Below are 144,179 nucleotides of genomic sequence, written 5' to 3'. Positions count from 1 at the left end.
CACCTCGGACTCCGTGATCTGTTGCGCCGCCATGGCACCAGGTAGAAGCAATGGGGAGAGGAAGCAAAGGGGGCGAAACGGCTGATAGGCAATGCAATCTACGGGAAAGCGGAGGGAGCAGGGAATCTTTTGGGTTTCACCACGATAAATCACCATTCGACGACTTCTCACATCAGGGAGCAGTGGGTACAGGCGGAGTCATCGTGACTAATTGCTGTCGCCACTGCTCCCGTCAATGAAAAAATTAAAAATCCTGCCGCACCCAAACACCAGAGCAACGCCGCGGTGGATATTTAAATTTACCTGCCGGCAAGTAGATAAAAAAGGGGTGAAAAAACAAATGTGGCGATGGCCTAGCCAATCGGTCGAACTAGCCCAACTAGCTAGCCACCGTGCTTCACTGATGTACTCGGCGGGAGAGGTGGTCTTTCGTGATTTGACGACTCATTTACTTGCTTCGGCGCTACGACCGAGGAGGACCCAGAAAACGCGTGGTAGGGCGTCCCATGTCAGGAAGAATATATGCGTGCACCACCCGGGAGGACCCCGAAACCGCGCGGTAGGGTGTGCCACGTCTCGGCACGGAGGAAAAATGTGTGTGTAAAAATATACTGTATCATACGTAGTAGAGTACCTATAGTTCGACCTCGGGACCCAGCCAGTCAGTTGAAAACACCCCACTAGCCACACAGCTTCATCATGCAAACATGGCACGGAGGATAGATGTGGTTAGCTCCGTCTCGACCAGCCACAACGTCTCTTGTTCTAGGCGATTCTTCTATTTTCCAAGTTTTTTTAGTTGTAATAACACCACGGCAAGCTAGCGCCGCTCTTTGTGTGTGCCCGTGCAAAGGTTAGATGATGGAGAGAAGAGAGATTGAGATCGTAGACCTGGGACCCACCAGTAAGTGAGATAGCTGTCATGCACGTGTTGACAAGGCACTCCCTCTACTCTACTCAACGCAAGTACTGTATAAAATCAAGTTATGGGACAAAGCCAACAGCCGTTCTTTTTTTCAGGCTATCGACTTACGCTTTGTAGTCCAGGTTGCCAGTTCGAATCTCGTCTTTCAGATTTGTTAGTTTTAGGTCCAAATTTGATTAATGACAAGTGGGACCCCCGTGTGTTGTTCCAATATTTCAGTGTAGGATGGTTTTTTTTGAACAAACACTTTGCGCGGTTAGACAAGTAACGGCATGAGTTACACGTTTTTTGCAAGTTTACGAACAAAAATGACAGCGGCATAGAATATCACATCCACCCTGCAGCTTAGATACTATGGTGATACGAGTTTTTACACCGTTGGAAGTGAGATCCAATGGCTTGGGAGTAGTCTTTGTAATTATGCGCAATTTCCAAACTCTCCAAAGGTTTTTTTGCACATAAAACATTCAGGCCTCGTGTGTGCCGCTGCATCTTCGATCCAACGGCTCCCCGGTGCTCATATTAGGTGGTCCCCGTAGCTTAATTACCCGCTACGGTGATTGGAGTAGTTGTGGGCCGAATGCTACGAAAATATAATCTAAACCGACCGGAATAAATGCCTACACAAATTAATCCAAGGTTGGAGTGCCCCTCGCAATGTAAATAGCTCCGGCTTTGCGAGGGATGGAGAGGTAGTAGCTTCAACGCGTGGAAGATACGGTGTGAGAAAGCGAGGTCAATCAAGAGACATATAGATAGAGAGACAAAGTGAGTGTGGTCCGACATTCATTGGACAAATATATATGCTCTGGAGAGATATTGTCTGATTGAGATTTTTGGCAAGGGTGAGGGCTGTAAGATAGAGCTTGAGAGATGATCCAGTCACAGACGTGTAGATATATTTTGTGCGTGAGAGGAAGCAAGGTCAAACGATCACATAGGGTCGCCGTGCGATCGAAAGAGTGAGACGGGTTGGAGAGAGTGACCTAGATAGACGATGTGCGTGAGAGAGTATACAATGTGAATAGGTCGAATTGGGCTCAACATGGTGATATATCGTTTTTGTCCGAGAAAGAGCGAGGTCAATCGAGACATACGGAGACAGAGAGAGAGAGCGAGCGAGAGAGAGAGAGAGAGATTGAGTGATTGTGGCCCACCATGAGGTCGAAAGAGTGGTGGCGGCTTGGATGGACTGACCTAGATAGACAATCTGCATGAGAGAGAGTATAGAATGTGTCGATCGAGGCCCGAACAGGGAGATATATCATTTGTGTGCGAAAGAAAACGAGGTTAAACGAGACTCAGATAAAGAGAGCGAGATTGAGCGAGTGTGGCCCGCCATGTGGAAGAAAGAGTGAGACAGTCTCGAGGGAGTGACCTAGATATACAACGTGCGTGCGCATGCACGAGAGGTTGGGAGGCTAGATAGGCAATGCATGTACTTAGCACGAGAGGGTGAGAGGGAGAGGGGGGGAGAGAGAGAGCTCGGCATGAGGTGCAATGGCGGGTGTGTGAGGTAAATACATTTGGTCATAGAGTGGAAAAAGGGGTTGTGTAGTTGACAGACTAAGAGATCGAAACATGGAGAGAAAGAATGAATGTGTGTTGGAAACCGATAGCTTCCTAAGGTGGTTAGGAGAGGAAGATTGACCGATACAGGAAGTATGTAGGGTTTGTGCGGGGGGGGGGGGGCTAAAAACAACATTTGAATGTACATAGTACGAGACTTAATATCGATGTTTCAATTTGGTGTACATTGTAAGATTTGAACCGAGGACCAGGCATACGGGTAATTATTTCGAATTCGTGCCATACTAAGTTTCGAAAAGTTGACATTGACTCAGTTTGTTGTGCTATTTTGTAGGTCATATGTTTGAATCCATCCAGAAGTTTTCTCACTACCATGGTGTTCATCATATACATATGAATTTGTATTAAAAAAGTAGCGTGGATATAGTGAAATGCGAAATCCACGTTAGAATTGGAGATCGCTACGTGACACACACTCTAATTCAAATAACTAACTACGTGACACACACTCTATTTCAAATAACTAATTATGTGACACACACTCTAATCCACGTAAGCGTGGGTACCATTTCAATTTTTTTTTCAAATAACTCCTCATTAATTAATTTATATTACTCCCTCTGTCCACTTTTATAAGACCTTGAAGACATTTCAGACAATGTGCAAAACAGTTCATTTTAAGTTTTCGGAAATGACTTACAAAAGTGAATGGATGGAGTATCTCGTTTCGAATGACTAATTATTGCAAGGAAAATACGTGCATGGTAATACATACAGATTCGTTTGCGAATGAAAAAAATTCGTATGCATTCTCAAATGTAGGCGCACCAGGAAAACCAGGGTCGTGTCGGGGTGGACGCTGCTTCGGTGCCTTAAAGGAAACTGTCTTTGGGTCACTGACATGTGGGCCAGCCACCTGTTGGGCCCATATGTCATGGACACAGAGGCAGGTGCCTTAAGGCACCGAAGCATAGTCCTGTCGGGGTGGTCGCGTGTGTCGGACGGACGCGTAGCACCCAGCCAGCCACCCACCCCCCCCAAAAAAAATAGGACGACGACAATATAAGTTCGCGCTTCCATGTTTTGGATTGAAATACCTGGCGGCCCCAATTCTAGCCCTGCAAAATCTCTCTTCTCCACCATCCCCTTCCGCGCCCAGATTGCTCAAATCCCTAATTCAACGCCAACCCTCGAATCGCCCCTCGTCTCATCTCTTTCCCCACCGTTCCCCACCTCTATGCCGGACGACGACGACGAAGACGACGGTCGCACTTCACCACCGTACCGGAGCTACCTCATCTACGCCCTCGTCCACCGCATCGGGTGGTCCATCGACAACGTCGGCCGCGGCAACCGACATGCCTCACAGACACCGAGTTCCACCGCATCAGGTGCGCTTCACCGACGCCGTCTCCCAGCTCACCGGGGCTACTTCACCGAGCACATCGTCGCACCTCCGCCCCCCAAGGCCGTTGGGGCTTCACCAACGGTCTCGTCCACCGCATCGTAGCGCTCCGCTGCCACTCAAGATCTGCATCCGTGCACGGCCAGCCAACGCCAGCGCATCACCCGCAACGGCTCTGAAGTGACCCGCACTCTAGCTAGGCGAGCATGCCCAAACGCCGGCCCGAACTAGGTATCCACACATCACTCCCTTGTGCACTGTTCCGACGATGTTTGCATATCCTTTCACTGCTCTCTTAGCTTACACGCCTATGCAACTCTGACCTTAACTCTTATTTCTTCTGGAGATATCATCTGAAACAAGCAAATCCATATTTTAGCGAAGCATGATGGCGCTACGGGATCTGGTACACATCCTACACACCCGTATAACCTTGTAAGTATTTGTCCTCTCATACAACATCAAGGTCGATTCCTCTTACTTGATCAAACATTCGTTGTGTCAAAAATGCAGAGGGGGATGCAAGGAGCACAAGGCCTGCACATCCAAGCAAGTGGTAACATGGACTTGTACATGGAACATCCCAAGCGCAAGCAGAGCTGAAGTGAGCCTGTACAACGAGCTAGCGTAAGTCCCTGCATTTCATTTAATTCGTACTGGCATTCGTGTATGATTTGTGTGCAGTGGCTGATCCACGAATTCAAGTTACCAGGGGCGAACATTTAACTTAAAAAATACGAAGGCACTTGCACTCTGGAAATCAACATAACTTGAGAAATGTGAAGCTACATGCACTTTGAAAACCAGCTAATGATCCAAAGTAGTTCAGATTATAAACATTAAATGATGCAAGCACCAAAAAACACAAAATGCAACATGGTGTACAAGGACTACAAACATGGTCTGTACCTGCTTGAATTATTCATTCTCTGGCTGAAAATATCGAAGTGTAATTGCACATATAACCAATGCGCAAACTGCATATCAATATATCTATCCTGCACAAGTATGCCAATAGTTTCAAACAACAGATTAGAAAAGTATTTATGCTATGTTGTCATGATACGGGGACTTTCTGGTAGATGGCCTCGACGTTTCCTCAAGCTATGAAAGTGCACTATAATTTGCTTGTCATCAATGCCTGCAAATCTCTGTCTCTCTCAACATAGTAGATCATCATTAGACACTAAATCCTTCAATGAGCTTGCAAAATGCTTGCATTAGATCCCTCATTAGACACTATATGTTCATCACCAGGAGCATGTAAAATGTTTGCATCAAATCCTTCATTAGCAGTCTGTTCATTAGACACTTCAGGCTCAAGAACAACATGAGCTTGTATGTTTGCACCGGAAACTTGATTAGATACATCAGATTCAGTCATTTCAGTATTGATTGGGGGAGTTATAAAATAACTAGAAATTGGTTTCATTTTCTCATAGATTCCCTACATACAAGCAGTTTTACAACACCGTCAGGTTTAACTATTGGCCAGAAATTGAAGAGTTGAATTAGATATAATCAAGGATGTGATGTACCTGCTCGTTGCGCATGCTACTCTTGCAAGCTGCGACTGTCCGTTTGCGCAAGCTCGATGCCATGCCCGTGCTACCGCCACTGCCTCCCACACAGGCTACACCCAGGGTTGGATCTTCATCTTCTTGTCCTTCCGTTCGCTTGAAGCCCGGCTACCGCCCTCCAACGAGGGCGCAAGGAAGTCCTGTGTTGGTCTTTCCAGCGGCGGCTAGGTTAGGAGCGAACCAGACTGGAGGCTGGAGTGAATGAATTGGGATTTTTCCTGCTGTCGATCAATATGGGAGGCGCTCATTTGGGCCGTGAGCCTGCTATAGGGCCTGCCTTGCACTTATGTTATTGGCCCATCCAAATTGAAACATTGTTCTTCATTTTTTACATTGCCTGCTCGTGCGTTGGGACGAACAAAACTAGCGTGGGCCAACCTGGACGACTCAAACTAGGTACACACTTTCCAGCCACCTAAGGCGGCCGCCCATACCAGCCCCTATGGTGGCGTCGCCCCTTTTCGCGTGTATGATTGGATAGTGAAAAATATTCCAGTGGCGCTTTTGATTAACCCACAGAATGGTTGAATTGCTTGTTTCTATGAACTGAGTTCGCCAATAATGTGAAGGATGCCAGTCTTTTCATCCTATTGTAGATTGCTTAGATCTCGATATGCCAAAAGAAATCGCATGAAATATACAGTAAAAGCCAGTGTGATGTGTTTGGCTACAGCTAGTCTGACTACACGTCCTCATATAACATATCAAGGACGCACCATCTTACCAAATTAACCATTTGACTTACCCATGCAGTGTGGGAAGAAAGAAGTATTGTGACTGCGTATCCAAGCAATTGATGCCATGGACTCCTTCGTACAACCTTGTAAGCGAAAAAGAAGTTGCAGTGTGCCTGTACAAAGAACTAGCGTAAGTTCAGTTACCTGCTTCTCGGAATTTTAGTTAGCCACTTATTGCAAAATTGTTCAATTACGTTGCTTGGCTTAATTTAGTTTGCTACTGATTACATAATGGCACAGCCTGTTAATCATATTGTAGACTGCGCCTATCTATGTGTTTGATACTTACTGTTAAGAATTATCTGTTTGCCTTAACTTAAATATCTACTTGTTTGTTTAACTGCTTTGCTGCTGCAACAGCGGGTTACAATGATGTTAATAACTACTTTTTAGCATCCAATTGAAACTCTTTAATTCCTTGTTTGTTTAACTGGTTTGCTGTTATAACTCCTAGTTGAGATGTTTTGCTAACTTCAACTTTTCTAAATCCAATCGGAACTTTAATGGCAAAACAGGTTAGCCCAAGATCAAAGAGCGAGGTCCCCATGGACATTGCATCATCCCACAGCAGTGGCACCGGCCCAATCGTGCATTATGAATTACCAACTGCTGATGCTCTAGAGGCTAAACTAGTGGTAGAAAGAGATTCTGCTTCTACACTTAGAGATGAAGTTGACATGTTGAGGAAGCAAACAACACAATCACAAGCAGTACTCAAGACAACCATTAAATATTTGGTGGATTTCAAAACGAAGCAAGCTGAGACTGACCAGATTGTTACGGTTCTGAAGGAAAAAAGAAAATTAAATTCCTACTTGGTAAATCATAGGTGAAATGTTCTTTCCATAGTTGAATAACCTTTGTCTTGTCTGTTCATGTAATCAATCAAACCATTTGTTTTAGAGATCATGTAATAATTTTTTTTGTTTTTTTGTTTGTAATTTTATTGGAGCACAAGTCTATATTAATTGATAAGACTCGGAGACATTTCATTTGGATTGATGTGCCAGACCTACAAATATGCCAATCGGGCTGAATGTGCATTCAACAATAGTAGTATAGATGGACCATAAGTGGCACACATCGGAAAGGGCCAAGATGCTGGCTAAAAAAAGGATGCTATTGTAGCCAAAAAAAGTACAGCGGTCTGGCTTATGTATGTTAGTTGATATTATTGATCCATATACTCTATAAGTGTTTATATGTCTGTTAGTTCCGTACATTCTTGGTTGATTGACTCGGTATTTGAATCTATATACATCGCTTGTGTACATATCTAAATGGGAGTACACATTATGCTGCGTGTGACATTTGAGTTGGACATGAAGTGTTCCAAATATTCGAATTCACCTTAAACTGGATTCTAGTTTCTGAATTTGAGTATCGGCATTTGTAAACCATATTCATATATGATAGTGGAATACATCTTTGTCGTCCTTTTGAAGATATATAAAAACACATAGAATGATTTATAAAGATTCATATAGGAATACAAAATTGATTCGAATTTAGTTGCCAGGGTAAACGTGGATGCTTATTGTCCCAAAATACGAAAGAAACAGCAAAATGTCCACTCCCACATCGGCTGCCCGAAGCCAAGTGTTTGGGAGATGGAAATTACTGTCTACCCATTACACGGACAATCCATCGGCCCGATTTCCACTGCTCTAAATAGGGTTAGGTTAGTAACTTCAATTAGACGTGACACGACCACCTCTGAGCCCATTCCGACACGGTGGGCGTCAAACATGGGCGGCAAAACTCATTTGATTCAAGCTCGTCCGAAAGACCTCTGTTTCTCCCTCCATTCCCCATTCATACACGGTGGGCGGCAAAACACCCTCTCCTCATCCGAAATAGATGTAGGCTAATATTTTAAATAGGGGCAGATGTGTAACTTCCATCAGACGTGACACAACCGCCCTACCTGTCAGCCCCGTTCATACACTGTGGGCGCCAACCATGGGTGGCAAAACACCCTCTCCTCGCCCGAAATAGTTACCGGCAAATATTTGGGAGATGCGAGATTACCGTCCTATCCCCAACCGACGAGACGTCCAAATTTGAAACGGGGGATAAGTTCGTAACTTTCCCATATTTCCGACAGGCGTGTCCCAAAAACTTGGTTCCCCATACCTCTCCCTCCATTTTCCCATTCATACACCGTCCGCGCTAGAACACCCCATTGCCACACCAGCCTCCGTCTACCACAACATCCATCGCCGCCGTCCTCCACCACATCCATCGCCACCGTCCTCCACCATGCCGGAGCGCCTACCAAGACCGCGTCGTCCACTGCTAAAGATGGACGTTTCTCATCCACGGCGACAGACCAATAGCCTTGCATCGCGTCCTCTTGCTTCATCGGCGCAGTCGTCCTCTTTGCCAGGGCCGCTCACACGACCTTCTCTTCCACCGCAATGGGACTTATCCCCCGATGCACCCGTCTACCGTCGCAGATCTGCTTCAATGCCACCAACAGCCATCGCACCCCCGATGCCTACATGGCGCCGCAAGAGAGGTGGTACTTCAAATCTCCTCAACTTTTTGATCTCAACCAGAAAATAGATCTGAACTTGGTTACTCTACTTTCTTTTCAGCTCTTAGAATTTAGTTCTTAGTTCGAAGCAAATAATGGATGCTGAATATCATTTCTCTGGTTTGCAACTTCAAATCTGCCATGGCACAGCCATAATATGGTTTAATTGATCATGCTTAGGGTTTAATTGATCATGTTGGTTCCGTGGTGGTCTATCACTATACTTACATTAACAGCTACTCCCTCCGTCCCATAATATAAGAACGTTTTGTACAGTACACCAGTGTTCAAAACACTCTTGTATTATGGGAAGAGGGATTGGTTCATTTTGTAGCATTCTGCATCTTATCTCCCTTGCTCACCATTTACTAAAAAAGATCAGATCTATATTTAATCTTACCAACAAGTAGAATACACAGACAATGCCAGTGCAGAAGTGTAGCCCATTGCTCTTGTTAGTACATTTTGTCCTATAACGCTTGTACTTCCAGGGATTGGTAGTTAATTATGTAGCATCAATCTGCATCTTATCTTCATTATCCTCTATCCCTTCCAGTATTATCATATCTATAATTACTCTCTACAAAATGTAGAGTACAGGCAATGCTTATGAAGAAGATTCTGTGCTGAAATTCTTGAGTTATCCTTCCCTTGCCATGGAGAAGGATATTATAAAGCCGGTGTTAACTGTTAATGTAAGTCAGTCGTTCTAAAGCCTTTATCCTCAACTGCTGTTTAATTTTCTCATACTCCCTATCGTTTACTGATGTTTAGTTTGCTGTTTCTACCAAAATGCATGTTCGTAAGAACCGTAAGTTCTAAGTTTTACTTGTAAAACCAAATTCCTTATTCATACCATGCACATTACTTAATACTCCCTATATGTATGCTTGTTTTTGTGGATCTATAATCCAGTGTGTGGTGAAGCAGCCCACGTTTGCACCTTGTCATCTCCTGTTTTATCTTACTGATGTGGCTGATGATATCAACAACATGCCATGCACATTATCCAAAATAGATACAATGATTTTATTTTCCCTTCATCTATGCTTTTTATGTTGACATGGTAATCCAGTAGTGTGGTGAAGCTCCCCGCATTATGAACAATGCCAAATTATGCTATTGATATTTTGCACATACTCTTTATTTTCTAATTTGAAATTGGATAGAATTGACAGAACAGTTATCATCTTTGTTTATACACGTGCAAAACCTGTCATCTCTCTGCTTTGTTTCAGGGTGATATGCCTGATGGCATGCACAAGTCTGCTGAAGGCTGTGAGACAAACCCAACATATATTGCAGCAAAGAAGGAAAAACATCTTGAAGATAGCGAGACAACCCCAAAGTCTTGTCTTGATGCAGTGTTCAAGTTACTTGAGACTAACAGTCAGACAAGCTCACAGAATTCGTTGTCTGAATCAGTTCGACTTCTTCAGTCCCAAGTTCTAGCAGAAAGGCATTCTGCCACTCAACTTCGACTTGAAGTCCTATCTCTAAGAAAGATTGCGGAGAACGCCAATGATAACCTCATCGCTAAACAGCTACACCTGGAAGCTATGACCGACATGCTAGGCCGGTCTCACAGCCTTTCTCAGCAGCTTGCGCAGCAGTTCCCCCGCAAGGCTAACCTTTCTTGAACTGTCTTGGAAGTGGTCTCGGTTCAGTATTATTTTGTTACGCTGCAATGGTGCCCAGTTTTTGTAATCTGCTTCTTCATTGCGCTTTATGATCACTGGTGGCGAACTTTGATGCCTAGTGGATGTAATATACCTTAAATCCTTTATTGTGTAGTGTAGGTTTATTCTTAGTTACTATGCCGTAATTTCTTTATTGTATAGAGTAGGGTTGTTCTTAATTCCTACTAGTTACGCAGCAGCCCGAAATGATTGTGCGAATCAAATCACGGGCTTTTAACAGGCCAAAATTGTCTGGGTCCTTGTTTGTCCCAATCAGATATCGGCTGCGAGCAGGCCAGATGCAAACCGGGTCGTAGTTAGGCCCAACTATATAACGGGCTTTTAACAGGCCGAAATTAATATAGGGCCGAAATGTTAAACAAGCCCTTAACAGGCCAAAACCGATATCAGGCCGAATTACTAAGTGGGCCTTTAGCAAGTGGGCCCAAAAGCATAGTGTCCAGTTGACGGGCCAAATCTGATATGGGCCATAATTGAGCCCAAAGCCTCTTAAAGGGCCGGACCTGATCTGGGCCGTAATTTGGCCCAGAACGTGGTAGGCTTTTGACGGGCCGGATCTCATATGGGCCACTATTAGGCCCGGAGCGTGGCAGGCCATTAATGGACCGAATCAAATATGGGCCGGCATTTGGCCCAAAACATGGCAGCCAGTTAATGGGCCGACCTACTAGGTTCCTCAAAATCTTGTGGGCCTACAGCTGGGCCGGCCCATTAATGTCGGCGAAATCTCGTGGGCCTTTAGTTGGGCCGGCCCATTATGACCCGCAAGAATCTTGTGGGCCTTTACCTGGGCCGGCCCATTATGGAACAAAAAAATCTTGTGGGCCTTTACCTGGGTCGACCCATTATGGCCCGCAAAATCTTGTGGGCCTTTAGCTGGGCCAGCCCATTATGGTCCACAAAATTTCATGGGCCTTTAGCTGGGCCGGCCCATTATGGTCCGCAAAATCTTGTGGGCCTCTAGTTGGACCGGCCCATTTTAACTTGTTGGGCCGTGCCACGTGTCAACGTATCATAGGCGCCTTCTGTCCAGTGAGTGGATGACATCTGTCCCGACGATGAGCCGACACGTGTTTCCTCTAGCCAATGATGATTTTACACGTGGAAAATCCCCATTGGTCGGGGCTGTTAACGGGTTATTGGATCCAAAACCCGACCCGATAGCTTAACGGTCTTCCGTTACGGTGGATGCCACATGTCGGTCACCCTTGACGAAAGCACTTCTTTGACGCGCAATTTGTCGTCATGGAAGTGGACACTCCCGTGATGATAATTTTGGTAATGTCATGGAACACTTCTACGACAGCACAAGTATGACTATCTTGATTCTGTCATAAATTTGTCATGGATGTACATGCATGACAAAAAAGCGACCTACTGTGACAAACACGTATCATCACGGAAGTGTATTTTTTTTGTAGTGATCATCACCTCGTCCTTAGCTATCATTCTCTTAATCCGTAGCCCCTGTTTCGAGTTGCAAATGTTAGCAACTGAACCATTATCAAATACCCAGGCACTACTACGAGCATTAGTAAGGTACACATCAATAACATGTATATCAAATATACCTTTCACTTTGCCATCCTTCTTCTCCGCCAAATACTTGGGGCAGTTCCGCTTCCAGTGACCAGTTCCTTTGCAGTAGAAGCACTCAGTCTCAGGCTTAGGTCCAGACTTGGGTTTCTTCACTTCAGCAGCAACTGGCTTGCTATTTTACTTGAAGTTCCCATTCTTCCCTTTACCCTTTTTCTTGAAACTGGTGCTCTTGTTGACCATCAACACTTGATGCTCCTTCTTGCTTTCTACTTCCGCAACCTTTAGCATTGCGAAGAGCTCAGGAATCGTCTTATCCATCCCTTGCATATTATAGTTCATCACGAAGCTCTTGTAGCTTGGTGGAAGTGATTGAAGAACTCTGTCAATGACACTATCATCAGGAAGATTAACTCCCAGTTGAGTCAAGTGGTTGTGGTACCCATACATTCTGAGTATATGTTCACTGACAGAACTATTCTCCTCCATCTTGCAGTTGTAGAACTTATTGGAGACTTCATATCTCTCAATCGGGGCATTTGCTTGAAATATTAACTTCAACTCCTGGAACATGTCATATGCTCCATGACGTTCAAAATGTCGTTTTGTCCCGGTTCTAAGCCGTAAACCATGGCACACTGAACTATCGAGTAGTCATCAGCTTTGCTCTGCCAGGTGTTCACAACATCTGGTGTTGCTCCTGCAGCGGGTTTGTGACACGTCTCCAACGTATCTATAATTTTTGATTGCTCCATGCTACTTTATCTACTGTTTTGGACAATATTGGGCTTTATTTTCCACATTTATATTATTTTTGGGACTAACCTATTAACCGGAGGCCCAGCCCAGAATTGCTGTTATTTTTGCCTATTTCAGTATTTCGAGGAAACAGAATATCAAACAGAGTCCAAACGGAATGAAACCTTCGGGAACGTGATCATCTCACCGAACGTGATCCAGGAGACTTGGACCCTACTCCAAGAAGTTTCCGGGGAGGTCACGAGGGTGGAGGGCGCGCCCCCCTGCCTCGTGGGCCCCTCGGAGCTCCACCGACGTGCTTCTTCCGCCTATATATCTCCATATACCCTAAAAACATCCGTGAGCACAATAGATCGAGAGTTCCGCCGCCAGAAGCCTCCGTAGCCACCGAAAACCAATCTAGACCCGTTACGACACCCTGCCGGAGCGGGAAATCCTTCTCCGGTGGCCATATTCATCATCCCGGTGCTCTCCATGACGAGGAGGGAGTAGTTCTCCCTCGGGGCTGAGGGTATGTACCAATAGCTATGTGTTTGATCTCTCTCTCTCTCTCTCGTGTTCTTGAGATGATACGATCTTGATGTATCGCGAGCTTTGCTATTATAGTTGGATCTTATGTTTCTCCTCCCCCTCTTCTCTCTTGTAATGAATTGAGTTTTCCCCTTGAAGTAATCTTATCGGATTGAGTCTTTAAAGACTTGAGAACACTTGATGTATGTCTTGCCGTGGATATCTGTGGTGACAATGGGATACCACGTGCCACTTGATGTATGTTTGGTTGACCAACTAGCGGGTTTCGTGACATTGGGAACCTATGCATAGGGGTTGGCACACGTTTTCGTCGTGATTCTCCAGTGGAACTTTGGGGCACTCTTTGAGGTCCTTTGTGTTGGATGAATAGATGAATCTGAGATTGTGTGACGCATATCGTATAATCATACCCACGGATACTTGAGGTGACATTGGAGTATCTAGGTGACATTAGGGTTTTGATTGATTTGTGTCTTAAGGTGTTATTCTAGTACGAACTCTAGGGCTGTTTGTGACACCTATAGGAATAGCCCAACGGATTGATTGGAAAGAATAACTTTGAGGTGCTTTCGTACCCTACCATAATCTCTTCGTTCGTTCTCCGCTATTAGTGACTTTGGAGTGACTCTTTGTTGCATGTTGAGGGATAGTTAAGTGATCCAATTATGTTAGTATTGTTGAGGGAACTTACACTAGTGAAAGTATGAACCCTAGGCCTTGTTTCCTAGCATTGCAATACCGTTTACGCTCACTCTTATCACTTGTTAGCTTGCTGTTTTATAATTTCAGATTACAAAAACTATTATCTACTATCCATATTGCACTTGTATCACCATCTCTTCGCCGAACTAGTGCACCTATACAATTTACCATTGTATTGGGTGTGTTGGGGACACAAGAGACTCTTTGTTATTTGGTTGCAGGGTTGCTTGAGAGAGACCATCTTCATCCTACGCCTCCTACGGATTGATAAACCTTAGGTCATCCACTTGAGGGAAATTTGCTACTGTCCTACAAACCTATGCACTTGGAGGCCCAACAACGTCTACAAGAAGAAGGTTCTGTAGTAGACATCAAGCTCTTTTCTGGCGCCGTTGCCAGGGAGGTTAGCGCTTGAAGGTATATCTTTAGATCTTGCAATCGAGTCTTTTTGTTTCTTGTTTTATCACTAGTTTAGTTTATAAAAGAAAATTAAAAAATGGAACTGAGTTTGTCTCATACGCTTCACCTTTTTAATATCTTTCGTGAGTATGATGGAAAGGATAATTGTGCTCAAGTGCTAGAAGAAGAAATCTATAAAATGTTTGGCACTAAATCTTTGAACGATGAGCATGATTGCAATGTTGTTAGTACGAATTCTTTAAATATCCATGATACTAATGATGATTGCTCTAGTTATGATGAAAATGTCTCCTATAAACATGTCAATTTTTGTGGAGTGCATTGGGTTTGTAAGTACACACCAAATAGGGAAGATAGATATTGCAAGAGGCATAAATACTTAGAAACTGAATTGTTGCAAGAAAGTCTTGATGATTGTGCTGAAAAATTCAATATTTTTCGTGCCCCTTGTGAACTTTGCAATGAACATGGTCATTTAAATCTCCAATGCAAATTGTTTCATGACCGAATCGTATCCAAAAATTGTGATAATTTGATTACCCTTGAGCATCATAAAGAGCTTAGTCTTCTTTTGGGGTATGAGGAAATGAAACGTATAACTAAGGATATTCCAAAATTTGCCCTTGATGAAGTTATTCATTTTGATCTAGAGAAGATTTATATGTATTGTGCGGTGAATTGCATTGAAAATCCTTATATTGCCAACTACATAAAGAAAAGAAAACAAATAGAAGATGAAGAGAATACTAATGAAAGGGAAGAGACTTCCCAATATCCTGCTATTATTTCTTATGATGAATCAGGTAATGAGGAGGAGCCTCATATTCAACCAATCTCATTAATAAGGAGCTCCAAAAAGAGGATTGAACCCACACATGATGTGGTGAAGAAGAAGAAAAGAAAAAGGAAGAGAGGTAAAAAGGTACCCCTCCCAAATAATGGTGCTCCTATTACTATTGTGCCTCATGAAAATATAATTGTGGAAGATAATGATACTTCTTATGATCTTGAAAATCTTTTTGGCACTTGCTTGGAAGAAAATGATAATTGCTATACTATTGGTGCTATCCGTACTATTAATTACAAGAGTGATTATGCTTATGATATGAAAAGGCCCAAGCTTGGGGATGCTATGTTTGATGAAGATGATGTTTTTGAGAATATATTTGCTGCAATTAATGTTTGTCCCAAGCTTGGGGATGCTACGTTTAATAAAGATGATATTTTTAGCCTCCCAAGTTTTGATATGCAAATTTATAATGATAATAGCATGCCTCCTACCTATGATGATTATTGTGATGATACTTATGCTATAAAAAGTAGTGATTATACTTATAAAACTTATCATTATTATTGTTACCCCTTTTCTGAACATTACTCTTTTAATGTGGAAACAATTTATAGTATCCAAGTCTCTTATGATACTCCCACTATTATTCATGAGAAGAATTTTGCTTGTGTGGAGAGTAATAAAAATTCTATGCTTATGCATCATGAAAAGAATGCTTTAGGTGCTGGTTATATTGTTGAATTCATTCATGATGCTACTGAAAATTATTATGAGGGAGGAATATATGCCTGTAGGAATTGCAATAATATCAAGTTTCCTCTCTATGTGCTTAAAATTTTGAAGGTATGCTTGTTTTACCTTCCTATGCAAGTTGATTCTTGTTCCCACAAGTTGTTTGCTCACAAAATCCCTATGCATAGGAAGTATGTTAGACTTAAATTTTCTAGTCATATTCTTCATGATGCTCTCTTTATGTTTCAATTCTTATCTTTTATGTGAGCATCATTGAAATCATCATGCCTAGCTAGGGGCGTTAAACGATAGCGCTTGTTGGGAGGCAACCCAATTTTATTTTTGTTCCTTGCTTTTTATTCCAGTTTAGTAATAAATAATTCATCTAGACTCTGTTTAGATGTGGTTTTATGTGTTTAATTAGTGTTTGTGCCAAGTAGAACCTTCGGGAAGACTTGGGGAAAGTCTTGTTGACCATGCTGTCAAAAACAGAAACTTTAGCGCTCACTAGAATTACTGCCATTTTTATTTGGGGTGTGCTATTTAGTTAATTATTTTTGCTTCTGATCAATAAACCAATTGCCCAGGTCTCCTAATTTTGGTAGAATTTTTTGGGTTCCACAAGTTTGCGTTAGTAACAGATTACTACAGACAGTTCTGTTTTTGACAGATTCTGTTTTGCGTGTGTTGTTTGCTTATTTTGATGAATCTATGGCTAGTAAAATAGTTTATAAACCATAGAGAAGTTGGAATACATTAGGTTTAACACCAATACAAATAAAGAACAAGTTAACTACAGTACCTTAAAGTAGTCTTTTGTTTTCTTTCTCTAACGGAGCTCACGAGATTTCTATTGAGTTTTGTGTTGTGAAGTTTTCTAGTTTTGGGTGAATTCTTTTGATGGATTATGGAACAAGGAGTGGAAAGAGCCTAAGCTTGGGGATGCCCATGGAACCCCCAAGATAATCCAAGGACACCAAAAAGTCAAAGCTTGGGGATGCCCCGGAAGGCATCCCCTCTTTCGTCCACTTCCATCGGTAATTTACTTGGAGCTATATTTTTATTCACCACATGATATGTGTTTTGCTTGGAGCGTCTTGTATTATTTGTGTCTTTGCTTGTTAGTCTACCACAATCATCCTTTCTGTACACACCTTTTGAGAGATCCATGTATGAATTGAAATTTGTTAGAATACTCTATGTGCTTCACTTATATCTTTTGAGCTTGATAGTTTACTCTATGTGCTTCACTTATATCTTTTTGAGCGTGATAATTTTTGCTCTAGTGCTTCACTTAGATTTTTTAGAGCACGGTGGTGGTTTGTTTTAAAGAAACTTGATCTCTCATGCTTCACTTAGATTATTTTGAGAGTCGTTAATAGCATGGTAATTTGCTTAATGTTAATATACTTGGTATTCAAGGTATGTAAAACTTTCTTTTTAGTGGGTTGAATACTAAGATAAGTTTGATGCTTGATAATTGTTTTGAGATATGGAGGTGATAATATCATAGTCGTGCTAGTTGAGTAGTTGTAAATTTGAGAAATACTTGTGTTGAAGTTAGCAAGTCCTGTAGCATGCACGTATGGTTAAAGTTGTGTAACAAATTTGAACCATGAAGTGTACCTGGCTTGTGCATCCTTATGAGTGGCGGTCGGGGATGAGCGATGGTCTTTTCCTACCAATCTATCCCCCTAGGAGCATGCGCGTAGTACTTGATTTTTGACGACTTCTAAATTTTTGCAATAAGTATATGAGTTCTTTTGACTAATGTTGAGTCCATGGATTATACACACTTTTACCTTTCCGCCATTTGCTAGCCTCTTCGGTACCATGCATTGCCCTTTCTCACATTGAGAGTTGGTGCAAAATTCGCCGGTGCATCCAAACCCCGTGATATGATACGCTCTTTCACACCTAAACCTCCCTATATCTTCCTCAAAACAGCCACCATACCTACCTATCATGGCATTTCCATAGCCATTCCGAGATATATTGCCATGCAACTTCCATCATCATCATCACATCATCATGACATGCTTTACTTTTGTCATATTGCCATTGCATGATCTTGTAGTTGACATCGTATTTGTGGCAAAGCCACCATGCATTATTTTTCATACATGTCACTCTTGATTCATTGCACCATCCCGGTACACCGCCAGAGGCATTCCTATAGAGTCATATCTTGTTCTAGTATCGAGTTGTAATCATTATGTTGTAATCAATAGAAGTGTGATGATCATCATTATTAGAGCATTGCCCAAAAAAAGAGAAAGGCCAAAAAGAAAAAAAAGAAAGGCCCAAAAAAAGAAGGACAAAATAAAAAGGGCAATGCTACTATCTCTTTTTCCACACTTGTACTTCAAAGTAGCACCTTGTTCTTCATGTAGTGAGTCTCATATATTGTGCTTCAAAGTAGCACCATGATTTCATATAGTGAGTCTCATAAGTTGTCTTGTTCATACTAGTGGGAATTTTTCATTATAGAACTTGGCTTGTATATTCCAACGATGGGCTTCCTCAAAATGCCCTAGGTCTTCATGAGCAAGCAAGTTAGATGCACACCCACTAGTTTTCTTTTGTTGAGCATTCTTAGCTCTAGTGCATCCGTTGCATGGCAATCTCTACTCCTTGCATTAACATAAATTGATAGGCATCTCCATAGCTCATTGATTAGCCTCGTTGATGTGAGACTTTCTCCTTTTTTTTCTTCTCCACACAATCCCCATCATCATATTCTATACCACCCATAGTGCTATGTCCATGGCTCGTGCTCATGTATTGCGTGAAGGTTGAAAAAGTTTGAGATTATTTGAGTATGAAACAATTGCTTGGCTTGTCATCGGGGGTATAGAAGTTGGGAACATCTTTGTGTGACGAAAATGAAGCATAGCCTAACTATATGATTTTGTAGGGATGAACTTCCTTTGGCCATGTTATTTTGAGATGACATAATTGTTTGATTAGTATGCTTGAAGTATTATCATTTTTCTGTCAATATGAACTTTTGTCTTGAACCTTTCGGATCTGAATATTCATACCATGATTAAGAAGATTTACATTGAAATTATGCCAAAGTATCACTCCGCATCAAAAATTCTCTTTTTATCATTTACCTACTCGAGGACGAGCAGGAATTAAGCTTGGGGTTGCCTGATACGTCACCAACGTATCTATAATTTTTTATTGCTCCATGCTACTTTATCTATTGTTTTGGACTATATTGGGCTTTATTTTCCACTTTTATATTATTTTTGTGACTAACCTATTAACCGGAGGCCCAGCCCAGAATTGCTGTTTTTTTGCCTAATTCAGTATTTCGAGGAAATAGAATATCAAACGGAGTCCAAACGGAATGAAACCTTCGGGAACGTGATCTTATCACCGAACGTGATCTAGGAGACTTGGACCCTACTCCAAGAAGTTTCCGGGGAGGTCACGAGGGTGGAGGGTGCGCCCCCTGGGCCCGCCCCCCTGCCTCGTGGGCCCCTCGGAGCTCCACCGACGTGCTTCTTCCGCCTATATATCTCCATATACCCTAAAAACATCCGTGAGCACAATAGATCGAGAGTTCCGCCGCCAGAAGCCTCCGTAGCCACCGAAAACCAATCTAGACCTATTTCGGCACCCTGCCGGAGGGGGAAATCCTTCTTCGGTGGCCATATTCATCATCCCGGTGCTCTCCATGACGAGGAGGGAGTAGTTCTCCCTCGGGGCTGAGGGTATGTACCAGTAGCTATGTGTTTGATCTCTCTCTCTCTCGTGTTCTTGAGATGATACGATCTTGATGTATCGCGAGCTTTGCTATTATAGTTGGATCTTATGTTTCTCCTCCCCCTCTTCTCTCTTGTAATGAATTGAGTTTTCCCCTTGAAGTAATCTTATCGGATTGAGTCTTTAAAGACTTGAGAACACTTGATGTATCTCTTGCCGTGGATATCTGTGGTGACAATGGGATACCACGTGCCACTTGATGTATCTTTTGGTGACCAACTAGCGGGTTTCGTGACATTGGGAACCTATGCATAGGGGTTGGCACACGTTTTCGTCGTGATTCTCCGGTAGAACTTTGGGGCACTCTTTGAGGTCCTTTGTGTTGGATGAATAGATGAATCTGAGATTGTGTGACACATATCGTATAATCATACCCACGGATACTTGAGGTGACATTGGAGTATCTAGGTGACATTAGGGTTTTGATTGATTTGTGTCTTAAGGTGTTATTCTAGTACGAACTCTAGGGCTGTTTGTGACACCTATAGGAATAGCCCAACGGATTGATTGGAAAGAATAACTTTGAGGTGCTTTCGTACCCTACCATAATCTCTTCGTTCGTTCTCCGCTATTAGTGACTTTGGAGTGACTCTTTGTTGCATGTTGAGGGATAGTTAAATGATCCAATTATGTTAGTATTGTTGAGGGAACTTACACTAGTGAAAGTATGAACCCTAGGCCTTGTTTCCTAGCATTGCAATACCGTTTACGCTCTCTTTTATCACTTGTTACCTTGCTGTTTTATAATTTCAGATTACAAAAACTATTATCTACTATCCATATTGCACTTGTATCACCATCTCTTCGCCGAACTAGTGCACCTATACAATTTACCATTGTATTGGGTGTGTTGGGGACACAAGAGACTCTTTGTTATTTGGTTGCAGGGTTGCTTGAGAGAGACCATCTTCATCCTACGCCTCCTACGGATTGATAAACCTTAGGTCATCCACTTGAGGGAAATTTGCTACTGTCCTACAAACCTCTGCACTTGGAGGCCCAACAACGTCTACAAGAAGAAGGTTGTGTAGTAGACATCAGTTTGTCACCTAGCGGTGCTTCCAGGACGTAATTCTTCTATGCAGTAATGAGGATAATCCTCAAGTTACGGACCCAGTCCATGTAGTTGCTACCATCATCTTTCAACTTAGCTTTCTCTAGGAATGCATTAAAATTCTACGGAACAACAACATGGGCCGTCTATCTACAACAACTTAGACATGCAAAATACTATCAGGTACTAAGTTCATGATAAATTAAAGTTCAATTAATCAAATTAATTAAGAACTCCCACTTAGATAGACATCTCTCTAATCATCTAAGTGATCACGTGATCCATATCAACTAAACCATGTCCGATCATCACATGAGATGGAGTAGTTTTCAATGGTGAACATCACTATGTTGATCATATCTACTATATGATTCCCGCTCGACCTTTCGGTCTCATTGTTTCGAGGCCATATCTGCATATGCTAGGCTCATCAAGTTTAACCCGAGTATTCTGCATGTGCAAAACTGGCTTGCACCCGTTGTATGTGAACGTAGAGCTTATCACACCTGATCAGCACGTGGTGTCTCGGCACGACGAACTGTAGCAATGGTGCATACTCAGGGAGAACACTTATACCTTGGAATTTAGTGAGAGATCATCTTATAATGCTACCGTCGAACTAAGCAAAATAAGAAGCATAAAGGATAAACATCACATGCAATCAATATAAGTGATATGATATGGCCATCATCATCTTGTGCCTTTGATCTCCATCTCCAAAGCACCGTCATGATCACCATCGTCACCGGCTTGACACCTTGATCTCCATCGAAGCATCGTTGTCGTCTCGCCAACTATTGCTTCTACGACTATCGCTACCGCTTAGTGATAAAGTAAAGCAATTACATGGCGATTGCATTTCATATAATAAAGCGACAACCATACACTACAAAAAAATACACTTCCGTGATGATACGTGTTTGTCACAGTAGGTCACGTTTTCTGTCATGCATGTACATCCATGACAAATTTATGACAGAATCAAGATATTCATACCTGTGCTGTCGTAGAAGTGTTCCATAACATTACCAAAATTATCATCACGGAAGTGTCCACTTCCATGACGATAAATCGCGTGTCACAGAAGTGCTTTCGTCAAGGGTGACCGACACGTGGCATCCACCGTAACGGAACGCCGTTAAGCTATCAGGTCCGGTTTTGGATCCGATAACCCATTAACAGCCCCGACCAATGGGGATTTTCCACGTGTAAAATCATCATTGGCTGGAGGGAACACGTGTCAGCTCGCCGTTGGGACAGATGTCATCCACTCATTGGACCCAAAGTGCCTATGATACGTCGACACGTGGCACGACCCAATAGAGGCCCATTCCTGTGAAAAGGCCGGCCCGTTTGACTTGGTCAAAAGGTGGCGGGCCGGCCCATGATAAGCCTGTTAACGGCCTGTTCGCATATAGCCCATCTACAACCCGCTAACCCATGGCCCGTTTACGGCCTATCCGAATTAGGCCCAGTAGCTTCATCTGGGCCGTCCAATATAATTCCAGCCCGTTTTAACTTCCGGCCCATGTATGGCCCATGACGTCTTTCGGCCCATATGAGGCCCTTATTAACCCTCGGCCCATTAACGGCCCATGTATGGCCCATGATGTCTTTCGGCCCATATGAGGCCCTTATTAACCTTCGGCCCATTAACGGCCCATGGTAAAACTGGCCCGTAATGAACAGTGTATCAATTTATACCCATTAACGTCCCATTATTCCGTTGGGCCGTTTCCAGCCCATGTTATCTTTCGGCCATCTCAGGGCCCATTTATTCTTGGGCTCATTTCCAGCATTCGTTTACTTTCGGCCCGTTATTGTCATTTTTTGCTTGTGGGCCAAATTCAGCCCGTGGTTACAGTCGGCCCGTTTGTGGCCTGTTAATATGTTGGGCCGTTTTCATAGCGTCATCAAATACGACCGATTAACGACGGCCCGTTATGGTCCACCCATGAACGGACGATTTCAACTCTAGCCCATTTACGACCATAATGTGGTCTGTTATTGGCCCATGTTTGGGCAACGATCATACGGCCCGTAGAAGGCCCATTGATGATACGGCCCATAGAAGGCCCATTGTGTCTACGGCTCGTATAAGGCCCATTGTTTCTACGCCCCGTAGAAGGCCCATTGTTTCTACGGCCCTTAGAAGGCCCATTGTTTCTACGGCCCGTAGGAGGCCCATGTTAACTACAGTAAATATGTAGCCCATGGTTAATGTGGCCTAGTTTTAAAAAATAGGCTATTGCGGCCACTAGCAAACCGCGGAAAAAGAACTGCGCTGACTACAAGAAAACAAATAAACAACACAATAAGGAAATAAATAGGCAAGCAACTTACGCTAGGCTATCACGGCTATTACACATATTACATCCACTGGGCATCAAAGTTCCCCACCAGTGCAAATAAAGGGAACAAAGCAGCATATAAACGCCGCAGTAAAACAAGTCCAGAACTGAAACCACTTTAGAAGAGCTCAAGAAAAAATATCCTGGGTACCCATAATGCTGGCAAGATGCTTAGCAAGCTTATTAACTTTCTCTTGTTGGCGCTTAAATCCTCCAGCACTTGCTGTTGCACCAGAAAGTATGCATCTGAATTCTGCAGGGACTTCCTCAGTACTTTGGCTTCCTGTCGCATAACATCTGATAGATGTCTTTCAACTTGAAGTTGAGACTCAAGAAGCTGAACTGATTCAGGCAGCTAGTTCGAAGAGCTGGTGCCAGCAGTAGTAGCCAGTAACTCGAACACTACATCAAGACATGACTTTGGGGTTGTCTCAGTGTCTTCAATATAGTTTTTATCAGCTTTCTTGGAGACCAACAGGGATGTCTCACTATCTTGAACCTTATCTGCATTACTTCCTGTACCATTGCATAACGGGGTACTCTTCTCCCATATTTTATCTGCATTCTAAAAGAGAAACAAACAAACACATCACAGGATTACAATGTAGTATATGAAACTCATTTTGGTAAACCAGTTTAGTAGTAAGGTGGACAGGATAACAGCATGAAACAAACATATATCTATGTAGTATGGTCACTGTATGGTCTATATCATTCTATTTTATGTTGCCAAATCAAGATAGATACAGTTCAAATCATATCTATTTAAGACAAAGCAGCTTAGACAGAATATAAGTGTGGGAAACTACACAGCAATAACAACACTTGTAAGGTGCATGGCATGAGAATATAATTGTTTATTCAATAGAAACTAAAATGAACACAGAGCAAGTTACAACAGCAAACACATTAAAGAAACAGGTTTAAAACATACCTGTTGCGCCATTGGAGTTTCAATTGCATCCTTCAAATTAGCAATTAGTTGGTATGAGTAAATACAGTGATGCAAGAGCAAAGTAGTATGAACCATAGGTACAGAACCTGACCTAAGAACAATTCTTCTTCTGCTTTAAGTGTTGACTTGGGGTTTGGAGTGGTGGTCCTCGTGCTTTGGGCACTACAGTTGCTTTACTAACTGCTTGTGTTTGGGTGCTCTGTGGTGGAGATGGTGCTGTGTCAATGGGAACTGGGTTACTATCTGCTGGGGTTGGGGTTAGAAGGGGTGTAGCTGGTTCTCTGTCCAATTGGGTAGGGGTACAATCTGCATGAGTCTGGGTTATGTGTGGTGGGGCTGGTTCTTGGGCAAGTACAACCGTGGTTCTATCTCCCTCGACAGGTAGCACGATCTTTTCTGAAGACCGTGTTTTTACTCCCACAGATACTGCCATGACCCCCTCCAATTGAAATGGCTGATAAACAAGAAAAGTAATTGAATGTATAGACATTGTAAGATAGACATGTGCAATGGATAGTAGGGAAGAAAACAGGGCATGAAATAATTCAGATTTATGTTGTCTAACCAAACAGAATAGCAGGGCATAATTTCACATATATGTTGGCTAATTAAACAGGATAGCATGACACAATTTCACATGTATGATGGCTAACTAAACAGGATAGAATGGCATACTTCAAAATATGATGACTATGTAAACAGGATGACATGATATAACTATACGATGTGTCTATTAAAGTGGTTGGCATGCCATAAATCACAAACATGCCGTCGATGGAAACATGATGGCATGATATAATTCACGGATAGAATGGCATAATTCAAAATATGATGATTATGTGAACAGGATGAGATGATATAACTATATTATGTCTTTAGAAAATGGGTTGGCATGCCATAATTCAGATACATGCTGTCTATGTAAACATCATGGCATGATATAATTCAAATATATGATTTATATACTAAGGAAGTGAGTAGAGGGCAATCGCATATATGATGTGTCAACTAAGGAGATGGCATCAGTATCGTGTATATGATGTAAAAACTAAGCATTGCAATACAACATATGCATGATATGAGTAATATAACCCTGCCAAGTTTGAGCATACACCTCAGGGGGATAATAGAACTGGTCATCTACCTCCGAATCCTCCTCCGAAGAGCTATCTGTAACCAGCAAGATATCTGCTTCACCAGGTAGCATTGTCTGCTCTAAAGACCTTGTTTTCACTCTAGATTTCTCCATCACCAATTCAAATGGCTGATGCACAGGAAGAGCAATTGAATATACAAACATTGTCAACAAAAGCAATGAGAAATACAAAAAAGGACAGCATGATATAATTCACATATATGACGCTTGGCTAAACAGCATGGCATTGCATAATTCACATATATAATGCCTTGCAACAAGATATCATTGCATAATTCACATATATAATGTCTTGCAACAAGATGACATCACATAATTCACATATATGGTAATTAGACACTAAACATGTGGCATTCACACAAAGCATGTGTAAACTAAGCAAATGACATAGCAATTTAAGATACCATATGCACGATATGAGCATCATAACCCTGCCAAGTTAGAGCATGCACCTCAGGGGGAAATAAGACTGGTCATCTGTCTCTGAATCCTCCTCTGAGGAGCTATCTATAACTAGCAAGACATGCGCTTTGTCAGATAGCATTGCTTGCTCTGAAGACCTTGTTTCCACTCCAGATTTTTCCATGACCGTGCCGAATGGCTGATGCACAGGAAGAGTAATTGAATGTACTAAAATTGTTGACAAATTTAACACGTAATAAAAAAGGATGTCATGATATAATTCACATATAAGATGACTGGCTAACCAGGGTGGCATTGCAAAATTCACATATATGATGCCTGGCTAAACAAGATGGCATTGCATGATTCACATATACGATAAAGAAACTAAACATATGGAATTGACACAAAGCATGTCTAAACTAAGCAGATGACATCTTTAATGTATACAGTAAGCAATGCAAGGCACCATATGCATGATATTACCAACATCAGCATGCCAAGTTAGAGCGAAGACCTCATGGGGTAAATAGGAGTAGTATTGTGCTTCTGAATCCCCCTCAGAACAGTTATCTTCCTCTTGATTACGATCCGAAATGGGTGGAGCGGGCTACCTTTGCGCCCACCATGGAGCAACGTTTGCATGAAATTTTATTGCCACGCAAGGCTCGTCTCTTTTGCTCTACATGTTTAGTTCCATTGTGTACAATAACTGACATGCATAGGAATAAAACATAGTGAGATTATGTAAGGAGTGCATGCACAAATCCAGAGTGATGGTAGCAAACTGTGGATAGACCCAAAACAAATGATAGCAGGCAGATAATAGCTTTAGTTAAAAAATACAGATAATGGCTCCTTTAATGTTTGTTTGCACCCAACATGAAACTCATAGTAGACACCCGAGATTAACCAGATAGTAGACAGATAGTACTGATTGCTGCCCCAATATGTACCCCACAACCATTTAAAAACTCAAGTTTCAGCACAAGTTTGGACTTGAGTCGGAGTCTAATAGGTGAACACAATGATAAAGTAGCATGTCATCATATTAAGCGATGCATAACGTAAGCAGACACGGAAGAGTGCGACCTCTCTTGCGGACCCGTGTAGTCCTCAAGGTCACCTGCTCAGTTGATGATGGTAATGCAGTTGTCGTGGCTGCCGGCGGCAGGGAAGAAGATCTGAGGTGGCGAAAGACAGTCTGGAGAGCGGATCCCTGCTGCGGTGAACCCTTCCGTCGTTGGAGCAGCTGAGCTAGGGTGGAACACAGCACCGCAGGAGCAGGACAAACCACACAAGGTTTTCTTTGACACATAGCTGTAACAGAAGTAATTGTGTAAGAGCTTGTTTGAATTTGAGAATTCTGATAATGCAGGGATAGGAAATAGACAAGAATAGGATAGGAATGCACGTGCAAAACAAAGAATTTAAAAACACAGGATTTCTGCCAATCTGGGTGTTTGGTTCACAAGAATTGGAAGATCATAGGATGCAAAGAAGCATGGTGAGTTTAAGTCAAACCACAAGAAGATCTTAGCGTGATTGGGTTGGCCGGTGAGGATGCTCCGGCTGACTTGGCTGTCGGAGGAGGGGAAGAAGATCTTAGGCGTCTGGAGATGGAGCCCGAGGTACTACTCCGCTGTGATGGAGGGTTTCGTCGTTGGAGCAACTCCGGTGAGTTGCATGACGCCGAGGCTGAAGTAGGACAAGAGAAACAACGTTAACCTGAGTGGAATTCTAATAGCATCTCCAATAGATGATGTAAAATACATAACCACAAAGTGCTAGATGTATACATCAGCCGCTCATCTCTGAACTTAATTGTCGAAACTGAATTTAATTGTCGAAAATGAACTTAACTATTGAAACTGAATTTTGCTGTCGAAACTGAATTTTACTATCGAAACTGAATGCACTAGAGGTGAGGCTACAAGTCAGTCGACTGACTTTTTCATCTCTGGTCAGTCGATTTTGCAGCCGTTGGATACAAAGTCAAGGGCCTCTAGTTCATCTTCAACCTCCACCCCCCCGTGACGAGCTTTTTCTACGGCGATCCCCACGCCACTGCCCCACCACCGCCGACGACCATCGCCCCCACCCTGAACCCTAAGATAGATAGTGGGGTACCTCTCTAGCGAGCCCCCTCCTCGCTGCGGCTGGTTCTTCCTTAACTCTGGCGAGCCCCCCACCCCCTGAAAATCGACTGACCCAAAAGTCGATTAAGTCGACTGAAGTGTAGCTAAATCGGAGCAGCATCGCAAGCAAGATCAAGAGCGAGAGTAGCAACGCGAGCAAGAGCAAGAGCAAGAGCAGATCAGGCAGGGGACTGAGAGAAAGAGCAGAGCAGCAGCGCGAGCGAGAGCTAAAGCAGTAGCAGCTCCTACTGATGTGGATGTCGCTGCCGAGGGAGCGACGTTATGGAGGAAGTGGCCGGCGACGCCGCCGTGGATGGAGCTGTGCCGTGTCGGCTCGGGACCGAGCGCCGGCAGCATCATGAGATCGAATAAAGAAGAAAATGCAGCGATTAGTGTACAACCTCTTTGGTGGTGCCGATTAGGCCGCAGCTTCATCCGAGGAAACGGTGATGATGATGCTCTTCCGGTGGTGCAGGTGAAGACGGCGGTGTGGGAATGGAGGTTGCGCGAAAGACGAGGGGAACATCAGGGAGGCTCCTTGGAGGTGGAGGACGGGGTGGCTGAACCGGCAGGACGACCAGATCGACGACGGATCGTCATCCGGTACGGTGGATCAGGGACGTCGAGGTGTTGCTGTGGACGACGTCGTCGGGGAAGAGGATCCGGTTGGGGGCGGACTGAGGAGGGTGTGGGGCTTCGCGGGTTTTGCCGGCCTCGGTGTATGAATGGGTGGGCAGATGGGATGGGAGTGAGGAACCATGGCTTAGGGACGCGCTTGTCCGAAATTTGGGGTAAGTTACGAAAGTACCCCCACCAATGTGAGGCGGTTCTTTCGGTTCAGGAGTATCACGGGCATTTCGCGTGTCGGGATTTCACAGGAGGTGGGAGTTTTCGCGCGCGTTGTAATTTTGGAATAGCAGGGCGCGGGTTGAGATGGAGGGAGTTGTCGGAGCACAACGAGACAAAGATATATCTTAAATATTTCAGGCTAACAAGGCGCGGCTTGAAGAGGCGGGAGTTTCACAGCACGATAGACAGAGACGCTAGCTTGAAATTTCGGCATAACAAGGCGCGGCTTCAAATTTCGGGAGAACAAGCTTAACGTGTACCAAAAAAAGACAATTTAGACTAGTATGATATACTACGTACAATGTGTTTAACACACACACAGACACCATTTAGACTAGTAAGGTACACGTGCATTGCACGCATGAGATTTGGGAACCAAATTATGAATAAATACCACATTATAGCATGTAAGCTTTGAGTCATATATGCATGATGTAGATGTTCATTTAATTTTTATAGTTCATTTATCCAAAATCATCTAGTTTTTATAAGAAAGCTAATCTATTTTAAGATTCATGGAATTGTGCGTTGTAAGGCATAAAGTAAAAAAATCATGTAGAAAAAAAATTGGGAAATTCTGATACGGAAGATTCTAAAACAAAGAAGAAGCGCTTGTGTTTTGAGGTTTGTGCATTATGCTTAAGTTCAACCATAGAGTCTTCTAGATTGTACATGTGGCAAAATCTGGTGGAATCTAGATGATATCCAATGGCTAGTAGTGCAAGCTCTGCACCATCGGATTGGCCTCATCCAACATATAGGGGTATAGATATAGATATGTGATGCGAAAGCCACCCATCTATCTATACTTATAATAATTATGGACTCTCTAGAAATTCCCACGTTAATCAGTAATTCGAAGCCGTTAATCTGGTGGGACCGAGTTATAACGGCGCAGATTAACCCATGTAATCCTCCTCTAAATCAATAGACCTTTGACATTATAGTTGAATAATTACCCACCAATGCCGTTAAGTTATTTGCACGAATATTGCTGTGGAAAAAGTTATTTGCACGAATCATATCTATACTTATAATAATTATATTAAGTTATTTTCCTTTGCCTTATCCGTGTCTCTCTCCTCAAGTAGCGTCATGGGAAGCTACACGCTCGAAGCTTCCAAAACATGCACGTCTCCTGCTTAGCCGTCGTCTCCTATGATCCAGCTGCCAAGATCAACATGGAGCAAATCAATATCAACTTGATGGCCAAGAAGCCGGTCGCCAAGCCCATCATCTCGCCAATCAATATGGCGTGTGGTCTGGTTAGGCGGGGATCCTTCCGCACAGCACGGCAACGACGCTGTACATCAAGATCAATCGGCCGGCCGGTCGGACATCAATTACCTGGTGTCGTGTCAACGTCCTCCCTAACCCCTTTGTAATACTTTCTTTCTATAGATTGATCTATCTATCTGGTAATGGTGGCCGGCAGGCCGGCCAGCGTTGCCGCCATCTCTAAACTTGACGATCCCTTCACCACGACGTTCTGAATTGCTACACTATCTAAGAGTAGTAGAGTTGTAAGTCTACGAGAAAGGCGGCAGTTCATGGCGATGGTGGCTGATGGAGCTTAGATATTGGTGCGGAGGCATAAAAATCATGGTGGTCAAAAGAATTGGTAAGCATAATGCAGCGTTTGACGATACTAGCATGCAGTTTTTTATTCAACAATAATTTATTTATTTCCTAACTGATATGTTCATTGAAAGGATTTTTTTCCAGTTTGTAGCTAATATGTTTGCACAAACACAAGTAATTGCTAAGGTACGATTTATATTGGCATGGGTCGTGATTGTACATCGCTGCAAGAGATCTTTTCGCCGCGAAGATACAGGTACAGGCAGTCTTCAACGATAGCTTCCCAGCGACACACTGGTGCATGGATTTAGGCGCCTGGATTGATTAATGGAGAAAGCACGAAACAAGGCTGGCTAGCCTAATTAATCTAGCTACTGGATCCACCAACCGGAATACACGCTGGTGATTTCCTATGTCCCGCCGTAGAAGGTCACTAATCAATCATGGCTAATTTCAACAGTTTATTGCTTCGACTTGGAAAAGGTGAAATTCCATGGTCCAATGCGACTTGATGGAGCAAGGTTATATTGCTGGATCAAGGTGTGCCTATATATATTCCCAGAAGTCTTTCACGTACGTACTTTTTTTTCTTATCAAGTTATATTTTTATGTGATGTGATCTGATTTATTCCTTTCTAAAGTCAATTGGTAATGAAAGCCTAACGTGAAAATAATTAGTCTTATGGTGACATCATGAGTGTTTAGTTTGCTCTATGCTTGGACAGAAATTTCTTCTTTCTGGTCAACATTTGGTTTTATCTTATTTGACAATCTGTGTAATTCCGCTATGCGGCTAGACAGGCCTCCTTCATGAATACATGCACTGATTTACAACATATAATCTTATAGAAAAGTAAACTAGAGCCTGAGCAATACACTGCTTTGATTTCCTGAATCTCTGGTAAATTTTTTGAGGTGCACCAATGTACGAAAATTTTACTTTTGAAGTTGACATTATGGAAAAATATATTTAATTAATTGTTACCAAATATACAAATCACAATACTAGGTTGAAATTATATTGGTAAATCATTATGATAGTTATGTTATACATTTAGTGTACATTAGCACAAAAAAATGATAGATAAGAACATATTTCCACTATTCAAATTTCTTATTTGTTTTTTATTTTACATAAACTAAATCAACAAAATGGCGAACCAACCTGTGGTTGGATGGTTAGAGGGACTGTGGTATCCCCAGCCCACCAGGGTTCATGTCTTGGTGCTCGCATTTATTTCTGGATTTATTTCAGGATTTCCGGCGACGAGCATTCAGTGAAAGGAGACGAGGTGCCTATGGTGACTTCGTAAATTTCAAGATGATGCTCATAGGGGTAGGGTGTGCGTGTGTGCGTTCATACGGATGAGTGTATGCACATGTATGTGAGCGCTTGAGTCTATACTATGTTAAAAACAAAATCAACAAAATGCATTATAAACATAACTTTGCTGCAAGTGTGTGAGATGTTTATGAAGGTATGTGATTCGTCATATTATCATCTATTTCAACAGATGCCTTTACATGGTACTCTCTCCGATGCATAATAAGTGTCGTAGTTTTGAACTAAGGTTGAGCTAGCCTTAGTTATAAATTGTGACACTTATTTTGGATCGAAGGGTGTGATACTTTATGATATGTGTGTTGTGTGGCATCAACAATATCTGAAAACATATGTGCTGACATATGTGTGTTTTGTGCCATAAAAAATACTCTAGCATTTCTAGCATAAGAAACAAAACGAGGGTGATTTTATACTACAAGCAAGAAAAAATATACAAAATGTTCGTGACCTATTGCTTCTTTTTCTCAGTTTTTTTATGTGTCTAACATGTCATACATAGAACATATGCTCAATGCCATTAATCAGTTCTTTTCGTTTGTGGGGTAAATTAGGGTTTTGTTGTTGCACTCTATAATAGAAACATTTGTATCCTTAGCATAATGTTGTTGTTCCCCAGAAATTTATTTAATTCTTTTATGTCTTCATGTTGTTAGCGAAAGTTTACATTCTTCATATACACTTTAATGAGCTTGGTTGATGCGATTTTAGCTATTCTAAATTATGTAAGTGCACCCTCTCAACAACATTTTCTAACCTATGAAGGAAACCCATATGATCCTACCGCCCATGTAGGTTGCTGTCGTAGAAAAGCAGTTCCGTATTCTGGTCACAATGATCACCAAATTCAAAACTTACTTATATATATAGGCTATAGTGGAGTGAATCACCAACAAATTCTCATCAACTCACATCAACATGGTTCCACCCACATTTTATAGCACTTTCATATTACTATAACCTGGAGTAAAATTCATTAGAAATTGTTACCTTCACACAAGCATCACCATAGGCAAGGGTGCATGGTACACATAAAGTTAGTAACTTAGCAAGTAGTATGTTGTTTGTAATCTCTACATGCACACCTTGGAGTTGTGCCACTGGCAGCTTTAAAGTGGCTCACTACATCCATTCCATTCAATAGTTCTTTTCCACCTCTTCTCATACCTATGAACATTCACCTAAAAAATAATATTTCTAAAATTTCAGGGTGTACATAGATTCAAATAAGTTTTCGATTGTGATATAAATAATAATACTATAATTTTCATTGTGTTTAATTGAAACATAAAGTAGCTAGCCCGTGCATTTGCACGGGTTGACGACTAGTCATCTCCAATTAGAATAGTGTGTCCATGCACGGATGCAATGTGGCCAAACGATGTTTCCATCGGTATCTCAAATTCAAACCAATCTGACTTTGTTCAATGTGTATACATTGCAACATGCTCGTTTCCAAACCACACCATGCAGATCTTCGTTATATTCATGCATGCATGGGTTTCAAACATCATAATCTCTTATTCAAATAATTGAATTCAACTTTACATTGATTATGAACTCACCTAGTCTTTTACACCCACACATTAGTCTTCTCTTTATAATTGTACCACTAACTTTCTCTTGTGCATGCATGCACACACACTACCACTCGGCATTATCCATCGCACACATGCAATCTTTTTCTTCAGGTCGGTCTCCCATGAAGGCACACACACACATCCCCCTCTCCATCATATCGGGCATTCTTTATCTCTCACGTGCATGCGCAACGATCGATGTTCCTCTATGTATGTGTGTGTGTGTGTATATATAGCTAGGTCTTTCATAGTTTTCCACATAAACTGATCAATCTATATATCTAGTGAGGTCTCACCCTCTTTCACACGTCCACATCCATCAACCTATACCTCTCGATATAGGATTACATATATAGCTAATACACCCACAATAATTATATATCCAACGCTCCCCTCTCATTATCCATGCCTTCCGCTTCATCTCTCAGACGCGCGCACAATGGCGAAGACAGGGGGCAGCAAGGGCCCTGCCGCCCCCCTAACATCACTATATATCGAGGCTAATATGAATGTGATCATTAGACAATTGCTGATAAAAATGGTTTAAGTTGATGAATTGTCCCTTCTTGTAAAGGATTAGAATGCTTGGCCCCCTAGCTCATGGGACATTTTTCATGGCCCTGCCACTGCGCACAACAGCGCAAATTCTCGCCCCCTCTCTCTAAATATCGATCTCGCAGTTATGCACTCCTTCATAGTCTCCCTCCACTCAGCCCCTCGCACCATCTTCTACCCCCACCGGATTTTGCCACATGTACAATCTAGCAGACTTCGTGGTTGAACTTAAGCATAATGCACAAATCTCAAAACAACAGTGGTTCTCATTTGTTCTAGAATCTTCCGTATCATAACTGCCCAAACTTTTTTTCTAGTTGAATTGTCATTATTTGTTTTTACTTTATGCTTTACAACGCACAATTCCATGAATCATAAAATAGATTAAGGGCTTCTTTGACTCAAAGGATTCTCGAAGGAATTTTGGAGGATTCTAATCCTTAGGAATTTCTCCTATCTTGGTTGTTTGATTCGTTGGATTGTAAACCATAGGAATTTTTCCATATGATTCATTTGCACTAGATTTCATAGGAAACATCCCATCCACTCAAACCTCTTTGAAAGAATTCTGCGTTTTTTCTATGTACAATCAAACACTCGTACCATCATGTAGGATTCAAGACGACATTCCACTCTAATCCCATGTTCTTCCTATTCCCGCGTTTTGGAAATCCTACGAATCAAAGAGGCCCTAGGTTTTTTTATAAAAACTAATTGATTTTGAATGAGATGAACTATAAGAATTAAACGAAGGTCTACATCAGGCATATATGACTTACATGCTATAGTGTGGTATTTATTCATAATTTGGTTGCACAATCTGATGCGTGCAACGCATGTGTACCTTACTAGTACTTCAAGTATGTGCAAAACACAATGGCACGCTACACAGTGTCTCTCTTACAGTTCATCAAGCCATGTGGCACATGTGGAGGCGTTGTCGCGACATCCTTGTGTGGATTGATCACAGTGACGTGCTGCTGGTTCCAGAAGAATGCACGAAGCGAAGATGTGCACGCACGCCACGCACACACTCATTCCCTCCACGCACACACGGGTACACGGGCGGACGCAATTTTGTACCAAGATCCACCCCATGTGATAATTTGACGCGTGTAAAGTCCTTCATTTCATTGATGGTCAATTAATACAGCGCATGCAAATTGAGTGGACGTGAGGGCGAAAGAAAGACATTACTACTCCACTACGCGCATGCGAGTAGTTAAATCATGGGTTGCTAGTAGTACTTCCATTGGTCTCCTTCGTATTTTGTGTCTGGGTCTTCCTTCTTTTTTGGGGTGATAATCCTCCTTCTTCTTTTGCTCCTGTGTTTCTTATTTTGCTTCGGGTGTTTGGCCGCACGTGCACCTTCTCTGCGAGGCATGAATAGAACAATGCTAAAAATGAGATGACTAGCAGATTAGATCATCCTTTATCGGCAATAGAACAATGCCTCTTGCTAGTAATATATAATAAGAGTAGAGAGTAGAGGATATGGCACTGGGTTGCCATGGTTCGTGCTCCTCCGTCGTACTCCAGTGGAAAACTTGAGTATACCGCACGGTTCTTTGCTCCTCCTCAGGTCGTCGGCACATTTATACGAGCAGTCAAATCACAAGGCCCCGCCTTCCAACAGTAATGAGCCGTCAAATCACAAAGTCCCTCACCTCTCATGAAAAGGACTAAGCTAGACTACCCCGCCCTCTAGCCTTTCAAAAAATGTATACATTTGTACATTAGTAGTATCGATGGATAGCGCCATGGAGCAAAACTAACAAGATGTAATTAAAGAAAAAAAGGTGGTACATATAGAGAGCGCTCGTCGCCAAATTATGCATATACTATATTACACTACCCACTATGAAGGTACTAGTAACATAGACTAGTAACTGGTCTATGTTACTCTCCACTATGACCAGCCAAAGTCAAGGCGCGGATACCAACAAAGGCCTGGTTGTGTCTATACTTGGAGAACTCACCCGACTGCATGCGCACCAGGCAGACGAAGCTCGTGTCGTGTTGGTGCCGTGTGCGGCCCGCACATTAACCAAAACCTCATGCCTCCATCTGAGCCTCCGTGTTTAAAACATCTCAATCTCAAGGCCAAGGAGCAACGTGAAACCTATGATAGAGCCAATCGGATGGTTGAGAACACTACAATTCATAGCTACAGATGCATGTGTGAGAGAGGATGAGTGCGTGCGTGTGTGAGAGAGTACAACTGTATGTGGGTGGCATCGACCTAGGGAGCAATGATGGTGCGTGCGAGAAGTCCCGAGAGATAGGTGTAATGCATCTGAAAAAAAGACTAGTCTATAGCTCGCCATGAGGCTATTCCTGCTGAACGCCAAGCGTAAGATATGTATCCGACGGTGCCAGTTTTTACACGTACACAGCAGTAGAAAAAGAACTAGTACCATGGCATATGCTACACCATGGCTGAGAAAATGTGCCGACGTTCCGTCATCCGGGAATAGTGCCACACTTCGAAACTAGAACCGTCAATAAATTTTGAGCGTGTCTCGTCACATTCCAAATTACTACTGCCACACTATATTTAATTGCATACCTATTCACACCGATCACAACCTAAACGGTTTCCCACTTAGGAGCGTATTAGTAGTACTCCTACTCGGTTATAAATACTACTATGCTAAGATGACTGCACATTCCTCCTCAACTCCTCATCCACAAAAAACAATCAAGTCAATCAAGCCATAGCCAGCGTGAGTTCTGGGTCGAGAGATTTCCACTAGGGAGAGGTGAGCATGGAAGAGGAAACATGAGAGATGTCCCACCTCGTCGCGAAAGCGGCCGACATGTCCAGCCGCGCAGCAGTAGCAGCTCAGAGGTGCCGCCGCGCCGCCGAAGCAGCACGGAGGTCCCGCCGTTCCGTCGATGTAGCAGTCTGGTCCGGCCACGCCGCAGAAGCAGCAGAGATGTCCCTCCGCGCCGCCGAAGTAGCAGGGAGGTCCCTCCGTGCCGCGGCGGCCTGGGAAAATTTCTCAGGGGCAAGCGAGGACTCTTACAGGCGCATGCATGCGATAGTCCATAGCCAGATGGATCAGATCTCCGGCTGGGCAAGGATGCAGGACGAGGCTACCGGCGTCATCCAGCAACTGGGGGAGGGAAATGCGAAGCTCCGGGGCGAGCACGACCTGCTGAGGGCGAAGATCGCCAGAAGGGTGAAGCAGGAGGAGTAGACCGCTGCCATGTTGCAGAGGACGGGCGTCATCATCAAGAAACTTATGGATGAGAATGCCATGCTCCGCATCGAGCGCAACAGGCTGGTAGAGGAATCCATGGATGCTGCCAAGCAGCTTATTAAGGACATGAAACTGATGAAAGAGATCTTCGACCGCCGCGAGAACTAGTCTCCGCGACCTGCAGCGCATAAAGAATGTAGAGATCAGCGAGCCAGATCGTTGTATGTGTCTTCCTTCTTCTTTTGCCCTCGTGTATTTCGGGCGTAGCCGCATGTGGCTTTTTTAATCATCTTCCTGATTATGTAAGACAATTATCATCCACTCTCGTCGTCCTTATATATACTCATCAGTCTTCCTATAAGTCGCAGTAGAGGCTATATAGGTCCGTCAGATCTTACATCAAGATCCGTGCAAAATTTTCTTTTCAGATTTTCTTTTTTCTCTCTCAAATCTCAGTCGAGTGAGACATTGCCACGCCATTAAACAGAGGCTCGGGCGCCATTAATGGAGACCTTGGGAGAGAGGTGGATGGCAGATGGAGGTCAAAGGGCTCTCCTCCCAATAAGCACGTGCAGGGGTCTGATCGCACGCCTCCCGTACTCAAATAGCTACTGTACACGGCGCCTCCTAGCTAATAAAAAAAGGGGACGCGTGGCGGCACGTAAATGGTAATAGAACGCCCATGGTTTCAATAATTCTTGTGTTTCCGATTGTAATGTGACAGCACTTGTTCCAAAATGACTTTGTTGATTGTTAATATGTGCGCCTTCCAAATCGGATAGCAAAAAATGCCATCGATCTGTGAGATGCCTGCTTAAACATGCAATTAGATATCTAAAAAATGCCATCGTTAAGTTAGATGTTTCCTCAGAAATTCCATTAGACATTGTTATTTTCACATCAAACCCATTTTCCATGTTACATGAAAAAAATAAGCCGATTCTCACGATGATAAGTTAATGTTGTCCAACACAACACACCCCTCAAATAAAACTAAGCACCCTGGAATTCTTTGACAACTAAACTGCTGGCTATATGATGTTGGCCATGTATATTGTACGTATATAATGTCAAGAAACGAGTGGTGGTACTATACCAACTAAAAGATGAAATGTACGAAATATAACGAGAAGAAACATAACATAGTTCTCCTGGGGGCTCAGCACAACACACCCCTCAAATAAAACTAAGCACACCAGAAATTAAACTAAGCAACTAGTCCGGTAGACACTGCATTAGAACCACCATGAGCAACGACACTGCCACCTTACTCAGAGTCCTTGTCCACGTCCTCGACTTCGTCCTTGTCCCTCTTCCTCTTGGGTGATACTTCTTTGCTTGAACTGCACACTTGGCTCTTACTCTTCATCCAACCCTTGTAGATATTGAAACAAAGGTAGCCATCCATTGCAGCATAGTGGATGTGGTCTATATCTAGTACAGTCCACTGCCATGCACGATGAAACGTGTGCGGAGCTTTCTTCAGTTCACCGTACATAGGATGAACCATGGCTCCTGCCAGGGTCAGCATTGAAGGCTGATCAAGGGAGGCCACCAGCCCTTCCTTTTGGAGGTTGAAGGGGTCGCCTAAAACGAGGCCTATCCGACCCAGGATTTCCTTGTCGTTCCTAAAGTCTGCAGTAACGAATTTGACTCTGCCGCCCTTGAGGAGGTCCTTATATTCCTCGCACTCAACTTCAGCATGGCATATGTGGTAGACCAAGCATAAGTCATGCATGCAAACCTGGATCACGGTGGGCTTCTTCTTCTCTTCCTCCTTTAGTTTCTTCTTACTTCCCAGGACTGTGGTGTACTCAACATCTAGCCCAACGACCCACTCATCATTTGAATTTTCGAACATGAGTTTGAAGCGAGCAAGGCATTCTTTCACCGTTGCGGAAGAACGGGTGTAGATGACATCGAACTCATCGCCGGTGATGGTTCTAACCTTGTACTCACTGCCGATCATGGAGATTTGGGACGCCATGGATTTGGGAGGAGGGTTAGGATTAGTGGAACTCCCATAATGTGAAAGGACGGGATGACTAGGAGCGGTTTATCGATTGTAAAAATGTCGATGGGGGCGCGTGTGAATGGCAGGGTAGTGGCTTGCCTGGTGGATAAATGGATTCATGCACAGTACTATGGGGGCCTAATTAGATGTCATGTCTACTCGACGCCCAATTAAATGGCTTTCGATGTCATGTCAAGCGTCGGGAAAATTACAGGTGATACGAAGCTTTCCATTCTCCCATGATACGGGCTTCCGAGAGCCCTTGGATCTGAGATCGAACGGTTGCATGGCGTGATTCTAGACCTATGGGTGAATATCCTATCCTGGAGGGTTATTCTGCAAATTTTCAGCAACTTAGCATGCGACCGTTCGATCTCAGATCCAAGGGCTGCCAGCAGCCTGTATCATGGTCGCGCCTACCACGACCGTCGCCTCGCTCACGCACTCGCGCCCTTGGAGATTTAACATGATGTGTTAGGCTATCTGATGTTGGCATGTCATACATAGTCATCACTTAGTCACTCATACAACAAGGTTAGCTATAAGGTTGGCTATGAGAGTATTTTTTTGTTTACTTCTCTATATCTCTTTCTTCGTAGTATTTATTGCATTTGCCAAGGAGTGACCTCTTCCAATGAAATGGTGCTTAGATGAGGTGCTATATGGGCATTAAATGGCTTAGCAACTCAAGTCCCCAATGCATAGGTGCTTAGTTTTTTGTTGCTAAGTTTGCTTCATCTAGGTACACGCGCTTATCACTGTTTCTTCCTGGGGTCACCAAACTAGTCTCTCTCTTCTTAATTAACTTGCCACATCAGACTTTATGCCTATGTGGCAGGCTTATCACATGTAGGATCAAGTACAATAGTGGGCTATAAGCCCGCTTTACATGGCATTTTTGCATATGTGGGGGAAAGAGGCAAGGAAAAAGTGGAGGAGTGGGCTCTCAAGCAAGAGCCAGCCTCTACATGGTGGAGCATCGGGAGAGGCACCTGTATGGAGGTGGCCAGGAATCGGGAGACTCAAGCCGGTCGTAGCGCCACAGTTAAAATGATAATGGCAAGTCAAATCACCGGGCCCCACCTGTCTAGCAGTAACTCACTTTCAAATCACACAACCCTACATTTGCAGCAGCCTACTCCCTCATATTCTCACGTCTCTGTCGAACCGACTAGGCAGAACTGCCCTGCCTACCCCGCGGGAAAAGCCCCATCCTCAAAATCTCCCACTCATTGTCAAACCAAGTAAGGATCTCCTTCAACCTGGCTAACTTTGCGTGGTCGCCGTCGGTGATCTGCCTGATTCGCTGCTGCATCCCCTCCATTGATCCTCATACGAGGAGAGAGGAGGTGGTTTTGCAATGGAGAAGAGGGAGAGGCGAGACGGTGGTTTTGGAATGGAGATGATGGAGAGGAGAGGAGGTGGTTTTGCAATGGAGAAGAGGGAAATGAGCGTGCGACAGCGATTTAGGATTGGACGAGAGGGCCGGCGCGCTGTGACTGGAACAAAATCAAAATCAATTTACCCTTCAATTAAGAAAGTGACCCCATACTAACTAGTCTCCCTTTTATTCTGGGTCATAATTGACCATGATTTTCGCAAATAAAATATATGTTATACGTTGCAAAAATAATATAATTTGAAAGTACATTCAGATACGATCCAAACGATACAATTTTTGGTGACATGCATTCACATTTTGCTTGTAAAATATAGTACGTGGTCAAACTTTGACCCAAAATACGCAAAACAAAAAAAATACTTCCAAGACCAGTGCTGCTCTTCCTCTCTTCTCCTCTTAAACCACCGCCGCTCCTCTCCTGTTCCAATCTAAATCCAGCGCCGCTCCTCTCCTCTTCCATTACAAAACCACCGCCCCTCCTCTCCTGTTCCAATCCAAAACCGGCATCGCTCCTCTCGCGTTCTAAACCAAAACCAGCGCTGCTCCTCTCCTCTTCCATTCAAAAACCACTGCCGACGAGTGAAGGTGCCGTGGAGAAGTAGATCGATGGAGGAGTACAACCGATACGTGAGGATCGTAGATGGCGACCCTGTGAAGCTAGCTAGGATGTTGGAGATACAGTCTTGGTTTGACAACAAGGACCAACTAGTGGCGACGGCGACATCCATGGCCAAATACATGCAACAGAGCGAAAAGGCGGCGATACTCCTGGAGGGAGTCGCACGAGAGTACATAGAGCTGCTCCTCTGGGCCATGGAGCAAATATATTCACCGAATCCGATCGTGAGGGGGCGGTGGTGGGAGTATCGATCCCAGATGGAGCATCCACCAGAGATTGAAGGATCGAGCATCTACAGGGTGCCGTTTGTGAGGGTGTCGTGCCAAAGCGAGCCGGTGGAGTCTTCATTGACCGAACCCAACTGCAAGAGGAGAAAAACAGTTGGCCCGACGACGCTTCCCCTCCATCCTCTCCCTCGCCGTTCACATCATCTCACGGGGCGGCTGTCTGCCGCCGAGGAATAGGAGGGATTGCCCCCCTCCCAGACCAATAGTCGGCAGGTTGTGAATTGTCAGGAGGAGCTTAGGGTTGTTAGTATTTGCGGGTTGTGAATTGTGTTTTGTGTTGTGTATTTTGAGAGTACTTTCAGATACGAATGTCTTTTGAATTTCAGATTTGCAGTATTGAGCATATGAAGTATTTGATGAATTCTAGAGATCTATTTTTAGCACTTAAAAATGTAGTTTCATAGGAGTATAAAAGTGCAGACAATATGATTCTCAAAGAGGAAACTGCAAGTTTTAGATTCAGATAAGAAACTCCAAGTTCAGTTTCAGATAAGAAACTAAAACTTTCAGAGGCAGAGCATTTATATTAACATGGCGTTTTTCAAATAGTGTTAACATCATGCTGGAAGTTTTATCCATGGTCGAAACTAGAACTACCAGCCAGTTAACATCATGCTGATCAACATTCATGCATAGCACATCTTCATATGATGCACAGTCAAAAAGATATGCTATTTTCAAAATGCCCACACAGTGTCGAGTGTGCGAAAAATAGAGAAAACGAGGGACGAAATTTTGGCAATTGTAGGACGTGGTGTGCATAGATGATAATTGGGACCCACATGTAAATAAAGGCAGAGGCAAAAAAATTGGAGATATTTTCTCTGCACAGGTGGAATCGAACCCGAGCGGAATAGCTGTCGGGTAGTGTCACTCGGTCACTGGGCTAGTTTAGTTGTTTCGTTACTAATAAGGCACTTCCTCAGGTGGTCGGATCTCCTCTTGCGCCTTTGTGCGCTCGCCGCCACGCCGCTGTCTGCCGTTGTGAACATGCTGAACAAACAAGAGGAATCTGGCGATGACTGTACGTGGAGAGGCGGACAGTCGGGACCCACCAGGTCTATGGCCGTACGCAAGCAAATGCCTCATCAAAAAAATACTTCCTCCTAATGCTATACTGACGTTGGGGCCCATGGGTTTGTCAACATAGTTACATTTTTACGTGCTTCAACGTAGTTACTATAGGAGATAAATTCACAACGAAGCCGGGGAACTGGCAGGTATCACTTATTACCACTGGGGTAGCAAGTATCAGCTGGGTTTTGGGCTGCCCCGTCTAGGCTTTCTTTTTTAATATGCGCAGCCCTCGACCTCGGATGGGAGGTCCATAGGCCTATTTGTATTTTCTTGAGGGCCATCATGTATCGACCGGCCTACGGACCTCCCATCCGAGGTTTTATTTTTCCTGAAACATCGGCAGCCTAATTTATATTTTTTCTGAAAAAACGCCGAGGTCTGTTCTATTTTTCTATATAAGAATAGGAACACCTGGTCCAACTTATGTTTCCCTTCTAACTATATTATATATATTAAATTATTTTATATGCTATTATATATTATTGTTATTGTCATCATATATTTAATAGATACTTACATATATATAAGAAAACAATATCCCACATCTTGTTAACTTATAAAAATAATTTCTTAACAATAAAATCCTAGATTTTTTTGGCAAAAAAAAATCCTGGTGATTGTGTACAAAAACTTGGTAAGATTTAAGGACCAATGTAATAATAAATCACTTATTATTTAAATATATATATATATAACAAAATGCTCGGTCCCTATTTATTTTTTGGTAACATTGCTGCGCCCACCCCAACATTATAATTAGAATTAGCCCAGCAAAATCGTGTATTTCGAGAAAGTGCAAATATCCTGTAATTTTTAGGAAAAACATAAATGGGCCGCATGGACGCTACATTATTTGTTCACCCAGCCCAGCAAATGGACTGTAATTCAAAAAAAGATCAAATGGACTGTAAATTCTACCCCGCAAAAAAAGACTGTAAATTCTGAAAAATGGGTTGAATACGTGCCATATTTTTGGAGGCTAAAATGTAGGCCAATAGGCCGAAGCCAATACAAGTCGTTGTCAACTTAGTCAACAAATGATTCTGACATCGTTCGCCGTTGGATTTACATCCAACGACCGACATTCATCTTCAATCTCTCGTCTTCTTCCTCCAGCGCCATCGGGACCACCTTCTCCCGCCTCCTGCTGCTAGCAGCTCTGCTTAGCACGCTTCACTGTGAAACACTACTCCACCATTGGCCAGGCCATCTCTCCACCCCTCCACACCTCCTGTTCTTCTCCACCGACTGCCGAACCACACCGCACCAGAACCAGTTAACCCTCATACACTTCTTCGTCTGCGACTCTACCCCCGCGTCTTCCCATCTCCGGCTCGTTGCTGTCCAGGGCCTCGCCATCATCCACCACCTTGGATGCGCTCGGCGCGGAGTGTTCAACGTGGTCAACGAACGACACCATCGAAAGTAGACCATGTGTAGAGAGGCTAACAGCTGGGTCCATGGCCGCACACAAGGAAATGCCTCCTTATTACGCGCAAAATAATGATTCCTCCACCTGACAGTTGGGACCCACTAGAAGGGCCTCTGTATTTCACGGAAAAAACGTTCCCACCGTTGACAGGTCGGACCCACCAGCTATATCTTCGCACGCAAGGAAGTGCCTCCTTATTACGCACAAAAAAATTGAATACTCCCCCTGCTAGTTGGGACCCACCTTGGTGGGAGGCTGACTTGTGGGCCTACTAAGTTGACGTGGACGGAGTGCTTTGTCAACTTAGTCAATATGAACGATTCTAGCTCCAGTGACCGTACGATGTCCATCCAACGGTCGTAGTGCTTCTTCAACCTCTGGTCTTCTTGCTCTAGCCGCCCAAAGCAGCGCCGGTCGTGCCGCATGCTCCTGCCTTCCGTGACCGGCTGTGCTGCAGTGGAGGCCTCACCGCCCCCTACAATTCCTGCCGCTGGCCAGGCCCTGCGGCGATGGCTTCCTCACAGCACAGTCGAACCAGCGAACCCTCGTACTCCTCTCCGCGCGGGCTTCCACTGTCGCGTCTTCCCCGGTTTCGCGTCGTCCCCTTCCTAGGCCTCGTCGTCGTCCACCTTCCTGGTGCTCTCGGCACGGCGTGGTCAACGTGGTCAAGGAACGGCTTCCATCGGACGTGGAATGTATGTGGAGAGGCTGACAGCTGGGTGCACGGCCGCAGCAAGGAAGTGCCTCCTTATTACGCGCAAAATAATTATTCCTCCACCTGACAGCGGGGACCCACCTGACGGGCCACCGTATTTCACGAAAAAACGTTTCCCCCTGACTGCTGGGACCCACCAGCTACATCTTCGCACACAAGGAAGTGCGTCCGGGCAAAAAAAACGGTTCACCCCGTGACTGGTAGGACCCACCAGCTACATCTTCGCACGTAAGGAAGTGCCTGACAGTCGGGACCCACCTGGTCAAAGCGTACGTAGTGTTGGCATTCTGGTCGCGAACGTGTACGTACATACTAGTCGATGTAGAGGCGCGCACATGTCGTAGTAGAGGCACGCACGTAGCATGTACACGTACGTACAGCGGCCAGCGTGCAAGAAAGAAAATATGGCCACGTATGTGTACATACGGGCGGGGTCTCGAACGCCTACCCGCGCATACGTACGGCCAAGGCTCGTGTACATGGCTGGGTCGGAACGGAGAAACAACGTCGTCGTCGTGTTCATAGGGAGCCAACCGGCTGGGTCGGAACAGAAAGCGTAGTCGTGTTCATCGGGAGGGCTTGGACGGAACAGCCGATGGAAACAAGGCCTGGCGTACCACAGAACAGAGGAAATGGCCTTGTGTTCGACCGACCACGTTCGAAACGGGATCCTGTTCATCAGGAGGGGTCTAGCATACCGCAAAACGGAGGAAACGGACCTCCTACGGTCGAAACAGGGTTCCTGTTGATCGGGAGGGGTGTGGCGTACCGCAAAACGGAGGAAACAGATTTGTGTGGGAGCGCTACGGTCGAAACGGGGGTCCTGTTCATCGGGAGGGGTATGGCGTACCGCAAAACGGGACTCCACGGGATACTGTTCATCTCCACCGTCAACCCCCTCCAGCCTCCACGGGCTACTGTTCATCCACCGTCGACCTCCTCTAGCCTCCACCTGCGATTGTTCATCCACGAGCTCCTATTCATCCAGCCTCCACCGCGTGCTACTCTACCGGTTACTGTTCAACCAACCCTCTCCATGGGCTCCTGTTCAAGCACCCCTCCACGGGCTACTGTTTAACCAGCCCTCCACCGTATACTGTTCATCATGCCCTCCACGGGGCGGTCCTGTTCATCCAGCCCTCCACGGGGTCCTGTTCATCCAGCCCCAACTGGCTCGATCGATCGGGATCCTGTTCATCCAGAGGCAACACCACGGGGTCCTGTTCATCCACCCCCACCGGGAACTATTCATCCAACCCCCCCCCCCACAACGCTCACTGTTCATTCAGAGGCAACACCATGGGGTCCTGTTCATCCACCCCCACCGGGAGCTGTTCATCCAACCCCCCCAGCAACGCTCACTGTTCATCCAGAGGCAGCATCGATCGGCTTCAGTTAGCAGCAGCAGCGAAGGAATCGCTCGATCGGGTTTAGTTAACACCCATCGATCGATCGCTCGGGTTCAGTAACGCGTAGCCTGCAGTGTTCAATTAGTTCCCAAGGCCTTGCACGGGTTCAGTTAGAGCCCAACGTGAAAGCACAAGTGCTCCCTACGTGGTTTTGGTAATTAATGTCAACATATCTCTTGTTGGACTAACATTTTTATCTAGTATGTTTGAGATAAGTTCAACAGTGAAGTGGCATGGACTAGAGGATCTGAAACCCCTTCAAGATGCTAAGGACAAAGGATTGGCTCAAGCTCAAAGCTCAAGACTCTACATTTTCTATTTTAGTGATCCAAGATCACATTGAGTCTATAGGATAAGCAAATACTATCAAGGAGGGATGAGGTGTTGCTTAGTGAGGATCTTGCTCAAAGTGCTTAGTGATATGCTCCAAAGTCCTCAACTACTTTCTCACATCCACATATGACCTAAACCAAAAGTCAAACTCGGCCCCACCGATTCTTTCTATCTGGCACCACCGACTTCAGATGTCATAGCCACTGCCACAAACCCTAGGCAAATCGGTCTCACCGATAGGGATCTCCGTCTCACCGAGATGGGGTTGCAATCTCTTTGTTTCCCTTTGTAACGTTTCGGTCCCACCGAGATGAGCGATCGGTCCCACCGAGATTGCAATGTAAATTCTCTGGCTCCCTTTTGTAACATTTCGAAGTCACCGAAATGAGCGAATCGGTCCCACCGAGTTTACCTGACCAACTCTTTAATTAGCTTATTACCAAAATCGGTCCCACCGAGTTTGTGTAATCGGTCTCACAGAGATTACGTTATGCCCTAACCCTAACCATATCGGTCCTACCGAGTTGCATGTCGGTCCCACCAAAAACCCTAACGGCCACTAGCTTTGCTGAATCGGTCCGACCGAGTTTAACTATTCGGTCCCACCGAGATTGGCAAGTTGTGCGTAACGGTTAGATTTTTTGTGGAGGCTATATATACCCCTCCACCTCCACTTCATTCATGGAGAGAGCCATCAGAATGAAACTACACTTCCAACCTATATTTTCTGAGAGAGAACCACCTACACTTGTGTTGAGACCAAGATATTCCATTCTTACCATATGAATCTTGATCTCTAGCCTTCCCCAAGTTGCTTTCCAGTCAAATCTTCTTTCCACCAAATCCAAATCCTGTGAGAGAGAGTTGAGTGTTGGGGAGACTATCATGTGAAGCACAAGAGCAAGGAGTTCATCATCAACACACCATTTGTTACTTCTTGGAGAGTGGTGTCTCCTAGATTGGCTAGGTGTCACTTGGGAGCCTCCGACAATATTGTGGAGTTGAACCAAGGAGTTTGTTAGGTCAAGGAGATTGCCTACTTCGTGAAGATCTACCGCTAGTGAGGCAAGTCCTTCGTGGGTGATGGCCATGGTGGGATAGACAAGGTTGCTTCTTCATGGACCCTTCGTGGGTGGAGCCCTCCGTGGACTCGCGCAACCGTTACCCTTCGTGGGTTGAAGTCTCCATCAACGTGGATGTACGATAGCACCACCTATCGGAACCACGACAAAAACATCCGTGTCTCCAATTGCGTTTGAAACTTCCAAACCCTTCCCTTTACATTTTTGCAAGTTGCATGCTTTACTTTCTGCTGCTCATTTACTTGTTGCATGCTTGCTTGATATGTATTGTGTTTGTTAAACTTGTGCCAAAAATCCACTTCAACCTAAAGAATTTAAAAACTGCAACTTTTAGTACTTAGTGTCTAATCACCCCCCCCCCTCTAGACACCTCTTCTCGGTCCTTTCGATTGGTATCAGAGCTTTGGTCTCCATTACTTTGGTTTAAACACCATTGGAGGAAGATGGCTGAGTCTACTTTGGGGAGTCTTAGATGTAGAGTGCCTATTCTTGATGGATAATATTTTCATGAGTGGAAAAATGAAATGCTTGAGATTTTCAATGAATATCATTTGAACAAGTACATTACTAGCCCTTGTGCACCTCATGTTGATCCTTTGCATCTTACCCTTGATGAGTCTATTGACATGATCCGCAACCTTAGAACTGTTAATCTTATCACTAGAGACTTGCCTAGGAACTTGATTGAATGTTTGCCTACTCTTGATTGTGCCTACAATATATGGAGATTTCTTGAGGAACGCTTTCCAAATTATTCCTTGAAAGATCTAGATGAAATCCTCCATAAGTCTACTGCCTTGATTAAGATGAGTTCCAATGATCCCAATTTTGGCGACTGCTTATTTGAGCTTACTGATCTTACAAGTGCCAAAGGAGATGTTGGAATCATTAGCAATATCATTTCCAGAGCTATTAGAATTCATAAACATAACTATAGAAATGATCATTTATCTAATGAATTACCCTCTCTAGGAATTGATCAATCACAAGATGATGTTGAACATGGATACTCTAATGAGGATGATGATGACAGTGACTACGATCTTAATGATGTAATGAGACACTTTGGTCTTATGGCAAATCTTCGCGGCTACATGGCTGGAGGAAAGGAATGGGTTCTTGATAGTGGATGTATTGATCATATGACCGGAGATAAAGATATGTTCCGTGAGCTTGCTGAAAACGACGGCCCTCGAAAATATGTCACCTTTGGTGATAACTCAAAGGGAAGGTGATTGGCCTCGGTAAGGTGGCCATCTCACATGATAGCTCCATACAAAATGTCATGCTCGTCGAATCTCTTGGGTACAACTTACTTTCAGTATCTAGGCTTGCTGATGTCAGTTTCAATGTCGTATTTACTGAGGTAGATTGCCAAGTGTTTCGTAGAGACAATCGTAAAATGGTCTTTACCGGAATACGTAGAGGTGATCTTTCCATTGTTGATTTCACTAAAAAGGCTCAACCTAGAACTTGCTTAATTGCTAAATCCTCTAAAGGTTGGTTATGGCATAGACGATTAGGTCATGTTGGTATGCAAAACCTTGACAAGCTTATTAAAGGTGATCATATCCTTGGAGTAAAAGATGTTATATTTGACAAGGATAGACTTTGTAGTGCTTGTCAGGCAGGGAAACAAGTTGGAGGAAGTCATCGCGCGAAGAACATCATGACCACGAGAAGACCACTCGAGCTACTTCACATGGATCTCTTTGGTCCAAATGCCTACAAGAGTCTTGGTGGTAACTCATTTGGACTAGTCATAGTTGATGATTTTTCAAGATTTACGTGGGTGTTCTTTCTTGATGAAAAATCGCAGGTCCAAAAGATCTTCAAAAACTTCGCTAGGAAGGCCCAAAATCAATTTGACGTGAAGATCAAGAAGGTTCGAAGCGACAACGGAACGGAGTTCAAGAACACAAATGTGGATACCTTTCTTGACGAAGAAGGGATTTCACATGAGTTCTCGGCTACGTACACACCTCAACAAAATGGAGTCGTTGAGAGGAAGAACCGGACTCTTATTGAGATGGCAAGAACGATGCTTGATGAGTACAAGACGCCAAAACACTTTTGGGCAGAAGCGGTTGAGACAGCTTGTCATGCTACAAATCGCTTGTATCTTCACAAGCTACTTGGCAAGACGGCATACGAGCTCCTCACCGGTAACAAACCCCAAGTTGGATAATTTCGACTATTCGGCTTAAAGTGCTACATTCTTGATAAGCATCGTCGCTCTAAATTTTCTCCTAAGTCTCATGAAGGTTTTCTACTTGGTTATGGCTCAAACTCTCACACATACCGTGTCTACAATAATTTCACCCGAAAGGTTGAAGAGATGGTGGATGTGAAGTTTGATGAATCTAACGGATCGCAAGTAGAGCAATTGCCAATTGATGTAGGAGACAAAGACCCTTCGGAAGCAATCCAAGACTTGTCTATTGGCAAGATTCGTCCAACGGAGGTGAAGGAGAGTACCTCGTCCATCCAAGTGGAAGCTTCTACCTCACGACAAGGTGAACCAAGAGTTGATACGGAAGTGTCCACAAGTGGGAAACATCAAGATGAAGAAAAATAGGAAGTGCATGAAGATGAACGCCAACCACCTCCTTCTCCACCACGACAAGAGAACGACAATGTCAACAACAAAGAAGGCCAAGAAGAAGAACAAGATGAAGAAGATGTTCAACCAAGATCCAAGCAAAAGCTTTCACGAGTTCGAGAAAGAATTGCTAAAGATCATCCCGTCGAGCAAATCTACAATGGTATCCAAACTGGGAGAATCACTTGCTCAAAAACTCGTTTAGCTAACTTTTGAGAACACTATTCATTCATCTCTCGCATTGAACCTATGAAGGTTGAAGAAGCTTTGGAAGATCCGGATTGGATAAATGCCATGCATGAAGAGCTACACAACTTTGAGAGAAATCAAGTGTGGACATTGGTTGAAAAGCCCGACAACAACCACAACATCATTGGTACCAAATGGGTGTTTCACAACAAGCAAGATGAAGATGGTCAAGTCGTCCACAACAAAGCATGCCTAGTCGCCCAAGGCTACACTCAAGTCGAAGGTATGGACTATGGTGAGACATATGCCCCCATTGCTAGACTTGTGTCCATTCGCATCTTACTTGCCTATGCTAATCATCATTATATCACCGTACCAAATGGACATTAAAAGTGCTTTTCTAAATGGTGAAATTGAGGAGGAAGTGTATGCTAAGCAACCTCCTGGATTTGTCAACCCTAAGAAACCTAATCATGTTTACAAACTTCACAAAGCTCTTTATGGTCTTAAACAAGCTCCTAGAGCATGGTATAAATGCTTGACCAAGTTCCTTATTGAAAAAGGCTTTGAATTTGGAAAAATAGATTTAACTATTTTTACTAAAAGGGTTAATGGAGAACTATTTGTATGCCAAATTTATGTCGATGATATTATATTTGGATCAACTAACCCTCATTTTAGTGAAAAGTTTGGAAAGCTAATGTCGGAGAAGTTTGAGATGTCGATGATGAGTGAACTCAAATTCTTTCTCGGTTTGCAAATCAAGAAAACTAAGGAAGGCACCTTTGTATATCAAATGAAGTACACCAAGGACTTATTCAAGAAGTTCAATATGCAAGAATGCAAAGGTATGACTACACCCATGCCTACTAGTGGACATCTTGATTTAACCAAAGATGGTGAACTGGTTGATCAAAAGGTTTATCGCTCTATGATTGGTTCATTGTTATATCTATGTGCTTCACGTCCCGATATTATGCTAAGTGTGTGCATGTGTGCATGATATCAAGCCGCTCCTAAAGAATGTCATCTTAAGGCCGTGAAAAGGATAGTGAGCTACTTAATCCATACACCAAATTTTGGCATTTGGTATCCAAAGAGGGATTCCTTTGATCTTGTTGGCTACTCCGATTCGGACTATGCCGGTGACAAGGTTGATAGAAAGTCCACTTCGGGTACTTGTCAATTTCTTGGTAGATCTCTTGTATCTTGGTCCTCCAAGAAACAAAACTCGGTATCCTTATCCACCGCCGAAGCAGAATACATTGCCGCTGGATCATGTTGTGCTCAATTACTTTGGATGACCCAAACTCTTAAAAATTATGGAATATATGTGAAACATGTTCCATTGCTATGTGACAATGAAAGTTCTATTAAAATTGCTCACAATCCTGTGCAACATTCTCGAACTAAGCATATTGAAGTTCGTCATCATTTCATTCGAGATCATGTTGCCAAAGGAGACATTAATCTTAAGCATGTTCGCACCGATAAGAAATTAGCGGATATATTTACCAAACCACTTGATGAGAAAGTGTTTTGCAGGTTAAGAGTTGAATTGAACATCATTGATGCTTCAAACTTGGAGTAGGAACTCCATTTAATACATGCAAGGCATGAGCCTATGACTAATCCTTGATATTTCTCTTATGTTGACTATCTTATGTCTTGGATATATTTGCACCTTGCATGCTATCTAACCCGTGTAGGTACTTGGATGAATCGAAATCTATGAGATTGCAACTCACTCACATCTTGAGCAATTTCTATATCACCAAGTCACTACAGAATGGTGGATGAAGATAAGGAAGCACGCAACCTTTCAAACATATCCTTTGACAAATTCTATCATGATTGTCATTTTGGAGACACAAGTGCTCTTCCTTGCAAAAACTAACCCATGTAGGTAGATGAACTCAAACTTCAAGTGATGCTCCCAACTCTTGATGAGCTAGATCAACCTTGAGCAACCCACACAAGTTCAACTACATGATCATGATCAACACCACCACCCAAGGTATGTTATTCCATCTTAGAGAAGCTTTACTCCAAGTCATGGGATAAAGCAACTCAACAAGATGTGAATACATCAAGATGCTTTAACGAAAAATGGTAACCCCATTTTGAGCTTAAACGATGAGTATGACCAAAGATCAAGTGATCTCACTTGACTCCTAAGTCAATATACTCTAACATAGGTGACTTTGTCACCGCCCAATTCTAGATGAAGTTCTCTTGTGTTCTTTTCTGCGCTCTTGCATTTGTCTCATGCATATTTGTTTCCCTCTTCATCTAGATTCTTTTTAGTTTCTTCTCTTTTATTTTCATTTCTACATTTTCTGCATTAAATTCCTTGCAAATCCTTGTGAGATCTTACTTGTCTAGTGAGCTAAGGTGACAAGTGTTTTCTCTGCGATGAACTCGGTCACACCGGGTTGTTTACTTCGGTCCAACCGAACCCTTTCGGTGCCACCGAAGTACCAAACTCGGTGCTACCGATTTCACTACAGAAAAAACATCTTGCCGCTTGTTTCTGAATTCTTTTTGATCCAGCTTCACTCAATGAATCTTGTCCTCGACCAGCATCCTACTCAAATTGCTGCTTTGTTCTGTGACTCAAGGACCAAACCCATTATGACAAAAAAAATCTAGAAGATCCCTTCTTGGAAATTGATGTCAAAGGGGGAGACAGAGATCATCACATCAAAGCTTAATCATATCTATAGGGAGAGAGAATACTCCAGGGAAGAAAGAGACCCCAGATGCTTGGTGTTCAAGAGGAGAGAAGTCACATGTCTTCAAGAGGGGAAAGACATGTTCATATTTGCTCGATTGCATTAGCTCTGTTTATTTCCTTTGAGCTCTGATTTTGTTCTGATTTTCTGTTCCCTATCTTCTCCCAATATCCCATATTAGATTCAGGGGGAGCAAGACATCTAAGGGAAGGAAATCCTTGAATTGATTGCATATCTTTACCTTTGGGGACATGTCTTTATCCAGTGTGGTACTTAGTACTCACTCTACATGTCATCCCAGTCTTGGTACTCTTGTGGTTTCTCTTGTTTGCTCTGGCCAGTAGGTGTATCTGTGTTATCTAACCTTGTTTACGCAGGTTCATCCCATCCTAAGCCGACTCAAGACCACAAGGTAAGTATATGCATCACAGTCATGTGAATGAGAATTTCTTGCTGATGTACATACTGTTTGCAAGAAGAACTCATGAGCATGAAGGTACATTTCTCATATTTTAATCATTTGCTCTGATGCATATAGCCAAGATACATGTAACACATTGCTTACTCTGTCATGTTTATGCATTCACATGCTCCTATATTCCATATTCACATGATTGCATACATGTAGGGGGAGCCTATGCAAGTTACATGTCTTTCCAAAGCTTTACTTACTACTCTCAATATCTTGATCTAAAGCTTTGATGTATGTTGTCATCAATTACCAAAAAGGGGGAGATTGAAAGCACAAGTGCTCCCTAGGTGGTTTTGGTAATTAATGTCAACATATCTCTTGTTGGACTAACATTTTTTATCTAGTATGTTTGAGATAAGTTCAACAGTGAAGTGGCATGGACTAGAGGATGTGAAACCCCTTCAAGATGCTAAGGACAAAGGATTGGCTCAAGCTCCAAGCTCAAGAATCTACATTTTCTATTTTAGTGATCCAAGATCACATTGAGTCTATAGGAAAAGCCAATACTATCAAGGAGGGATGAGGTGTTCCTTAATGAGGACCTTGCTCAAAGTGCTTAGTGATATGCTCCAAAGTCCTCAATGACTTTCTCACATCCACATATGACCTAAACCAAAATTCAAACTCGGCCCCACCGATTCTTTCTATCCGGTGCCACCTAGTTCAGATGTCATAGCCATTGCCACAAACCCTAGGCAAATCGGTCTCACCGATAGGGATCTCGGTCTCACCGAGATGGGGTTGCAATCTCTCTGTTTCCCTTCGTGAAGTTTCGGTCCCACCGAGATGAGCGATCGGTCCCACCAAGATTGCAATGTAAACTCTCTGGTTCCCTTTTGTAACATTTCGGTCTCACCGAAATGAGAGAATCAGTCCCACCGAGTTTACCTGACCAACTCTCTGATTAGCTTATTACCAAAATCGGTCCCATCGAGTTTGTGTAATCGATCTCACCGAGATTACGTTATGCCTTAACCCTAACCATATCGGTCCTACCGAGTTGCATGTCGGTCCCACCGAATACCCTAACGGTCACTAGCTTTGCTGAATCGGTCCGACCGAGTTTAACTATTCGGTCCCACCGAGATTGGCAAGTTGTGTGTAACGGTTAGATTTTGTGTGGAGGCTATATATACCCCTCCACCTCCTCTTCATTCGTGGAGAGAGCCATCAGAACGAAACTACACTTCCAACCTATATTTTCTGAGAGAGAACCACCTACACTTGTGATGAGACCAAGATATTCCATTCTTACCATATGAATCTTGATCTCTAGCCTTCCCCAAGTTGCTTTCCACTCAAATATTCTTTCCACCAAATCCAAATCCTGTGAGAGAGAGAGTTGAGTGTTGGGGATACTATCATTTGAAGCACAAGAGAAAGGAGTTCATCATCAACACACCATTTGTTACTTCTTGGAGAGTGGTGTCTCCTAGATTGGCTAGGTGTCACTTGGGAGCCTCCGACAAGATTGTGGAGTTGAACCAAGGAGTTTGTAAGGGCAAGGAGATCGCCTACTACGTGAAGATCTACCGCTAGTGAGGCAAGTCCTTCATGGGCGATGGCCATGGTGGGATAGACAAGGTTGCTTCTTCATGGACCCTTCATGGGTGGAGCCCTCCGTGGACTCGCGCAACCGTTACCCTTCGTGGGTTGAAGTATCCATCAACATGGATGTATGATAGCACCACCTATCGGAACCACGACAAAAACATCCGTGTCTCCAATTGCGTTTGAAACTTCCAAACCCTTCCCTTTACATTTTTGCAAGTTGCATGCTTTACTTTCCGCTACTCATTTACTTGTTGCATGCTTGCCTGATATGTATTGTGTTTGTTAAACTTGTGCCAAAAATCCACTTCAACCTAAAGAATTTAAAAACTGCAACTTTAGTACTTAGTGTCTAATCACCCCCCCTCTAGACACCTCTTCTCGGTCCTTTCACAACGCCTCGCTCGGGTTCAGTTAGAGCCCAATGCCTCGCACCCACGCGCGTGCGTGTACGAGAGAAACGCGCATCGCTCGGCCCCGACCACCCAACGTAACCAGGAACACCCCGATATTTTCCTCGCCCTCGCTTCTACCATGGTTTTTTCCGTCATGGACGGCCCAAAGAAAGTCATGCAGCTGCGTCTCCGGCCCGCCCAGGACGAAAAGCCCATTTTCTGTCATGATTTTTTGTCATAGAAGTAGAACCCCACCACATCTATGATGATATCGGGTTTTGTCACAATTATCGTCATAGAACTGTCATAAGTATGACAGAAAAAAATTTCGTTCGGCCCAAAATGTCACAGATGTGTCTTTTTTTGTAGTGATATGGCTCCTGTTAGTTGCCGATAACTGTGTTACAAAACATGATCATCTCATACAATAAAATTTAGCATCATGTCTTGACCATATCACATCACAACATGCCCTACAAAAACAAGTTAGACGTCCCCTACTTTGTTGTTGCAAGTTTTACGTGGCTGCTACGGGCTGAGCAAGAACTGTTCTTACCTACGCATCAAAAACCACAACGCGGTATAGTGATTGCTTTTTGATCTTCAGAAAGAACCTTGTTCATTGAATCCGGCTCAACTAAAGCTGGAGAAACACACACCCACTAGCCACCTATGTGCGAAGCACGTCGGTAGAACCAGTCTCGCGTAAGCGTACGTGTAATGTTGGTTTGGGCCGCTTCATCCAACAATACCGTTGAATCAAGAATCAACTAGTGACGGCAAGCAATATGTATATACCCACGCCCACAACTCCTTTGTGTTCTACTCGTGCATATAACATCTACGCATAAACCTGGCTCGGATGCCACTGTTGGGTAACGTAGTAATTTTTTTTAAAAAATCCTACGCACACGCAAGATCATGGTGATGCATAGCAACGAGAGGGAAGAGTGTTGTCCACGTACCCTCATAGACCGTAAGCAGAAGCGTTATGACAACGTGGTTGATGTAGTTGTACGTCTTCACGATCGATCAATCCTAGCACCGAAGGTACGACACCTCTGTGATCTGCACACATTCGGCTCGGTGACGTCCCACGAACTCACGATCCAGCAGAGTGTCGAGGGAGAGCTTCGTCAGCACGACAGCGTGATGACGGTGATGATGATGCTACCGGAACAGGGATTCTCCTAAGCACCGCTACGATATGACCGAGGTGGATTATGGCGGAGGGGGCACCGCATACGGCTAAGAGATCAATGATCAACTTGTGTGTCTATGGGGTGCCCCCTCCCCCGTATATAAAGGAGTAGAGGAGGGGGAGGGCCGACCCTCTACTATGGCGTGCCCTAGGGAGTCCTTCTCCCACCGGGAGTAGGATTCCCCCTTTTCCAAGTAGGAGTAGGAGAGAAGGAAGGGAAGGAGAGGCCGCCCCTCCCCCCTAGTCCAATTCGGACTAGGCCTTGGGGCGTGCGCGGCCTGCCCTAGGCAGCCCCTCTCTCTTTCCCCTAAAGCCCAATAAGTCCCATATACTCCCAGGGGGGTTCCGGTAACCTCCCGGTACTCCGAAAAATGCCCGAACTCATCCGGAACCATTCCGATGTCCAAACATAGGCTTCCAATATATCGATCTTTATGTCTCGACCATTTCGAGACTCCTCATCATGTCTGTGATCAAATCCTGGACTCCGAACTATCTTCGGTTCATCAAAACACATAAACTCATAATATCGATCGTCACCGAACGTTAAGCGTCTGGACCCTACGGGTTCGAGAACTATGTAGACATGACAGAGACGATCATCGTGCTAAGCTAACGGATGGGTCAAGTCAATCACATCATTCTCTAATGATGTGATCCCGTTAATCAAATGAAAACTCATGTCTATGGTTAGGAAACATAACCATCATTGATTCAACGAGCTAGTCAAGTAGAGCCAAACTAGTGACACTCTGTTTGTCTATGTATTCACACATGTACTAAGTTTCCGGTTAATACATTTGTAGCATGAATAATAAACATTTATCATGATATAAGGAAATATAAATAACAACTTTATTATTGCCTCTAGGGCATATTTCCTACAATTGCCATTGCCAAGGAGCCCAGGTTTCACAAGAGAACCAAGAAAATCAAGCGCCACTTCAACTCTATTCATAATTATTTTAAGGATGGAGACACAGAACTTTGCAAAGTACATACGGATCTGAATGTGGCAGACCCGTTGACTAAACATGTTCCACAGGCAAAACATGATTAACACCAAGACTCCATGGGTGTTAGATTCATAACTATATGAACTAGATTATTGACTCGAGTGCAAGTGGGAGACTGTTGGAAATATGCCCTAGAGACAATAATAAATTGGTTATTATCATATTTCCTTGTTCAAGATAAAGGTTTATTATTCATGCTAGAATTTTCTTGACCGGAAACTTAAATACATGTGTGAATACATAAGCAAATAATATGCCCCTAGTGAGCCTCTACTAGACTAGCTCGTTGATCAAAGATGGTTAAGGTTTCCTAAAGATAGACATGTAATGATGTGATGGACAAGACCCAACCGTAAGTTTAGCATTCGATCATATCACTTGAGTTTATTGCTATAGCTTTCTTCATGTCAAATATCTATTCCTAAGACCATGAGATCATGCAACTCTCGGACACCAGAGGAATACCTTGTGTGCTATCAAACGTCACTTTGTAGATGGATGATTGTAAAGATGGTCTACAGGTATCTCCAAAGGTGGCTATTGGGTTGCACGGATCGAGACTGGAATTTGTCGCTCCGTGTGACGGAGAGATATCTCTGAGCCCTCTCGGTAATACAACATCGTAAAGAGATTGCAAGCAATGTGGCTAATGAGTTATTCACGAGATCTTGTATTACAGAATGAGTAAAGAGACTTATCGGTAACGAGATTGAACTAATTATGGAGATACCAAGGATCGAATCTCGGGCAAGTAACATATCGCCGGACAAAGGGAATTGCATACGGGATTAATCGAATCCTTGACATCATTATGCAACTGATAAAAAATCTTCGTGGAATATGTTGGAACCAATATGGGCATCCAGGTTCCGCTATTGGTTATTGACCGGAGAGGTGTCTCGGTCATGTCTACATGATTCTCGAACCCGTAGGTCCGCACACTTAACGTTCAGTGACACTAGAGTAATATTGGGATCTGTATGTTGGTAACCAAATGTTGTTCGGAGTCTCGGATGGGATCGGGGATGTCACGAGGAGCTCCGGAATGGTCTGGAGGTAAAGATTTATATATAGAAAGTTGTTTTTAGGGTTTCAGAAAAAGTTTTATTTTTTTTGATATTGTACCGGGAAGCTTCCAGAATCTTCGTAAGGAGTCCGAAAGTCCACCAAGGGTTCCACCATGTCCCAAGGGTTAGCATGGGCTGAGGGGAGGCACCTTGGCCTTATTGGGCCAGACGCAGATTCCCCTCAAGGCCCATGTGGCTTGGGAGAGGTGGAAAGTCCACCTGTGTATGGTAAAGGAGGGAATTGGACTAGGAGTCCAACTCCTCCCCCTTGGTGCGCCCCTAGGGATTGGAGGGATGGCCACCACGCCCCTCCACTTATATATAGAGGAGATGGGGTGCCCCAAGAGTACACACACGCCTTTGACCCCCTCTCTCTCCCGTTACTTTGTAACTCCTTTGTCTTCGTTGTTTCAGCAGCGCTCAGCGTAGACCTTCCAGAATCACTCCACCACCATCACCTTCACGTCATCGTGCTACCAACGATCCCATCTAATTCTCCTCCCTTGCTTGCTGCATCAAGGAGAAGGAGACTTCATCGAGCCGTACGTGTGCTGAACGCAGAGGTGTCGTCTATTCGATTCTTCCTCGGTTTGGATCATGATTGGATCATGACGAGTACGGCTACATTAACCGCGTGATATACACTTCCGCTTAACGGTCTGCGAGGGTACGTAGACACACTCTCTCCTCTCATTTTTATGTTGCTCCTATATAGATCTTGGGTGTTCGTAGGAATTTTTTTGATTTTCATGCAATGTTCCCCAACACCTCCCTCTCCCCTCCAACCTATAGATACTAGAGGAATTGGCACCTTTTCAACACACAAGTTTTGGAGCCTCCTCTAGTTCTAGTTCTAGTTGGTCCTATTTCATCAATTAGATCTATGCCTAGATCCTCCAATCCTCATAATTAGAATCCCAGTGTGGTTCTAACCTCCTCCCTCTAATTCCCCGCTAATGATTAGTTCTGGATGGCGAAGCGTTGCCGGATCGCGAAGACCGTATGCATGCGACTCGTAGAGAAGCTGTGCTTTCTATCTTACATTCAAGGGACTGTTTGCCGGCAGTTCGCGGGATAGTTCATCTACGGTTTGAGGGACTCCAAGTATAATCTACACCGACTCATCTTCTTCCGCTTCAACTCGGAGTCCGTAACAATCTGATCTAAACCATTTATTACATCTTCGTAGTGTTCCTGGGTGATTATAGGGCGATTTTTTTGTTTTCTACTGTGTTTCCCAACACACAGGGAATATGCTTAGAAGGAAAATTATGCATTTGGAAAGTTATGACTGTGCTTTATGCAATGAAGGCAAAGAAGAAACCCTAATGCACTTGTTTTGGGACTGCTCATTTGCTCAAGAATGCTAGGCTCTCATTATTACTAACATACAAAGAGGAATTTATCCATTTGATGAAATTTTGCTTGGATGTCAAAAACTTCCAATGTCTGTAGCACTATCATCATCATTGTGAGATGGTGGAATATTTGGACACAAAGAAATGAAAGATTTTAGAAGAGAAGCCCCAAGTCTTAATACCTATAAGTACAAGCTCAAGTAAGACTGGAGCTACTGGAGCATAGGTCCAAAATCAAGAATACAACATTTTTAAAGGAATGGATGGATTCAAATCTTTGATGCTGACCAAAGAAGCATAATCTTTCATCTTTCTCATGCTACCTGATGGCTCGTGTCCGCATCAGTAGTTTCCCCGAAGAGGAAGGGATGATGCAGCATAGCTACGGTAGGTATTTCCCTCAGTGATGAAACCAAGGTTATCGAACTAGTAGGAGAACCAAGAAACACTATGTAAACGGTACCTACACACAAAGAACAAATACTTGCAACCCGACACGTAAGAGGGATTGTCAATCCCTCTCGGGTAAAAGATAGATTGGTTTGTAGTAGATTGGATAAATAGATCTCGCGGAAACGCGAAATAAAATAAATAACAAAAAAATTGCAGCAAGGTATTTTTGGGTTTTTGAAATAATAGATCTGAAAGAAAAAGCAAATAAAAATAGATCTCAAAGCAAATATGATAAAGAATAGATCCGGGGGCCATAGATTTCACTAGCGGCTTCTCTCGAGAAAAATAGCATACGGCGGGTGAATAAATTACTGTTGGGCAATTGATAGAACTTCAAATAATTATGACAATATCCAGGCAATGATCATTATATAGACATTACGTGCAAGATTAGTAGACCGACTCCTGCCTGCATCTACTACTGTTACTCCACACATCGACCGCTATCCAGCATGCATCTAGTGTATTAAGTTCATGGAAAAACAGAGTAATGCAATAAGAACGATGACATGATGTAGACAAGATCTATTCATGTAGGAATAGACCCCATCTTGTTATCCTTAATGGCAACGATCAATACATGTCTTGCTGCCCCTTCTATCACTGGGAAAGAACACCGCACGACCAAACCCATCACAAAGCACCTCTTCCCATGGCAAGAAAAACCGATCTAGTCGGCCTAACTAAACCAAAGATTCAAAAGGAAATACGAGGCTATAATTAATCATGTATATAAGAGATCAAAACTCAAATAACTTTCATGGATAAAATAGATCTGATCATAAACTCAAAGTTCATCGGATCCCAACAAACACACGGCAAAAAGAGTTACATAAAATAGATCTCCAAGAGACCATTGTATTGAGAATCAAAAGAAAGAGAGGAAGTCATCTAGCTACTAACTATGGACCCGTAGGTCTACAATGAACTACTCACGCATCATCAGTGAGGCACAATAAGGATGATGAACCCCTCCGTGATGGTGTCTAGATTGGATCTTGTGGTTCTGGAACTTGCGGCGGCTGGAATTGTTTTTCGTCGATTCCCCTAGGGTTTTTGGATTTTCAGGGTATTTATAGAGCAAAGAGGCGGTACAGGAGGCGGCCGAGGTGGGCACAACCCACCAGGGAGCGCCTGGCCCCCAGGCGCGCCCAGGTGGGTTGTGCTCCCCTCGGAGCCCCCTATGGTACTTCCTTGGCCCATCATGTGTCCTTTAGTCCAGAAAAAATCTTCAAAAAGTTTTGTTGCGTTAGGACTCCGTTTGGTATTGATTTTCTGCGAAGTAAAAAACATGCAAAAACAACAATTGACACTGGGCACTATGTCAATAGGCTAGTCCCAAAAAATGATATAGAGTTGCTATAAAATGATTGTAAAACATCCAAGAACAATAATATGACAACATGGAACAATAAAAAAAATTATAGATACGTTGGAGACATATCACTACCTAGAACAGAGATTGGGTAGATTTTTTCCACCTTCCTTCCATTTATTTTCTTGTCTGTATATACTTACGTTTTACTCTTAGTGCTAGATACATTCGTTTGAGCGTCAACTAATTCCGGATGAAGGAAGTATAATATATGGGAAATACCATGGAACAATCGTTCTATGGTTTTGCAGTTCAAAAAAAAGTTGGGCTGAGTGGGACTCGCGACACACGAAAATGATCAAAATTCGCTCGGCGGGATGACCATCATATCAAAGCCGTTCAATAGAGCAATCGAACAATTGAGAACATTAAGTTACTATAATAGCTCGTAGGAAGCTCATTTATACTGTTTTTAATACAACATCCAAGAGAACACACACACATAGGTCTTTGATATGTCTCCAACGTATCTATATTTTTTTTATTGTTTCATGCTATTATATTATCAATCTTGGATGCTTTATGTGCATTTATATGTTATTTTATATCAAAATTTGTGACTAATCTATTAACCTAGTGCCCAGTGCAAGTTCCTTTTTTTGCTTGTTTTTAACTTTAAAAAAAATGATACCAAATGTAGTCCAAACACGATAAAACTTTAAGGTGATTTTTTCTTAACCGGAAGGGACCCTAGAAGGTTTGGAAGGAGGCCAGAAGACCTACGAGAGAGCCACGAGCTCACAGGGCACACCCAAGGGGGTAGGCGCGCCCCTTAAGCTCATGGGCCCACACAGCTCCATTGACCTAATTCCACTTCTATACACTACTAGGGAAAAACCTAGTAGTAGCGCGGGTGCCCACACTACTACTACGGCGCTACAGCTAACTTGTAGTAGTAGTAGTAGTGCGGGTGCACCCGCTCTACTACTACGTCTGTTAGTTGTAGCGTGGGTGCTACCCGCGCTACTACTATTAATTTCAAAAACAAAAAAATTATCGATCCCATGCGTGCTGTCAATGGCAGCAATGGTTGGATCCAGCGCCGACAGAGGTCACCGGAGGTGCAGAAGGGCAGAGGTAGAAGAGATCCAACGACGACTGCAGTAGAGGGACCGGATCCATGGCCGAGCAAGGCGGCGGCATGGGGCTCCTCTTCGCGGCCAAGGTAGCGAGCTCCTGGTCGTCCATGGCGACGACCTGCACGGGCAAGGACGTGGGAGGGTGAGTCAAACCAGAGGGAGAGATAAAAAAATAAAAACAAGGGAGAGAGGAAGGAGATGGAGGTAGCACCGGGGTTGGTCGCCGGTGGTGAGGTGCTCCGTCGTGGTGGCATAAAGGCGAGGGGGAAGACGGGCGAGCTCCTGGACGCCGGCGACGCGAGGAGGTGAACTCGTTGGGTGCCATGGAGGAGGAGGGTGCTTGGGCAAGAGCACCGTGGGAGAGCCTATGGAGAGAGGGGGAGAGTGAGGGAGAGAGGAGGGATTCAGCCAAGGATATGGGGACTTCACCTACCTTGTACTTAGTAGTAGTGAGGGGTATAAACCCGCGCTACTAGTATCAACTTAGTGGTAGCGCATGATATATACTATTATGGCATGTCCCGGGGAGGGGCAAGGTAGAGGCCACTTAGTACTAGCGAGGGTTATAAACCCGCGCTACTACTATCAACTTAGTAGTAGCGGGGGGCATAAACCCGCGATACTAGTAAGTAGCAGTAGCGAGGGGTATAAACCCGCGCTACTAGTAAGCGTCTACCTATAAACTTTTCCCTAGTAGTGATAAATTCTCAAATATTCCCAAACCAACAGAGCGCCACCTGAAATAATTTTTCTGCCACCGCAAGTCTATGTTTTTTTCACGATCCCATCTAGAGGCCTTTTTTCGATACTCTGCTGGAGGGGGAATCGATCATGGAGGATTTCTAAATCAACCTTGCTGCCCTTCTGATGATGTGTGAGTAGTTTATCACAGACCTACGGGTCAATAGCTAGTAGATAGATGACTTCTTCTCTCTCTTTGATCTTTAATACCATGTTCTCTTCGATCTTCTTGGAATTCTATCCGATGTAATATTTTTGTGGTGTATTTGTTGGGATCTGATGAATTGTCGATTTATGATCAAATTATTCACTGAAAGTAATTGAGTTTTTTCTAAATTTTATTATGTATAATTATTATAGCTTTGTATTTCTCTATGATCTATCCGTTTGATTTGGCCAAACTATATTGATTTATCTTCAGTGGGAGAGATGCTTCGTAATGGGTTCAATCTTGCGGTGTCCTCACCCAGTGACAGAAGAGGCAGTGAGACACGTATTTGTATTCTTGTCATTAAGGGTAAAACGGCGAGGGTTTAATCATATTGCTTGAGTTTACTTTGTCTACTTCATGTCATCATACTTCATGCATTACTCTATTTGCCATGAACTTAATACCTAGAGAGGCAAGCATAGAAACGCCCTCGAAGTGGATTAATAGTAGTAGATGTAGAATCGTTTTGCTCTATTTGTCATGGACATTATGCCTATATATGTGATCATTTTCATGAATAACATCATAACTATGCGATTTTCTATCAATTCACTAATAGTAATTTGTTTACCCACCGTATGTTATGTGTTCAAGGGAGAAGCCTCTCGTGAAAACTATGGCGCCCGGGTCTACTTTAATCATATTATAAAAACCAAAAATATTTTGCTGTAATTTATTTACTTATATTTTGTTTTGCAATTTAAATCTCCCTATACAAGATTAATCCTTACAGGTAAGGAGCTCAAGGGGATTGACAACCCTTTTGCCCGTGTTGGGTGCAAGTATTTATTTTTGTGTGTGTAGGTGATGTTTACTGGGGTTTGTGTGATTCTACTATTGATTGGATAGCCTTGGTTCTCACCGAAGGAAATAATTATCTCTACTGTTATGTTTCGCCCTTCCTCTTCGAAGAAAATACAGCTCATAAGTAACAACTTTGCAAGGCAATATACGCAAAAAAGGAGGCCTTGCATGGTAACTAGTGCAGCAAGAATCGATAAACCCATGGCATCACTTCCACAAAGAAAAAGAAAAATCATGACCAGTCATCCGTAGAATTAATACCAAAGTATATGGAATTGAAGCTAACAGCTACTCCCTCCATTTCTTAATGTGAAACTCTTTTAACATCACATTAGTGTCAAAAAAAGGTCGTAGGAAGGAGTAGTTTGGAGACAAATTCTTTGCCGGCCATGTATCAAAGTCAGGGCAAGTCTACATCAAAGATGTAAACAAAACTATCGGTGTACTGTTTACTGTATGGATTGTATATATGAAACTGTGAGATGCATTAGTTGTTCTCTAGCCTCCGGTCACCATTAATCGAGGTCGACCTTCGCCATCGGTCTCTCTCGCCGCGGCCGGCGGAGTAGCTTACATGCAAAACGACTCGGAACATGCGTCTGCCACGTACGACTTCCGTGAAGCCCAAGCAGTTGACACTGCAGTTTCGCGTCTGCTATTAATGCAGCAAGGATCTTTGTCTATTCTTGCCGCGGTTGTCGTTACTTCTTGCTCCTTGTCTCTGCTTCACTTCCGCCAGCAAACATTCTACTGCTTGACAGTTGACACTGACAGCCGAACCTTCGTGGAAACTCACATGCCTGCCTGTGCCTGGACTCACTAGCTAGCGTGGTGTGCAGGCAGCTTCGGTCGCGAGTTATTGACTCAAATGCACGTACAATATAGCGAGTAATGTTATGTTAATGTAGGATTATGTTTTTGACTGAGGAATTTGATTTCTGATCTTGATGTAGTTCGGGGCGCGTCCAACCCTTTGGACCTCTTCGCACAAGCCAAGGAACCAAAGCGAAAATCCAAGCACATACAAAGGCGTTTTAGACTGATACGAGATTCCATAAAAATTGGTGATATAAACATATGCAAATGTTGTTGATCGGTTTACGAAAGCCTCCCCCACGGAGGAAGCTTCGTCTATGCTTGACAAAGTGGTCGTCATTATTTTTTCTCCTTGTCTATGCTTGACTTACGCTAGCAAACATTCTACGTGACAGTTGACAATAACACCAGAAGCTTCGTCGAAAGTCCCATGCCTGCCTCTGCCCGACTCCCTCGCGTCGCGCATAGGCAGCTTTGGTCGCAAGTTCTTGACCGAAATGCACATATAGCTTGAATATAGCACTGTTATGTTAATGCAGTAACCAATTAACTTCCTTGAACATTGCTGCGGTGACATGCTTGTATTCGATGGATTTATCAGTCATGAGTTCTTTGAGAATGTACTGAATCCAGCATAGTACTAGTAGCCAAAGATTCCAAGTCGTCCTGCGTGTGGGCGTTTTTTTTGGCTAGCTGGCCGAAGATTCGAAGTCGCCATGGAGTATCTAAAAGGTTAATACACTGGTTGACGCGACAACTTAAGCTTCGTTTGACCTGATCATCTTTTTCTATCTACTGCTCCTACCGATGGAGGAAGCACGGGTTCCCTTTACTTCTGGCTTAAGGTACCACTTAAAGAAAGCTAATCTTAAAAATGATGTTTCTTTATCAAATATAAACTTGAATTCTTTGATTAACACACACACACACACACACATATATATATATAGAGAGAAAGAGAGAGAGACTTTCGTTGCATTGTCCAGAGATGTTGCCTGCATTACTATCGGCTTGGTAGCCGGCGGAGGATGAGGATTGGCCAGGAAATTTCGCCACCGGCCACCCTTGCCACTGTTCCACGTCGCTCCCCACGCGGTACATACATATCAACATACGTAATACGGCGGACAGTATATATAAATGGTGTACGTACATTTGTACCGTATCGACGGAGAGTAAACTACGCCGAATCAGTAGTGAGAATGCCACCGCGCGCGCGCATGGAGTGGCCGGCAGCAAGGCTCGTGCTCGTCCTCGTCACTTTGCTCACGCCCTGGAGCAGCGCCATCGCCGTTGCATCACCGCCGGTAGTGGCCTCGGTGGCGCCGGTGCGGGTGGGCGTGGTGCTGGACCTGACGAGTCACGTGGGGAGGGAGAGGCGCGCCTGCATTTCCACGGCCCTGGACGACTTCGACGCCGCTCACCCCAGCTCAGACGGCGCGCGGGTCGAGCTGCTCGTACGGGACTCGCGCGGGGATCTCGCCATGGCAGCACATGCTGGTACATTATACTAGTAGTAATATCAAAGATAAATATCCCTGGTGCCTTCATTTCAAGATACTAGATAGACCATCATAACCCATGCTTTGCCGCGGGAATAAGATACGATATATTTTAATAAAATTTAATTGCATGAACATGGATATTTTGACTAACAGTAGTTTGGACACGGTGTTTCTTAGCTGTAGCACCTATGAAGAGTAAAATCCAAAAAAAAAAGAACATTGACAAATGTTTTGAGTGCTTGAAAATTTTCATCATGAAATGACATTCGTGTAAAGTCATGAAAAAAGCAAAACCAACAGTCAGCACGAATTTCATTCAGTCATTCTATGGTAGGACTTTATAAGCATTCAAAACATTTGTCAAAGTTTGCCATAGAAAAAAAAAAACATAATGGTTTTCAATCTTTTCCGGATTTTACTGTCACGCGACCTCATCTCAGCTCAAAAACAGAAGAGGACTTTTAAAATAGTATTGCCTATCTTTAACCACATTACATACGCCCTTAGTTACGAGGGGAGTTGGAAAAAGCTGTGGGATAAGAAAACTGGATATGAAGGGCGTACGCATGCATGCATGCAATTAGTCATGTGCTCTAAAATAAGTTAGCGAGGGCTAGCTTTTTTAGGGGTAAAGGACTAGCTATTTAGGTAGAGAAATACATTCATTCAGTAAGTGAGTTCTTTTTTTAGAACTTTTTAGAAAGTTTTTCATTTTGTTTTTTTGGTTTCGTAAACATTTAAATTGATCGGGTCAGCCCGATGCAACGATGGCCCACACATCCAACCAGAGCCCAGGGCCGAAAACATCCGCTCACTTAGCCAGCAGAAGCATCGCGGTCTCCTACCCCTCTAAAAAAAAGTAGTCTCGGTCTCCTCGAGAAGCAACGCGCTCCGTCCAGCCGCCATAACCACCATCACCACCGGCGTCCTCACCAGGCCATCGCCTCAATATTCTGACGTGCCCAGTGGCGGAGCTAGATGCAGACTACGCCTAGGGCTGTGCTATGTTGAGTAATGAACTTCTATGATTTTCTATGCTTTGCATGAAGAAATTACAAAGAAAGTTGTTTCTAGGCCTGGGGCTATAACCCTAGCTGCCCCAGGCCTGTCTCCGCCACTGGACGTGCCGCCCCCGCCCCCGCCAGGATCTGAGATGCCGAGCGCTTCCTTCGCCCGCCGCCCTACACCACTGGCTATGGGTGATGACCGTTGGCCGCACCACCGTTGCCCCTCTCTAACCTGGGTTGACCAACCCAACAACCTGCCATGACCTCCATCTTCGCTGCAGCTACAGCCAATAGCCTTCTTTGCTCTGGCCCACAAGGTACATATCTGTAGGGTCGAAATTTCTTTCAAGTTGTGCAAATCAAAGTTATGCAGATGCACGACGCGCCTTAGAGCAAGTACAATAGAGCCGAGTCAGCGGACTATAAGGAATAAACTAGTATATTTTTGCTTAGTTGGAGGAAAAAAAGGAGAGAGAAGGTAAGCGGGTTCTTCGCGAAGAGCCAGCTCTAGCACATGCTCCTAGTCACTTTATGAGAATAAAAGGTGGGCCACATAATAAAAAAGTAGTACACTCTTTTGATTTACTATTGTATATGTTGGCTATAAGATGGCTTGTAAATGACATGGCACTAGCTTATAGTCAGCAGCTGGCTATACTATTAATCATGCTCTTACTCCTCACTCTGATGATGCCGATGCAAATCAATGAATAATAGTAAAACAGTAGGCTCATTTTCTTGCCTAATTGTTCCAAGATTATGCCATTTGCTCGGCTAATTCTGTGTTGCGTATATGTTTTGCAGCCGATGACCTGCTCAAGAATGGGCAAGTGCAAGCCATCATATGGGGCCCTGAGGAACTGACCAAAGCGGATCGTGCTGCACACCTGCGCCGCCACCGCAACCACATTCCGGTTATCTCCTTCTCTAGCATTATTTCCCCAGCATCGTGTGCCTTCTGGCTGGAAGATCTAACAGCTCCTGGAAGCTATGCCAAGTTTGGCTTTACACATGGAAGTGACAACATAACCTTTCCTAATCCAGAAACCGGTAGAACATACAGAAGAAAACTAGATACACGAAACTCAAGGAAGAGTTGCAGAAGCAAGGCAGGGCTGAATATAGCCGTGCCGCTAAAACTAGGTTTTCAAGTTTTTGTAAATGTTACTTATCCTTATTCCGAGAAACAAAATGTCACTGGCTACAGCATTGATATCTTCGAGGCTGCTATGATGAATTTACATCCTCTCCCGTGCTATGAATATTTGGTCTTCAATGGTACTTATGATGAGCTAGTAGGCAACGTGTCTTTGGGGGTAAGGCTTACTCCAACCCACTTGCATAATTTTTTTACGCATATTGATTTATTAACATTATAATTTCTTGTACCTAAATACCTTTTAATCTCTGCTAAATTTCTGGTGGATAAACAGGTCTATGATGGTGCAGTAGGCGATGTGACCATAACGGCTGAACGAGTCACCACCACCGACTTTACAATGCCATACACACAGTCTGGTGTGTCTATGCTTGTGCTTGCCGAGGATGAACCGGATACAATCCGCTGGACATTTGTAAAGCCACTAACTCGGAAGCTCTGGTTGGCAACCGTGGTCTTTTTCTTCTATTACTGGCTTTGTCGTGTGGATGATTGAACTACCTAGAAATCAGGAGTACCAAGGATCAAGTTTGAGACAGTGTAGCACCGCCCTCTACTTTGTTTTCTCCACTTTGACATTTTCTCATGGTCAGCACTTCAAGTTTAAACTTCTTGACAATATTTGTGAGATTATGATAAGTGTTTTGATGTAGTAACACAGTTATAAGATTACAATCTCTTGGTTATCTCATGCACAGGTCATACTATTAAAAGCCCCTTGTCAAAAATTGTTGTGGTGATATGGTGCTTTGTAGTGCTGATTCTTGTCCAGAGCTACACAGCAAGCCTGTCATCCATTTTGACTGCAAAGAGACTCCGTCCTTGGATGACAGATTTTGACCAACTCCGGCACAGTGGTGACTTTGTAGGATACCAAGATGATTCATTTGTGCGGTCGTTCTTGATGAATCATAACATCAGTGAAAGCAGGTTAAGGAACTACACCACGAAAGAAGAATATGCTGATGCTTTGTGGAAGGGGTCCAATAATGGAGGGGTGTCAGCTATCGTCGATGAGATCCCCTATTTGACTTCTTTCCTCTCAGACCGTCGGTATGGAAATGATTTTAGGATGCTCGGGTGCATTTACAAGACTCCTGGATTTGGTTTTGTAAGCTACTCAACCTAATGCCTTCGTATATTCCTAATTTGTTCTTTGTAGTGCAGCCTGGACAAAAAAATGAGTTGCTGACTTAGTGTTCTTATCTTCAGGCATTTAATCTAGGTTCTCCGCTAGTTCATAATCTTTCGACTGCCATCCTGAACCTAGCAGGAGGGGATGAGGGATCACGAATCGAAGTGAAATGGTTTGGCACAAATTCATCGCCGATACATGCTGGCACAATCCCAGACACTGATTCCGCGCCTCTCACTTTAGAAAGTTTCTCTGGTCTCTTCGTCATCACGGGATCCATTTCAACTCTCATGTTGCTGATAAGCATTATGAGGTTTATTTATGCCAAATGCATTGAGTTGAGAAGGGCTGATGTGGAAAGTGTCAGCTACAGTGGCACCGACGATGAGTCTCGTCTGTTGCAGAATGGCATAGGTGGCAACCCTAGCCCTGATCAACAACCATTACATGAAGCTGGCAATAATCATTCCGGGGGTGTCCATATGAGTGGCGAAAATGCTGGGGACACAGAGCCTAATCCAGTGCAGCAGAATGGCATGCATGGTGGCTCTGTCCCTGCAGGACACACTCAGATTGAGATGTGCGATGTCTAAGGTAAAGGAAAGCGCCAGATGCTCATTAGTACTTCTCTCGTCATTTAAGTGATGCTGCATTCCATACCTATATAGGACAAGTTTTTTTCTCTCTTCCACACTCTCTTGGAAAGAAGAGGTAGATGCTCTGTGTGCATATTCTCTTTAGATCGGTACTTATGTTTTCAAAGTAGTACCGATGTACTATAAGTTCTGTAATTTCATTTGTACATAGATGGTGATGAGACAGGTATATTCCTCAACATTTGTAAATAACAATATAATGGTACTATTTGCATTTTACAACCCTGGATCTTTGAAATTGGAGAAGTTCATGCTTTCTAGAATGTCGCCTATAATCCGAATGGAGGCAGTGTCACATATGTAGTGTATGCCCTTAAATGTGTGATTCAGCCTACTAGGAGAATGCTAAGAATGAGCCTGGTCAAGTGCAAGCAGAATGCCGTGCATTGTGGCTCTGTGCCCGCAGAGTACATGTATATTGACATGGCCACTGCCTGAGATGAATCTGCTAGGGAGCAGGGATGCTCTGTTGCCATTAAAGTGAAGCTGCATTTCACATCTTGAATTGGATATATTCAGTGAGTGATGTGCACATTTGTCTGTTCAGATTCACATTATTTATGTTGTCTTCTCGAAGCAACGATGTACTGGTTCTCCAGCTCCTTTATAGACAGTATTTTTTTTGGCGTGTCCTTTATAGACAGTTGATGGTTGAGGCAAAACCATAATCTCCAACATACATGGTCTTGGTGAAGAAAATCTCAACTTTCAGATGAGCTTATCAGTACCGAATTTGTTGAGAGAATTTTTTTTAAAGATGCTGCTTTCATTTAACCAATGATAGTTGTTTTTCTTTGATATATCGATAATAGTCAAAGTTAGAGAAGTATGCGCGCGCCTGGAGAACACTAAGTTTGGTTCTTCATTAGCCACTTGGCTGATCTGGGAACGGATGTCTGTACCTTGAAATAACTAGCACCAATGCATTACCATGAGTCCGTGATGTGACATTAACAGTTGCAGTGAGATGGGGAGAGTATGTCAATTCCACGTCAATGCTCCAATTTAATTATTTTGCATCTGCTAGATTTCCTGACGAACTCGGACCTTCATGGGTATCCCTGACGAACTCGGACCTTCATGGGTATCTTTCAGCGGAAATATTTGTTCAACTTCATCTCCCGAGCAATAGCGGGACCAATCTTGGCGCCTTATTTGTCCAGGTAAAGTTATGCTTGTTTAGGCCTTTCGTTCTTATACCAAGTTACCAGAATATTGTAAATGGAGCAGTCCACAAATAGCCTATTTCAACAGAAAGAATTGGCTAGCCAGGTTTCCGTCAAGACCTTTCTCGCTAACGATTGACCAATATTGAGAAAATGGAATGCGGTCGTTACAGATCAAATATGGTATAGCTCAAGCGGCTCATTGGCTTGAATTTTGGTTAGGCTTACAATGCCGATGACTACATACATGTTGCTGCCGAAGTCTTTCGCGTCAAGTTCTTCATCTGGTTGGCCTTGCTTGGACGATGCTGGACGGCCGACCGCCTCGCGTGACATGACCTGCCCCACGAGCCTACATGTCTACTCTGTGATCAGGAGCCCGAGACAATGCAGCATCTTCTCACGAGCTGCTCCTTCTCCCGCCAGGTGTGGCATGAAGTGCTCTCCTCCACCGCCACTATCCCGGACCAAGACGAAGAGTTCATCACCTGGCTGACCTCGGCCATCGCCGCCACGCCACACAGCCTACAACACGGGCTCGCCTCCATTGCCATCCTCACGGCATGGTGGCTATGGAAACACCGCAATGGCTGTGTCTTCAACGGCGACCACCCCTCCGTGCGTCGAGCCGTCAACGACATCCGGGAGGAAGCGAGACTTTGGGCATGCGCGGGCGCCACAGGACTGGCGCTCATCATGCCAGAGACGTAGTCTAGGGCCGCTGTGGCAGGCGCACCCACTCCCTCCCGTGTGCCATGGTTGTCGTCGCATGCCATCCTTGCGCTCATGCTCGACAGACCCCCCCCCCCCCCCCCCCCCCCCTCTGTAACATTCATGTAATCCTTCCTACTTTCTACCTATCAATGAAACGATAGCCTTTTGCGTATTCGTGAAAAAAAAGCATGCTAGGCGTCAAGGGTCGCTGGATAATGTCCAAGGGGCGTGCCATGCTGGTGTTATGCTAAGTTTCTAGTTTCATTTAATAATTTCCTCTTGCTAGGATTGTTTATCAATTTGGTGTTGTGTTGCTAGTTTCAGAGCTAGGCGTAATAGAAGAGCTAAGGGCATGTTTGGTGTCCTGCATGCAGCTCATGCAGGCTCTAGTGAGTCAAGATTTGCTTATCCCAAACAATAAGTGATGCAGTGTCCTTATCTTTCATGCCATATTTTTCTCAAAAGAAATGCCTTGAGTATTTATTGACTTGATCCACTATATATCGAGTATCCTTCTAAAATTAAACTGATAATAACCATAAAACTGTCAGAATATGTATACGCCACCTATGGGTTGCTGATTAGTCCTTGTCTAATCCAGATTGAGTAGATGTAGTTATTTGTTGATTTTCTTTTGAGAGTACCGATTACAACACACTCACACAACGTCTGCTCAAGAATGGGTAGAAGATGCAAAGCCTCAAGATTAACGAAGTCACGACAAACGTCTTACTATAGATGGAAACATCGCCTTCCACTCAAAGAATAAGCCGTAATAATGAGATACCAAAGCGTCAAACCTTGAAATTTGATTCCTACTGAGACTTGACCAAGAGATCTACATGTATTCGTGAGATCGCTCCAACTCAAGATATATATATAGTAAGGTAGAATCGCATCATATATATTCTGGAGAGACGTTGACTTATATATGCATGTATTACACAATGAAAAAATAGCGTGCCAAAATAATGTGGCTTTAAAATATACTCCCTCGGTAAAAAATATATATGAGTGTTCAGATCACTAAAGCAGTGATCTAAAAGCTCTTATATTTCTTTACTGAGAGAGTACTATTAGGATGCTATATCGCTCTATAGCATGATATTAACGAGACATTGTATACTGATTTATTTAGTGAAGCATTGTTCAGAACATTATAGCATGCTATTTTTTTGTCAATCATATTACATAACCAAAGGGCGGTGGAAGATGCTGCACGAAATTTCGCCGTTCCTCGCTGGTTCACGCCGTTCCTCGCTGTGCCGTATATATGTTATGTATCAGGTACACCAACCTACAGAGTGACACTAAATAGTAAATACACGTGCCAAACTGAAGATTCGGCTGTATGGAGTGGTCAGCGAGGCGCTTGCTCGCCGTCGCTGCGTCTGCAGGCATCCTCTCTATGCTCATGCTCCGGAGCAGTGCGGCCATGGCAGCGCCGCTTCCAGTGCGAGTCGGCGTGGTGCTGGACCTCACCAGCGACGCCGGGAGGAGGAGCCTCACCTGCATTTCCATGGCCCTTGAAGACTTCTACCTCAAGCACCCGAGCTACGCCACGCGGGTGGAGCTGCGCTTCAGGGATTCGCGCGGAGACATTGTCAGCGCCGCATACGCTGGTAAGTTCGATCCTGTTTTTGTGGTACTGGGCCAGTGAAGGATGAATTCTATGGCGACTGTCGTCGTAGGATTTTCTTTTCTTTTCTTGCACCTCTATCGACTACCATTTCTTTCCAAAACATTTACGGGTATCTTTTCCGAAATTTCTGCAAAATTTTAGTAAGCTCGTCATTCATGCATGTATGGCATCCAAATAATTGTTCTTTAGGCTACTTCTGGTATTGTCTAGCACGCTCATGTAGGAGTACGTAGAGTAATCTTTAATGCAAATGATCCATCTTTAATTAAAACTATATGAGTCTAATCAGATGATGAGTATGTGATTTTTTTATTCGATTGCACTAAGAAGGCATATCTAGAGTAGGAAAAGGAGCCCCGGTGTAGACTCCTACCGCTTTCTTCGGGCGATGAGGTTGGGATTTCTTGTCATGTGGCGAGATTTAATGTCAGATGCTTCAGATCTATGCAAGGGTTGAAGACGACGACTGCACACTAGTAGAAAACAAGGCTTTGGTCCAGGCCGGGTCAGCCCATTAGTCCCGGTTCAGTTCAGAACCGGGATCAATGTGGGCATTGGTCCCGTTTCGTGAGCCCAGGGGGCCGGCCGGGCCACGTGGGCCATTGGTCCCGGTTCATCTGGACCTTTTGGTCCCGGTTGGTGGGATGAACCGGGACCAATGGGCCTCGCTCCTGGCCCACCACCATTGGTCCCGGTTGGTGGCTTGAACCAGGACCAAAGGCTCCCCTTTAGTCCCGGCTCATTCCACCAACCGGGACCAATGAGGTGCCTATATATACCCCTCGCTCGCGAGCAGAGAACGCCAGTGCTCTGTTTTTCTCTGGCCGAGGGGGAGAGGGCTTGGTGGTGCTCTAGCTCATCTTCTATGCACACAAGGTGTTCAATGGAATGTCCGAGCCACACTACTTAAGCTTTCTCCTCTCCAAGCTCCATTTTCCATAATATTTGTCTAGGTTTAGCGGTCCGTCATGCCCCGTCCCCGTCTTCACCGCCGTCGATCACCCGCGCCGAGCTCATCGCCGGCACCACCGTGGTGAGCCTCTTGTTTTATCTTCTTTCTGAAAGGAAAAATATTCTTACTTGTATGTTTACATAGATACTTGTATTATTTTCTTACTTTTATTATTGCATCTTATATAGTGCGATGGTTTTGGTATCCGCCCCCGTCGGCCCTCGTCCTGTCTATGATTCGGATGTGGTATATATTATCTTTATAACTATTGGTTCATTTATTGTTTATGAAAATTATGCCGACCAACGTGACATAGATTTTATTTATGTAGGATGTATGTGAATCGGAAATGCCAACCGACCCTATTGTCGAGAGGTTAAATTTAGTTGAAGAAGAAAACAATTTGTTGAAGGAAAAAATAAAAAAAATTGAGGAGGAGAAGATGATATTGGAGTTGCATGTTGCGGATGTCGTCGATGATCACAAGATCAAGATGGATGCAATGCGCTTGAAGATTAGAAAGATTAGAAAATATGCCATTCATACCGAGGCTTGGTATCATTATGCCGTTGGATCAATTGTTACCTTGGTTGCGATTATGATCGCATTTGTTTTCGCATTGAAATGTTTTACATAGTTTCAATGTATGGCTTAATTAATTAGATGCTCTGGAGAGCTATATGTTGTTAGATGAGAACTATGTATGCACTTTGGTTTTAATGTGATGATGAACTTCTATTAATTTGGACACTTAATTATATATAATGCACGCAGATGAACCGGCAATTGATGTACGGTGACAGACACACCCGCGAGTACATTAAGGGCGTGCATGAGTTTCTCGATGCGGCTGAGGCAAACAAGCAGAATGGTTTTATGTGTTGTCCATGCACTGAATGTGGGAATACGAGGTCTTACTCTAACCGGAAAATCCTTCACTCCCACCTGCTTTACAAGGGTTTCATGACACACTATAATGTTTGGACGAGGCACGGAGAAATAGGGGTTATGATGGAAGACGGCGAAGAAGAAGAGTACGATGACAACTATGTGCCCCCTGAATACGGTGATGCTGCAACGGGGGGAGCTGGTGAAGATCAAGAGGAACCAGACGATGTGCCCAATGATGCTGCAACGGGTGAAGCTGCTGAAGATCAAGAGGAACCAGACGATGTGCCCGATGATGATGATCTCCGCCGGGTCATTGTCGATGCAAGGACGCAATGCGAAAGTCAAAAGGAGAAGCTGAAGTTCGATCGCATGTTAGAGGATCACAAAAAAGGTTATACCCCAATTGCGAAGATGGCAACACAAAGCTCGGTACCGTACTGGAATTGCTGCAGTGGAAGGCAGAGAATGCTGTGGCTGACAAAGGATTTGAGAAGCTACTGAAAATATTGAAGAAGAAGCTTCCAAAGGATAACGAATTGCCCGACAGTACATACGCAGAAAAGAAGGTCGTATGCCCTCTAGGATTGGAGGTGGAGAAGATACATGCATGCCCTAATGACTGCATCCTCTACCGCGGTGCATACAAGGATCTGAATGCATGCCCGGTATGCGGTGCATTGCGGTATAAGATCAGACGAGATGACCCTGGTGATGTTGACGGCGAGCCCCCCAGGAAGAGGGTTCCTGCAAAGGTGATGTGGTATGCTCCTATAATACCACGGTTGAAACGTCTGTTCAGAAACGAAGAGCATGCCAAGTTGATGCGATGGCACAGTGAGAACCGAAAGAAAGATGGGAAGTTGAGAGCACCCGCTGACGGGTCGCAGTGGAGAAAAATCGAGAGAGAGTACTGGGATGAGTTTGCAAAGGACCCAAGGAATGTATGGTTTGCTTTAAGCGCGGATGGCATTAATCCTTTCGGGGAGCAGAGCAGCAATCACAGCACCTGGCCCATGACTCTATGTATGTATAATCTTCCTCCTTGGATGTGCACGAAGCGGAAGTTCATTATGATGCCAGTTCTCATCCAAGGCCCTAAGCAACCCGGCAACGAAATTGATGTGTACCTAAGGCCATTAGTTGAAGAACTTTTACAGCTGTGGAATGGAAACGGTGTACGTACGTGGGATGAGCACAGACAGGAGGAATTTAACCTTAAGGCGTTGCTGTTCGTGACCATCAACGATTGGCCCGCTCTCATTAACCTTTCAGGACAGACAAACAAAGGATACCACGCATGCACGCACTATTTAGATGACACTAAAAGTATATACCTGGACAAATGCAGGAAGAATGTGTACCTGGGCCATCGTCGATTTCTTCCGACCAACCATCAATGTCGAAAGAAAGGCAAGCATTTCAAAGGCGAGGCAGATCACCGGAAGAAGCCCGCCATGCGCACCGGTGATCACATGCTTGCTATGGTCAATGATTTACACTACGTAATCTTTGGAAAGGGTCCCGATGGACTAGCTGTTCCGAATGACGCTGAGGGACACGCACCCATGTGGAAGAAGAAATCTATATTTTGGGACCTACCCTACTGGAAAGACCTAGAGGTCCGCTCCTCAATCGACGTGATGCACGCGACGAAGAACCTTTGCGTGAACCTGCTAGGCTTCTTGGGCGTGTATGGGAAGACAAAAGATACACCTGAGGCACGGGAGGACCTGCAACGTTTGCACGAAAAAGACGGCATGCCTCCGAAGCAGTATAAAGGTCCTATCAGCTACGCTCTTACGAAAGAAGAGAAAGAAATCTTCTTTGAATGCCTGCTCAGTATGAAGGTCACGACTGGCTTCTCGTCGAATATAAAGGGAATAATAAATATGCTAGAGAAAAAGTTTCAGAACCTAAAGTCTCATGACTGCCACGTGATTATGACGCAACTGCTTCCGGTTGCATTGAGGGGGCTTCTACCGGAAAATGTCCGATTAGCCATTGTGAAGCTATGTGCATTCCTCAATGCAATCTCTCAGAAGGTGATAGATCCAGAAATTGTACCAAGGCTAAGGAGTGATGTGGCGCAATGTCTTGTCAGTTTCGAGCTGGTGTTCCCACCATCCTTCTTCAATATCACGACGCACGTCCTAGTTCATCTAGTCGATGAGATTGTCATCCTGGGGCCCGTATTTTTACACAATATGTTCCCCTTTGAGAGGTTCATGGGAGTCCTAAAGAAATATGTCTGTAACCGCGCTAGGCCAGAAGGAAGCATCTCCATGGGCCATCAAACAGAGGATGTTATCGGGTTTTGTGTTGACTTCATTCCTGGCCTTAAGAAGATAGGTCTCCCTAAATCGCGGTATGAGGGGAGACTGACTGAAAAAGGCACTCTTGGAAGAGACTCAATAATATGTAGGGACGGATATTCTTGGTCTCAAGCACACTACACAGTTCTACAGAACTCTACCTTGGTGACCCCGTATGTCGATGAACACAAGAACAGTCTGCGCTCCAAATACCCGGAGCAGTGCAACGACTGGATTACATGTGAACACATCAGGACTTTCAGCAGTTGGTTGGAAACACGTCTCAGAGGTGACAACACTGTTTGTGATGAGTTGTACTTGTTGTCCAGGGGACCATCTATGACTGTATTGATTTACAAAGGATACGAGATAAATGAGAATACATTTTACACGATCGCCCAAGATCAAAAGAGCACCAACCAAAACAGCGATGTCCGCTTTGATGCAGCAACCGAGAGCGAAAAGGACACATATTATGGTTACATAGTGGACATATGGGAACTTGACTATGGACCTGATTTTAAGGTCCCTTTGTTTAAGTGCAAATAGGTCAATCTGTTAGGCGGCAGGGTATAGGTAGACCCACAGTACGGAATGACAACAGTGGATCTGAAAAATCTTGGGTACACTGACGAACCGTTCGTCCTAGCCAATGATATGGCACAGGTTATCTATGTGAAGGACATGTCTACCAAACCGAGAAAAAGAAAAGATAAGGAAGCGAATAAATCATACGATGAGCCAAAGCGCCACATAATTCTTTCAGGAAAAAGGGACATCCTGGGAGTGGACGGCAAGACAGACATGTCTGAAGATTATGAAAAGTTTCATGAAATTCCTCCCTTCAATGTCAAGGCTGACCCAAGCATCCTAATAAACAATAAAGATTATCCATGGTTACGGCGCAATAAGCAAATGACACAAGCGAAGAAAAAGTGAAGACTTTCTCCCGCAACTTTGTAACACACGAACATGCTACCATTGTTCGTTTTGTACATGCACATGCTATGTGGGTGAAATTATGATACCATCCCAACTTTCATCTTTTTCAGAGTTCATTTGAAATGCTTTCATGTCTTATGGTTCGGCCCTCGTAATACCATGACCATTAGTCCCTGGCCCATGCCAACTTTCAACTTTCAACTTTCTAAAACTAATGGCACTAACAGAAAGTTTATAATTTTGCTCCTCGCCCCTGGCCCATGACCATTAGTCCTGGTTTGTGCCACAAACCGGGACTAAAGGGTTGGTCCTCGTTGCGGGCAGAGTTTAGTCCCACCTCACCAACTGAAGGGGGCTCACACCGGTTTATAAGCCCTTCCCTCTCTGCCTTGTTGAGCTCCTCTCAAATTGAAAATAGATGCCCTAATAGAGAAAAGTTTAACCTAAATTCATAGTGAATTTCTCTGAAATTCATAGAAATTTTCTAGGAATTTAGGTTGAATTTTCTCTATAAGCGCATCTATTCTCATTTTTTTAGTAAGTTAATCACAAACTTGTGATTCAAACAATTTTCAAAGAAATCAAATTTTAACTATTCAAATTTGAAAACTAATGGCACTAATAGAAAGTTTATAATTTTTCTAAAACTAATGGCACTAACAGAAAGTTTATAATTTTGCTAACCTAAAAGCAAACAGAATTAAAACTTAAAGAAAAAAACAAAAGAAAATAAATAATGCAAAAAACAAATCAAAAAAACAGGAAAAAACTATTTTTATAGTAAAGTTAATCACAAAATAAAATAAATAAAGCAACAAAGAAAACAAAAAAACTAAAAAGTGTTTTCAAATTTGAAAACTAATGGCACTAACAGAACGTTTATAATTTTTCTAAAACTAATGGCACTAACAAAAAGTTTATAATTTTGCTAACCTAAAAGCAAACAGAATTAAAAATTAAAGCAAAAAACAAAAGAAAATAAATAATGCAAAAAACAAATCAAAAAACAGGAAAGAACTATTTTTATAGTAAAGTTAATCACAAAATAAAATAAATAAAGCAACAAAGAAAACAAAAAAACTAAAAAAGTGTTTTCAAATTTGAAAACTAATGGCATTAACAAAAAGTTTATAATTTTTCTAAAAATAAAAGCATAAAGAATTAAAAAAATAAAGCAAAAAAACAAAAGAGAATAAATAAAGCAACAAAAAAACAAAAAATGCCACCTACTAGGCCACCACGGCCTGAATACGACTAGAAACCCTACCATGGGCCAGGATTCAGGCCCGCAACCCAGTAGGCCCACAGGCATTGCAGTGACAGATTAGGCCCGAAAGCCTGAAGTTGAGAGGAGCTCGGGAGGGTGGGCGCAGCAGCGCTTATAAACCACTCCCGAGCCCTCTCAACTAGCGAGGTGGGACTAAACTTTTGGGCGCGGGGCAGCACAAGGCCATTGGTCCCGGTTGGTGGCACCAACCGGGACTAAAGGGGGCATTGGTCACGGTTTGTGGAACCAACCGTGACCAATGCCCCCCTTTAGTCCCGGTTGGTGCCACCAACCGGGACCATAGGCCATGGTCCCGGTTGGTGGCACGAACCGGGACCATAGGTGTGCATTGGTACCGGTTCGTGCCACGAACCGGGACTATTGCTCTGGGTATATAAGGTAGCACTTGTGAAAATTTCGCCAAGCGCTCCCATTCCCCCCCGACGCTGCCAGGCCGTTCGTCGTCGTCGTCGCCGCCCCGAGCCCGTCGTCGCCCGCTCCCCGTCGCCGTCGCCCCGCGCCGCCGCAGGCCTTCTCCCCGTCGATGCGTGCGCTGTCGCCGGCCTCCTCCTCGTCGCTGCGTGCGCCATCTCCGGCCCCCTCCCCGTCGCCCCGCGCCGCGTCGTCGGCCCAAGCCCGTCGTCGCCCGCTCCCCGTCGCCGTCGCCCCGCGCCACCGCAGGCCTTCTCCCCGTCGCTGCGTGCGCCGTCGCCGGCCTCCTCCTCGTCGCTGCGTGCGCCATCTCCGGCCCCCTCCCCGTCGCCCCGCGCCGCGTCGCCGGCCTCCCCCGCGCCGCCGCCGGCCTCCTCCCCGTCCCCAGCCTCCTCCCCGTCGCGCCCCCAGTGAGCTCCCCCCTTCCCATCAATCCCTGTCGCTCTGACCATCGCCGCCGCCGCCGCTGCTCTCTGTGTGTGATAAATTTTTTCATATGTGTATGTATATGCTCATATGTATTTGGATTTGGCTATGTATGTATGTATATGCTCATATGTATGTATGTATGTATGTATATGCTCTCTGTATATGGATTTGGCTATGTATATGCTCTCTGTATATGCTCATATGTATGTATGTTCATATAGCATTTTTTTCTATATATGAGTTATTTTTTTGTTCATAGATATATGCTAAAGAAAACGAGGGGGTGATAGATGATGATGAGGGGTCGAGAGGGGGACGAGAGGTCGAGAGGGGTCGAGGGGAGAAAAAAATGTTATCAGGGACGAGGGTCGTCGAGGGGTCGAGAGAGGAACGAGGGGTCGAGAGGGGTACGAACCGGGACCAATACTCTGTGTATATAAGCAGGACTTAGAAAGAAGAAGAGGAGAGGAAGAAGAGGAGAAATAAATAAGAAGAAGAAAAAAGAAGAAAGAGAAGAGGAGAAGAAGAAAGGAATAGTGGAGAAGAAGAGAAAATAGAATATATTCTATTTTTTCTTCTTCTCCACTATTCCTTTCTTCTTCTCCTCTTTTTTTTCTTCTTTTTTTTCTTCAATCTTCTCCTCTAGCTATTCCTTTCTTCTTCTCCTCTTTCTTCTTCTTCTTCTTCTTCTTCTCCTCTTCTGAAATAAGTTTGTCAAAAATAATGAGACACCAGAATTCAAGGGCAGATATGAGAAGATCAGAGATTACTGGCCCGCATTTGTGGCCCACAAGACATCGGAAAAGAGTAAGAAGATGTCGGCGACAAACAAGCAAAATGCTGCAAAGAAGAAGCATCACCATCGCACGGGGTCAGGTGGCTACCTCGTAGCCCGGCCTAAGTGGGCCAAGACTGAGAATGATCTGGTTGATAAAGGGATCGAACCAGAGACAATTAACTGGCCAGACCGTTGCCGGACTTGGTTCTTCAGGGCTGGCGGAACCTTGGACCCTGTAACAGGGAAGTGCATTTGGACGAACGATCAAATGGACATACCAGTCAGGAAGCTTAAGCAGTATATCAAAGCAGCGCAGCAAGGGAGGTTCTTTCCAGACAGAGAGAACGACGAGCTCACAATGGCCCTCGGGAATCCTGAGCACCCTGGACGGACACGAGGCACGCCAGGCTCCATTCCGTGGAAGGTTGGGTTTCCGGACGCAGGCGGTTACAAATCCCATGAGAGGAGGAAAAAAGTGCAGCAGACCCAAATGCAGGCGCTGCAAGCAAGGGTAGATGCGATAGAGGAACGAGAAGCAAATCGCAGCAAACGTACTGCCGAAGCTTCCCCCGAAGCTACCCCGCCATCTTAGCGCAGAAGCAGCGTGGCTTCCACCGAGCTGCTTCAGTCGGAGCATGCCTTGACGGCTCCTGCCAGCTATCTCGTGGATGCTATCACGGAGTCTCAAAATTGCCACCTTATGACGCAATGGATGAATTTGAAGGTCAAGGCGGCTGTTGGCTCTGTTTATCCTACTGAACCCGGCGCAACTTTTCACTGCCGTCCGATTCCAGAAGGATATGCTAGGGTGATGGTGGATGAAATAACGGAGGGATTTGAGGACCTCCAGCTTGATCACCCTACCGGTGAAGGGGAGACTCGGCTGGCACTAGTAGAAAAAAGGTCAAATGTGAAGCACATTAGTGCCGGTTTGAATTTGAGACGGCACTAATGTGACCATTAGTTCCGGTTCCAACGGCTAGGCGGGCGGGCATCATTAGTACCGGTTCGTGGGTAACCTTTAGTACCGGTTCATGCCACGAACCGGTACTAATGAGGCTGTGTCAGGCTATGGTCAGTCTGGGGCCCCCACGAAGACCTTTAGTACCGGTTCATGCCATGAACCGGTACTAAAGTTTCTTTGTAAGCTGATTTTTAGTCCCACCTCGCCAAGAGAGAGGCAGTATGAGCAGTTTATAAGTCGTGAGTGCATAGACAATGACGAAGAGTTGCAATGCTCACCTACATGTTGATTAGCTTCAAGCCTTGCGGAATAGCATAGATTGCACTGAGCTATGTGCAGTGCAGTCTACACTATTCCGAATGGCTTGAAGCAAATTAACCAGCATTGCACCTCTTTTTTATTTTTAATAACTTATTTGAACTCCGGACTTCTTTTGTGTTCAGTATGCAACATTCAAAGCGACGTCATCAATTTCCAACATGTTCTGACATCATTTGTTGTTTTCGGTCATTTACCTAATTGTTTAGAGACCTAAATGACCGTGAAATTGAAAATCACTACAAAATGAATCCTGAAAATATTGAAACTTGGCATGGTATCATCATATCACCCGCATAGCATGCGCGAAAGAGTAGAGAGGGTCACGGCAAAAACTGGACGCACTTCGTGTACAAACTGGACAAACTCTTTCGGAGTATCAGGGTTTCGGACGAGAACTCATCTGTTACACGGCCACTTCAATGTTTTTTAAACTTATTTGAACTCCGGACTTCTTTTGTGTTCAGTATGCAGCATTCAAAGCGACGTCATCAATTTCCAACATGTTCTGACATCATTTGTTGTTTTTCAGTCATTTACCAAATTGTTTTAGAGAGCTAAATGACCGTGAAATTGAAAATCACTATAAAATGAATCCTGGAAATGTTGAAACTTGGCATGGTATCATCATATCACCCGCATAGCATGCGCGAAAGATTAGAGAGGGTCACGGCAAAAACTGGACACACTTCGTGTACAAACTAGACATACTCTTTCGGAGTATCAGGGTTTCGGACGAGAACTCATCTGTTACACGGCCACTTCAATGTTTTTTAAACTTATTTGAACTCCGGACTTCTTTTGTGTTCAGTATGCAGCATTCAAAGCGACATCATCAATTTCCAACATGTTCTGACATCATTTGTTGTTTTTCGGTCATTTACCTAATTGTTTTAGAGAGCTAAATGACCGTGAAATTGAAAATCACTACAAAATGAATCCTGAAAATGTGGAAACTTGGCATGGTATCATCATATAACCCGCATAGCATGCGTGAAAGAGTAGAGAGGGTCACGGCAAAAACTGGACGCACTTCGTGTACAAACTGGACAAACTCTTTCGGAGTATCAGGGTTTCGGACGAGAACTCATCTGTTACACGGCCACTTCAATGTTTTTTAAACTTATTTGAACTCCGGACTTCTTTTGTGTTCAGTATGCAGCATTCAATGCGACGTCATCAATTTCCAACATGTTCTGACATCATTTGTTGTTTTTTGGTCATTTACCTAATTGTTTTAGAGAGCTAAATGACCGTGAAATTGAAAATCACTACAAAATGAATCCTGAAAATGTTGAAACCTGGCATGGTATCATCATATCACCCGCATAGCATGCGCGAAAGAGTAGAGACGGTCACAGCAAAAACTGGACGCACTTCGTGTACAAACTGGGCAAACTCTTTCGGAGTATCAGGGTTTCGGACGAGAACTCATCTGTTACACGGCCACTTCAATGTTTTTTAAACTTATTTGAACTCTGGGCTTCTTTTGTGTTCAGTATGCAGCATTCAAAGCGACGTCATCAATTTCCAGCATGTTCTGACATCATTTGTTGTTTTTGGGTCATTTACCTAATTGTTTTAGAGAGCTAAATGACCGTGAAATTGAAAATCACTACAAAATGAATCCTAAAAATGTTGAAACTTGGCATGGTATCATCATATCACCCGCATAGCATGCGCGAAAGAGTAGAGAGAGTCACGGCAAAAACTGGACGCACTTCGTGTACAAACTGGACAAACTCTTTCGGAGTATCAGGGTTTCGGACGAGAACTCATCTGTTACACGGCCACTTCAATGTTTTTAATAACTTATTTGAACTCCGGACTTCTTTTATGTTCATTATGCAGCATTCAAAGCGACGTCATCAATTTCCAACATGTTCTGACATCATTTGTTGTTTTTTGGTCATTTACCTAATTGTTTTAGAGAGCTAAATGACCGTGAAATTGAAAATCACTACAAAATGAATCCTAAAAATGTTGAAACTTGGCATGGTATCATCATATCACCCGCATAGCATGCGCGAAAGAGTAGAGAGGGTCACGGCAAAAACTGGATGCACTTCGTGTACAAACTGGACAAACTCTTTCGGAGTATCAGGGTTTCGGACGAGAACTCATCTGTTATACGGCCACTTCAATGTTTTTTAAACTTATTTGAACTCCGGACTTCTTTTGTGTTCAGTATGTAGCATTCAAAGCGACGTCATCAATTTCCAACATGTTCTGACATCATTTGTTGTTTTTCGGTCATTTACCTAATTGTTCAGTATGCAGCATTCAATTTTCAGAAGAAAATAAATAGAAGAAAAGAAATAATGCAGAAAATAAAAAAACTATTCAAAAAAATTACTCAAAAATAAATAGAAGAAAATAAATAATGCAGAAAAGAAAAAACTATATAAAAAACTACTCAAAAATAAATAGAAGAAAATAAATAATGTAGAAAAGAAAAAACTATATAAAAAATTTGTTGGCGCGCTGCCCAGTGGGCCTGCCAGACCTAGAGTGTGCAAATGCAGGCCCAGAAGGGCCAGCAGGCTCACAGGGCAGCGCGCCCTAATTAATTAGGCCCAGAAGCCTGCTATATAGAGGAGTTCGAAGAGGTAGCCGCGGCTGGGTTTATAAACCAGTGCGGCTGCCCTTCGCCCGGCGAGGTGGGACTAAACTTTGGGGTGGCAGCGCGAGGCCTTTAGTACCGGTTGGTGGCTCCAACCGGTACTAAAGGCCTCTCCTATATATACAACACTTACGAAAATTCAGTTAGATCTCCCCACTTCTTTCGTCTCCAACCTCTCGCGCGCCGCTTGAACCCGCCCTTGCCGCCCGTCGCCCGTCGTCCGTCGTCGTCGTCGTTGTCCCCACTGCCACCCATCTTCGTCGCCGTCTCGTGCCGCCGCTCCGAACACCGCGCGCCGCCGTCCGTCGTCGTCCCGCCGTGGTCCCGTACGTCTCTCGCTCTCGCGTATACCCGCCGCGCCGCCGGCCCGTACGCCGCCGCCCCCGCCCCATACGGCGGCGCCCCCGCCCGTACGTACGGGGCGGCGGCGTACGGGGCCACACACATACACACATACACACACATATATACGTACACACTACACACACACATTTTTTTTACTTATTTTCTGTTTTTTAGAAAAGTTAATTAGATGATCGAATGTTTGATTAATGTCGAATGTTAGATGAAATAGCTAGATAGAAAATTGTCGAACTAGAGATTTGAACTAGTTGAATAATTAATATAACTAGTTTATTTTTAGTAAGAAAATTATTGAACTAGTTTATTTAGGTATATGACATTTGAACTAGTTCAATAATTAATATAACTAGTTTATTGTTAGTAAGAAAATTGTCGAACTAGTTTATTTAGGTATATGAGATTTGAACTAGTTCAATAATTAATATAACTAGTTTATTTTTAGTAAGAAAATTTAGGTATCTGAGATTTGATGATCTAATTAAAATATTATTTGTTAATGAGTTTTTCTGTTTATTTAATTTTTTATATATTTTGAGTTTATATAAATGTTAGATTAATGTCGAATGTTAGATGAATTAGATAGAAAAGTTAAATATATAGTAATGTCAATTGTTAGAGATGAATATAGTTAGATATATTAATGTCAAATGTTAGATGAATATATATTTGCTAGATATTAATTAATGTTAGATAGTAATAGGTGTTTAATGTTTCACCTATATGAACATAGGAAATGTCATCTGACGACGAAAAAGATTTCATTATGTGCGAACACTGTAAAGACCAGCGCGGCCTGTGCGACAGAAATTTCCTTGTTGATGGTAGGCGCTTCAGCATCAAGCTGGATGAGACATTCGAAGTTGATACAGTAAGTCACTTTGTCAATTATTATTTGAATGCAAAACTTATGCTTCATTTGCTTCAACTTATAATTTTAAATTTTCACTATTCTACTAGAGCATCCCCTACCATGCAAATTTTTTTGTCTTGGATAAGATAGGTTTTAGTGCTATAGATGATATGGAGGTAAAGAGAGTTTACTTGAAGACGGAGCATGGTTATACTTTCAACGTCAAATTATATAATGGAGACACATACACCCATTTTGAATGCAAAACTTGGCAAGCACTATGCAAGGCTTATGCATTTGAGCCTGGTATGGTTGTCACCTTTGATATTCGTTCGGAAGATGATATTGAAGGTAATATAGACATCTGGGTCGATGTGCAAACGCCTCCAGTTCTACCATTATGTGAGTTTTTCTCAACCATGCATGCATATGTTTATGTCTTTGATACAGTTTATTCAAAAATAGTTGACAACTAATTTGTATTGTCAGCTTATTTTGGTTCAAGCAAACATGTCCGGAGCTTGGTAGACAGGACCTACTACTGCCCCGGTGCTCAACTAAACTGCGAGGAGATAAGTCATTATGTTTCATGGCTTGAGGATCTTAATACTGTCAAGACAAATTTTTTTCCTGAACTTAGAAATGTTAGTACTCAAAACGTGCGACCAATGGTGATCGTATTGAACTACGGTCACATCTATAATCGAAAGATGGTAAGATTTTAACTATTTGTCCTTAATTAGTGCATCTTTTGCATACATTATTTTTGAAGCTAAACTTTCATTGCTTAGTATATTAATTACTATACAATGTTCTTCAACAGGGACTTCCGATGACAGTTGTGCCTCAGTGGATCGAGACTAAAGGTGACATGTCAATGGTTAGCTTACGGCCAAGATATCCTACATTGCACATGAGTGCATTTAGGATTTCTGAAAGCGAAGAATGCTTAATAGTGAAAGATTGGAGCAAAATTGTTAACGATCGTAGAGAAGTACTAGGGGGCAGCAAGGAGAAGTGCAACCCAAGATTAGGAGACAGATTCATCTGCAAGCTCCAGTATGATGAATCAGGAGAGCTATACATGTTCTATGCTATTCTACCTGAGAGGGAGCAGCACTAGTTCATGCTCTTAATTAGTGTCTCATGTTCGTGTCCTGAACTTCGATGTTGGTGATGATTATGTTGAACTCGATGATATCTTTGCTTCTGTTACAAAGTGAATGTTTCCTCTTTAAGCTAGCCAGTGTTGGTGATGATTAGATAGCTAGCGGTAATGACTATGATGATTAAATAGTGGTAATTAGACGACTACGATGATTTTTAGCTAGCTAGAGTTTATTTATTTATTAATATGCGATGATGATGATGATGATGATGACGACTACAACTCATTATAACGTAAAACAATCCTAAATTAAATTGATAACACAAATTTAATTAAAAATACAAAATAAAACAAAAACCCACAAACAGTTAGTACCGGTTGGTGTTACCAACCGTACTAAAGGGCTCCCGGCCCCCGGAGCTGGCTCGTGCCTGAAGGAAATATGCCCTAGAGGCAATAATAAAGTTATTATTTATTTCCTTATTTCATGATAAATGTTTATTATTCATGCTAGAATTGTATTAACTGGAAACATAATACATGTGTGAATACATAGATAAACAGAGTGTCACTAGTATGCCTCTACTTGACTAGCTCATTAATCAAAGATGGTTATGTTTCCTAACCATAGACAAAGAGTTGTTATTTGATTACCGGGATCACATCATTAGGAGAATGATGTGATTGACTTGACCCATTTCGTTGGCTTAGCACTCGATCGTTTAGTATGTTGCTATTGCTTTCTTCATGACTTATACATGTTCCTATGACTATGAGATTATGCAACTCTCGTTTACCAGAGGAACACTTTGTGTGCTACCAAACATCACAACGTAACTGGGTGATTATAAAGGAGCTCTCCAGGTGTCTCCAAAGGTACATGTTGGGTTGGCGTATTTCGAGATTAGGATTTGTCACTCCGATTGTTGGAGAGGTATCTCTGGGCCCTCTCGGTAATGCACATCACATAAGCCTTGCAAGCATTGCAACTAATGAGTTAGTTGCGAGATGATGTATTACGGAACGAGTAAAGAGACTTGCCGGTAACGAGATTGAACTAGGTATTGAGATACCGACGATCAAATCTCGGGCAAGTAACATACTGATGACAAAGGGAACAACGTATATTGTTATGCGGCCTGACCGATAAAGATCTTCGTAGAATATGTAGGAGCCAATATGAGCATCCAGGTTTCGCTATTGGTTATTGACCGGAGAAATGTCTCGGTCATGTCTACATTGTTCTCGAACCCGTAGGGTCCGCACGCTTAAGGTTTCAATGACAGTTATATTATGAGTTTATGAGTTTTGATGTACCGAAGGAGTTCGGAGTCCCGGATGAGATCGGGGACATGACGAGGAGTCTCGAAATGGTCGAGACGTAAAGATTGATATATTGGACGACTATATTCGGACATCGGAAAGGTTCCGAGTGGTTCGGGTATTTTTCGGAGTGCCGGGGAGTTACGGGAATACGGGAGAAGAAGTATATGGGCCTTATTGGGCTTTAGGGGAGAGCGAGAAGCAGGCCGCGCGCCCCCCAAGGCCTAGTCCGAATTGGACTAGGGGGAGGGGCTGCGCCCCCTCCTTCCTTCTCTTCCGTCTTCCCCTTCCTTGTCTCCTACTCCTAATACTTGGAAGGACTCCTAGTTGGACTAGGAAAGGGGGAATCCTACTCCCGGTGGGAGTAGGACTCCCCTAGGGCGCGCCATAGAGAGGGCCGGCCCTCCCCTCCTCCACTCCTTTATATACGGGGGCAGGGGGCACCCCATAGACACACAAGTTGATCTTCGTGATCATTCCTTAGCTGTGTGCGGTGACCCCCTCCACGATATTACACCTCGGTCATATTGTAGCGGTGCTTAGGCGAAGCCCTGCGACGGTTGAACATCAAGATCGTCACCACGCCGTCGTGCTGACAGAAGTCCTCCCTGAAGCTTTGCTGGATCAGAGCGTCATCGAGCTGAATGTGTGCCAAGAACTCGGAGGTGCCGGAGTAACGGTGCTTGGATCGGTTGGACCGGGAAGACGTACGACTACTTCCTCTACGTTGCGTTAACGCTTCCGCTTCGGTCTACAAGGGTACGTAGACAACACTCTCCCCTCTCGTTGCTATGCATCACCATGATCTTGCATGTGCGTAGGAAATTTTTTGAAATTACTATGTTCCCCAACAGTGGCATCCGAGCCTAGGTTTTATGTGTTGATGTTGTATGCACGAGTAGAACACAAGTTAGTTGTGGGCGATATAAGTCATACTGCTTAACAACATGTCATACTTTGGTTCGGCGGTATTGTTGGATGAAGCGGCCCAGACCGACATTACGCGTACGCTTACGCGAGACTGGTTCTACCGCCGTGCTTTGCACACAGGTGGCTGGCGGGTGTCAGTTTCTCCAACTTTAGTTGAACTGAGTGTGGCTACGCCCGGTCCTTGCGAAGGTTAAAACAGCACCAACTTGACAAACTACCGTTGTGGTTTTGATGCGTAGGTAAGATTGGTTTTGCTTAAACCCGTAGCAGCCATGTAAAACTTGCAACAACAAAGTAGAGGACGTCTAACTTGTTTTTGCAGGGCATGTTGTGATGTGATATGGTCAAGACATGATGCTAAATTTTATTGTATGAGATGATCATGTTTGTAACCGAGTTATCGGCAACTGGCAGGAGCCATATGGTTGTCGCTTTATTGTATGCAATGCAATCGCGCTGTAATGCTTTACTTTATCACTAAGTGGTAGCGATAGTCGTGGAAGCATAAGATTGGCGAGACGACAACGATGCTACGATGGAGATCAAGGTGTCGCGCCGGTGACGATGGTGATCATGACGGTGCTTCGGAGATGGAGATCACAAGCACAAGATGATGATGGCCATATCATATCACTTATATTGATTGCATGTGATGTTTATCTTTTATGCATCTTATCTTGCTTTGATTGACGGTAGCATTATAAGATGATCTCTCACTAAATTTCAAGATAAAAGTGTTCTCCCTGAGTATGCACCGTTGCCAAAGTTCGTCGTGCCCAGACACCACGTGATGATCGGGTGTAATAAGCTCTACGTCCATCTACAACGGGTGCAAGCCAGTTTTGCACACGCAGAATACTCAGGTTAAACTTGACGAGCCTAGCATATGCAGATATGGCCTCGGAACACTGAGACCGAAAGGTCGAGCGTGAATCATATAGTAGATATGATCAACATAGTGATGTTCACCATTGAAAACTACTCCATTTCACGTGATGATCGGTTATGGTTTAGTTGATTTGGATCACGTGATCACTTAGAAGATTAGAGGGATGTCTATCTAAGTGGGAGTTCTTAAGTAATATGATTAATTGAACTTAAATTTATCATGAACTTAGTCCTGATAGTATTAGCATATCTATGTTGTAGATCAATAGCTCGCGTTGTTGCTTTCATATGTTTATTTTGATATGTTCCTAGAGAAAATTGTGTTGAAAGATGTTAGTAGCAATGATGCGGATTGGATCCGTGATCTGAGGTTTATCCTCATTGCTGCACAGAAGAATTATGTCCTTGATGCACCGCTAGGTGACAGACCTATTGCAGGAGCAGATGCAGACGTTATGAACGTTTGGCTAGCTCAATATGATGACTACTTAATAGTTTAAGGGCACCATGCTTAACGGCTTAGAATCGGGACTTCAAAGACGTTTTGAACATCATGGACCATATGAGATGTTCCAGGAGTTGAAGTTAATATTTCAAGCAAATACCCGAGTTGAGAGATATGAAGTCTCCAACAAGTTCTATAGCTAAAACATGGTGGAGAATCGCTCAACTAGTGAGCATGTGCTCAGATTGTCTGGGTACTACAATCGCTTGAATCAAGTGGGAGTTAATCTTCCAGATAAAATAGTGATTGACATAATTCTCTAGTCACCATCACCAAGTTAGTAGAACTTCGTGATGAACTATAGTATGCAAGGGATAACGGAAACGATTCCCGAGCTCTTCGTGATGCTAAAATCGACGAAGGTAGAAATCAAGAAAAACATCAAGTGTTGATGGTAGACAAGACCACTAGTTTCAAGAAAAGGGCAAAAGGAAGAAGGGGAAGTTCAAGAAGAACGGCAAGCAAGTTGCTGCTCAAGTGAAGAAACCCAAGTCTGGTCCTAAGCCTGAGACAAAGTGCTTCTACTGCAAAGGGATTGGTCACTGGAAGCGGAACTACCCCAAGTATTTGGTGGATAAGAAAGGATGGCAAAGTAAACAAAGATATATTTGATATACATGTTATTGATGTGTACTTTACTAGTGTTCATAGCAACCCCTCAGTATTTGGTACTAGTTCAGTTGCTAAGATTAGTAACTCGAAACGGGAGTTGCAGAATAAACAGAGACTAGTTAAGGGTGAAGTGATGATGTGTATTGGAAGTGGTTCCAAGATTGATATGATCATCATCGCACACTCCCTATACTTTCGGGATGAATGTTGAACCTAAATAAGTGTTATTTGGTGTTTGCGTTGAGCATAAATATGATTTGATCATGTTTATTGCAATACGGTTATTCATTTAAGTTAGAGAACAATTGTTGTTCTGTTTACATGAATAAAACCTTCTATGGTCATACACACCAACGAAAATGGTTTGTTGGATCTCGATTGTAATGATACACATATTCATAATATTGAAGCCAAAACATGCAAAGTTAATAATGATAGTGCAACTTGTTTGTGGCACTGCCGTTTAGGTCATATTGGTGTAAAGCGCATGAAGAACCTCCATGCTGATGGGATTTTGGAATCACTTGATTATGAATCACTTGATGCTTGCGAACCATGTCTCTTGGGCAAGATGACTAAAACGCCGTTCTCCGGAACAATGGAGCAAGCAACAGATTTGTTGGAAATCATACATACTGATGTATGTGGTCTGATGAATATCAAGGCTTGCAGTGGGTATCATTATTTTTTGACCTTCACAGATGATTTGAGCAGATATGGGTATATCTACTTGATGAAACATAAGTCTGAAACATTTGAAAAGCTCAAAGAATTTCAGAGTGAAGTGGAAAATCATCGTGACAAGAAAATAAGGTTTCTATGATCTGATCGCGGAGACAAATATTTGAGTTACGAGTTTGGTCTTCAATTAAAACAATGTGGAATAGTTTCACAAATTCATGCCACCTGGAACACCATAGCATAATGGTGTGTCCGAACGTCATAGCCGTACTTTATTAGATATAGTGCAAATCTATGATGTTTCTTACCGATTTACCACTATCGTTTTTGAGGTTATGCATTAAAGACAGCTGCATTCACATTAAAAAGGGGCACCATCTAAGTCCGTTGAGACGACACAATCTGAACTGTGGTTTGGCAAGAAACCAAAGTTGTCGTTTCTTAAAGTTTGGGTTGTGATGCTTATATGAAAAAGTTTCATCCTGATAAGCTCAAACCCAAATCGGAGAAATATGTCTTCATAGGATACCCAAAGGAGACTATTGGGTACACCTTCTATCACAGATCCGAAGGCAAGACATTCGTTGCTGAGAATGGATACTTTCTAGAGAAGGAGTTTCTCTCAAAAGAAGTGAGTGGGAAGAAAGTAGAAAACTTGATAAGGTAATTGTACCATCTCCCTTATTGGAAAGTAGTTCATCACAGAAATCTGTTCTAGTGACTACTACACCAATTAGTGAGGAAGATAATGATGATGATCATGTAACTTCAGATCAAGTTACTACCGAACCTCGTAGGTCAACCAGAGTGAGATCCGCACCAGAGTGGTACGGTAATCATATTCTGGAGGTCATGTTACTTGACCATGACGAACCTACGAACTATGAGGAAGCGATGATGAGCCCAGATTCCGCGAAATGGTTTGAGGCCATGAAATCTGAGATATGATCCATGTATGAGAACAAAGTATGGACTTTGCTGGATTTGCCCGATGATCGGCAAGCCATAGAAAATAAATGGATCTACAAGAGGAAGACAGACGTTGATAGTAGTGTTACTATCTACAAAGCCAGAATTGTCGCAAAAAGGTTTTCGACAAGTTCAATGTGTTGATTACGATGAGAGATTCTCACTTGTATCTATGCTTAAGTCTGTCTGAATCATGTTAGCAATTGCCGCATTTTAAGAAATCTGGCAAATGGATAACAAAACTGCAATCTTTAATGGATTTATTAAAAAGAGTTGTATATGATGCAACCAGAAGGTTTTGTCAATCCTAAAGGTGTTAACAAAATGTGCAAGATCCAGCGATCCATCTATGGACTGGTGCAAGCATCTCAGAGTTGGAATATACACTTTGATGAGTTGATCAAAGCATATAGTTTTATACAGACTTGCGGTGAAGCCTGTATTTACAAGAAAGTGAGTGGGAGCACTACAACATTTCTGATAAGTATATGTGAATGACATATTGTTGATCGGAAATAATGTAGAATTATTCTGCAAAGCATAAAGGAGTATTTGAAAGGAGTTTTTCAAAGAAAGACCTCGGTGAAGCTGCTTACATATTAAGCTTCAAGATCTATAGAGATAGATCAAGACGCTTGATAAGTTTTTTCAATGAGTACATACCTTGACAAGATTTTGAAGTAGTTCAAAATGGAACAGTCAAAGAAAGAGTTCTTGCCTATGTTACAAGGTATGAAATTGAGTAAGACTCAAAACCCGACCACGGCAGAAGATAGAAAGAGAATGAAAGTCATTCCCTATGCCTTGGCCATAGGTTCTATAAAGTATGCCATGCTGTGTACCAGATCTATTGTATACCCTACACTGATTTTGGCAAGGGAGTACAATAGTGATCTAGGAGTAGATCACTGGACAGCAGTCAAAATTATCCTTAGTGGAATAAGGATATGTTTCTCAATTATGGACGTGACAAAAAGGGTTCGTCGTAAAGGGTTACGTTGATGCAAATTTTGACACTGCTCTAGATGACTCTAAGTCTCAATCTGGATACATATTGAAAGTGGGAGCAATTAGCTAAGAGTAGCTTTGTGCAGAGCATTGTTGACATAGAAATTTGCAAAATACATACGGATCTGAATATGGCAGACCCGTTGACTAAACTTCTCTCACAAGCAAAACATGATCACACCTTAGTACTCTTTGGGTGTTAATCACATAGCAATGTGAACTAGATTACTGACTCTAGTAAACCTTTTGGGTGTTGGTCACATATCGATGTGAACTATGGGTGTTAACCACATAAAGTTGTGAACTATTGATGTTAGATCACACGGCGATGTGAACTAGATTATTGACTCTAGTGCAAGTGGGAGACTGAAGGAAATATGCCCTAGAGGCAATAATAAAGTTATTATTTATTTCTTATTTCATGATAAATGTTTATTATTCATGCTAGAATTGTATTAACTGGAAACATAATACATGTGTGAATACATAGACAAACAGAGTGTCACTAGTATGCCTCTACTTGACTAGCTCGTTAATCAAAGATGGTTATGTTTCCTAACCATAGACAAAGAGTTGTTATTTGATTAACGGGATCACATCATTAGGAGAATGATGTGATTGACTTGACCCATTCCGTTAGCTTAGCACTCGATCGTTCAGTATGTTGCTATTGCTTTCTTCATGACTTATACATGTTCCTATGACTATGAGATTATGCAACTCTCGTTTACCGGAGGAACACTTTGTGTGCTACCAAACGTCACAATGTAACTGGGTGATTATAAAGGAGCTCTACAGGTGTCTCCAAAGGTACATGTTGGGTTGGCGTATTTCGAGATTAGGATTTGTCACTCCGATTGTTGGAGAGGTATCTCTGTGCCCTCTCGGTAATGCACATCACATAAGCCCTGCAAGCATTGCAACTAATGAGTTAGTTGCGAGAAGATGTATTATGGAACGCGTAAAGAGACTTGCCGGTAACGAGATTGAACTAGGTATTGAGATACCGATGATCGAATCTCGGGCAAGTAACATACCAATGACAAAGGGAACAACGTATGTTGTTATGCGGTCTGACCGATAAAAATCTTCGTAGAATATGTAGGAGCCAATATGAGCATCCAGGTTCCGCTATTGGTTATTGACCGGAGACGTGTCTCGGTCATGTCTACATTGTTCTCGAACCCGTAGGGTCTGCACGCTTAAGGTTTCGATGACAGTTATATTATGAGTTTATGAGTTTTGATGTACCGAAGGAGTTCGGAGTCCCGGATGAGATCGGGGACATGACGAGGAGTCTCGAAATGGTCGAGACGTAAAGATCGATATATTGGACGACTATATTCAGACATCGGAAAGGTTCCGAGTGGTTCGGGTATTTTTCGGAGTATCGGGGAGTTACGGGAATACGGGAGAAGAAGTATATGGGCCTTATTGCGCTTTAGGGGAGAGCGAGAGGCAGGCCGCGCGCCCCCCCAAGGCCTAGTCCGAATTGGACTAGGGGGAGGGGCTGCGCCCCCTCCTTCCTTCTCTTCCCTCTTCCCCTTCCTTGTCTCCTACTCCTAATACTTGGAAGGACTCCTAGTTGGACTAGGAAAGGGGGAATCCTACTCCCGGTGGGAGTAGGACTCCCCTAGGGCGCGCCATAGAGAGGGCCGGTCCTCCCCTCCTCCACTCCTTTATATACGGGGGTAGGGGGCACCCCATAGACACACAAGTTGATCTTCGTGATCGTTCCTTAGCCGTGTGCGGTGCCCCCCTCCATGATATTACACCTCGGTCATATTGTAGCGGTGCTTAGGCGAAGCCCTGCGACGGTTGAACATCAAGATCGTCACCATGCCGTCGTGCTGACAGAACTCCTCCCCGAAGGTTTGCTGGATTGGAGCCCGGGGAGCGTCATCGAGCTGATCGTGTGCCAAGAACTCGGAGGTGCCCGAGTAACGGTGCTTGGATCGGTTGGACCGGGAAGACGTACGACTACTTCCTCTACGTTGCGTCAACGCTTCCGCTTCGGTCTACAAGGGTACGTAGACAACACTCTCCCCTCTCGTTGTTATGCATCACCATGATCTTGCGTGTGCGTAGGAAATTTTTTGAAATTACTACGTTCCCCAACCGTGCCACGTGGTTTCCCTTTAGCACCGGTTCGTGCTGAACCGGTACTAAGGGGGGAGGGGGCTTTAGTGCCCACACTTTAGTGCCGGTTACGGAACCGGCACTAAAGCCCCTTATGAACCGGTGCTATTGCCTGGTTCTGCACTAGTGTGGGGTCTGCTCTGAAGATTCCATGCCTATGGCGGAAGGAGCTCATCAACCTTCCGAACTGGACGCCTCCGCCTCCTCCTCCTCCTCCAGCGAGTCAGGGCACTCCGCCTCCTCCACCGCCTCCTCCTCCGGCGAGTGACGATCAGGGCCCTTGGCCGGCTCCTTCTCCGGCGTGTGGCGGCTCTCCAACTCCTTCTCCGCCTGCGCCGGCGCGCCCGAGCAGCCAACCTCCTCCTTCTCCGCCTTGTCAGCAAGGGCGGAAGAGACCCGCCGCCGCTCCGGCAGCTGCTCCGGCGCGTCGTAGTCCTTCTCCTCCGCCTCGTAAGCAAGTAAAGAAGACAACCGCTCCGCCTACTCGGCCGGCGTCTAGCATAAAACCAGAGGCGGGAGGACATACAGATTCGGTCCTTCTCTGAAGAGTCCACAGAAGTTACCATACGAGAGGACCCCGAAGGAGAACGCGAAGATCGCGCTAACCGAAGTGGATGACTGGTTTCAAGGGTTGAAAGCAAAGAGACATCCACCTCCGGAGGAGAAGGTAGATCCGGTGAAAGTGAAGCGCACTCTGGCTGCCCTGGCAAAACCACCCAAGTCTCCGCCAAAAGGCAACTATGAGCGCATTATTGCAAAGACATGGGCCGAAGCGGAGCGGTCGGGAAGTACAGTCAGTGATCAAAGGCTGAAAGAACGACGAGCAGCTGGGAAACAAATTTCCCAACTCGGCGAACAAGTGAAGCAATCATGCCCCCCGCTCAAGGTGCCTAGCGACATCGTCGATCCGAGGATGGTGCCCGGTTATTGCAATGTTGACAATTATCTGCCCGACGATGTACATTATGATCCCATGGAGGTGCAGATACACAGATACGAGTACGGGATGTTGGGGAACGTTGCAGAAAACAAAAAATTTCCTATGGTTTCACCAAGATCCATCTATGAGTTCATCTAGCAACGAGTGATCGGATTGCATCTACATACCTTTGTAGATCGCGAGCGGAAGCGTTCAAGAGAACGGGGATGAGGGAGTCGTACTCGACGTGATCCAAATCACCGGAGATCCTAGCGCCGAACGGACGGCACCTCCGCGTTCAACACACGTACAGTCAGTTGACGTCTCCTCCTTCTTGATCCAGCAAGGGGGAAGGAGAGGCTGATGAAGATCCAGCAGCACGACGGCGTGGTGGTGGATGCAGCAGTCACCGTAGCAGGGCTTCGCCGTTCTTCTGCGAGAGGGAGAGGTGTAGCAGGGGAGAGGGAGGCGCCAAGAGTCAAGGGCGCGGCTGCCCCTCCCTCCCCCCCTTTATATAGGCTCCCCAAGGGGGGGCGCCGGCCCTAGGAGATGGGATCTCCTAGGGGGGGCAGCGGCCAAGGGTGGAGTGGCCCCCAAGGCAAGTGGGGCGCCCCCCACCCTAGGGTTTCCAACCCTAGGCGCAGGGGGTGGGCCAAGGGGGGCGCACCAGCCCACTATTGGCTGGTTTTCCTCCCCAGTTCAGCCCATGGGGCCCTCCGGGATGGGTGGCCCCACCCGGTGGACCCCCGGGACCCATCCGGTGGTCCCGGTACAATACTGGTGACCCCCGAAACTCTCCCGATGGCCGAAACTGCACTTCCTATATATAATTCTTCACCTCCGAACCATTCCGGAACTCCTCGTGACGTCCGGGATCTCATCCGGGACTCCGAACAACGTTCGAGTTACTGCATATTCATATCTCTACAACCCTAGCGTCACCGAACCTTAAGTGTGTAGACCCTACGGGTTCGGGAGACATGTAGACATGACCGAGACGGCTCTCTGGTCAATAACCAACAGCGAGATCTGGATACCCATGTTGGCTCCCACATGCTCCTCGATGATCTCATCGGATGAACCACGATGTCGAGGATTCAAGGAACCTTGTATACAATTCCCTTTGTCAATCGGTACGTTACTTGCCCGAGATTCGATTGTCAGTATCCTAATACCTCGTTCAATCTCGTTACCGGCAAGTCACTTTACTCGTACCATAATGCATGATCCCGTGACCAGACACTTGGTCACTTTGAGCTCATTATGATGATGCATTACCGACTGGGCCCAGAGATACCTCTCCGTCATACGGAGTGACAAATCCCAGTCTTGATCCGTGTCAACCCAACAGACACTTTCGGAGATACCCGTAGTATACCTTTTTAGTCACCCAGTTACGTTGTGACGTTTGGTACACCCAAAGCATTCCTACGGTATCCGGGAGTTACACGATCTCATGGTCTAAGGAAAAGATACTTGACATTGGAAAAACTCTAGCAAACAAACTATACGATCTTGTGCTATGTTTAGGATTGGGTCTTGTCCATCACATCATTCTCCTGATGATGTGATCTCATTATCAATGACATCCAATGTCCATAGTCAGGAAACCATGCCTATCTGTTGATCAACGAGCTAGTCAACTAGAGGCTTACTAGGGACATGTTGGTGTCTATGTATTCACACATGTATTACAATTTCCGGATAACACAATTATAGCATGAATAAAAGACAATTATCATGAACAAGGAAATATAATAATAATCCTTTTATTATTGCCTCTAGGGCATATTTCCAACAGTCGCCCACTTGCACTAGAGTCAATAATCTAGTTACATTGTGATGAATCGAACACCCATGGAATTCTGGTGCTGATCATGTTTTGTTCTAGGGAGAGGTTTAGTCAATGGATCTGCTACATTCAGATCCGTATGTACTTTACAAATATCTATATCTTCATCTTGAACATTTTCACGAATGGAGTTGAAGCGACGCTTGATGTGCCTGGTCTTCTTGTGAAACCTGGGCTCCTTGGCAAGTGCAATAGCTCCAGTGTTGTCACAGAAGAGTTTGATCGGCCCCGATGCATTGGGTATGACTCCTAGGTCGGCGATGAACTCCTTCACCCAAATTGCTTCATGCGCTGCCTCCGAGGCTGCCATGTACTCCGCTTCACATCTAGTCTCGCCACAACGCTCTGCTTGCAACTGCACCAGCTTACTGCCCCACCATTCAAAATATACACATATCCGATTTGTGACTTAGAGTCATCCAGATCTGTGTCGAAGCTAGCGTCGACGTAACCCTTTACGACGAGCTCTTCGTCACCTCCATAAATGAGAAACATTTCCTTAGTCCTTTTCAGGTACTTCAGGATATTCTTGACCGCTGTCCAGTGTTCCTTGCCTGGATTACTTTGGTACCTTCCTACCAAACTTACGGCAAGGTTTACATCAGGTCTGGTACACAGCATGGCATACATAATTGACCCTATGGCTGAGGCATAGGGGATGACACTCATCTCTTCTATATCTTCTGCCGTGGTCGGACATTGAGCTGAGCTCAATTTCACACCTTGCAACACAGGCAAGAACCCCTTCTTAGACTGATCCATATTGAACTTCTTCAATATCTTATCAAGGTATGTGCTTTGTGAAAGACCTATGAGGCGTCTTGATCTATCTCTATAGATCTTGATGCCTAATATATAAGCAGCTTCTCCAAGGTCCTTCATTGAAAAACTCTTATTCAAGTAGGCCTTAATGCTGTCCAAGAGTTCTATATCATTTCCCATCAAAAATATGTCATCTACATATAATATGAGAAATGCTACAGAGCTCCCACTCACTTTCTTGTAAACGCAGGCTTCTCCATAAGTCTGCGTAAACCCAAACGCTTTGATCATATCATCAAAGCGAATGTTCCAACTCCGAGATGCTTGCACCAGCCCATAAATCGAGCGTTGGAGCTTGCACACCTTGTCGGCATTCTTAGGATCGACAAAACCTTTCGGCTGCATCATATACAATTCTTCCTTAAGGAAACCATTAAGGAATGTCGTTTTGACGTCCATTTGCCATATCTCATAATCATAGAATGCGGCAATTGCTAACATGATTCGGACGGACTTCAGCTTCGCTACAGGTGAGAAAGTCTCATCGTAGTCAACCCCTTGAACTTGTCGATAACCCTTAGCGACAAGCCTAGCTTTATAGATGGTCATATTACCATCCGCGTCTGTCTTCTTCTTAAAGATCCATTTATTTTCTATGGCTCGCCGATCATCGGGCAAGTCAGTCAAAGTCCATACTTCGTTTTCATACATGGATCCTATCTCGGATTTCATGGCTTCCAGCCATTTGTCGGAATCCGGGCCCGCCATTGCTTCTTCATAGTTCGAAGGTTCACCGTTGTCTAACAACATGATTTCCAAGACAGGGTTGCCGTACCACTCTGGTGCGGAACGTGTCCTTGTGGACCTACGAAGTTCAGTAGCAACTTGATCTGAAGTTTCATGATCATCATTGTTAACTTCCTCTCTAGTCGGTGCAGGCACCTCAGGAACATTTTCTTGAGTTGCGCCACTTTCCAGTTCAAGAGGTAATACTTCATCAGGTTCTACTTTCCTCCCACTTACTTCTTTCGAGAAAGGATCCATTCTTGGCAACAAAGATCTTGCCTTCGGATCTGAGGTAGAAGGTATACCCAATAGTTTCTTTAGGGTATCCTATGAAGACGCATTTTTCCGACTTGGGTTCGAGCTTTTCAAGTTGAAGTTTCTTGACATAAGCATCGCATCCCCAAACTTTTAGAAACGACAGCTTAGGTTTCTTCCCAAACCATAATTCATATGGTGTCGTCTCAACGGATTTCGACGGAGCCCTATTTAAAGTGAATGCGGCAGTCTCTAAAGCATAGCCCCAAAATGATAGCGGTAAATCGGTAAGACATCATAGATCGCACCATATCTAATAGAGTGCGATTACGACGTTCGGACACACCATTACGCTGAGGTGTTCCAGGCGGCGTGAGTTGTGAAACTATTCCACATTTTCTTAAGTGTGTGCCAAATTCGTGGCTCAAGTATTCTCCCCCACGATCTGATCGCAAGAACTTGATTTTCCTGTCACGTTGATTCTCAACCCCACTCTGAAATTCCTTGAACTTTTCAAAGGTCTTAGACTTGTGTTTCATTAAATAGATATACCCATATCTACTCAAGTCATCAGTGAGGGTGAGAACATAACGATAGCCACCGCGAGCCTCAACACTCATTGGACCGCACACATCAGTATGTATGATTTCCAATAAGTTGGTTGCTCGCTCCATTGTTCCTGAGAACGGAGTCTTGGTCATTTTACCCATGAGGCATGGCTCGCATGTGTCAAATGATTCGTAATCAAGAGACTCTAAAAGTCCATCTACATGGAGCTTCCTCATGCGTTTGACACCTATGTGACCAAGGCGGCAGTGCCACAAGTATGTGGGACTATCATTATCAACTTTACATCTTTTGGTATTCACACTATGAATATGTGTAACATTACGCTCGAGATTCATTAAGAATAAACCATTCACCATTGGAGCATGACCATAAAACATATCTCTCATATAAATAGAACAGCCATTATTCTCGGATTTAAATGAGTAGCCATCTCGAATTAAACGAGATCCTGATACAATGTTCATGCTCAAAGCTGGCACTAAATAACAATTATTGAGGTTTAAAACTAATCCCATAGGTAAATGTAGAGGTAGCGTGCCGACAGCGATCACATCGACCTTGGAACCATTCCCGACGCGCATCGTCACATCGTCCTTCGCCAGTCTCCGCTTATTCCGCAGCTCCTGCTTTGAGTTACAAATGTGAGGAACTGCACCGGTATCAAATACCCAGGAGCTACTACGAGTACCGGTAAGGTACACATCAATTACATGTATATCACATATACCTTTCGTGATGCCGGCCTTCTTGTCCGCTAAGTATTTGGGGCAGTTCCGCTTCCAGTGACCACTTCCCTTGCAATAAAAACACTCAGTCTCGGGCTTGGGTCCATTCTTTGGCTTCTTCCCGGCAGCTTGCTTACCGGGCGCGGCAACTCCCTTGCCGTCCTTCTTGAAGTTCTTCTTACCCTTGCCTTTCTTGAACTTAGTGGTTTTATTCACCATCAACACTTGATGTTCCTTTTTGACTTCTACCTCTTCTGATTTCAGCATTGCAAATACTTCAGGAATGGTCTTTTCCATCCCCTGAATATTGAAGTTCATCACAAAGCTCTTGTAGCTCGGTGGAAGCGACTGAAGGATTCTGTCAATGACCGCGTCATCCGGGAGATTAACTCCCAGCTGAGTCAAGCGGTTATGTAATCCAGACATAGTGAGTATGTGCTCACTGACAGAACTGTTTTCCTCCATCTTACAGCTGAAGAACTTGTCGGAGACTTCATATCTCTCGACCCGGGCATGAGCTTGAAAAACCATTTTCAGCTCTTCGAACATCTCATATGCTCCGTGTCTCTCAAAACGCTTTTGGAGCCCCGGTTCTAAGCTGTAAAGCATGCCGCACTGAACGAGGGAGTAATCATCGGAACGTGTCTGCCAAGCGTTCATAACGTCTTGTTCTGCAGGGAGAGCAGGTGCTTCACCTAGCGGTGCTTGTAGGACATAATCTTTCTTGGTAGCTATGAGGATGATCCTCAGGTTCCGGACCCAGTCCGTATAGTTGCTGCCATCGTCTTTCAGCTTGGTTTTCTCTAGGAACGCGTTGAAGTTGAGTACAACGTTGGCCATTTGATCTACAAGATATGTAAAGGTTTTAGACTAAGTTCATGATAATTAAGTTCATCTAATCAAATTATTCAATGAACTCCCACTCAGATAGACATCCCTCCAGTCATCTAAGTATAACATGATCCGAGTTAACTAGGCCGTGTCCGATCATCACGTGAGACGGACTAGTCAACGTCGGTGAACATCTTCATGTTGATCGTATCTTCTATACGACTCATGCTCGACCTTTCGGTCTTCTGTGTTCCGAGGCCATGTTTGTACATGCTAGGCTCGTCAATTCAACCTAAGTGTTTGCATGTGTAAATCTGTCTTACACCCGTTGTATGTGAACGTTGGAATCTATCACACCCGATCATCATGTGGTGCTTCGAAACAACGAACTGTCGCAACGGTGCACAGTTAGGGGGAACACTTTCTTGAAATTATTATGAGGGATCATCTTATTTACTACCGTCGTTCTAAGTAAACAAGATGTAAAACATGATAAACATCACATGCAATCAAATAATAATAGTGACATGATATGGCCAATATCACATAGCTCCTTTGATCTCCATCTTGGGGCTCCATGATCATCTTGTCACCGGCATGACACCATGATCTCCATCATCATGATCTCCATCATCGTGTCTCCATGAAGTTGCTCGCCAACTATTACTTCTACTACTATGGCTAACACGTTTAGCAATAAAGTAAAGTAATTTACATGGCGTTTCTCAATGACACACAGGTCATACAAAAAATAAAGACAACTCCTATGGCTCCTGCCGGTTGTCATACTCATCGACATGCAAGTCGTGATTCCTATTACAAGAACATGATCTCATACATCACATATATCATTCATCACATCCTTTTGGCCATATCACATCACAAGGCATATACTGCAAAAACAAGTTAGACGTCCTCTAATTGTTGTTGCAAGTTTTACGTGGCTGCAAGAGGGTTCTAGCAAGAACGTTTTCTTGCCTACGTTAAAGCCACAACGTGATTTGTCAACTTCTATTTACCCTTCATAAGGACCCTTTTTGTCGAATCCGCTCCAATTAAAGTGGGAGAGACAGACACCTGCCAGCCACTTTATGCAACTAGTGCATGTTAGTCGGTGGAACCGGTCTCAAGTAAGCGTACGTGTAAGGTTGGTCCGGGCCGCTTCATCCCACAATGCCGCTGAAGCAAAATAAGACTAGTAGCGGCAAGAAAGCTGACAACATCTACGCCCACAACAAATTGTGTTCTACTCGTGCAAAGAGAACTACGCATAAATCTGGCTCTGATACCACTGTTGGGGAACGTAGGAGAAAACAAAAAATTTCCTACGGTTTCACCAAGATCCATCTATGAGTTCATCTAGCAACGAGTGATCGGATTGCATCTACATACCTTTGTAGATCGCGAGCGGAAGCGTTCAAGAGAACGGGGATGAGGGAGTCGTACTCGGCGTGATCCAAATCACCGGAGATCCTAGCGCCGAACGGACGGCACCTCCGCGTTCAACACACGTACGGTCAGCGTGACGTCTCCTCCTTCTTGATCCAGCAAGGGGGAAGGAGAGGTTGATGAAGATCCAGCAGCACGACGGCGTGGTGGTGGATGCAGCAGTCACCGTAGCAGGGCTTCGCCGTTCTTCTGCGAGAGGGAGAGGTGTAGCAGGGGAGAGGGAGGCGCCAAGAGTCAAGGGCGCGGCTGCCCCTCCCTCCCCCCCTTTATATAGGCTCCCCAAGGGGGGCGCCGGCCCTAGGAGATGGGATCTCCTAGGGGGGGCGGCGACCAAGGGTGGAGTGGCCCCCAAGGCAAGTGGGGCGCCCCCCCCCACCCTAGGGTTTCCAACCCTAGGCGCAGGGGATGGGCCAAGGGGGGCGCACCAGCCCACTATGGGCTGGTTCCCCTCCCCACTTCAGCCCATGGGGCCCTCCGGGATGGGTAGCCCCACCCGGTGGACCCCCGGGACCCATCCGGTGGTCCCGGTACAATACTGGTGACCCCCGAAACTCTCCCGATGGCCGAAACTGCACTTCCTATATATAATTCTTCACCTCCGAACCATTCCGAAACTCCTCGTGACGTCCGGGATCTCATCCGGGACTCCGAACAACGTTCGAGTTACTGCATATTCATATCTCTACAACCCTAGCGTCACCGAACCTTAAGTGTGTAGACCCTACGGGTTCGGGAGACATGTAGACATGACCGAGACGGCTCTCCGGTCAATAACCAACAGCGGGATCTGGATACCCATGTTGGCTCCCACATGCCCCTCGATGATCTCATCGGATGAACCACGATGTCGAGGATTCAAGGAACCTCGTATACAATTCCCTTTGTCAATCGGTACGTTACTTGCCCGAGATTCGATTGTCAGTATCCTAATACCTCGTTCAATCTCGTTACCGGCAAGTCACTTTACTCGTACCATAATGCATGATCCCGTGACCAGACACTTGGTCACTTTGAGCTCATTATGATGATGCATTACCGAGTGGGCCCAGAGATACCTCTCTGTCATACGGAGTGACAAATCCCAGTCTTGATCCGTGTCAACCCAACAGACACTTTCGGAGATACCCGTAGTATACCTTTATAGTCACCCAGTTACGTTGTGACGTTTGGTACACCCAAAGCATTCCTACGGTATCCGGGAGTTACACAATCTCATGGTCTAAGGAAAAGATACTTGACATTGGAAAAACTCTAGCAAACGAACTATACGATCTTGTGCTATGTTTAGGATTGGGTCTTGTCCATCACATCATTCTCCTAATGATGTGATCTCGTTATCAATGACATCCAATGTCCATAGTCAGGAAACCATGACTATTTGTTGATCAACGAGCTAGTCAACTAGAGGCTTACTAGGGACATGTTGGTGTCTATGTATTCACACATGTATTACAATTTCCGGATAACACAATTATAGCATGAATAAAATACAATTATCATGAACAAGGAAATATAATAATAATCCTTTTATTATTGCCTCTAGGGCATATTTCCAACACGGGAAGCCTCTCGTCAAAGATGAAAAATCTTTAACAACGATGATGCGAAGATTACATGATTGGTACTTGAAAATCTGCAGAGAGTCTGGGGGGAGGAGTACTTTGTATGCGAGAGTTAAACCGGAGCATGACCTCGTTGGAATTGAACTGTTGCCTATTCCATTTGAGGAGTTCTATCAGTTTTTCAATCAATTGGCCCTCGATAAAACAACGGTCACCTGGTACTGTCTGTAAGTACTACTACTTCTGTCATTAAGTCTCTCTATATAGCTCATCTCTTTCATTGCATGTATTTATAATTATCCTCACTATATTATGTAGATTGAAGATCGCCGAATTGAAGAAAAGACAAATCGGTGATATTGGGTTCGTTAACACATATCTCATAGATGCAACTGAGGTTGAACATCGTCCCGAAGATACCGAGGCCAACTTGCTACGATCATTCAAAAAAATGAAAACAAAGATATAATACTCTTTCCTTACAACTTCAAGTGAGTGTTACTGTCTTGTGCATATTCGGTTTCCCTTATGTATTAGTCCAGGTTATAGTAATGTAATTGATGAGTTATGCATGCGTGCGCAGGTACCACTATATTCTCCTAGAGATTAGGCTTGAGCATGGAGTAGTAGCTATCTTGGACTCTAAACGAAAAGATCCCAAGGAGTATGCGGACATGACTGAAATCCTCAGGAAGTAAGTTAAATCGGTCATTATCCACCATATCAGCAACTTTGTTCATTTCCTGATATCAAGTAATTGTTTTCTTTGTCCGGCCGGGTTTGGAGAAAATTCACCAGAAAAGTTCCGGGACTGCCGAAGGAGCTGGAATTTAGACACCCGAAAGTAAGTACTATAGTAGCATGTTCCGCGCATCTCCTAGTGATTCAAGCGCTAGTTTCATCAATACCATTTAGCATTCTTTCTTATCAGTTTGGTTGACCTCTATTTCTTGTAAAGTGGTTGTGGCAGGAACAAGGGAATGATTTCTGTGGATACTACGTCTGCGAGTCCATCCGCCACATGACCTGTGAGCGGGGCGGGTACTCTGACGAACAATATGAAGTACGTAAATAACAACATTCACAATTTTATTTTATTACCATCATTTGTGTTGAGTTTCATTCATTCATATATATATGTATTGACCCCCTTCTTCAAATTAGATGTTTCGGAAGCGGGATGAACTCCTAGCACCAGCTCGCATGCGAGCAATTCAAGAGGAATTGGCGGCATTCTTTCTTGACCACGTGATCGCTGAAGACGGAGAATACTATGTGGACCATGAGTCCGTATTATTATATTTGTAAGAGATAATTATTGTATATATGTAGCCGGTAGTGTCGGATAGATATACGAGAACTTGTTGTTCGACCAATCTCTCGGAGAAGGAGAGGTGGTCGATATCACTTCTCTCTGTATGCATATATGTTCATGACGATCTTCTGTTTTCTTCGTTTGCTTACTAGCTAGCTAGCGTGTCTGGTCCTCTCTATACGTATGTATAGTACGTAGCGTCGACCAAGCACGGACATAAGAGAGGACACTTCACTCTATTAATTATAGCTAGCTAACACAATATATGAAACACCTAAAGTAACCCCCCAAAACCCCCAAAACCCCCAAACCCCCCTCCCTTTCAAAAACAAAAAACAAAAACCCCAGCCACAGAAATGCTGACGCGTCGATGCCTATTGGTCCCGGTTGGTGCCACCAACCGGGACCAAAGGGTCTCCTGCCTGGGCTCCGCCCACAGGCCACGTGGAGGCCCATCTGTCCCGGTTCTGGATTGAACCGGGATTAAAGGGACAGGGCATTAGTACCGACCCTTTAGTCCCGGTTCTAGAACCGGGACAAAAGGCCCTTACGAACCGGGACTACAGGCCCTTTTTCTACCAGTGGCAACTCCAGGGCGCTCGTCTTTAGGAGCACGTGCACATAGATTTCTCAGCTGTTATCGAGAAGGTCAAGCTGGCTCCGATAGAGGAGAGATGACAGTGGCACGTCAACTGCTTGTTCTAACGGTAGTAGTGATTTTGTTCGGTGGTCTCTGAATCTCGATGTAATTTTTATTATGTTTGAGATATTTTGTACTTCGGTGAACTTTTATAATAGATCTGATTCTTCACAAAAAAAGGCTCTCCTTCTATCATCATTCCGACTTTGTGTCAAGGGAGTATGCCAGCATAGAGCATTTTGAGATTAAATACCGCCAATTTTTATTTTATTTTATTTTTAAAAAGGAGTCTTTATATACTTCCTGTATCTGGATATGAAGGGCCTAATTTGTAATTCGAAATTTACTTTGACAGTCCACCAAATCAATACTACTATAACAAATATTTCATATAGTATTTATCTTGTTGACAATCAAAATAAATCTTGAAATACGAATTAGATCCTACATACTTCTTTTGTCCTATAATGTAAGACATTTTTATACATTAGTTTAGTGTCAAAAAACGACTTACATTATAAGAAGGAGGTAGTATATCCGAACGCATCTAATTAGATTCTAGGTTGCCAAGGGTCACGTGGCTGGTAGGTTCGCTCAGAAGACTAATGGCTCCCGAGGTCAATCACGTTCTGGCTATTATCAAAAGCAGTGGACCTGTTTTCCGCGTCAAAAAAAAGGCGTAGGCCCAATGGCTTGGCAACTCAGTTTACAAAACATACTGGGAACTACGCTTATGTGTTTGTTCCTAGTTGTATGAGATGATTGTACATTCCGAAAGACATTCATTTTTTACCAACTACAATTGCCTTTAGCCCGGCCAAGTTTGACATTCATAAATTTATACCGGTCAAACACACTCTGTCCATTACAAAGTATGGTGTATATACATTTTTTACGAATCAAAGCTTTGCAAAGTTTGATCCAATTTGTAAAAGATTATCAACATCACTAATACGACATAAACAGAATCTAAAAGTGTATTTCATAATGCATCTAATGGTATTGATTTAATATTATAGACATAGACATTCCTGTCTATAGACTTAGTCAAAGTTTATTTTTCTTGAATTTCGAAAAACAAATATATATATATATATATATGCAATGATTGTACATTCACTGTATATAAACACTGTAATTTTTAATGCAGAAGTATATAGATTCCACTGTTAGTAAGAAAAAATATTCTGCAAAATTATTTCGTCGATAAGATCTTATCGACGAAGGACAACGTGCTTGTTCTGCAAAAATATTTCACATATTATAAGTGAAAAAGATTGTCCAACCATTAATTTGTGGACTGAAAAGTCAGATATGTTCGACGAATAGAGTAATTTTCTTTAGAGAAAAATCCTTATTTGACATTATTTTAAAATCTGCTTCCTTATTTAATACTGGAAATTTTTTTCTTTCCTATTTAACACAAGTTTTAAATTTTATTCTCTATATGACATTTCCGTTCATTTTGAGCCTAAGTGACACATGAAAAGACTCTTTTACCCCTCATGTAATATGTGTGTGGGGAGCAATAGCATGCACACACAGCATCAGCGCGAGGGCAGGAGCACACACGCAGCAACACATACACACGCACCAACACACACGCAACAACACGCACGCGCACGTGCACAGACACACGCGCACACACACGCAACAACACGCATGCGCACGTGCACACACACACGCACACACACGCAGCAACACACATGCCCGCGCACACACACGCAGCAGCACACACGCACGCAGCACACACACACACACATACACACACACGCAGCAGCAACATACACGCAGGCAGCACATAGGCACGTAACAGCACACACACGCAGCAGCACACATGCACACACACATGCAGCAGCAGAACACATGTGCGCGTGCACCCATACACGCAACAGCACACACGCGCGCGCACACATACCCGCATGAGGGGCAAAATCGTCTTTTCAGGTGTCATTTAGGCTCAAAATGGACGGAAGTGTCGTATAGGAAATAAAATTTAAGACTAGTGTCAAATAGGGAAGAAAAATATTTCTAATGTCAAATAAGTAATCAGATTTTAAGACAGTGTCAAATAAGGAAGTTTTTCTTTTTTTTTATGTGAAGCAACACATCTTCACAAAAACAGGAACTTCATGACCATACCATTTTATTTTCCAAAATGACAAATTGGAACCCAGAAAGGACGATATATATTTGCCTAAATTACGGATGTGTCCTTTAACACAAGTTACACATACAATTTGCTTACATCAAATGATCACCGGATCTTTATGAGTGCCACATGGACACAAATTCAAGAAAGCATGTAACCAACTTTCACATCGAAAATTACTTTTTGCTCAGAAAGACAGATTAGCTCCCTGACTAAGCCATTTTTCGGTCTAAACACAAGGCCACCCTGATCATTAACCATCACTGCTGCTTTATGATGAGTTAAAGAGTTCATAAGCTAAGCTGCAAAATTAACAGGGAAACCTTTTTGCCACATTAATATTTTCTAAAATACTCATCAATTTTGTCACCAGTTTTTAAAAAATTACTTTAAAGAAGAAGAAAAAACTACTTTTTCATGTGCACTTCATGTAAGATCCCATGCAACAACACCACACTATCTAAAATGTACATCTTTTTAATAAATGGGGTCTAAACAGGGAAAATTATGTTATCAACTATACTAAAATAGCCATATTATTAATGCTTTTAGTGAGAGAAAAATAACAACACATTACACAAACATATAGGCATAGACCGTTGTATTTTAGCAGCACCCACACGTTTTAGTGAAAAGTTAAAACCCCATAATTAAATCTGGTGAGATCCATCCTACCATGATAAAACTCATGAAACAAATACAGTAAATCATTTCACAAAAGTAGACCAAAAACGTTGGTAAAACTCAGCAGGGAACCATACTGGACAAGGAACCCTATTGTCTTTCATTTGAAAAACAAGCTACTCCCTCCGATCGCCGACTTAGTATAATTTTGTACTTAGTACAAAGTTGTACTAAGTCGGAAAAAATTAATAGGGATCGGAGGGAGTGCATAATTTATCTAGAGTCCTAAAAATGTTCTGTTATTATCATCCAGATCATAAGGCATGGGGAATCTACAGAAATATTCACTATCATCTAGAAGAAAAATCAGTTTTTAAATAAAATGTTTTAATAGAAATAGAAAGCACTTTCTTCTACTTCTTATAAAACCGTAAGTAATTTAAATTACACCATTAAGAGTCTTCATTAATTTCCTAGCCCTACACTACCATTTTTCTAAAGCACATCAACAACATAAATAATTAAACAAGATTTGGTTAACTAAAGGATCACGATCATCTCCAAGGAAGCAACATAGTTCAATTTGAAAGGCCCTTCAACTTTCTGTTGAGACATGACAAAATGTAACACAAGAGGGGAATGCTCACAACTAATCCTAGGTATAACTCTCATAAGCACCAAAGCAAACATATGTTTCGAAGACAAAGAAACAAGAATCCTATATAGCTTTTCAAAAGTAGGATGTTCTGTATTATTACTTCACATACTCTCCCAGCCATCTCTATTTCTGTATGGTCCCATTGCGCAATAATAGCATTGAAAAGATGCCACCATTTAGGTAATCTTCTATCTAATGAATCCATTCCTTTTTCTAAACATTGAAGCCACCACAAGCTATAATAGGGAAAGCATTATTATCAAAAACATGCACAAGCTCAACTAAGAAGATTTTCTTATATACATATGGAGCACCATAAATGTTAACAAAATTCCATATATCCCGAGGCCGAGAGCATTTGTCCTTAGGAGCAATATGTGCTCGTCACGTCAAGGCTACAAGGGATAAAGGTAGAAACTTCTGTTGTAGTGCTATCACTATTCGCTACAATGTCTGCCATGAAACTAACAATTCCAGTTAGATATGAAAGTGAAACTGAAGCACCAGGACCTAAGTCTAAAACTTTTATTTTCCAGTTCATTTAAATTAAAACACCACCTTTTAGTTTCTTGAACACCTAAATATCTCAACATGTAATCGCGAATAGCATTTCTGAGGAAATTCCTCCTTACTTCCTCATCTAGCCCTCTGGCATTTCAGAACATGCCTGCCATCAGAATACTATTGTCCTACCTCTACCCCATAGGAAAATCTCTACCCTAGTTCCTCTCAATTAAAAATTTCTTACTCATAAGACTAGCCAATCCCTGTACTACATCATCTAAAAAACCATCTTCATCTGAAAATAACTCCTGAATAAGCTCAATATCTGAACTATTTAACATAGAAGTACCACACTCAGGCTCCTTTTTACCTTTTTCACTAGTAGAATGGGAAATGTTGCCTCTAGCATCCTCTAAATCTCAAATATTTTGAATAGTTTTCTCTACTTCTATTGGATTACCTCCTAGTTTCACACCAACTCTACTGTAGCATATGCATGCTGTAAAGTAGCATCCTTAATTTTTGATATTTACTATATTCTTGAAAAGTGGGTAACCGCTCCCCTCCTACCATCTACCGATAGTTCTCATTTTTGGTGTATGCATGTTTCTACAGCAGAGGAGCTCATGAACAAGAATGCACTCGTGCAAGCAATCATCTGGCCTCAGACATCAGCAGAGGTTGAGTTATTTGCTAGCATGGCGAAACACAACAATATCCCCGATTCTTTCTCTCTCTGCCACCATGCCAACATCGAGTTCTTCACAAGGATGCTTCTTCTTGCACACCGCAGCCAACAGCAACTCTCAGCTGGCCACGCCTATTGCGGCCATTCTCGAGGCATTCGCGTGGCACTCTGCCATCCTGTTGCACGAGGACTCACCCTATGGCATCAGCATTCTCTCGGCACTGGTCCACGCGTTCCAGGGGTCACGCGGCCTAACAGATTCTGTGGCTGTGCCCGCCGATGCAACAGACAGCCGCCTCGACGTGGCACTCCTTGCCATCAAGGCCATGCCGGCACGGGTGTACATCGTGCACATGCTCCCCGCTCTAGCGGTCCGCCTCTTTCACCGGGCCATGGTCCTGGGCATGATGTCGGAGGGGTATGTCTGGATCAGCACCACCGACATTGGTGAAGCTGCGTACAACCTCGGTGGCATTGATAACATGCAGGGTGTTGTCAGCCTGCGGCCTCATGTGCAGGAAACAGACCAAGTCAAGAGCTTCTCAAGACGAATGAATGTAAGGCTTAGCCAGGATAGCACTGCTACCGATGACCCGAGTGCCCCCATGTCTCTGATATGGTTGTATGACACAGCATGGGCAGCTGCGGCTGCAGCTGAGGTTTCCTTCCGATCAGCAGAACGAACTACATTTCTTGATGCTCTGGTCGCTGCCAACTTCGACGGCCTGGCAGGAAGATTCAGGCTGGTCGATGGGCAGCGACAAGTCTTGGCGTACGAGATCGTGAATGCCTTCAGCAAAGGTGAAAGGACGGTGGGTTTCTGGACGCCTGGGTCTGGGATCACGACGAGCTTGGACCTCAAGAGTGCACGCAAAGAGCTGAAACAGATAGTCTGGCCAGGCGAAACGGCCGCCGTGCCGATCGGGTGGAGCATGTCACCAAACGGCCGACTACTTCGCGTCGCCGTCCCGGTGAAGCGTGGATTCAGCCAATTCGTGGAGATCTCCAGCAACCCGAGCAGCGCCACCGAGAGAGTGACAGGCTACTGCATAGATGTGTTCCACGCCGTCATGACAAAGCTGAAGTATCCAGTTGTGTACAGTTATGTGCCAGTTAATGACAGCTCTGACTCCGAGTCATACGAAAGGCTTGTAGAGCTGGTGCCTGACAAGGTTAGTAGGAGCATGGTAACAGTCTAGCACTGAACTTTTTTACGTGGTAGTTCTAGTAATACTTGTGCCTAGAGATTAACAAGTTGAACTTTGTTGAAGTCGTCTTCGCAGAAGGCGGACGCGGTGGTTGGGGACGTCACGATCACCGCGAGCAGGATGAAGCTGGTTTCCTTCACGATGCGGTTGGGGACGCCGACACAGGCTGGTCAATGATCGTGGCAGAGCAAGACAACAGCAACAGCATGTGGATCTTCGTGAAGCCGCTGACACCGGGACTCTGGCTCACCAGTCTTGCCTTCTTCTTCTTCACCGGTTTCGTCGTGTGGGCAATCGAGCACAAAGACAACCCTCGATTCCATGGCACACCGTGGAATCAATTCGGCATCCTCATGTACTTCGCATTCTCGACCATGGTCTTCTCCCACAGTAAAGCACCACCACATCCCATCGCTTTTTTCTACCTACAGATACTGCATGTATATGTAGCAGCGGAAAAAAACACGCTATAGCAAAATAGCACCGGCCTTAAAATCCGCTATTAGTGTGCTATATTGTTCGTGCTATTAGCGGTCAGCGAGTCATTCCTTAGCATGTTGTAGCGTGCTATTTTTTTCAGTGATATGTAGACTAGAACTAATAGTTTGCAGCACTTGCTTGCAGAGGAGAAGCTGGAGAGCAACCTATCAAAGTTCGTGGTCATCATGTGGGTGTTTGTTGTGCTGATCCTGACGACAAGCTACACGGCAAACCTGTCCTCGATACTGACGATACGGCACCTCCAACCAGCGATTAACAACCTGAGAGAGTGGAACTATGTGGGGTATCAGGAGGGTTCCTTCATCGGGGGCATCCTCAAGGAGATGGGCTTCGAAGAGGCGAGGTTGAGGACGTACTCCTCCATGGATCAATACGCCGGCGCCCTCAAGAAAGGGTCGGACAACGGAGGCATCACGGCGATCTTCGATGAGGTGCCATACCTGAGGCTCTTCCTGTCACGCTATTGTGAAGGCTACTCCATGGCCGGTCCGACCTACAAGAGCGGCGGGTTTGGATTCGTATGTGTTCCCAACATTTTTTATACCCATTTCAGTATCGAATGTTTACTTACGAATATGGAACAACTATAAGTTTTCATGTTATTCAGGTTTTCCCAATGGGATCCCCTCTGGCGGTGGATGTGTCGCGTGCCATCCTGGAGCTGGCGGAGGAGGATAAGCTTGCCCGCATCGAGAACAAGTGGTTCGGCCACCCCGGGGCGTGCGTGGGTAGGGGCAACGGCGGGGCCGACGCTAGGCTGGGGCTGTGGAGATTCGGTGGGCTGTTCCTCACCAACGGTATCGTCTCGTGCCTCATGCTCCTTATCCACCTCGCTAAGTTTGTCTACGAGGAGCGCGGCGAGCCCAGTGCCGACGCCGATGCAGAGCTCTCGGTCGCAGCGGGAGCACTGACATGGCTACGTGCGTGTCTCCGGTGCTTCGACGCCTTCCAGGGGCCACGAGGCCAGCCCGTGAGCAACAGCCGCCGGGTGGATGAGCCAAATCATCAGGGTCTGGCCGACGGATCTACAGAGCAAGAACGAGCCACGGGAGACTCTATAGTCTCTGCTCCCGTGGATTACTCGGATTCTCGGAGAAACTCTGCTTCTGCCCCTGTTCCGGAACAAATCTTAGCACCCATAGGTGCCGTTTGATAGGGTGGCCGGTTCATGAACATATGGCAGCCTCGGCGTCCATATAATGCAGGATATATATAGATGATAGATAGACTCATCTTGGTACGCTTGGCTTAGAAATCTAAATATATCAGGTACTTACTAAAGTAAGAAACTAAAGTGGATAGTTGATAGGCAATGTTCTGTTCCAGAACTGTGACAATCACATCAGATATAAGAAAAGAAATTGCATACATTATATTAGCTGATTAAAAAGGCTTGCTGTGATAGAAGGAAATATTGCCATTAGCACATTGAGAAATATAAGCTTGCCTCGAGAAACTAAGTCAAGGTTCCTATGTATTCTGTTCAGTGCGAAGTTGGAAATTAACCTTTTTACACCAGAGTGAAAAACGCGTGGCTCAGTTACTCGGAATTTTGCATCCCTGGAAAAGGCAGAACCTATAATGTAGACAATTCTTGCTGACCTTAACTATAATAATTGCCGAAATAACACAGTAGGTTCAGGAAAAAGGAAAAAAAAGAGCAGTGGTTAATTTGATGGAAGAACAGGATGACTAGAAAATTGATTCCTACTTGAAGAGTGCCTAATCACATGGATAAGCTCACATTAGGACAACCTTGCGGAAGACATTGCACTAAATGATTAAGATGTGGAAAGAACTCTTGTTGCTAGAGGAACTGCTAGGTCCGTGAGGGTAAAATTAACGTGCAGCTCTGTGTTTTTTTTTTTGCCAACAACGACAACTTTTTGCAATGCATTTATCTAAAACCACCACCTTGGCAAGCAAACAATTCAGCAAACACTTGGAGTGCGTTGCCTACCTGAGGGAAATACGGAAGCACGGGAGGAAGGATTGGAACTGGGCAAGGAAGAGAAGCTGCTATTGGCTGGACAGAGTAGCTCAGCTCGAGGTATATCAGCGTGGTGAGCTCAGGGCCGACGCCCACGCAGAGCTCGCGGTCGCGGCAGAAGCGCTGACAGGCTACGTGCGTGGCTCCGGGCGCTTCGACAACTTCCAGGCCAGGGGCCGCGAGGCCAGCCCACGAGCAACGGCGATGTGCGGCGGATGCCTTGTGCTACTGCTGTTGCGAGGCCGGTGACCGCCTTGGATGTGACAGCATGCCATCGAGGGAGGCGAGCAGCAGAGAGAAGGCGTGCCGGGGGACACTAGGGGATTCTATTTTTTTTGGGTTTTTATATCATTTATTGTGTCCCACTATTTAGTTTTGCTATTAGGAATTTTAACCGCTCAAAAATGCCATCGCTTTGTTGGAGACATGCTCAAAAATGCCATTGGACACCTTTATTGTGATCTCAAATCTCTTTTTCTCATGATATAATGACATAAATACCTATAGACTAACATGTCAGCTCTCCTTCTATCTCACTACAATAAAGTATGGGGCCTACTTGATCCCAATAGCGTTCTTATTTTCCTATAAAATTATTCGCTTGGTTACTCCTAACAAGTGGGGCCATACTTATTATTGTGAGATAGAGAGAGAACCGACAAGTGGGTATAGGCTTATTTTTGTCATATAACATGGTCAACGGGTTTGATGTGAAAATAACAATGTTTAATGGCATTTTTGAGCAAACATCTAACAGAACAATGTCATTTTTGAGATATCTAATGGCATTTTTGAGCAAGCATCTTAGGGATCGATGGCATTTTTGATTAGTTGTAATTTCTAATGACAAAACTGAATAGTGAGATACAACTAGTGGCATAAATAATTTCATCATCGCTGAGTTTGCATTGCCCTAGAGAAGGACGCCACAGATTCATAAGGACAAGCCGGTCAAGTGTCAACACAATTCTGAACGCACGCATCACTTAAATCCAACGGCAGGGAGTGGCATCACCCTTTTTGGGCGGATACGTGGAGACCCAGGTGCGCTTGACCAGGACGTCGCGTCACATCCAACAGGCATGACTCATCACAATTTCCACCAAATCCCCTGACCATGCCGGACGAGTCATCTTCCTCTCATCTCTTCTCCCTCATCCGCCCGACCCTTCACTAGCTCTGCCGCGCTCCTGACCCCTCAGTGCCCCCCTCCCACCACCACCACCACAAAACTCCTCCCCGGCCATCTTGACCCTTCGAACACCGTCGCCGCCCTGGATACCACCATCGTACGTTCGACTATTCTCGGACCGCATCTTGGCTTGTATGTGTTTGATAAATTGTCAAATCATTTTTTGGGTGATTAGTTTGTAGGCAAAACGGTGGATTCTAATGGTTCATCGGATGAGGGGTATGGAAACACGGAGCTTGATGAATTAATGCAAAAGGACTTCCTTAATTCGCCGGAGTCGGACGAAGATGTCGAGATGATGATCCTAAGCATCCAGCAGGAGATGGACAGAGAGGAGTGGAGCACATTATGAACTTCAAGGGTTCGGTCAAAGCAAGAAGAGTTTTGGATCAGGATAGAGTCGCTAGAGCACTGCTACTCTACAAGGACTGATTTGATCCCAAATCAACATCCCCTGGTACATGGTTTCGTCGACGCTTCCGTATATGCAAACCCTTGTTCTTGCGTGTGGTGGAGAGAGTGGAGGCATATGATCCTTGCTTCAGGCCCATCAGGGATTGTTGCGGACATCTCTCGCTCTCTCCTAAGCAGAAATGCATGGCTGCTATGAGGAGCGGCCCTTTGTTTCTCTCATTAGTCACTATTGTGTTGTTTGCGTCCTGTTGTAATCAACCGTTAACTTCCCCTCCACAATCGAAAACCTCACTGCCCGTCCTCAGCACCACTATCTCTTTACCATTCTCGGCACCACTCTCTCCCGTCCATCACCATTCCCGGTTCCCGGTATTCTTTCCCTCCCCCTCCCCTCTCTCCCGGCTCTATCTGCCGGAGAGAGTTCGGTGCCATGGTTGGCATTGCATGGGCAAAGATGCAGATCTGCCATCGTTCAGTGTCGTCACTACCTTCGTGGACGTCATGGTCGTTCCATGGCATTGTTCGTCCGATCCGGTAGTTGCATTCCGCCAATCGTCGGACACCAGGTCTCTCGCGCATGTGTGTGCATGCGGTCCTAGACCTGGCATGTGCTTCATCATTCTTCGATCATGTCTGCAGCCATAATGGTGAGCTATATTCCTTTCTATTAATGTTCAAAATTGAAGTTTTTTATGCATCTTCTGGATGTGTCATTATTATTGTGCTATATAGTTTACTATGCAAGTTAGCATATTATTTGTGCATATTAAGACGATATTTAGAACATGAAGGCCTCACTACAAAGGTTTTATTTGTATCACCCATGATAAGCATGAAGGTTTTATTGATTTCACCAATGATATTGCTTGGGAGATATCACTTTTAATACTACACTTTGTACTATCACTTTTATTACTACTTATTTTGCTATCAAGTATAGCAAATAAACATGTTCCATATTTTGTGCCAACAGGTTTATGGCAATCATGGTTGTTGTTGTGACATTTTTAGTGTACTATGCTACTTGTGAGTTTCGTTGAGATTTCCTCGAAGAGGAGAGGATGATGCAGTACAGTAGAGATAAGTATTTCTCTCAATTAAGAACCAATGTTATCAATCCAGTAGGAGAATCACATAAAGCCTCGTGAACAACACCTGCGCACACAAAAGAAAATACTTGCACCCAACGCGAACAAGGGGATTGTCAATTCCCTCGGCGGTTACTTGCAAGGATTAAATCTTGTAGTGGAAGATAGATACATTATAAAGATAAAATAAAATAAAATAGAAAATTGTAGACTAGGGGGCATAGTTTTCACTAGAGGCTTGTCTCTTGAATGCATAGCATATGGTGGCTGAACAAATTAATGTTGGGCAATTGATAGAAACGAGCATAGTTATGATGATATTCAATGCATTAATCATGTGAACTAGATTATTGACTCTAGTAAACCCTTTGGGTGTTGGTCACATGACGATGTGAACTATGGGTGTTAATCACATGGTGATGTGAACTATTGGTGTTAAATCACATGGCGATGTGAGCTAGATTATTGACTCTAGTGCAAGTGGGACACTGAAGGAAATATGCCCTAGAGGCAACAATAAAGTTATTATTTATTTCCTTATTTCATGATAATTGTTTATTATTCATGCTAGAATTGTATTAACTGGAAACATAATACATGTGTGAATACATAGACAAACATAGTGTCACTAGTATGCCTCTACTTGACTAGCTCGTTAATCAAAGATGGTTAAGTTTCCTAACCATAGACATGAGTTGTCATTTGATTAACGGGATCACATCATTAGGAGAATGCTGTGATTGACTTGACCCATTCCGTTAGCTTAGCACTTGATCGTTTAGTATGTTGCTATTGCTTTCTTCATGACTTATACATGTTCCTATGACTATGAGATTATGCAACTCCCGTTTACCGTAGGAACACTTTGTGTGCTACCAAAGGTCACAACGTAACTGAGTGATTATAAAGGTGCTATACAGGTGTCTCCGAAGGTACTTGTTGAGTAGGCGTATTTCGAGATTAGGATTTGTCACTCCGATTGTCGGAGAGGTATCTCTAGGCTCACTCGGTAATACACATCACTATAAGCCTTGCAAGCATTGTAACTAATGAGTTAGTTGCAGGATGATGTATTACGGAACGAGTAAAGAGACCTGCCGGTAACAAGATTGAACTAGGTATTGAGATACCGACAATCGAATCTCGGGCAAGTAACATACCGATGACAAAGGGAACAACGTATGTTGTTATGCGGTTCGACCGATAAAGATCTTTGTAGAATATGTAGGAGCCAATATGGGCATCCAGGTTCCGCTATTGGTTATTGACCAGAGAAGTGTCTCGGTCATGTCTACATAGTTCTCGAACCCGTAGGGTCCACACGCTTAACGTTCGTTGACAATATAGTATTTATGAGTTATGTATGTTGGTAACCGAATGTTGTTCAGAGTCCCGGATGAGATCACGGACATGACGAGGAGCTCCGGAATGGCCCAGAGGTAAAGATTCATATATTGGATGATATGGTTAGGCCAAGGGGTCAGGCCCACAGGGCTATAAGTCAATGCAAAAGGAGTTTTGCGGAGGCCAGGGGGCCAAACGCCGGAGACCTTGGCGTCTGGCCCTGGGCCAGACGCCAAGGATTTGTTGGGGAACGTTGCAGAAAACAAAAATTTTCCTACGGTTTCACCAAGATCCATCTAGGAGTTCATCTAGCAACGAGTGATTAGATGCATCTACGTACCTTGTAGATCGCGAGCGGAAGCGTTCAAAGAACGGGGATGATGTAGTCGAACACGACGTGATCCAAATCACCGAAGATCTTAGCACCGAACGGACGATGCCTCCGCGTTCAACACACGTACGGAACGGATGACGTCTCCTCCTTTCTTGATCCAGCAAGGGGGGAAGAGAGGTTGATGAAGATCCAGCAGCACGACGGCGTGGTGGTGGATGCAGGGCGTCACAGTAGCAGGGCTTCGCCTATACTACGAGAGAGAGACGTAACGGGGAGAGAGGAAGCACCAAAGGCTGAGGTATAAAATCCCTCCTCTCCCCCACTATATATAGGAGGGCCAAGGGGGGGTGGTGCGCAGCCTAGGAGATCCAATCTCCTAGGTGCGGCGGCCAGGGGAGGGTTTCCCTCCCCCCCAAGGCACCTCGGGGTGCCTTCCACCACTTGGACTCCTCCGTGGTGGAAACCCTAGGCGCATGGGCCTAGTAGGGCTGGTGCCCTTGGCCCATGAAGGCCAAGGCGCACCCCCTACAGCCCATGTGGCCCCCCGGGACAGGTGGCCCCACCCGGTGGGCCCCCGGGACCCCTCCGGTGGTCCCGGTACAATACCGATAACCCCGAAACTTGTCCCGATGGCCGAAACAGCACTTCCTATATATAATTCTTTACCTCCGGACCATTCCGGAACTCCTCGTGACGTCCGGGATCTCATCCGGGACTCCGAACAACATTCGGGTTACTGCATATTCATATCTTCATAACCCTAGCGTCACCGAACCTTAAGTGTGTAGACCCTACGGGTTCGGGAGACAAGCAGACATGACCGAGACGACTCTCCGGTCAATAACCAACAGCGGGATCTGGATACCCATGATGGCTCCCACATGCTCCACGATGATCTCATCGGATGAACCACGATGTCGAGGATTAATCAACCCCGTATACAATTCCCTTTGTCAATCGGTATGTTACTTGCCCGAGACTCGATCGTCGGTATCCCAATACCTTGTTCAATCTCGTTACCGGCAAGTCACTTTACTCGTACCGTAATGCATGATCCCGTGATCAACCACTTGGTCACCTTGAGCTCATAATGATGATGCATTACCGAGTGGGCCCAGTGATACCTCTCCGTTATCCAGAGTGACAAATCCCAGTCTCGATCCGTGTCAACCCAACAGACACTTTCGGAGATACCTGTAATGCACCTTTATAGTCACCCAGTTACGTTGTGACGTTTGATACACCCAAAGCACTCCTACGGTATCCGGGAGTTACACGATCTCATGGTCAAAGGAAAAGATACTTGACATTGGAAAAGCTCTAGCAAATGAACTACACGATCTTTGTACTATGCTTAGGATTGGGTCTTGTCCATCACATCATTCTCCTAATGATGTGATCCCGTTATCAATGACATCCAATGTCATAGCCAGGAAATCATGACTATCTGTTGATCAACGAGCTAGTCAACTAGAGGCTTACTAGGGACATATTATGGTCTATGTATTCACACGTGTATTACGATTTCCGGATAATACAGTTATAGCATGAATAAAGACAATTATCATGAACAAAGAAATATAATAATAATGCTTTTATTATTGCCTCTAGGGCATATTTCCAACAGTCTCCCACTTGCACTAGAGTCAATAATCTAGTTACATTGTGATGAATCGAACACCCATGGAATTCTGGTGTTGATCATGTTTTGCCCTAGGGAGAGGTTTAGTCAACGGATCTGCTATATTCAGGTCCGTATGTACTTTACAAATCTCTATGTCTCCATCTTGAACATTTTCACGAATGGAGTTGAAGCGACGCTTGATGTGCCTTGTCTTCTTGTGAAACCTGGGCTCCTTGGCAAGTGCAATAGCTCCAGTGTTGTCACAAAAGACTTTGATTGGCCCCGACGCATTGGGTATGACTCCTAGGTCGGTGATGAACTCCTTCACCCATATAGCTTCATGTGCTGCCTCCGAGGCTGCCATGTACTCCGCTTCACATGTAGATCCCGCCACGACGCTCTGTTTGCAGCTGCACCAGCTCACTGCTCCACCATTCAACATATACACGTATCCGGTTTGTGACTTAGAGTCATCCAGATCTGTGTCGAAGCTAGCGTCAACGTAACCCTTTACGACGAGCTCTTCGTCACCTCCATAAACGAGAAACATTTCCTTAGTCCTTTTCAGGTACTTCAGGATATTCTTGACCGCTGTCCAGTGTTCCTTGCCGGGATTACTTTGGTACCTTCCTACCAAACTTACGGCAAGGTTTACATCAGGTCTGGTACACAGCATGGCATACATAATAGAACCTATGGCTGAGGCATAGGGGATGACACTCATCTCTTCTATATCTTCTGCCGTGGTCGGACATTGAGCTGAGCTCAATTTCATACCTTGTAACACAGGCAAGAACCCCTTCTTGGACTGATCCATTTTGAACTTCTTCAAAATCTTATCAAGGTATGTGCTTTGTGAAAGACCTATGAGGCGTCTTGATCTATCTCTATAGATCTTGATGCCTAATATATAAGCAGCTTCTCCAAGGTCCTTCATTGAAATAATCTTATTCAAGTAGGCCTTGATGTTGTCCAAGAGTTCTATATCATTTCCCATCAAAAGTATGTCATCTACATATAGTATGAGAAATGCTACAGAGCTCCCACTCACTTTCTTGTAAACGCAGGCTTCTCCATAAGTCTGTGTAAACCCAAACGCTTTGATCATCTCATCAAAGCGAATGTTCCAACTCCGAGATGCTTGCACCAGCCCATAAATCGAGCGTTGGAGCTTGCACACCTTGTTAGCATTCTTAGGATCGACAAAACCTTCCGGCTGCATCATATACAATTCTTCCTTAAGGAAACCATTAAGGAATGCCGTTTTGACGTCCATTTGCCATATTTCATAATCATAGAATGCGGCAATCGCTAACATGATTCGGACGGACTTCAGCTTCGCTACCGGTGAGAAAGTCTCATCGTAGTCAACCCCTTGAACTTGTCGATAACCCTTAGCGACAAGCCGAGCTTTATAGATGGTCACATTACCATCCGCGTCTGTCTTCTTCTTAAAGATCCATTTATTTTCTATGGCTCGCCGTTCAACGGGCAAGTCATTCAAAGTCCATACTTCGTTTTCATACATGGATCCTATCTCGGATTTCATGGCTTCTAGCCATTTGTCGGAATCCGGGCCCGCCATCGCTTCTTCATAGTTCGAAGGTTCACTGTTTTCTAACAACATGATTTCCAAGACAGGGTTGCCGTACCACTCTGGTGCGGAACGTGTCCTTGTGGACCTTCGAATTTCAGTAGGATCTTGATCAGAAGTATCTTGATCATCATCATTAACTTCCTCTCTAGTCAGTGCAGGCACCTCAGGAACATTTTCTTGAGTTGCGCCATTTACCGGTTCAAGAGGTAATACTTCATCAAGCTCTACTTTCCTCCCACTTACTTCTTTCGAGAGAAACTCTTTCTCTAGAAAGAATCCATTCCTGGCAACAAAGATCTTGCCTTCGGATCTGAGGTAGAAGGTATACCCATAAGTTTCTTTAGGGTATCCTATGAAGACGCATTTTTCCGACTTGGGTTCGAGCTTTTCAGGTTGAAGTTTCTTGACATAAGCATCGCATCCCCAAACTTTTAGAAACGACAGCTTAGGTTTCTTCCCAAACCATAATTCATACGGTGTCGTCTCAACGGATTTCGACAGAGCCCTATTTAAAGTGAATGCGGCAGTCTCTAAAGCATAGCCCCAAAAAGATAGTGGTAAATCGGCAAGAGACATCATAGATCGCACCATATCTAATAAAGTGCGATTACGACGTTCGGACACACCATTACGCTGAGGTGTTCAAGGCGGCGTGAATTGTGAAACTATTCCACATTTTCTTAAGTGTGTGCCAAATTCGTGACTCAAGTATTCTCCTCCACGATCTGATCGTAGAAACTTGATTTTCCTGTCACGTTGATTCTCAACTTCACTGTGAAATTCCTTGAACTTTTCAAAGGTTTCAGACTTGTGTTTCATTAAGTAGACATACCCATATCTACTTAAGTCATCAGTGAGGGTGAGAACATAACGATAGCCACCGCGAGCCTCAACACTCATTGGACCGCACACATCAGTATGTATGATTTCCAACAAGTTGGTTGCTCGCTCCATTGTTCCTAAGAACGGAGTCTTGGTCATTTTACCCATGAGGCATGGTTCGCACGTGTCAAATGATTCATAATCAAGAGACTCTAAAAGTCCATCTGCATGGAGCTTCTTCATGCGTTTGATACCTATGTGACCAAGGCGGCAGTGCCACAAGTATGTGGGACTATCATTATCAACTTTACATCTTTTGGTATTCACACTATGAATATGTGTAGTAATACGCTCGAGATTCATTAAGAATAAACCATTGACTATCGGAGCATGACCATAAAACATATCTCTCATATAAATAGAACAACCATTATTCTCGGATTTAAATGAGTAGCCATCTCGTATTAAACGAGATCCTGATACAATGTTCATGCTCAGACATGGCACTAAATAACAATTATTGAGGTTTATAACTAATCCCGTAGGTAAATGTAGAGGTAGCGTGCCGACGGCGATCACATCGACCTTGGAACCATTCCCGACGCGCATCGTCACCTCGTCCTTCTCCAGTTTCCGTTTATTCCGCAGCTCCTTTGGTGAGTTACAAATATGAGTAACGGCACCGGTATCAAATACCCAGGAGTTACTACAAGTACTGGTAAGGTACACATCAATCACATGTATATCAAATATACCTTTGGTGTTGCCGGCCTTCTTATCCGCTAAGTATTTAGGGCAGTTCCGCTTCCAGTGACCCTTCCCTTTGCAATAAAAGCACTCTGTCTCAGGCTTGGGTCCATTCTTTGACTTCTTCCCGACAGCTTGCTTGCCGGGCGCAGAAACTTCCTTGCCGTCCTTCTTGAAGTTCTTTTTACCCTTGCCCTTCTTGAACTTAGTGGTTTTATTCATCATCAACACTTGATGTTCCTTCTTGACTTCTACCTCTGCTGATTTCAGCATAGCAAATACTTCAGGAATGGTCTTTACCATCCCCTGCATATTGAAGTTCATCACAAAACTCTTGTAGCTTGGTGGAAGCGACTGGAGGATTCTGTCAATGACCGCGTCATCCGGGAGATTAACTCCCAGCTGAGTCAAGCGGTTATGCAACCCAGACATAGTGAGTATGTGCTCACTGACAGAACTATTTTCCTCCATCTTACAGCTGAAGAATTTATCGGAGACTTCGTATCTCTCGATCTGGGCATGAGCTTGAAAAACCATTTTTAGCTCTTCGAACATCTCATATGCTCCATGTCTCTCAAAACGCTTTTGGAGCCCCGGCTCTAAGCTATAAAGCATGCCGCACTGAACGAGGGAGTAGTCATCAGTACGTGTCTGCCAAGCGTTCATAGCGTCTTGGTTCTGTGGGACGGGTGGATCACCTAGCGGTGCTTGTAGGACATAATCTTTCTTGGCAGCTATGAGGATGATCCTCAGATTCCGGACCCAGTCCGTATAGTTGCTGCCATCGTCTTTCAGCTTGGTTTTCTCTAGGAACGCGTTGAAATTGAATACAACGTTGGCCATTTGATCTACAGGACATATTGTAAAGATTTTAGACTAAGTTCATGATAATCAAGTTCATCTAATCAAATTATTAATGAACTCCCACTCAGATTAGACATCCCTCTAGTCATCTAAGTGTTACACGATCCAATTCAACTAATCCGTGTCCGATTAACACGTGAGACGGACTAGTCATCGTCGGTGAACATCTCCATGTTGATCGTATCTTCCATATGACTCGTGTTCGACCTTTCGGTCTCTGTGTTCCGAGGCCATGTCTTCACATGCTTAGGCTCGTCAAGTTAACCCTAAGTGTTTTTGCATGTGTAAAACTTCTTACACCCGTTGTATGTGAACGAAAGGATCTATCACACCCGATTAACACGTGGTGCTTCGAAGCGACGAACTGTAGCAACGGTGCACAGTTAGGGGAGAACACTTCTTGAAATTGTTGTAAGGGATCATCTTATTTACTACCGTCGTCTTAAGTAAACAAGATGCAAAACATGATAAACATCACATGTAATCAAATAATAATAGTGACATGATATGGCCAATATCACATAGCTCCTTTGATCTCCATCTTGGGGCTCCATGATCATCCTTGTAGATCGTCATACTCATCGACATATAAGTCGTGATTCCTTGTACAAGAACATGATCAATCTCATACATCACATATATCATTCATCACATCCTTTTGGCCATATCACATCACATAGCATACCCTGCAAAAACAAGTTAGACGTCCTCTAATTGTTGTTTGCATGTTTTACGTGGCTGCTATGGGTTTCTAGCAAGAACGTTTCTTACCTACGCAATGACCACAACGTGATATGCCAATTGCTATTTACCCTTCATAAGGACCCTTTTCATCGAATCCGATCCGACTAAAGTAGGAGAGACAGACACCCGCTAGCCACCTTATGCAACTAGTGCATGTCAGTCGGTGGAACCTGTCTCACGTAAGAGTACGTGTAAGGTCGGTCCGGGCCGCTTCATCCCACGATGCCCCCGAATCAAGATAAGACTAGTAACGGCAAGCATATTGAACAAAATCAACGCCCACAACTACTTTGTGTTCTACTCGTGCAAGAGAACTACGCATAGACCTAGCTCATGATGCCACTGTTGGGGAACGTTGCAGAAAACAAAAATTTTCCTACGGTTTCACCAAGATCCATCTAGGAGTTCATCTAGCAACGAGTGATTAGATGCATCTACGTACCTTGTAGATCACGAGCGGAAGCGTTCAAAGAACGGGGATGATGTAGTCGAACACGACGTGATCCAAATCACCGAAGATCTTAGCACCGAACGGACGATGCCTCCGCGTTCAACACACGTACGGAACGGATGACGTCTCCTCCTTTCTTGATCCAGCAAGGGGGGAAGAGAGGTTGATGAAGATCCAGCAGCACGACGGCGTGGTGGTGGATGCAGGGCGTCACAGTAGCAGGGCTTCGCCTATACTACGAGAGAGAGACGTAACGGGGAGAGAGGAAGCACCAAAGGATGAGGTATAAAATCCCTCCTCTCCCCCACTATATATAGGAGGGCCAAGGGGGGGTGGTGCGCATCCTAGGAGATCCAATCTCCTAGGTGCGGCGGCCAGGGGAGGGTTTCCCTCCCCCCCAAGGCACCTCGGGGTGCCTTCCACCACTTGGACTCCTCCGTGGTGGAAACCCTAGGCGCATGGGCCTAGTAGGGCTGGTGCCCTTGGCCCATGAAGGCCAAGGCGCACCCCCTACAGCCCATGTGGCCCCCCGGGACAGGTGGCCCCACCCGGTGGGCCCCCAGGACCCCTCCGGTGGTCCCGGTACAATACCGATAACCCCGAAACTTGTCCCGATGGCCGAAACAGCACTTCCTATATATAATTCTTTACCTCCGGACCATTCCGGAACTCCTCGTGACATCCGGGATCTCATCCGGGACTCCGAACAACATTCGGGTTACTGCATATTCATATCTTCATAACCCTAGCGTCACCGAACCTTAAGTGTGTAGACCCTACGGGTTCGGGAGACAAGCAGACATGACCGAGACGACTCTCCGGTCAATAACCAACAGCGGGATCTGGATACCCATGATGGCTCCCACATGCTCCACGATGATCTCATCGGATGAACCACGATGTCGAGGATTAATCAACCCCGTATACAATTCCCTTTGTCAATCGGTATGTTACTTGCCCGAGACTCGATCGTCGGTATCCCAATACCTTGCTCAATCTCGTTACCGGCAAGTCACTTTACTCGTACCGTAATGCATGATCCCGTGATCAACCACTTGGTCACCTTGAGCTCATAATGATGATGCATTACCGAGTGGGCCCAGTGATACCTCTCCGTTATCCAGAGTGACAAATCCCAGTCTCGATCCGTGTCAACCCAACAGACACTTTCGGAGATACCTATAATGCACCTTTATAGTCACCCAGTTACGTTGTGACGTTTGATACACCCAAAGCACTCCTACGGTATCCGGGAGTTACACGATCTCATGGTCAAAGGAAAAGATACTTGACATTGGAAAAGCTCTAGCAAACGAACTACACGATCTTTGTACTATGCTTAGGATTGGGTCTTGTCCATCACATCATTCTCCTAATGATGTGATCCCGTTATCAATGACATCCAATGTCATAGCCAGGAAATCATGACTATCTGTTGATCAACGAGCTAGTCAACTAGAGGCTTACTAGGGACATATTATGGTCTATATATTCACACGTGTATTACGATTTCCGGATAATACAGTTATAGCATGAATAAAGACAATTATCATGAACAAAGAAATATAATAATAATGCTTTTATTATTGCCTCTAGGGCATATTTCCAACAGGATTGTGGCATTTGTTCCTGGAGTCCGAGTGGGGCTCTTGCCTTTCGGGCAAAACCGACTTTGAGGAGGCTTTTGCTCCAAGTTTCGACCCCAGGGCTCAACATATAAATAGAGGGGCAGGGCTAGCACCAAAGACACATCAAGAAACACCAAGTCGTGTGCCGGCAACCTCGTCCCTTCTAGTTTATCCTCCGTCATAGTTTTCGTAGTGCTTAGGCGAAGCCCTGCGGAGATTGTTCTTCATCAACACCGTCACCACGCCGTCGTGCTGCCGGAACTCATCTACTACTTCGCCCCTCTTGCTGGATCGAGAAGGCGAGGACGTCATCGAGCTGAACGTGTGCTGAACGCGGAGGTGCCGTACGTTCGGTAGTTGATCAGGACGGATCGTGAAGGTGTATGACTACATCAACCACGTTGATAAATGCTTCCGCTTATGGTCTACGAGGGTATGTAGACAACACTCTCCCCTCTCGTTGCTATGCATCACCATGATCTTGCATGTGCGTAGGAATTTTTTGAAATTACTACGTTCCCCAATAGTGGCATCCGAGCCAGGTTTATGCGTAGATGTTATATGCACGAGTAGAACACAAGTGAGTTGTGGGCGATACAAGTCATACTGCTTACCAGCATGTCATACTTTGGTTCGGCGGTATTGTTGGATGAAGCAGCCCGGACCGACATTACGCGTACGCTTACGCGAGACTGGTACCGACGTGCTTTCTACACAGGTGGCTGGCGGGTGTCAGTTTCTCCAACTTTAGTTGAACCGAGTGTGACTACGCCCGGTCCTTGAGAAGGTTAAAACAACACTAACTTGACGAACTATCGTTGTGGTTTTGATGCGTAGGTAAGAACGGTTCTTGCTCATCCCGTAGCAGCCACGTAAAACTTGCAATAACAAAGTAGAGGACGTCTAACTTTTTTTTGCAGGGCATGTTGTGATGTGATATGGTCAAGATGTGATGCTATATTTTGTTGTATGATATGATCATGTTTTGTAACCGAGTTATCGGCAACTGGCAGGAGCCATATGGTTGTCGCTTTATTGTATGCAATGCAATCGCCCTGTGATTGCTTTACATTATCACTAAGCGGTAGCGATAGTCGTAGAAGCAAAAGTTGGCGAGACGACAACGATACTACGATGGAGATCAAGGTGTCGCGCCGGTGACGATGGTGATCATGACGGTGCTTCAGAGATGGAGATCACAAGCACAAGATGATGATGGCCATATCATATCACTTATATTCATTGCATGTGTTGTTTATCCTTTATGCATCTTATTTTGCTTTATTTGGCGGTAGCATTATCAGATGATCTCTCACTAAATTTCAAGGTAAAAGTGTTCTCCCTGAGGATGCCTCGTTGCCAAAGTTCGTCGTGCCGAGACAGCACGTGATGATCGGGTGTGATAAGCTCTACGTTCATCTACAACGGGTGCAAGCCAGTTTTGCACACACATAATACTCAGGTTAAACTTGACGAGCCTAGAATATGCAGATATGGCCTCGGAACACTGGAGACCGAAAGGTCGAGTGTAATTCAGGAGCCATTTTTCTCACTACCAGTTGCAACTCCACCCATGACAACTATGGGAGTAGACCCGGAACCTGTCCGTCAGAAGTCGACTGAACCCGTTGTTGAGCATGAAAGGGAGGTGCAGCAGCAAATTTTAGAAGAAGTGCCAGAAGTTGAGGCACATAATGTGCCAGAAACTAAGGCCCTTAGAAGGTCTACAGGACCAAGAAAGTTAGCTATTTCTACTGACTTTAAAGTTTATAACACAGAAATGGTTCATATGGAAAAAGATCCCACCTCATATGAAGAAGCCATGAGAAGCCCTCATTCATCGAAGTGGATGAAGGAAATGGAAGACGAGATGAAATCGATGAGTTCCAAAGATGTTTGGGACTTAAAGGAAATTCCTAAAGGAGCCAAAATAGTAGGTTGTAAATGGGTCTACAAAATTATTAAGTATGACTCTAAAGGGAATATAGAAAAGTATAAAGCACGACTCGTGGCAAAAGGATTTACACAAAGAGAAGGGATAGATTACAATGAGACATTTTCTCCAGCCTCATGTAAGGATTCCTTCAGAATCATAATGGCATTAGTTGCTCATTTTGATTTAGAGTTACATCAAATGGACGTAAAGACGACATTTCTCAATGGGGATTTAAAAGAAAATGTCTACATGAAACAACCTAAGGGTTTTATCATGGAAGGCAAGGAAAATATGGGATGCCGCCTGAAGAAATCCATTTATGTGTTAAAGCAAGCCTCTAGACAGTGGTATCTAAAGTTTAATCAAACGATTAAAGGTTTTAGATTTAAAGAAAATATTGAGGATAACTACATTTATGCAGAGTTTAAAAATGGAAAATATATTTTCCTAATCTTGTATGTGGATGATATTCTGCTTGCTAGCATTGATGTTAGTCTACTACAAGAAACAAAGAAGTTCTTATCCTCAAATTTTGACATAACAGATCTTGGTGAAGCATCATATGTTTTGGGCATAGAAATGCACTGAGATAGGAACAATGGAGTCTTAGTACTATCACAGAAAGCATATTTAGAAAAGGTTCTTAAAAAGTATAATATGCATGCGAGTAAAGCCACACCTGCTCCTATAGTCAAGGGTGATAGTTTTGGGAAATTCCAATGTCCCAAGAACCAGTACAAGATCGATCAAATGAAAGCAGTACCATATGCTTCGGCAGTTGACAGCTTACAGTATGCACAAGTGTGCACTCGCCCTGACTTAGATTTTATCACCGGGGTACTCGGTAGATATCAAGAGAATCCAGGCATGGAGCACTGGAAGATGGTAAAGAAAGCATTGCGTTATGTACAAGGAACGAAGGACTACATGCTAATATACAGGAGAAGTGATTCCCTAGAGATAAAAGGGTATTCAGACGCATATTTTGCGGGGGACAAAGATGATAGAAAATCCACGTCAGGATACATCTTCACTCTTGCTGGGGGAGCTATTTCATGGAAAAGCTCCAAGCAGTCGATAGTTGCATCATCCACGATGTATGCAGAATTTATAGCATGCTTCGAGGCCACGGGGCAGGCGATATGGCTAAAGAAATTTGTACCCGACTTGAAAGTACTAGATTGTATTCACAAACCACTAAAGATGTACTATGACAACCAACCCGCAGTATTCTATGCTCACAACAACAAGTGGAGTAATGCTGCCAAAACAATAGAGATGAGGTATTATGTTGTAAAAGATAAAATCCAGGATCAAACTATAAGTCTCGAGCATTTAAGGACAAAAGATATGCTTGCGGATCCGCTAACGAAAGGCTTACCACCCAATGTGTGCAAGGAACACTTAGCCGACATGGGTTTAAGGGAAAGCCTTATGATTCCTGGATAGGCCCAAAAGGAACAGAATTTGTTTCTGAACATAACGTATGTTTTAGCTGTATGATTCTATCGACAATTAAGTTGTGACGATGAAACATGCTCTATGTACCAATATGTGATGAAACAAATAAACTAGAAAGTATAAAGTTAAAAGTAAAGTTGAGATCAAGGGAGAGAATGTTAGGTTGATCTCTCTCTCGTTCGAACCCAACGGATCGAACGGGCCCCTGACTCGCGCCCTAATCGGGGGCGCCTAACCAAACCATGGTTGGTGGGCTCCTGTGACCCACGCTATATAAACAGAGGTGGGGGCCGAGGCATGACTTACGAGGTTGATCGCTGCCACAAACCCCACCGAACACTCCCTACCGATCTAGGGTTAGCGCGGTGCTCACGGGAAGCTCCACCACCGCCGCCATCCACTCTTTGTCCACATCGTCACCGGCCCCTACTTCACCATGGCCGGCTTTGGTAGTTCCTCATCTGCACAAGGAGAAGGTAATACCACAGTAATCCACCATGAATCCCTAAATCTACTCGATCCATGGAGTAAACATTGTGTTGCTAGTTTCAGAGATATGCGTAATAGAAGAGCTAGCATGTTTGGTGTCCTGCATGCAGCTCATGCGGGCTCTAGTGAGTCAAGATTTGGCTGTTTGCTTATCCCAAACAATAAGTGATGCAGTGTCCTTATCTTTCATGCCGTACTTTTCTCAAAAGAAATGCCTTGAGTATTTATTGACTTGATCCACTATATATCGAGTATTCTTATAAAATTAAACTGATAATAACCATAAAAATGTCACAATATATACGCCACCTATGGGTTGCTGATTAGTCCTTGTCTAATCCAGATTGAGTAGATGTAGTTCTACCAGTAAGCATGTGCTCAGATTGTCTGAGTACTACAATCACTTGAATCAAGTGGGAGTTAATCTTCCAGATAAGATAGTGATTGACAGAGTTCTCTAGTCACTATCACCAAGTTGCTAGAACTTCGTGATGAACTATAATATGCAAGGGATAACGAAAATGATTCCCAAGCTCTTCGTGATGCTGAAATCGACGAAGGTAGAAATCAAGAAAAGCATCAAGTGTTGATGGTTAACAAGACCACTAGTTTCAAGAAAATGGCAAAGGGAAGAAGGGGAACTTCAAGAAGAACGCCAAGCAAGTTGTTGCTCAAGTGAAGAAGCCCAAGTCTGGACCTAAGCCTCAGACTAAGTGCTTTATTACTGCAAAGGGACTGGTCACTGGAAGCGGAACTACCCCAAGTATTTGGCGGATAAGAATGATGGCAAAGTGAACAATGCTATATTTGATATACATGTTATTGATGTGTACTTTACTAGTGTTTATAGCAACCCCTCGGTATTTGATACTGGTTTAGTTGCTAAGAGTAGTAACTCGAAACGAGAGTTGCAGAATGAATAGAGACTAGTTAAGTGTGAAGTGACGATGTGTGTTGGAAGGGGTTCCAAGATTGATATGATCATCATCGCACACTCCCTATACTTTCGGGATTAGTGTTAAACCTAAATAAATGTTATTTGGTGTTTGCATTGAGCATGAATATGATTTGATCATGTTTATTGCAATACTGTTATTCATTTAAGTTAGAGAATAATTGTTGTTCTGTTTACATGAATAAAACCTTCTATGGTCATACACCCAATGAAAATGGTTCGTTGGATCTCGATCGTAGTGATACACATATTCATAATATTGAAGCCAAAAGATGCAAAGTTAATAATGATAGTGCAACTTATTTGTGGCACTGCCGTTTAGGTCATATTGGTGTAAAGCTCATGAAGAAACTCCATGCTGATGGGCTTTTGTAATCACTTGATTATGAATCATTTTTATGCTTGCGAACCATGCCTCATGGGCAAGATGACTAAGACTCCGTTCTCCGGAACAATAGAGCGAGCCACTGATTTATTGGAAATAATACATACCGATGTATGCGGTCCAATGAATGTTGAGACTCACGGCAGGTATCATTGTTTTCTGACCTTCACAGATGATTTGAGCAGATATGTGTATATCTACTTGATGAAACATAAATCTGAAACATTTGAAAAGTTCATATAATTTCAGAGTGAAGTGGAAAATCATCGTAACAAGAAAATAAAGTTTGTACGATCTGATCGTGGAGGAGAATATTTGAGTTACGAGTTTGGTCTTCATTTGAAACAATGCGAAATAGTTTCACAACTCGCGCCACCTGGAACACCACAGCATAATGGTGTGTCCGAACGTCATAACCGTAGTTTATTAGATGGTACAATCTATGATGTCTCTTACCAATTTACCACTATCGTTTTGGGGTTATGCATTAGAAGACAGCTGCATTCACGTTAAATAGGGCACCATCTAAATCCGTTGAGATGACACCGTATAAACTGTGGTTTAGCAAGAAACCTAAGCTGTCGTTTCTTGGAGTTTGGGGTTGCGATGCTTATGTGAAAAAGTTTCATCTTGATAAGCTCAAACCCAAGTCGGAGAAGTGCGTCTTCATAGGATACCCAAAAGTAACTGTTGGGTACACCTTCTATCACAGATCCGAAGGCAAGATATTTGTTGCTGAGAATGGATCCTTTATAGACAAGGAGTTTCTCTCGAAAGAAGTGAGTGGGAGGAAAGTAGAACTTGATGAGGTAACTCTACTTGCTCCCTTATTGAAAAGTAGTTCATCACAGAAATCTGTTTCTGTGACTCCTACACCAATTAGTGAGGAAGCTAATGATGATGATCATGTAACTTCAGATCAAGTTACTACCGAACCTCGTAGGTCAATCAGAGTGAGATCCACACCAGAGTGGTACGGTAATCCTGTTCTGAAGGTCATATTAATTCACCATGACGAACCTACGAACTATGAGGAAGTGATGATGAGCCAAGATTCCATGAAATGGCTTGAGGCCATGAAATCGGAGATATGATCCATGTATGAGAACAAAGTATGCACTTTGGTTGACTTGCCCGATGATCGGCAAGCCATAGAAAATAAATGGATCTTCAAGAGGAAGACGGACACTGATAGTAGTGTTACTATCTTCAAAGCTCGAATTGTCGCAAAAGGTTTTCGACAAGTTCAAGGTGTTGACTATGATGAGATTTTCTCACTCGTAGCGATGCTTAAGTCTGTCCGAATCATGTTAGCACATTGCCACATTTTATGAAATTTGACAAATGGATGTCAAAACTACATTCCTTAATGAATTTCTTAAAGAAAAGTTGTATATGATGCAACCAGAAGGTTTTGTCGATCCTAAAGGTGCTAACAAAATGTACAAGCTCCAGTGATCCATCTATGGACTGGTGCAAGCATCTCGGAGTTGGAATATACGCTTTGATGAGTTGATCAAAGCATATAGTTTTATACAGACTTGCGGTGAAGCTTGTATTTACAAGAAAGTGAGTGGGAGCACTACAAAATTTCTGATAAATATATGTGAATGACATATTGTTGATCGGAAATAATGTAGAATTTTTCTGGAAAGCCTAAGGGAGTTTTTCAAAATAATGACCTCGGCGAAGCTGCTTACATATTGAGAATCAAGATCTATAGAGATAGATCAAAACGCTTGATAAGTTTTTTCAATGAGTACATACCTTGACAAGATTTTGAAGTAGATCAAAATGGAACAGTCAAAGAAAGAGTTCTTGCCCGACCACGACAGAAGATAGAAACAGAATGAAAATCATTCCCTATGCCTCAGGCACAGGTTCTATAAAGTATGCCATGCTATGTACCAGGTCTATTATATACCCTATACTGTGTTTAGCAAGGGAGTACAATAGTGATTTAGGAATAGATCACTGGACAACGGTCAAAATTATCCTTAGTGGAATAATGATATGTTTCTCGATTATGGAGGTGACAAAAGGTTCATCGTAAAGGGTTATGTCAATGCAAGTTTTGACACTGATCCAGATGACTCTAAGTCTCAATCTGGATACATATTGAAAGTGGGAGCAATTAGCTAGAGTAGCTCCGTGTAGAGCATTGTTGACATAGAAATTTGCAAAATACATACGGATCTGAATGTGACAGACCCGTTGACTAAACTTCTCTCACAAGAAAAACATGATCACACCTTAGTACTCTTTGGCTGTTAATCACATAGCGATGTGAACTAGATTATTGACTCTAGTAAACCCTTTGGGTGTTGGTCACATGATGATGTGAACTATGGGTGTTAATCACATGGTGATGTGAACTATTGGTGTTAAATCACATGGCGATGTGAGCTAGATTATTGACTCTTGTGCAAGTGGGACACTGAAGGAAATATGCCCTAGAGGCAATAATAAAGTTATTATTTATTTCCTTATTTCATGATAATTTTTTATTATTCATGCTAGAATTGTATTAACCGGAAACATAATACATGTGTGAATACATAGACAAACATAGTGTCACTAGTATGCCTCTACTTGACTAGCTCGTTAATCAAAGATGGTTAAGTTTCCTAACCATAGACATGAGTTGTCATTTGATTAACGGGATCACATCATTAGGAGAATGATGTGATTGACTTGACCCATTCCGTTAGCTTAGCACTTGATCGTTTAGTATGTTGCTATTGCTTTCTTCATGACTTATACATGCTCCTATGACTATGAGATTATGCAACTCCCGTTTACCGGAGGAACACTTTGTGTGCTACCAAACGTCACAACGTAACTGTGTGATTATAAAGGTGCTCTATAGGTGTCTCCGAAGGTACTTGTTGAGTTGGCGTATTTCGAGATTAGGATTTGTCACTCCGATTGTCGGAGAGGTATCTCTAGGCCCACTCGGTAATACACATCACTATATGCCTTGCAAGGATTGTAACTAATGAGTTAGTTGCGGGATGATGTATTACAGAACGAGTAAAGAGACTTGCCGGTAACGAGATTGAACTAGGTATTGAGATACCGATGATCGAATCTCGGGCAAGTAACATACCGATGACAAAGGGAACAACATATGTTGTTATGCGGTTCGACCGATAAAGATCTTCGTAGAATATGTAGGAGCCAATGAGGGAGTCCTGGATTAGGGGGTCCCTAGACAGTCAGACTATATCCTTTGGCCGGACTGTTGGGCTATGAAGATACAAGATTGAAGACTTCGTCCCATGTCCGGGTGGGACTCTCCTTTGCGTGGAAGGGAAGCTTGGCAATTCGGATATGTAGATCTCCTCCCTTGTTACCGACTCTGTGTAACACTATCCCCATCCGGTGTCTATATAAACCGGAGGGTTTAGTAGGACAACAACAATCATAATCATAGGCTAGCTTCCAGGATTTAGCCTCTACGATCTCGTGGTAGATCAACTCTTGTAATACTCATATCATCAAGATCAATCAAGCAGGACGTAGGGTATTACCTCCATCGGGAGGGCCCGAACCTGGGTAAACATTGTGTCCCCCGCCTCCTGTTACCATCCGCCTTAGACGCACAGTTCGGGACCCCCTACCCGAGATCCGCCGGTTTTGACACCGACATTGGTGCTTTCATTGAGAGTTCCACTGTGTCGTCACCATAAGGCTTGATGGCTCCTTCGATCATCGGCAACGATGCGATCCAGGGTGAGTTTTTTCTTCCCAGATAGATCTTCGTATTCGGCGGCTTCGCACTGCGGGCCAACTCGTGTGGCCATCTGGAGCAGATCGAGAGCTACGCCCCTGGCCGTCAGGTCAGGTTTGGAAACTTAAACTATACTGCCGACATCCGCGGAGACTTGATCTTCGACGGATTGGAGCCCGTGTCAGGTGCGCCGCATAGCCACGACGAGCATGACTTAGCTCTGCCGCCGGACAGTGTTTGGGAGATCACACCTGTGGCAACTCCGGCCCTTGATCCGGAGTAGATCGCGTCGTCTGAGGACGGGTGGATGGACCCCGCCACGGAGGCCGCACACTCAGCGGCGATAGAGCCGAATACTGACTTCACCTCCTACGAGACCTATGTTGCTGGACCCTTGGATTCGTCCCCGGCCATAGGCTCCGAACCGCCTGTGTCCGTGCCTATCGAATCTTATTGGGCGCCGATTATGGAGTTTTCCTCCGCGGATATCTTTCAGCACTCGCCCCTGGGCGACGCGCTGAATTCATTAAGGTCCCTCTCCTTGTCAGAAGGCCCTTGTCTAAACTATGTCCAGCTGGAGTGGGAAGCGCACGACGTATAAATTCCTTCCCCACCCACCACCCACTTAATAGCCACTGTCGATGACTTAACCGACATGCTTGATTTCGACTCTGAAGACATCGACGGTACGGACGACGATGCAGGAGAGGAACAAGAACCACCGCCCACAGGTCGCTGGAAAGCCACTTCTGTTGGAAATATGCCCTAGAGGCAATAATAAATTGGTTATTATTATATTTCCTTGTTCATGATAATCGTTTATTATCCATGCTAGAATTGTATTGATAGGAAACTCAGATACATGTGTGGATACATAGACAACACCATGTCCCTAGTAAGCCTCTAGTTGACTAGCTCGTTGATCAATAGATGGTTACGGTTTCCTGACCATGGACATTGGATGTCGTTGATAACGGGATCACATCATTAGGAGAATGATGTGATGGACAAGACCCAATCCTAAGCCTAGCACAAGATCATGTAGTTCGTATGCTGAAGCTTTTCTAATGTCAAGAATCATTTCCTTAGACCATGAGATTGTGCAACTCCCGGATACCGTAGGAGTGCTTTGGGTGTGCCAAACGTCACAACGTAACTGGGTGGCTATAAAGGTACACTATAGGTATCTCCGAAAGTGTCTGTTGGGTTGGCACGAATCGAGACTGGGATTTGTCACTCCGTGTAAACGGAGAGGTATCTCTGGGCCCACTCGGTAGGACATCATCATAATGTGCACAATGTGATCAAGGAGTTGATCATGGGATGATGTGTTACAGAACGAGTAAAGAGACTTGCCGGTAACGAGATTGAACAAGGTATCGGGATACCGACGATCGAATCTCGGGCAAGTATCGTACTGATAGACAAAGGGAATTGTATACGGGATTGATTGAATCCGCGACATCGTGGTTCATCCGATGAGATCATCGTGGAACATGTGGGAGCCAACATGGGTATCTAGATCCCGCTGTTGGTTATTGATCGGAGAGTTATCTCGGTCATGTCTGCATGGTTCCCGAACCCGTAGGGTCTACACACTTAAGGTTCGATGACGCTAGGGTTATAGGGAATAGATATACGTGGTACCGAATGTTTTTCAGAGTCCCGGATGAGATCCCGGACGTCACGAGGAGTTCCGGAATGGTCCGGAGGTAAATATTTATATATGGGAAGTCCTGTTTTGGTCGCCGGAAAAGTTTCGGGTTTTATCGGTAATGTACCGGGACCACCGGGAGGGTCCCGGTGGTCCACCAAGTGGGGCCACCAGCCCCGGAGGGCTGCATGGGCCAAGTGTGGGAGGGGACCAGCCCCAGGTGGGCTGGTGCGCCCCCCACCAAGGCCCAAGGCGCAAGGGAGAGTGGAAGGGGGCAAACCCTAAGCTCAGATGGGCCTAAGGCCCACCTAGTGGTGCGCCCCCCTCTCTCCCCCCTTGGCCGCCCCCCTAGATGGGATCTAGGGCTGGCCGCCACCCCTAGGGGTGGAAACCTAGGTGGGGGTGCAGCCCCTCCCCTCCCCCTATATATACTTGAGGTTTTGGGCTGCCATAGACACGATTCAATCTCCTTCTTGGCGCAGCCCTACCCCTCTCCCTCCTCGTCTCTTGCGGTGCTTGGCGAAGCCCTGCTGGAGTACCACGCTCCTCCACCACCACCACGCCGTCGCGCTGCTGCTGGATGGAGTCTTCCCCAACCTCTCCTTCTCCCCTTGCTGGATCAAGGCGTAGGAGACGTCCCCGGGCTATACGTGTGTTGAACACGGAGGTGCCGTCCGTTCGGCACTAGGATCATCGGTGATTTGGATCACGATGAGTACGACTCCATCAACCCCGTTCACTTGAACGCTTCCGCTTAGCAATCTACAAGGGTATGTAGATGCACTCTCCTTCCCCTCGTTGCTAGATTACTCCATAGATTGATCTTGGTGATGCGTAGAAAATGTTGAATTTCTGCTACGTTCCCCAACAGTGGCATCATGAGCTAGGTCTATGCGTAGTTACTATGTACGAGTAGAAAACAAAGTAGTTGTGGGCGTCGATATTGTCAATTATCTTGCCGTTAATAGTCTTATCTTGATTCGGCGGCATCATGGGATGAAGCGTCCCGGACCAACCTTACACGTACACTTACGTTAGACCGGTTCCACCGACTGACATGCACTAGTTGCATAAGGTGGCTGGCGGGTGTCTGTCTCTCCCACTTTAGTCGGATCGGATTTGATGAACAGGGTCCTTATGAAGGGTAAATAGAAATTGGAAATTCACGTTGTGGTTTTGGCGTAGGTAAGAAACGTTCTTACTAGCAACCTATAGCAGCCACGAAAAAACTTGCAACAACAATTAGAGGACGTCTAACTTGTTTTTGCAGCATATGCCTTGTGATGTGATATGGCCAAAAGGATGTGATGAATGATATATGTGATGTATGAGATTTGATCATGTTCTTGTAATAGGAATCACGACTTGCATGTCGATGAGTATGACAACCGGCAGGAGCCATAGGAGTTGTCTTAATTTATTTATGACCTGCATGTCAACATAAACGTCATGTAATTACTTTACTTTATTGCTAAAGCATTAGCCATAGTAGTAGAAGTAATAGATGACGAGACAACTTCAAGAAGACACGATGATGGAGATCATGGTGTCATGCCGGTGACAACGATGATCATGGAGCCCCGAAGATGGAGATCAAGAGGAGCAAAATGATATTGGCCATATCATGTCACTATTTTATTGCATGTGATGTTTATCATGTTTATATCTTATTTGCTTAGAATGACGGTAGCTTAAATAAGATGATCCCTCACTAAAATTTCAAGAAAGGTGTTCCCCCTAACTGTGCACCGTTGCGAAGGTTCATTGTTTCGAAGCACCACATGATGATCGAGTGTGATAGATTCTAACGTTCGAATACAACGGGTGTTGACGAGCCTAGCATGTACAGACATGGCCTCGGGACACATGCGAAACACTTAGGTTGACTTGACGAGCCTAGCATGTACAGACATGGCCTCGGAAGACAGAAGACCGAAAGGTCGAACATGAGTTGTATAGAAGATACGATCAACATGAAGATGTTCATCGATGATGACTAGTCCGTCTCACGTGATGATCGGACACGGCCTAGTTGACTCGGATCATGTAATCACTTAGATGACTAGAGGGATGTCTGTCTGAGTGGGAGTTCATAAGATGAGCTTAATTATCCTGAACATAGTCAAAAGGTCTTCGCAAATTATGTCGTAGCTCGCGCTTCAGTTCTACTGTTTAGATATGTTCCTAGAGAAAATTTAGTTGAAAGTTGATAGCAGCAATTATGCGGACTAGGTTTGTAAACTGAGGATTGTCCTCATTGCTTCATAGAAGGCTTATGTCCTTAATGCACCGCTCAGTGTGCTGAACCTCGAACGTTGTCTGTGGATGTTGCGAACATCTGACATACACATTTTGATAACTACGTGATAGTTCAGTTAAACGGTTTAGAGTTGAGGCACCGAAGACGTTTTGAAACGTCGCGAAACATATGAGATGTTTCGAGGGCTGAAATTGGGATTTCAGGCTCGTGCCCACGTCAAGAGGTATAAGACCTCCGACGATTTTCTTAGCCCGCAAACTAAGGGAGAAAAGCTCAATTGTTGAGCTTGTGCTCAGATTGTCTGAGTACAACAATCATTTGAATCGAGTGGGAGTTGATCTTCCAGACGAGATAGTGATGTTTCTCCGAAGTCATTACCACCAAGCTGCTAGAGCTTCGTGATGAACTATAATATATCAGGGACATATATGATGATCCTTGAGATATTCGCAATGTTTGACACCACAAAAGTAGAAATCAAGAAGGAGCATCAATTGTTGATGGTTGGTGAAACCACTAGTTTCAAGAAGGGCAAGGGCAAGGGCAAGAAGGGATACTTCATGAAACGGCAATTCAGCTGCTGCTCTAGTGAAGAAACCCAAGGTTGAACCCAAACCCGAGACTAAGTGCTTCTGTAATAAGAGGAACAACCACTGGAGCAGAATTACCCTAGATACTTGGTAGATGAGAAGGCTGGCAAGGTCGATAGAAGTATATTGGATATACATTGTGTTAATGTGTACTTTACTAGTACTCCTAGTAGCACCATGGTATTAGATACCGGTTGGGTTGCTAAGTGTTAGTAAACTCGAAATAAAAGGCTGCGGAGTAAACGGAGACTAGCTAAAGGTGAGCTGGCGATATGTGTTGGAAGTTTTTCCAAGCTTGATGTGATCAAGCATCGCACGCTCCCTCTACCATCGAGATTGGT

General features: G+C 44.0%; 2 pseudogenes across 1 annotated transcript; both read left to right on the top strand.

Annotated features, from left to right (window-relative positions):
- Positions 1 to 66,453: 66,453 nt before the first annotated feature.
- Positions 66,454 to 70,885, top strand: LOC125525544 (glutamate receptor 2.5-like; annotated as a pseudogene). Its single transcript, XR_015611125.1, has 5 exons — positions 66,454 to 66,767; positions 68,584 to 69,095; positions 69,213 to 69,526; positions 69,637 to 70,049; positions 70,151 to 70,885. The product of XR_015611125.1 is annotated as a glutamate receptor 2.5-like (transcript).
- A 3,075-nt stretch (positions 70,886 to 73,960) lies between these two features.
- LOC125518492 (glutamate receptor 2.7-like) lies at positions 73,961 to 116,830 on the top strand (annotated as a pseudogene).
- Positions 116,831 to 144,179: the final 27,349 nt, after the last annotated feature.

The sequence above is a fragment of the Triticum urartu genome, chromosome 7A (assembly GCF_056163025.1).
Source record: "Triticum urartu cultivar PI428250 chromosome 7A, HENAU_Tu73, whole genome shotgun sequence".
Lineage (NCBI taxonomy): Eukaryota > Viridiplantae > Streptophyta > Magnoliopsida > Poales > Poaceae > Triticum > Triticum urartu.
This window is presented reverse-complemented; position numbering and strand designations above follow the sequence as displayed.